The sequence below is a fragment of the Lactuca virosa genome, chromosome 7, assembly GCF_052849685.1.
Source record: "Lactuca virosa cultivar CGN04683 chromosome 7, Lactuca_virosa_CGN04683_v6, whole genome shotgun sequence".
Lineage (NCBI taxonomy): Eukaryota > Viridiplantae > Streptophyta > Magnoliopsida > Asterales > Asteraceae > Lactuca > Lactuca virosa.
Window position 1 is genome coordinate 31,585,962 of NC_136432.1, and position 144,179 is coordinate 31,730,140.

At 37.0% G+C, this 144,179-nt stretch overlaps 10 protein-coding genes and 1 pseudogene across 16 annotated transcripts; 4 read left to right on the forward strand and 7 right to left on the reverse strand.

The window, feature by feature from the left end:
* Window positions 1–10,091: 10,091 nt before the first annotated feature.
* Window positions 10,092–10,481, reverse strand: LOC145126507 (uncharacterized). Its single transcript, XM_079061866.1, has one exon. It carries the CDS (start codon window positions 10,479–10,481, stop codon window positions 10,092–10,094), a length of 390 nt encoding a protein of 129 aa, XP_078917992.1.
* A 2,268-nt stretch (window positions 10,482–12,749) lies between these two features.
* LOC145126508 (uncharacterized) lies at window positions 12,750–14,015 on the reverse strand. Its single transcript, XM_079061867.1, has one exon. The coding sequence runs from the start codon at window positions 14,013–14,015 to the stop codon at window positions 12,750–12,752; it is 1,266 nt and encodes a 421-aa protein (XP_078917993.1).
* A 15,225-nt stretch (window positions 14,016–29,240) lies between these two features.
* Window positions 29,241–31,978, reverse strand: LOC145126510 (heat shock 70 kDa protein 16-like). The gene is made up of 10 exons (XM_079061868.1): window positions 31,559–31,978; window positions 31,034–31,246; window positions 30,812–30,907; window positions 30,598–30,732; window positions 30,320–30,514; window positions 30,067–30,213; window positions 29,855–29,983; window positions 29,514–29,644; window positions 29,357–29,417; window positions 29,241–29,249 (listed from the first exon to the last, which is right to left on the reverse strand). Exons 1-10 carry the CDS (start codon window positions 31,976–31,978, stop codon window positions 29,241–29,243), a joined length of 1,536 nt encoding a protein of 511 aa, XP_078917994.1.
* Window positions 31,979–39,871: 7,893 nt separating this feature from the next.
* Window positions 39,872–44,096, reverse strand: LOC145125755 (heat shock 70 kDa protein 16-like). The gene is made up of 9 exons (XM_079061176.1): window positions 43,999–44,096; window positions 42,495–43,665; window positions 42,191–42,397; window positions 41,959–42,067; window positions 41,175–41,356; window positions 40,910–41,056; window positions 40,689–40,817; window positions 40,459–40,589; window positions 39,872–40,098 (listed from the first exon to the last, which is right to left on the reverse strand). Exons 2-9 carry the CDS (start codon window positions 43,662–43,664, stop codon window positions 39,990–39,992), a joined length of 2,184 nt encoding a protein of 727 aa, XP_078917302.1. The 5' UTR covers window position 43,665; window positions 43,999–44,096; the 3' UTR covers window positions 39,872–39,989.
* Window positions 44,097–45,090: 994 nt separating this feature from the next.
* LOC145126511 (heat shock 70 kDa protein 16-like) lies at window positions 45,091–50,897 on the reverse strand. The gene is made up of 9 exons (XM_079061869.1): window positions 49,728–50,897; window positions 49,171–49,374; window positions 48,940–49,047; window positions 48,655–48,852; window positions 48,391–48,537; window positions 48,183–48,313; window positions 48,011–48,133; window positions 45,995–46,291; window positions 45,091–45,421 (listed from the first exon to the last, which is right to left on the reverse strand). Exons 1-9 carry the CDS (start codon window positions 50,895–50,897, stop codon window positions 45,091–45,093), a joined length of 2,709 nt encoding a protein of 902 aa, XP_078917995.1.
* Window positions 50,898–56,750: 5,853 nt separating this feature from the next.
* RBP45B (RNA-binding (RRM/RBD/RNP motifs) family protein) lies at window positions 56,751–61,111 on the reverse strand. 5 transcript variants are annotated; one of them, XM_079059284.1, is made up of 7 exons: window positions 60,690–61,105; window positions 59,656–60,130; window positions 57,840–57,895; window positions 57,628–57,758; window positions 57,403–57,499; window positions 57,155–57,319; window positions 56,751–57,050 (listed from the first exon to the last, which is right to left on the reverse strand). In XM_079059284.1, the coding sequence occupies exons 1-7, from the start codon at window positions 61,005–61,007 to the stop codon at window positions 57,048–57,050; spliced, it is 1,245 nt and encodes a 414-aa protein (XP_078915410.1). In that variant the 5' UTR covers window positions 61,008–61,105; the 3' UTR covers window positions 56,751–57,047. The 5 variants fall into 5 exon arrangements, 3 of the variants coding, with proteins under 3 accessions (XP_078915410.1, XP_078915411.1, XP_078915412.1); XR_013715492.1 differs by lacking the exons at window positions 56,751–57,050; window positions 57,155–57,319; window positions 57,403–57,499 and adding an exon at window positions 59,246–59,330 and having other exon boundaries at window positions 57,689–57,758; window positions 60,690–61,110; XM_079059285.1 differs by lacking the exons at window positions 56,751–57,050; window positions 57,155–57,319; window positions 57,403–57,499 and having other exon boundaries at window positions 57,624–57,758; window positions 60,690–61,109.
* Window positions 61,112–64,425: 3,314 nt separating this feature from the next.
* On the forward strand, window positions 64,426–68,351 carry LOC145123578 (putative late blight resistance protein homolog R1A-10; annotated as a pseudogene). Its single transcript, XR_013715201.1, has 2 exons — window positions 64,426–66,375; window positions 68,211–68,351. The product of XR_013715201.1 is annotated as a putative late blight resistance protein homolog R1A-10 (transcript).
* Window positions 68,352–73,140: 4,789 nt separating this feature from the next.
* On the forward strand, window positions 73,141–75,694 carry LOC145125549 (zinc finger MYND domain protein). 2 transcript variants are annotated; one of them, XM_079060995.1, is made up of 2 exons: window positions 73,141–73,229; window positions 73,718–75,694. In XM_079060995.1, the coding sequence occupies exon 2, from the start codon at window positions 73,746–73,748 to the stop codon at window positions 75,606–75,608; it is 1,863 nt and encodes a 620-aa protein (XP_078917121.1). In that variant the 5' UTR covers window positions 73,141–73,229; window positions 73,718–73,745; the 3' UTR covers window positions 75,609–75,694. The 2 variants fall into 2 exon arrangements, with proteins under 2 accessions (XP_078917121.1, XP_078917120.1); XM_079060994.1 differs by having other exon boundaries at window positions 73,146–73,356.
* Window positions 75,695–86,556: 10,862 nt separating this feature from the next.
* On the forward strand, window positions 86,557–87,838 carry LOC145123806 (HSP20-like chaperones superfamily protein). Its single transcript, XM_079059012.1, has 2 exons — window positions 86,557–86,867; window positions 87,382–87,838. Exons 1-2 carry the CDS (start codon window positions 86,729–86,731, stop codon window positions 87,654–87,656), a joined length of 414 nt encoding a protein of 137 aa, XP_078915138.1. The 5' UTR covers window positions 86,557–86,728; the 3' UTR covers window positions 87,657–87,838.
* Window positions 87,839–88,240: 402 nt separating this feature from the next.
* Window positions 88,241–95,581, reverse strand: LOC145124853 (binding / calmodulin binding protein). Its single transcript, XM_079060320.1, has 19 exons — window positions 95,070–95,581; window positions 94,603–94,927; window positions 94,044–94,518; window positions 93,861–93,946; window positions 93,557–93,670; window positions 93,284–93,472; window positions 93,100–93,165; window positions 92,815–92,865; window positions 92,594–92,716; window positions 92,393–92,506; window positions 92,157–92,264; window positions 91,967–92,081; window positions 90,583–91,868; window positions 90,144–90,321; window positions 89,803–90,023; window positions 89,472–89,661; window positions 89,164–89,389; window positions 88,917–89,072; window positions 88,241–88,480 (listed from the first exon to the last, which is right to left on the reverse strand). The coding sequence occupies exons 1-19, from the start codon at window positions 95,450–95,452 to the stop codon at window positions 88,393–88,395; spliced, it is 4,494 nt and encodes a 1,497-aa protein (XP_078916446.1). The 5' UTR covers window positions 95,453–95,581; the 3' UTR covers window positions 88,241–88,392.
* Window positions 95,582–95,999: 418 nt separating this feature from the next.
* Window positions 96,000–97,191, forward strand: LOC145126512 (uncharacterized). Its single transcript, XM_079061870.1, has 4 exons — window positions 96,000–96,149; window positions 96,247–96,823; window positions 96,922–97,012; window positions 97,125–97,191. The coding sequence occupies exons 1-4, from the start codon at window positions 96,000–96,002 to the stop codon at window positions 97,189–97,191; spliced, it is 885 nt and encodes a 294-aa protein (XP_078917996.1).
* Window positions 97,192–144,179: the final 46,988 nt, after the last annotated feature.

The following is a 144,179-nucleotide window of genomic DNA, read 5'->3' on the forward strand; positions in this document are numbered from 1 at the left end:
GTACCCTTCGACTCTTCACCCATTCTGGCCAAATTTGAGACATGCAATGGTTCCAAACCATAAATCTAAGCTCCTAGGGCATAAACACACGGAGTTTGGGAGGTTTAAGGGCTTGCATTCCACATATAAGGGACAAAAGGGAATCTATTTTACTAAGGATCAAGAAGGAGCTTTCTTACCTGGTTAGGAGCTTCTCCCAGGGTAGATTTCGGATCTATCACACTTCCTTGCACCCTCCAACTTCCTCCTTCTTCTTCTAAGCTTCAAACTTCCTTCACCAAGCCAAATTCACTCACAAGGATCAATATGGGCTAGGGTTTTGCTCTACAGTTCTTCATGAACCCGGTGTTACAGACCTCTTCGATCAACTCCAAGGAGCGAGTTATTTTTCAAAGATAGACCTAAGATCAGGGTACCATCAATTACGAGTCCATGAGGGTGATGTTCCTAAGACAGCATTTAGGACTCGATATGGTCACTACGAGTTTGTAGTGATGCCCTTTGTTCTAACAACGCACCTGCGGTATTCATCGACCTGATGAACCGGGTGTGTCGTCCCTTCCTAGACAAGTTCATGATAGTATTCATAGACGATATACGTATCTATTCACGAAGCGAGGAAGAACACAGCCAACACTTAAGACAAGTCCTAGAAACACTGAGGGCAGAAAAGCTTTACGCGAAATTCTCTAAGTGCGAGTTTTGGATTAGGAAGGTAACTTTCTTGGGTCACGTGGTTAGCGAAGAAGGCATACACGTGGACCCTTCCAAAATTAAGGCAATTGAGAAATGGTCAGCACCGAGAACGCCCACAGAGATCCGTCAGTTTTTAGGACTTGCTGGCTACTAACGCAGATTTATTCAAAACTTCTCCAGAATCGCTAAACCGCTTACCGCCCTGACTCAGAAGGATGTAACCTTTAGTTGGGGAGGACAAAAAGACACTGTGTTCCAGACTCTGAAGCAAGCCCTGTGTAGCGCACCTATCTTGTCTCTTCCTGAAGGGACAGAAGACTTTGTAGTTTACTGTAATGCATCCAATCAGAGGCTAGGTTATGTGCTTATGCAGCAAGGAAAAGTTATTGCTTATGCCTCGAGACAGCTTAAGACACACGAAGTCAACTACACTACTCACGATCTTGAGTTGGGAGCAGTGGTCTTTGCACTGAAAATCTGGAGACATTACCTCTACGGAACCAAGTGCACTGTCTTCATCGACCACAAAAGCCTCCAGCATATTTTTGACCAATAGGAGCTTAACATGAGGCAACGGCGATGGGTAGAGCTACTCAATGATTATGAGTGTGAAATACGCTATCATCCCGACAAGGCCAATGTGGTAGCGGATGCCCTCAGCCGGAAAGAGTACTCTGGTCGCAGGGTGAAGGCACTGACAATGACAATCCATTCCCATCTGTCCGCCCAAATCAGAGAGGCTCAGCTGGAAGCCCTGAAACCGGAGAACATGACGGATGAAGCCTTGAGGGGAATGGAGAAGAACTTAGAGATCAAGGGAGACGGAGTTTACTACTTCATGAATCGGATTTGGACCCTAAAGTTCGGTGGTTACAGGGAGATTGTCATGAACGAAACTCACAAAACTCGATACTCCGTTCACCCAGGTTCAGATAAGATGTATCTGGATCTCAAGAAACTCTATTGGTGGCCGAACATGAAAGCAGAGATTGCTACCTTCGTGGGCAAGTTCCTAACTTGCGCCAAGGTGAAGGTGGAATATCAAAAGCCCTCAGGTTTACTTCAACAGCCAGAGATACCTGAGTGGAAGTAGGAGCGTATCACAATGGATTTCATTACCAAATTACCCAAGACACAGGGTGGTAATGATACTATTTGGGTGATCGTCGACAGACTGACCAAGTCCGCCCACTTCCTGCCAATTAAAGAAACATACATAATGGAGAGGTTGACTAGAACCTACATCCAAGAGATAGTACGACTGCACGGGGTGCCCGTATCCATTATCTCTGACAGAGCTAGCAGATTCACCTCGAGATTTTATCAGTCACTGCAGAAGGCTCTTGAAACTAAGCTTGATATGAGTACAGCTTACCATCCTCACACGGACGGGCAGAGTGAGAGAACCATACAAACATTAGAAGACATGTTGAGAGCATGTGTTATCGACTTTGGAAAATCGTGGGACACCCATTTTCCCCTGGTTGAATTTTCCTACAACAACAGCTATCACACTAGTATTAAGGCTGCTCCATTCTAAGCCCTTTATGGCCGTATGTGTAGATCCCCTCTGTGTTGGGCTGAGGTGGGTGACATGCAGCTAGCTAGACACGCTGCTAGCTAGGGGTCAAGTCCCTGATAGCACTCTCACTGGCCCTGAAATCATTCGAGAAACCACCAAAAAGATCGTACAAATCCGAGAACGACTAAAAGCCTCCAGAGATAGACAAAAGAGCTACATCGACAAAAGACGAAAACCCTTGGAATTCCAGGTTGGTGACCGCGTTTTGTTGAAGGTCTCACCCTGGAAGGGCATGATACGCTTCGGAAAGCGTGGAAAGCTAAATCCAAGATACATTGGGCCATTTGAGATCCTCGCTAGGATCGGCCCCGTAGCCTACAAACTCTGATTACCTCAAGAGCTTAGTAACGTTCATCCCGTCTTCCACGTGTCAAACCTTAAAAAGTGTTTATCCGACAAGACTCTCGTAATTCCACTCGATGAAATCCATATCAATGAGAGTCTTAACTTCGTGGAAGAGCCAGTCGAAATCATGGATAGGGAAGTCAAACGGACGAAACAAAGTCGCATCCCGATAGTGAAGGTTCACTGGAATGCCAAACGGGGACCTGAATTCACTTGGGAGCGAGAAGATCAGATGCAACAGAAGTATCTGCATCTCTTTCCCTAGTCCATTTTTGTATTCATTATAGAATTTCGGGATGAAATTCCCTCTAACGGGGGGATTATGTGACAACCCGATACTTTCTAGTCAACAAAAATCAATTTTCGTTAAATAATTTCGAATTTTATTAGTTCCGTTAAGTTCTTGTGGGTTAGAAAACAATTTAAATTATATAAATAAAATTTATATAAGTGCCGAGACCGAAATCACGCGAAAAATCAAGTTTTCCTTCAAAAATCAGCAAAGTAGCGTCCAGCCACGCGTTTACGGTCGTAAACCCCTGGGCGGTAACCATGGGCCGTAAACCCCGTTTACAGCCGTAAACTCATTCCCGGCGGTAAATCCAACCGATATAAAGGTTTTTCCCGGACAGATTCTTCATTTCTCATCTTTTTCACCCAAAATCTCTCTCAAGTTACTCCCAAGAACCTCCCAAGAACATTCATATCATCAAGATCAAACCTTCAAATCTTCAAGTTTTCCCCCAACAACACCAAGAACAGCCTTCATATCTTCAAGGGCTGCAAACCGTTCACAGCCGCAAACCGTTCACAGCCGCAAACCCCATTCACGGCGGTAAACCTAGTACACGGCCGCAAACCTGGATTCCAACCGCGAACAACCTTGAGCCGTGAACCTTGTCCGTAAACCCTCTTTTTCCACTTCAAACGAGTCTCGGTAACATTCCTAACCCAAAAGCAAGTGTTTCCTAACACTTTAATTAATGGTTTCGCTAATTAAAATGCAATTATGTATTTAATTATCATTAGCATTCCGTTAAATCCGCGTATAACAACTCGAGGGTCATTTTTCCAGGGGGAATACAAGCAAAACACAAAGAAATTTTGTGTTCTTATATAACGGATTTCAATAGAATTAAAACTTATGCAATTGATACAACCAAGAGATCGCTACATTTTATAAAATACTTAGATATTTTTATCCCTTATGTAACGTGCTGAGCATATGGGAAGTTTTCAACATAACAAACCAAATTGAAAAGTTTCCAATACAATACATGAATCGAACACGCAACATACATGCAAACTATAATAGGTATAGTTTGGGATTCAATACACGGTTTTATCAATTCCAGTGATTACACATTAACAAACATATAAACTATGATAGATATAGTTTATGGCATACAATGCTATTTTCTGAAAACAAGAGTACAATACTAAATACTTATTTAAGTATAATGATTTTTACTCTACAAGTATACATACCGTTTCAAGTAGAAGAGAACACTACAATACTACACGTAAACTAGTTAATATAGGGTTGTGAGGCACTACTTCAGTTGTACCCTTCGGGGTGCGGAACTAAATCCTACTACAATATAACCAGAGTCTCCTGGAGGGAGAGCGTGATATTTGTGATAGGGTTGTGAGGCACTACTTCAGTTGTACCCTTCGGGGTGCGAAACTAAATCCTACTACAATATAACCAGAGTCTCCTGGAGGGAGAGCGTGATATTTGTGAATAGATCTATTCGGAACTGACAATCCCACACCTAAACTGTTAGCTACAGTTAGGCAGGCATGCCTGGGGTGACAAATATCATAACATCTGACGCCTGAAGAACGTCGTAGAGGTCACTAGCTCATTGTTTGGCTGTCAAACCAACAAATAATGGGATAAAATAATAACAATAAAACTCAAATCACTGCTACTTCATACACTAAAGATAGTATAGAGTAAGCAGGGTCGGTCCACAGGAATATGGGACTCCTTATTTAGCCATATTCTCACACATTATACAAACAATATTAAAATGGGGGATTATGTTTAAACTAAAATTGAAATTCGTAAAGAAATAAGATTGAAAACAAAATTCAGTAAAAGAAATACATTTCTGATTCTGATTCCTATATATGTATTATGTTGAAAGATGTAATATAGTTATGACTCATGTTTAATCTAGGTTGGTAATTTAGATATTAATAAACTCTAATATCTAAGTTGACAAAAGTGTTTTATTCAAAACATGTTCTTCAAATAAAACTTCATTTAATTGATTCAATTCAAATAAGTTCTTGCATCAAATCATTAAATGACATTGAGTTCTTGCAACAATTACCAACAATGTTCAACATTCCTCTTAAGCTTGGGATTATGAACATTTAATCTTTGATTACACTTATTTTGATCTAAATACAACCAATCAAGTGCATGTTACTAACATCAAATCATAAAACATATACGAATTTTATAATTTGATTAACTAGATTGATAAGAACCCTAATTCATTGATCAAGTGAAAAAGAGAACCAATCAAACACATAATTAAGATCAAATCAGAGATTACTAGATGTTAAACATAAGTCAAGTGTAAATTACAACCTAACAACAAATACTTAAGAATTCAGAATCAGAAATGATAAAGAAATCAGCCACACATGTCTAAATTAAACTACAAATTCAACAAGTTTGTATCCTCAATTTGACTTACAAAATGGAAATTAAAGTGTTTCCAAATGTTAATCAACTTCCAAAATCTCCTCAAAATCCTTTATCTTCTCCCAAAATACGACTTAACTTCCTCTGGAACTGGCTGTCTCTCTTTTACAAAGGATGAAATTGTTTTAAAACTGACGACACGTTTACACGGCCCGTGTAAACTAACACTGACCATTTACACGGCCGTGTAAACTCTAGAAGTAAAATGCTCAAATCTGCCAGGCCTTCGAAGTACACTGCTGCTGAATATGCGTTTACACGGCCCTTGTAAACTCAAGGCTTTCATTTACACGGCCATGTAAATCTCTGTAAAGCCAAAATCTTCATTTCTTCATAACTTCCTCCTCGATGATCCAATAGTCCCGAAACTTCGTTCACGTCTTTTATTCATCACCTCAACTAAAATCCTACCTTCAAAAGTCCCTCAAATATCACAAAAGTGTGTGAATGGAATTGCATCATGAAAAATCCCGAAAAATATGCAAAATGCATGAGTTTAAACCTAAATGCAATGCACTTTTATGGATTAAAACTACAAAATGAATGCATGAAATGCACCTAACAAATCTCCCCAAGTTTGAACCTTTCTTGCCCTCAAGAAAGAACAAGAAAAATTTAAAGTGGAGAAAATAAAATAATATAAAAATAAAATAGAAGAAAAGAAAATCAACGCTAAAACTTTTTGAAATTTAATGCATGAAATTAAAACAAACATGATAAAGATCCAACCCAATTAACCCTGTTTTTTGTACCATAGTTGAGAATGTATCTGTCGTGCCTTGAGTCAACTTGGCTTTAGTCTCAAATTATATAACAATAGAAATAAGACTTTAGCTACTCCCTAATACAACTCAACAGAATCAAAGATCACAACACTTATTCCCTTTTAATATCATCAAGCCAATTCATGGAACAAACTATGGTCTTACTCTCGTGAAATTGTATGTGACAAAACATGCTCAATCATCTTTGTTTCACAAAATATATCAATGACCGATTCCAACTATTTTTTGGTCAACAACAATCTTTTTCTGAAAAATCTTTTCTAAAAATTCCCTAATATTTACCCAAATTGGTTACAAGTTTCAAACCACTTACTCCAGTCAAAGTAATTAACATTCAGTCCCAATGTCATAAATTCAAATCCAAGTCCAAGGGAATCTTTTGGCAGCCAAATATTTTTCCTAAACATATTATTCAATAAAGATATAAACACAAATATATACAACCTTCCTAATTACATTTTCCTACAAATAAAGCTCATGGCTTTCTTTGAAATCCGTGTAACGGGCTTCCAACCAACACATCCAGACCAGATGACCTTAGTGTGCTAGATTTAAAAGGGATCCCTCGGTTTTACTTGCCCGAACCTCAAAGGCCACAGATTAGCTTTATTTGGTTATTAAGTTCATGACTTTCTATGGAACCCGTGTAGCGAACTTTCAACCCAATAAGTCCCAAACAATTTTGCTTTAGGCGATTAGGTGTAGAACACCCCTCAGAGTTTGCTTGTTCGAGTCTCAAAGGTCACAGATTAACTTAATAACATTATTTTTTATTTTTTATTTTTTATTTACTTCTTTTTATTTAAAAAAAAAACAATTAAGATATATTCACTAACTAAGATAACACATAACACTCTAGTTAATTTATTTGTTTGGCCTATTTCTTTATACTTTCGCCCTTGACTTTTCTATTATGGGACATCTCACGGTCTATTACCGTGAGGGACTTCTAGACATTTTTCGGGGGACTAAAGTTAACATGCAAAGACCCGTAGGTATAGTTGGAAACTATGTCCCCAAGCAGGGTATATAAAAGGGAATGAGTAGAAAGGACTTTTTAGAGCGCTGGAAGGCTTGGGACATTGAAATCTTGTATTCTTTTTATGAATTTTTGAATTTGGCATTTTAAGTTCAATTGAGCATTTACTACTCATAAGACCAATCATATGTCCCAAAGAATTGACTCATACCTGCTGTTATGCTCCAATGTTGACAATCTTCTCACTTTCTGTTTTGCACAAGTAGCTTCGGGAGGTGTGTTCGTGTGCGATAACTTGCTTTAAGATTTTTCAATAAAAAGAGCAAGCTAATCTCAAGGCACATGACTACTTACCAGCTCAACTGTTTTGAAAAGATTCGGTTGCTTGGGATTGGATCAATTTTTTTTTAAACAAAATCAATGCAAAAATTTAGATACAAAATGCAAAGAATAATAAAAATAGAATAAAAAGAAAATCTTTTTTGGTTTTTGAAAAATTTTCTATGCAGAAAAAGAAAATGAAAATTAACGCAATATGTACAAAATTACATGCAACCTACATGCAACGGGATTTATGCATGGATGGATGCCCCTCCCCAAGCTTAAAATAAGCATCGTCCTTGATGCTTGGAGAGAGGCATAGCCGGCCTATTGAGGACCGGGCGGTGGAGGATATGGTGGGAACTGTGAAGGGTAATCAGTAGGATAAAATGGAGGCCACTGGGGTTGGGATGATGATGGCTGCTGCTGCGTGGGAAGGACAAGTACTCGGTGGATATCACTCAGCAAGTGATGAATATTTCTGTTATGTTGCTCCTGAACGGACCACCGTTGATCTTGTTCGGTCCATCGCAGCTCTTGCTAGGCCCAACGCTCTTCCTAAAGATTAGGGTAGTCTTGAAATTCGGAAGTATTTTCAGCAACACCCGTGTAAATCTCTCCTACCTCCTGCTGTAAGCTCGTGTAATGGTGGTCCAAGCGTGCAAATTCGTCCATGTAAAGATTGTGTTCAGGAAAAGGAATGTGGCGAGATGAGCTGGAAGCACTTACAGTTGTAGTTGGAGCAGGAGGATTAGGAATGGTGGTTGGAGGTCTACGGGTTGCAGTAACACCCAAGTTGGATTGGAGGTACCAATTGGTAGAAGGGATGTCATTGGCCAAGCGTAATATCTTCTTATTTCGGCTGTCGATGCGTAGATATTCTTTACCATCGACTGTCCAATGAACATCCCCATTGGGATTGCGGTGAAAGAGGTGCATGGTTTCCATGACATCAAGTGATAAACGAGTACGGCCCGGAATTATATTGGTTGGATTGTTGGGTAAATAGAGGCCAAGATGTTCAGCTATAATAGAAACCATGCCTCCACAATGAAGCTGGCCACCATTGCTCATGGCATTTCTGAGCATTTTCTGAACTACCCAACACTCGAAATGAGGGACTTCTTCGGGCTTGTTAATCATGCACCATAAAACTTCTAATTCTTTTTTGTTCGCCTTGCTAATCTCTTCTTGAGGAAATAAGAGAGAAGCAATAATCCGGTGGGTGACCTTCAGGACCGGATGAATAATGCTAGAAGCTTTTGATGTGCCTGACTAATACTCATCTTCACAAGAGATACTTTTCCAAAACCTTCCACAGTTTTCCTCAAATACAACATTTTTTCTGCCCTTTGCTGTATATACATCCCTTTTCGCTTTTGGAGCACCAATAATATCACAGAGAATATCAGCATGAATCTTTTGGGATTGATTGAGAAAACGGAAGGTGAGGATGTGTGTTTGGTAATCGAAGGTTATGGATGACAAGAATTCCAACATTGGTGTTTGATAGCTTACAGCATGGAGATTCAATAACCCTTCCCAACCAATGTTCTTCAAGAGCTTGTGGACACCTTTATAGATATGAAGGTCCTTGAGGGCTTGGATGTCCACACATTTTTGTGCCCCTTTTACCCTTTGAATAAGGCTTGCATACAACATCTCTTGTTTATTGGACTAAAAAATAAGAGCAAATTCATAGGGGTTTTCCAAGGGTTGTTGGTCTTGTTCATCATTGGTTTCTTGACCACTCATATGTGAGGTCCCAATTCTAGCCCTTTTTCCACGGGAAGCCATTGTCCAATTGAGTTCAACAAAGTTTTGCGCACAATGTAGGACAATTTAAGCTCTAGAGTATGCACAAAAACTAGCAATATCACCAAAATCACCCCAAAATCTAACTATATGCACAAGTAAAGAGTTTGGAACAATTATACCAATTTGTGCTTGAAAATGGTGGTAGGGTGATGTCCAATGCTTCCCCAAGCTTATCCTACAAAAAATTTCAAGCATTAGGTCGAGATTTGGAGACCCAAAAATTCTAGGTTTTGCTCAAAACCCCCAAAATCGGCCATGAAAGGGTGAATTTGAGATGCAAGACAAAGAAGATGAAGAAAAGAGAAGAAATTCATACCTTGGAGCTTGATTTTTGATGCAAAATTGAGGAAGATTGAGTGATTTTAAGGGATTTTTTTCGAAGGGGCAGTAAGGAGAGAAGAGGAGTTGCAGGTTTTGTGAAAGGAATGAGTAAAAAATCGAGTTTAAGCTTTAAAAACCGCACAACTCTGTTTTTACGTTTACACGGCCCGTGTAAACTAAAGGGTAGCATTTACACGGCCGTGTAAATGAGGCGTCTGATATGAGCTGGTCTGGTCGTTTACACAGCCCGTGTAAATTTTAAGCATACGTTTACACGGCCGTGTAAACTTCTGTAAAGGCCACAAATTGTGATTTTTTCACTTTTGGAAATTGCAACCCGCTACTCCACTATTGCCTGAAAAATGATTTTTTACCCTCTTTAATCATGAAAAACCACTTGGAAACTTAAAAATGAAGACAACACGATGAAAAATTGAGAAATGACAAAAATACCCCCGGGTTGCCTCCCGGTTAGCCGCCCCTTTTTAATGTCGTTGGCTCGACTTGGACCCCATCTATTTGTCAATCTTGGTACTTTGGATCCATTACTTCCTCCCCTTCTTCATTTTTTACTTGAAATCCTTCATAATAAAGCTTCAAACGGTGACCATTTACCTTAAAGATCTTCCCGGTTTTTTCACTTGTGATTTCTATTGCACCATGCTCAAAAACATTAGTTACAACAAATGGTCCCACCCAACGGGACCTTAATTTACCAGGAATCAATTTAAAACGAGAATGGTAAAGTAGTACCTTTAGACCTTTTTGAAATACCTTGCGTGTAATCATCTTGTCATGGTATGCTTTGGTCCTTTCTTTGTAAAGAACCTCATTCTCATAGGCTTCATTACGGATCTCCTCAAGTTCTTGTATGTCCAGCTTCCTCTTCTTTCCCGATTCACTTAGATCCATGTTCAACTGCTTGATCGCCCAATAGGCTCTATGCTCCAACTCAACGGGTAATCAACATGGCTTTCCAAAAACAATGCGGTATGGAGACATTCCAATTGGAGTTTTGTATGCAGTTCGGTACGCCCACAAAGCATCATCAAGGCGTGTACTCCAATCTTTCCTTGTTGTATTCACGGTTTTCTCCAAAATACCATTGATTTGTCGATTGCTCACTTCGGCTTATCCATTTGTTTGTGGGTGGTATGCTGTGAAAACTTTATGAGTAACACCATATTTCTTCAAAACACTCCCGAGCATACGATTGCAAAAATGTGTACCACGATCACTGATCAAGGCCTTTGGAACACCAAATCTAGAAAAGATGTTAGCCTTCAAGAAATCTATCACAACTTTTGAATCGTCAGTATGGGTAGCCTTTGCTTCCACCCACTTGGAAACATAATCCACAACCAAAAGAATATAAATAAAACCCGAAGATGATGGAAAAGGTCCCATGAAATCAATGCCCCAAACATCGAAAATCTCACAAACTAAAATGTGATTGAGGGGCATTTGATTCTTTGAGCTTAAAGAGCCCATCTTTTGACATTTATCACAACTTGCACAAAAGACATAAGAGTCACGGAAAATACTTGGCCAGTAAAATCCACTCTCTAATACTTTTCTTGCAGTCCTTTGAGGACCAAAATGCCCTCCACAAGCATAAGAGTGACAAAATGTTAAGATAGAATGTACTTCATGTTGATCCACACATCGTCTAATCATTTGGTCAGCACAATATTTCCACAAATATGGCTCATCCCAAACGTACCTCTTGGCTTCTTTCTTGATCTTATCTTTTTTCCATCGAGTCAAATCTGGTGGAAATTGATTTGTGACGATGTAGTTCACAATATTGGCATACCATGGGGCAACTTTTGCTGAAAATAAATTCTCATCGGGGAATGCATCATGAATGGGAGTCGAGTCATCGGGAGAAACAATCCGGCTAAGATGATCAGCTACAAGGTTTGACTTTCCGCTCTTGTCCTTGATTTCAATATCAAACTCTTGTAAGAGTAATACCTATCGAATGAGTCTAGGCTTCGAATCCTTCTTTGCAAGTAGGTACCTAATAGTTGCATGATCAGAATAAACAATCACTTTAGAACCTAACAAATATTGACGAAATTTCTCTAAAGCAAAGACAATAGATAGCAATTCTTTCTCATTTGTTGAGTAATTAGCTTGTACGCTATCAAGTGTTTTTGAAGCATAATAAATGACATGAGGAACTCGGTCTTTTCTTTGCCCCAACACTACACCAACTGCATGATTTCTAGCATCACACATGATTTCAAAAGGTAAACTCCAATCCGGTGATTGAAGTATTGGTGTTGATATTAACAACTTCTTCAACTAATCAAAAGCTTGCTTGCACTCCTTGGAAAATTCGAATTCTGCATCTTTTTGTAGGGGCTCACACATGGGACGAGATATCTTGGAAAAATCTTTGATGAATCTTCTATAAAATCCTGCATGACCAAGAAATGAGCGTACCTCACGAACACAAGTGGGATAAGGTAAAGATTTAATGACTTCTATTTTTGCTTTGTCTACCTATAACCCCTTAGGAGACACAACATGACCAAGTATGATACCTTTATCAACCATAAAATGACACTTTTCATAATTCAAAACAAGGTTGGTCTCAATACATCTTTGCAAAAAAAATTCAAATTGGCCAATCATTCATGAAAAGAATTACCATAAACTGTGAAATCGTCCATAAAAACTTCAATGATCTCCTCAACGTACTCCGAAAAAATACTTACCATGCACCTTTGAAAAGTGGCGGGAGCATTGCAAAGTCCAAAAGGCATCCGCCTATATGCAAATGTTCCGAAGGGACATGTGAAAGTGGTTTTTTCTTGATCCTCGGGTGCAACGGGTATTTGATGAAAACCGGAATACCCATCCAAGCAACAATAGTGTGTTTTTCCCACTAATCTTTCCAACATTTGATCAATGAAGGGAAGTGGGAAATGGTCTTTCCGGGTTGAGGAATTGAGTCTTCTATAATCAATACAAACTCTCCACCCGTTTTGCACACGGGTGGGGACTAACTCACCTTGGTCATTCTTTGTAACGGTAATACCTGTCTTCTTGGGTACAACTTGGGCTGGACTTACCCACTTGTTATCTGATATAGGATAGATCATCCCCGCATTCAACAATTTTAAAATCTCTTTTTTTCACAACCTCCATCATTGGAGGGTTCAAACGCCTTTAAGCTTCTCGAGAGGGCTTGTAATCTTCTTCCATAAGGATCTTGTGCATGCAAAGTGAAGGACTTAGCCCTTTGATGTCGGCTATAGTCCACCCAATAGCTTCCTTATACTCCTTCAAGGTGGTGACAAGCTCTTCTTCTTCTTTTGTTGATAACTTTGTGGAGATGATCGTTGGTAAAGTCTCTTTCTCTCCAAGATACGCGTACTTGAGATGCTCGGGTAAAGTTTTGAGTTCCAATTCTGGTGCCTGCACAATAGAAGGAACAAGTTTCTCATTAGACATAGGTAATTTCAGCTTTGGAACATCAAACCTCATTTTCTTCTTTTCATCCATGCAAGATACAACTTCCAAAATCTCTTCATCAATTTTAAATTGCTTGGCAAGTTTTTCCACTCTTTCCTTTTGAAGATTCCTGTCTAAAATGAGAGCTAGCACATCAAGATTAGACAAATCAAAACACTCTTCGGTTAATGGTTCAATGACATCCACAAAATTCAAAGATGAAACATCACTTGGATATCTCATAGCATCATAGATGTTGAAATTTATCACCTCTCCATCAAATTCCATGGATAATGTACCATCATAAACATCAATTTTTGTCCTGGCTGTTTTCAAAAAGGGTCTTCCTAGAAGAATTGAGCTCAAATTTGGTGAGTCATCATCATCCATGTCAAGGACATAAAAATCTGCTGGAAATACTAACTCATTCACTTGGACTAACACATCTTCTAGCACACCTTTTGGATGTACTAAAGATCTATCAGCCAATTGAATGATTACCCCGGTCTTCTTCAATGTGCCAATATTTAAGGTTTTGAAAATAGAATATGGCAAAACATTGATAGAAGCTCCAAGGTCTAGCATAGCTTGTGGAACATGAAGATTACCTAACTTGCAAGGAACCGTGAAAACACCCGGATCCTTACATTTTTGAGGTAATCTTTTCTGTAACACTGCGGATACATTTTCACCCACTTTGACAGTTTCATTCCCTTTCAATCTTTTCTTAGATGTGCATAATTCCTTAAGGAATTTAGCATACCTAGGTACTTGTTTGATGGCACCAATAAGAGGAATATTTACCTCAACCTTTCTAAACATCTCCATGATTTCATTGTCCTCTCTTTCACGCTTTGACTTGCTTAACCTTGTGGGAAATGGAGGAGGAGTGACTTTTGCTTTAATGGGAACTTGTTTTGAAGGTGCTTTTGACTTCTCTTCTTGTTTTTCTAACTCCATCTCTTCTTCTTCTTCAATCATCTATGGACCTTCATATTCTTTGCCATTTCTCAAAGTGATGGCACATGCACTATGCTTTGGATTCTTTTCGGTTTGTGCCGGTAGTTTGCCTTGTGACTCCAATTTACTCACAGAAGTGGTGAGTTGAGTCATTTGTTGCTCCAAAGTCTTGATACTCGCCTTGGTCTCATTTTGAAACGTTTGAGTACTTGTGGCTAAACTCTTGACAATGTCTTCCAAACACATTCCCGATCCGCTTGAACTGCTTCCTTGTTGCATGTTTTGAGGTTGGAATTGAGATTGATGAGGAGGTTGATTTGGTTGGAAATGTGGTTGATAATTTTGTTGATGATGCATTTGATTTTGAAATGGAGGTCTTGCTTGAAAAGATGGTGGCCTTGGCTGAAAATTGGCATTGGGTTGATGCCAATTTGGATTGCTTCTTGGCTGAAAGTTTCCTGGCTGTTGACTAGAAAATCCCATAGTTTGAACTGGCTCTACATCTTCTTGTAACATTGGGCACATATCGGTGGGGTGTCCAACTTGTGTACAAATACCACAAGGTCTAACAGCTGGTGGTTGTACACCCTTGTCATTAGCAAGCATCATCACTACTTTAGTCAACTCAGAAAGTTGACTCTCAATTTTTGGGGTAGAAATTTCTTTCGCTCCTCTTGGTGCATCACTATACCATTCTTCTTCTTGAGTTGTATGCTTGGACTCTTCTGCCATGTTTTTTATAAGAGCTATGATTTTTGTTGGAGTCTTATCAGCTATTGATCCACCACTTGATGCATTGAGTAATCTCCTATCCCAAGATGACATTCCTTCACAAAAATATTGCAACAACTGATACTCTGAAATCCCATGTTTTGGACATCTTGAACACAATTTCTTGAACCGTTCCCAGTAAGTATGCAAGGCTTCTCTCTTTTGTTGCTTGATACCAATTATTTCTCTGCGTAAAGCTAAAGCTCTCATTTCTGGAAAATATTTATCCAAAAAACATCCTTGCAAGTTCATTCCATGTTGTGACTGACCCCGGTGGTAAGTCATATAACCATTTCTTAGCTGAATCTTGTAAAGCAAAGAGGAATGCCCTTAACTTGATTTGATCTTCTGTAACTTCATGTGGCTTCATACCCACACAAACAACATGAAATTCCTTAAGGCATTTGTGTGGATCTTCATTTTCAAGACCATGAAATGAAGGTAACAAATGGATGAGTCCAGACTTGAGTTCAAAGTTTATTGTTGCAGGGTAATTAATGCACAAAGGTTGTTGGGTGACATCTTGAGTGGCCCACTTTCTAAAGGTTTGTTCAGGTGGTGGATTTGGAGGATTTGAGCCATGGTTGTCTCCCATGCTAGGAGTAAGGATAAAGGTTTCAGATTCGGGTAAATGTGAAGATGGTGGGGTGGTATTTTTGGATGTTGGTGAAGATGTGGTTGATGGATTTGATGAAGAAGCTCTGGATTGTTGTTTATTTAAAAGTTTGGCTTGCTTCCTTCTTTGTTTTGCAGATTTCTCTATCTCCAAATCAACTGGTAAAGGTGTACCTGTGCGAAAAGATCTTGGCATAAACAATTAGTACTACCGTATCCCCGGCAACGGCGCCAATTTGTTTGGCTGTCAAGCCAACAAATAATGGGATAAAATAATAACAATAAAACTCAAATCACTGCTACTTCATACACTAAAGATAGTATAGAGTAAGCAGGGTCGGTCCACAGGAATACGAGACTCCTTATTTAGCCATATTCTCACACATTATACAAACAATATTAAAATGGGGGATTATGTTTAAACTAAAATTGAAATTCATAAAGAAATAAGATTGAAAACAAAATTCAGTAAAAGAAATACATTTCTGATTCTGATTCCTATATATGTATTATGTTGAAAGATGTAATATAGTTATGACTCATGTTTAATCTAGGTTGGTAATTTAGATATTAATAAACTCTAATATCTAAGTTGACAAAAGTGTTTTATTCAAAACATGTTCTTCAAATAAAACTTCATTTAATTGATTCAATTCAAATAAGTTCTTGCATCAAATCATTAAATGACATTGAGTTCTTGCAACAATTACCAACAATGTTCAACATTCCTCTTAAGCTTGGGATTATGAACATTTAATCTTTGATTACACTTATTTTGATCTAAATCACTACTAGAAAAATACCCTTTAATGACGCGCGAACCATGACACGCGCTATTTTATGATACGCAAAAGTGTGTGCCCTAAAAATAATGTCATCTCTCAAAAAATTAGAAGGATTTAGGGCACGCATTTTTGCGCGCCCTAAAATAAGTGTCACATTGAAAAAAAAACACGGAGGGCACATAACATAAAATGGGCGTCGTGTAACCATGTCGCTTTATATTTTCTTAATGAAACGCGGGGTCTTTTCTCTGGGGGAAAATGAAATTCTGAAAAGTTTGAAAGGCCCGCCGTGTTATTACCTTCTTTCCACCGTTCTTCTCTCTCTTACTCAAATACCCCAAAAAAAACCTTAATATAGTCATCACCAAATCTCCGATCTCCCACCAGCAAAATGTCTCCTACCGATGTCTCCACCTACTCTCTGCCCTCACACTACTTCTCTCAATTAAAAACGCAAAAACCCTCAATCAGATAACCATGGCTACTTCTCCCTTCCTTATCTTCTCAAAAACCCCAAATTTCTTTAACTGTAAATCAATTGCGAATCTGACCCGAAGACCCGTACTCCGAGCTCACTCTCCTTCCGGAAGATTCTACACCTCACCGTCGTCAAACTCTTTTGCTTCCTCCACCTCCGCCTTCTCGTCGAGCCCGTCGTCATTCTTTCAGAACCGATCTGCGTCACCTAAACGTGTCAACGTATACGGATCATCTCCATCGCGTCGAATATATGATTTTCTCTCGACAATCTTCAAATTTCTCCGAGTCGTTCGATCTCTGTAATTCCGAGGAGTAATAATAGTAATCAAGCGTCGAAAAAGCAGTTGGATAAACCGAGGAGGATGTGTATGTGTTCGCCTACTTCGCATCCAGGTTCGTTTAGGTGTAGCTTGCATAAGAACTCTAACAACAATCACACTCCGGTGTCGTATTCTAAATACATTTCCATTATATATATATATATATATATATATATATATATATATATATATATATATATATATATATATATATATATATATATATATATAAATACAGTTTAGTGTTTGATTCTAAATACATTTCTGCACAAGGATTTGTTCTTCCCTTCTAACAAATTCTCTGATGCATTTCATGAAGATTATGTAGGCAAGCTGTTCGATGAAATGCCAGGAGACGAGTTTTGGTCTGAACTAAAAGCCATCAGATGGTATCCTGTTTCTGTTGACCCTCCTTTGACCGGACTTCCATGGTTAGTGCCAGATAATACATGTACACACATAATAGATGTACATAGATGGTATCTTGTTTGGTTTTCCCCTTGTTTTTTTAGTTTGCAATTTTACACACATATAAAGTGATTTGCTGAAGAATCTATCACTTGATTCGCAAGCTAAGACTACGGAAATTCCTGAGCCCACTAAGAATGTGAGATATTTTTGTCATATGGTAATATCTGAAGATTTCTTGGTATAACTCTTTTGTTTACATTAATCTAGATTTCAAAAGCTTAGTTATGTGTTTTTTGGTTTATGATTATCTTTGCAACCTTCTGTGGACGTGGGAATGGTCTGGTCCAAAGGGTGAGATCACAACAACTAAAGAGGAACCTGCTTTATCTTTGGACACAACTAAAGGAAACCCAAATGGTGTGTAAGCTTGGTTGACCAGGTATGGCTAAAATAGAGAAGTTGAATTGAAATATATATGCTTTGTTTATATCTATAGTTTTACCAAAAGATTTGAAGTTAGTTTTAGTTGTTTATCTGTGTAAGCTTGTTTTGAGTGTATTTATGCAAGTAAGATTTTGTAATTTTTTTCATTGTGGTTTATTTTATTTCATTATCTTTTTTGATACATAATTACATTAAATATAATTTCTTGTTTTTATTTAGGGTAAAGCAAGCTCCATGGTGGCAGTTGCCCTTGGGCCTAATCCAGGGTGGGAGGTTCGTTAATCTTTGGTTATATTGATAAGCGCCTTCATCTTCTGGATCTGGGACAGTTGCTGATAGATTAAATTATCTGCTTCCATCACATACCTCAGGTACATTGCTAAAAATAAATCCATTAAACATACAATCTTAGGCCTAAATTTATTTTATTTTTTGTTTTGATTAAACTTTTATGTTTTTTGATATTTTTATGTTGGGGAAGGTGATGGTGATGGTGGTGATGCGGGCCGGCTCCACAAACTTGCTGCTTTCCAGGAGAAGGCATTAATTCATGCATTGTCTTATAAGTTGGAATTCAACAATTCTGCCTATTTGTTGTATTGAAAAGACCAAAATACCCTTTTGGTGTGTAATTCATGCATTGTTCAAGCTTTCTGATTTACTTCCATAGATGATGGAAGAACTATTTCTTCACTTGTATGCACAAAACTCAGCTCTTCCAGCTATGGTTCAAATACTTGCAGGCTTTGCTACTTCTGATGGTTAGTCCTCTATCCAAATCTTTGGCATCCTTATGAGTCTTCTTTCATGTGTTCAAAACTGAGTCCTGAAACTGAATATCTTTTGGTGCTATGATCATTTATTTGAAGCTCTACAGTTTACCCCAAGACTTAAAGGTGTGCTTTCCCACGTTCTTCCCATTTTAGGGAATGTTAAAGATCAACATCGACCAATTTTTGCAAATGATATGCTTTAAGACCCTTTAACTCCTTGTTTCCATGATTCCTTTTCACTAATTCTATCATCTATTGGTTCTTTCATACACATGCATCTGTTATCTCAAATCTTACATTTATTTTTATTTGTGTTATTATTTTTTCCAGCTTTCAGGTGTTGGTGTCAAGCTTGTTGGCAATACAGTGTGGAGTACCCCCTTTCATCAATTCTTGATACTGGGTAAAAACAGTCTTGCCCCTGGTTCTGGGGTTGTCACAAAATACTTGCTCCAGAGGTAAAATTACGATTTTGTCCTTGATTATCTTTTAATCTCTTTGCCTTCCATTTTTATAACTTTCCTCATGTATACAGTGGTCTGCAAAAGTACTTGGACCAGCAAGGATTCAGCATAGTGGGCTATGGCTGCACTATATGTAGTAAATTACAAAAATGGTCCCTGTACTTTCTGCTTTTTCCTTGTTTAGTCCAAACATGAAACCTTTTTTTTCAGCTTTAGTCCTTATTTCAACGTTCCAGGGACCAAAATTGAAAAAAAAAATGTTCCAAGTTCCAATTTTGGAGTGAAACAAAGTAAAAATCAGAAATCATAGGGATCATTTTTGTAATAAAGTAATTTATTTAACTCTTGAGAACATATTTGTTGCAAATATTGTTGCTGCAGCTGTGCTTTCTGGAAACAGAAACTTTGAAGGGCGTGTTCACCCACTAACAAGAGCCAACTACCTGGCTTCACCTCCCTTGGTTGTAGCTTACGCACTTGCCGGCACGATATGTGTAAAATTACTCTTCTACCCTCAAAGAAACACACAACACAAATTCATATCATGTTTTGCATGTTGTGTGTTTTAGGTCGACATCGACTTCAAAAACGAACCAATCGGGACCACAAAGGACGGAAAGAATGCCTACTTTAGAGACGTTTGGCCAAGCACCGAAAAAATCGCTCAGGTATATATATATATATATATATATATATATATATATATATATATATATATATATATATATATAGTTTACAAACTGTAGAATGTGTTCAGTAGTGAATCTCATAGGGACAAAATGGTAAATCTGCAGGTGGTTCAATCAATGTCATTTAGTAATATTTGGAATTACAGCCTCTGTAAGTTTGACTAAAACCTTCTGATTTTGTTGACTTTTTAACTTTGTTTTTGGTTTCATTTAGTAATAAAGTATCAAATATCAACAGTTATGTGGTAGTAATCCTTCTAAGGTGGTGTTTGTTGGGTTGCTTCTTTCAATGTCATTAACAACAGCGGTAAGTAAAATCTTACTATTATGAAACTCTTTTGCTTAAACCTACATTATTGATCTGTAGCTGATTAAACATTAATTTAATTATGCAGGTTTGAAGTTTTTGATGGAAAATAATAGTGTTAATGCTCTTCATAGAAAAGTATGTTGGTATTTTAGGAAATTTGGCTAATAATATAGTTAATTATATAAAAAATGTTGAAATGTTACATTTGTCTACTATTGGAATAATTATTTGATGTATTACATTTGTCTACTATTGGAATGATTATTTGTATGACATTAACTTTTGTGCAATGTATTGTATTTTTTGTATATGGTATTTTATTTTCTATTATGAGACATGAAATGCAAATTTAATTTGAAAATCAGTAAATCTATAAATAATTTTTTTTTAAAAAAAATTTAAAAATTACGATACGCAAAAATATGTGTCGTCTTCATTTATGACATGGCCTTTCTTGACAGCGACTTTAATGATACGCATTGCGTATCATAAATGCGCGTCGTAAATGTGTGTCGTCTATAGACGACGTGCAAAAGCGTGTCGTCTCTCGTTATGACAGGGCCTTCCTTGACACGCATTTGCGCGTCGTCTGAGCGTTTTACGACACGCATTGCGCGTCGTAAAAGGCTGTTTTTCTAGTAGTGAATACAACCAATCAAGTGCATGTTACTAACATCAAATCATAAAACATATACGAATTTTATAATTTGATTAACTAGATTGATAAGAACCCTAATTCATTGATCAAGTGAAAAAGAGAACCAATCAAACACATAATTAAGATCAAATCAAAGATTACTCGATGTTAAACATAAGTCAAGTGTAAATTACAACCTAACAACAAATACTTAAGAATTCAGAATCAGAAATGATAAAGAAATCAGCCACACATGTCTAAATTAAACTACAAATTCAACAAGTTTGTATCCTCAATTTGACTTACAAAATGCAAATTAAAGTGTTTCCAAATGTTAATCAACTTCCAAAATCTCCTCAAAATCCTTTATCTTCTCCCAAAATACGACTTAACTTCCTCTGGAACTGGCTGTCTCTCTTTTACAAAGGATGAAACTGTTTTAAAACTGACGACACGTTTACATGGCCCATGTAAACTAACACTGACCATTTACACGACCGTGTAAACTCTAGAAGTAAAATGCTCAAATCTGCCAGGCCTTCGAAGTACACTGCTGTTGAATATGCGTTTACACGGCCCGTGTAAACTCAAGGCTTTCATTTACATGGCCGTGTAAACCTCTGTAAAGCCAAAATATTCATTTCTTCATAACTTCCTCCTCGATGCTCCAATAGTCCCGAAACTTCGTTCACATTTTTTATTCATCACCTCAACTAAGATCCTACCTTCAAAAGTCCCTGAAATATCATAAAAGTGTGTGAATGGAATTGCATCATGAAAAAACCCGAAAAATATGCAAAATGCATGAGTTTAAACCTAAATGCAATGCACTTTTATGGATTAAAACTACAAAATGAATGCTTGAAATGCACCTAACACTCATATCAAGCATGGTTATACCAAACTCACAACAGTATACACTAACCATTTGTTTACGGGATTTCAATTCTTCAAATAGTTTTATTTTCATTAATAGAACTATTATACACTACAACTGGAGGATTCCGGGGAATACAAATACATAGTTTTATTTTAAGTAATAAAACTATTATACATACTGGTGGCAGCCAGGGTTTTTCATACTAAGGCTTACATACAGAATACATTATACATTACTGGTGATAGCTAGGGTTTTCATACAAAGGTTTTCATACAGAATACAGTATACAATACATTGGTGGTAACCAGGCTTACAGACTAACATTTTCATATACTACTACAGAATACAATAACAAACCTACATTATGGTCTTAGGGTTTAAGACTACTTTTCATTACTAAAGAAAATATTGGGTTTTCTTGAGAACATGCAAACATTTTACAGATTCACAGACAGGTTTTCAATACAAAAACATACTTATGAACTCACCAGCTTAAATGTTGATACTCTTTCAAAACCGCTTGCATTCTCAGGGAACCAGTAGAAAGGTACACCCGCAAGCTTTTGAGAAGACGGAGCGTATAGAGTCGCGTCTTTCATACTTTTATTACACTTTTGTTGTTATACAAACTATGTATCGAACAGATGTAAATACCTTATATATTTTCAATGTAATGGTTGTGTTTACTTTGGTTACTACGATGCAATTGTTGTGATATTGTACATGACGTCCTCCGCCCCCGAACGTTTCCGCCGTTCCGGTTTTGGGGTGTGACAAATTTTAACGCCGAGTGTCCGATATTGTCACCGAAGATGTTCAGACTTCAAGAGATTCTACTAATCATATCAGCATGTTCCTACAGACAACCAAATTCAATTTTGTATATTTCAGTGGAGTATATTCCATTTTCTCACTATAGCTTTTATGTGATTAATTTTGGTTGATGCATACATTAATGGAATTATTTGTAAGAAGTGTGGAATAGAGGGTCGAAATAGAAAATCACATGGTAGTTGAAGTTTAGACCTTAACCAGAGGGAAGCTATGCTCCGCATGGCAATTTGAAAGATTGTTTTAATGTTGTGTATTTTTTTGTAATCTGGAACACATAATTCATTTTATTTGTTTAATATTAACCATTAAAGCAAATTAACCGGGATGGTTGAAGCATCACCCATCTGTCATATCTGTGGCTGGATCTTTTATATAGCATCTATTTATCTCAATAGTGTTTTAACTATATCTACATAAATTGTCACTCCCACTGCTCAACCAAAAATCGTTTTCCTTATATTTGGAAGGCATTGATATAGTATAATGTTTTCTTTAGAAACAAAACTATGTTCCGAGTGTATGATCTCACTTTCCTTTCAACATTTCACCAATCACTTATATGTTACCTTCCTTTCATATGTTTTTAAAATGCTTCAAACGGATTCCCACTTCCTTTTCCCCATTGGTACTAAGTATTCTGCATATCGATCATTACATTATATTTATACATGTACAAACCTAAAATATTAATAAAAAAAGTACCTACAAACGACAATTATTCTATGAAATGTAGCTTTTTCTCTTGAGATTAGACTCATCAGATTTTGTAGTTTGTCGGATATTAAAGTAGTCAACCATCAGTAGATCTTCCTTTTCTGATGAACGTATGTAGTTCATTCGACATGATTCCACTGCCACCTGATAGCAATGCACTTTCCTTTGTTTCTTTAGTATAACAACCTACTTTCATTATATCTTACTATAACTTTGTAAAAAGAAAATATTGGGAAGTATAATATTGTTTGTGGTCTTTTATAAAATGTTTTTAATTTTTCTCTTCCTTGGAGTCCCATACGGTGTCGTCGGATGTTTTTTTAAGTAAATATTGAAGGTTTTTGGAAAGAATATGTGTTCCTAGATGCCCAATATGATGTAAAAGACTCGTTATGTTTTGTTCCACAATCTCTTTTTGTGCCTCAGGCATTTATCCCGAGCACCTAATCAAAACACAAAAAAAATATATAAATAAAAATAAAAAATAAAAAAAATTGATACATAAAACTAAAAAAGTGTAAAACTACGTTGCTATTTTTGTATATATAAATGTTAATTTATGGTGACTTACCAAATGCCAAATGTCATTGCTTTAATTGTTACTCTTCCAAATTTTTCTCCAAGCCCTATGTTTATGCTTATCCAATCAGTCATATTTCATGTTTATTAAGTCAAAGATTTATAAGCCAAAAGAATGTACATATAAGGGTATAATTGTTATTTGGGAATTTATAACATAAATATATGTTGCAGAGTAAAGAGAGGCAACACATGTTGTTATTGGGGTGCATAACATGGACATTTCCAAATCCAAATGATTCGATAAGAACTTAAAAAGTGATTTTACGTAAAAACGCCTAATTTCTCTTTGACCCAACTGAACCAATTAAGAGCTTAATCTATTTCCCATGTTTTTTATTTTCTTCACTTCCTCTCAACATTTTCTTTAAACTTTCACCATGGTCAACAAATCCTCTTTGTTTTTTTTATCACCGGTCAACTCTACAGATTGATTGCATGAATTCATCCGTATCGACAATTGGTAATGAATAGTAACTGATATCTACCTCTTCCAAATAAACAGCAAAATGCCCAAATTACATACAAGGTAAACCACGATTTTTCATTGAGATAGGTAATTGAATATATCCCAAACATAATATCATATAACCTTTGATGCTCTCTAATAATGGCTAAATATAAAAGTATAACATTAAACTTAATTTTTTTTGTAACATAATCCCTTTCATTTTTTTCTTACCAGCCTCATCAATTCCACCGTTTATCATAAATCCAATTAACCACTACAACTTCAACTACCTAAAAAAGTTGAAAAAAAAGTTCATCAAAGCATTCAGCTCCCAAAAACCATATTAAAACCAAATCATAACTTATATGGGAATGTCAGAAACGACTACATGGAATTCACTTCACCAGCAATAAACATGGGGTTGGATCATTAAAACCGTTCTTTATTGTTTAGTCCAATATTTTACTGCTTCAAAAAGAATCCGTATTTTTAAGTAGAATGCTATAAAACATCAATCAAATGAAAGTACGGTGCTATTGCAACAATTGAAACTTACTTTTATTTATTGGTGTTTTAACATATTTACAAATTTATGTTATTCGTTTCTATTCCATCAGATGTAACAAAAATCATATTTACTTGAAATATATAAAATGTTACCTTGACTTTGTACATGGCCACATTTCTTCTTCCTATCATTCCCCACCAACGCTAGCTATGCCTATCAGATCCAAACCAACTGAAGTTGCAATCACATTCATTATTAGCTGCAAAGTCTTAAAGTATAAATTGTTTCCAAGGGTTACTTCAAAACCCCCTATTAACAAAACAATGGGCCTAATCATCTTTAGAAAATAAATCAAGTAAAGATCATCTAAAAACCATTGTTAGTATTTATTTGAAAAAATAACTTATAAAAGTTCAAATGAGATGATATCTGTATGTAAGACATATTGTTTCTTATCTTTTCTTTTTCATTAAGTCCTGGATGGTAAACTCAAAACCTTAAAAAAACATTAATAGATGAAAAAAAGTATACATGTTCAGCCCTTAAAAGACACCCATCGAAAAAACATGAATATATAAAACTATTCGAAAAAAGAATATGCATATCAAAATAGTTTACAGAAACAATTTCATTTACAAAAGCATTACTATAATGTAAAAAATAATCAATGTAGTGGGTAGGTATATTTTCTACAATTTTGAGGAGCAAAAGTTCAAACCTAAAAAAAAGATTGTAGCTTGCAATAAGCCACATACCAACCGAAACTTATTGGGATTTATATGTAAAATCTGAGTTATATGTAACAATGCAAGGGTGTCATTTTTCTAACACAAAGTTACTCCTTAAAGAACTGCCCCATTGCCTTCCATATTAACTAGGGATAAGAAGATCACGAAAAGGAAAAAATAATACCTTTACAAACCATAAAAAAAACCTAAAAGTGAATCCAAACTAAACAATCACTTTCTAACACCATAAAAAGAACCTAAAAGAAAATATAAAAAGTTATTTACTTTCACCAAATACATAAGGTACTATATATTTTGAAAGTATAATGTTTAAGCATAAACCAATCTCAATTTCAGGAACATTAGTAGAGAATTCATATGTGCAGATGTCATAGGCGAAGGTTGCATAATACCAGTCCATTCCGTTTGATCAAAAAATTGAAGCAATTTTTTATTTTATTACATGATGAAATACAGAAAAAACATAGCTTTAGTGGCTGAATTATTTTTTCGAGAAATTATGACAAAGACTCAAACAACTCGGATTTTGGAGAATAAATACATTCTTTAATATTAATATTATCTAATACCTTCCTCCCGACTTTTTAAGAACTTTTTAAGAGGGAAAGAAGCATGTTCGCATTCCATTCCACCAATGATGGTTTTGTCTCGTCTTCAAGAGATGCCCTGATTGAAAAGTTACAGACTATGAGCAGAGACAAGTTCATCAAAAGAAAACGAAAAAAACTTTTCATAGTCTTCTGTTACTTGGGCTCCAAAAATTTGTTCGATCTTCAAATCATACTCCAATAATCAATATATGTGAGATTCGACCTATAAAAAATCAACTCCATGGATAAAAAAAATAAATATGATAACTTCATAAACATTTATCTATATTTAAGGAAACCTAGAGCCCGAAATCAGTAGCCTGAGAAATCATCATCGATGGTGAAACGGTGAAGCATTTCTATACAATAATGTGATTAATTTCATGAGGTGATAATCTGTTAGAGTAGAGAATTGGGAAGGCGGAGAAGAAAGGCCAAAAGTGTGTCGACGATGGTTGAGAGAAGCCCTAATCCCACTTTAAGTTAAAGAGCTTTGATTTTGAATTGTTCATTGTCAATGCGTAAATTAAGGCTTGAATTTAGGACGATTTGAATTTTTGATTTTGATTTTATTGAGAGATAAACGATTTTTTGATTTACTGGGTTAACGAAGGTAGAATAATTGAAGGGTAAAAGAGTCAATTAACTTGGAGAGGAGGAGGCATGAAGAATATTACACGTGTCATTAAGGGGATTCTTTTATTAGGATTAGGATATATATATATATATATATATATATATATATATATATAGACTTAGGTTATTCTATTCTAACTAATTATTGTGCAGACGTATGGACAATGTTATTCTTTGAAAATGATAAAGAAAATATGTTGTTTAATAATATAAATACGTTCAATCTTACATAACTATTGTCATTAACACACATTCTCACTAATTAAATCGTCTATAAGGTTATTATACACTTATTATTATTATTTTCATTTCTGTCAGAATGTTTATTGATTCGTATTATGTCAGAATGAAAATGAGTGAAAAACGATGTGTGAGAACAAAAATAAATAATAATTAACGAGAATGCATGAAAATGACGATATTTTTGTAAGGTTTAACGTATTCGTATTGTTAAACAACTTATTTTGTTAGTAATCCTCATAGAATAACATTGTCCACACATCCGCACAATAATTAGTTAGAATAGTTGAACCTATCTCTATCTCTCTCTCTCTCTCTCTCTTTCTCTCTCTCTCTCTCTCTCTCTCTCTCTCTCTATATATATATATATATATATATATATATATATATATATAATTCTAAACAATGCAACCTTTATAACCATTGCAACCCTAATAAGTGACACATCATTCAACAATATTGGTTAGTAAAAAATATATCAACTCCCTCCGTAGTTATTTTATTGAAGCGTTTATGGTGATTTTAGGGTGTTTCTAACGTCTAGCCCTAACTTTCATAAAAAAATGAATTTAAGCGTTGTAAAGATTTGGATGAGTTTTGATGCTTGTATTATACTCTAGAACATTAAGGTATCACTATTCTACTTTTTGGAATAATTGATTTCATCTTTATTGATGGAATGTAGAGATTTGGAACTCTAACTTGATGTTTAAGGTGTACATAAGCTTAAAGGTATCACTATATCTTTATGGTTTTGATGTGAGTAATTAGTGATTCCAATGGTGATTATGTCATAAATTCACGACATATAAGTGTATGTCGTATTTTTTCATAAATGTCATAAATTTACGATAGACAAGTGTATGTTGTATTTTCTTTAAAACAAGGCTTTTAATGACAATTTGGCTGTCATTTATGACAAATTAAAGCCTTTTTCTAGTAATGAAGTTTTTAAAAATCAAGGAATCCAACAGAAAACAAGATTGATTGTCTTTATGAAATGATTTTAAAACAACCCTCGCATGATGCTATTTGAAAATAATTGAACAAAAACCTAATTTTTTAAATTCAAAACATTCAAAGGTTCGTAAATAGGGAAATTTAGTCCCAATTAAACAGAGATTGTTAAGTTTTGAAGAAGTATCAATCAATATATAAGCATAAACCAATACAAAAACATAAGTATAATAATGGTCATTGCATACCCAAAAATCTTCCAACATGTCCAAACTCTTTACCTTCGATTTTCAACAAATGACTTAATCTAAATACATATGAAAATACAACTTGTTGGCTTGAAAAGCCGAGTGAATACTACCGGAGTCAAACCACAAGGGGATTGAATAAGTCGACAATCCATTTACAAATTCAAACCCCCAACTAGTTTTATTTTATCAATAAAAAATTGGAATGAAAAATGGGTAAAGAATTTCTTTAAAATATAGTAATTCTAAATATTTAAAATATAGTAAGATCTAAATATTTGAGAAGTTTGAATTTATAAGAAAAATAAGAAAAGTATTAAATTATAAAAATTGAAGTGTTTTTTTTTCTTTTTTAAATTTACACAAATAATTTAGATAAACAAAAGTAAGTCCATTAATGAAAATGATATTTATTTATAATTACATTTATTGGAATTATTACATTTAAATACTATGTGGAATTCAATAAAATAGAAAACTATAAAATGACATGTAAAAAAAATAAATTTAAAATAACCAAAAAATGACATGTGGCAAAATAAATGAGAATGTGACATGTGGCAAAATCATTTTTGTTTATAAGGGAGGATCATATAAAGATAGGAATCATCAATCATCAAGTGTCTCTACAGCAGCATGAATAAATGCATAGCTGTTCTTTTACAGTAATTACAAGGAAGGTTTTAGACAACCCTTGCTTACCTAGCCCTCGCTAGACCGTTTCACAAAAGATAGGTGTTACCAATCAAATCTCTATACTTGATAATTTACATACAAATTGAGAACGAACATGCAGGAAAACGATAAACATAGCTTAAATCCTTTAAAGATAACAGAAACAATATAGTTTGACTAGCCAAAGGGTTGCTGCTTTTGTAACCTTCCAAGACACAGCATTTTCATAAGTATGATAACTTGTTAAAGTACACAGCTCAAAAAAATAAAGTACTCACAGCAAACAGCAAACATATATCGATCATAAAGTTTTTCAAAACAGACGCCAAAGATTATGTAGGAAACTCACATACTATGTGATTGATCCCTCCAATCTAAACAGATCTATATCAACTATCGACTTGCATCACATTGGGATTCTGCTTTCGATCTGACTCCACAGGCTCCTCAAACTTCGGCAGTGGAAGTTTGGAACTAAATATGACTTCACACCTCCTGAAGAAATTAACAGAGAAAGTAGCACATCAGGAATTGCAGATTCTAATAATACAATTGGTCTGCTAAACAAAATTCCACATGATTATTATGATGTCAAAAATGACCAAAGCTACATTCTCTAGATTAAATGCGAGTTTAACAATACGCACAAAGTAATCTAAGCACCTATTTAAATTACATAATAGAAGAAAGACATTAAAAAAGTTATCCCTATTACAAAAAAGTAATGCTCTAGAAAATATTGAATAAAAAGAAACTAACCTTTTGAAAGCTTGTGTGATTCCACTAATGGAACCCGAGCAGTATATACGAGTGGCGTTTTTGGGCAATGAATCTTGCAGTTTAGAGAGTTGATTCAACCACCACTCAGCTTGAATGCATTCATTGTTAACCTGCCAGAAAACATGACAATTACTTCATAGCAAGGAACCGATAATATTGTACTATGTTTGGCATGCATTGGACTGATGTGAAAAGATTTTTTTTTTTTGCAATATTTAGTCACACCAAAAAGAGTTGGCCAGAGACACGCTCTCAATCTCTTATCTGAGGAAATGAAGCCTATAAGTAGTAGAGTATGATCAACAGAGCTAAGATAATACCTCCTCTTTCTGACTAGGAGGCAGTAGGTCTGCAGCCAAATGATTTTTTTGAATACAAGTTTGCAGAGCTCTTGTTGTTTCTTGTCTAACCTTTTCATCGGTGTATCTATTTTCAATTGGATCTAAATACTAAACAAGCATAAAAATTTAGATGTAAGCAGGCTGTTTCAGAAGAAAATTAGTAGTTCTAAATTTTCATATGCTTTAAACACCTTTTCAAGATGCTCAAGTTTTCTGATATAGACTTGTTCAGATTCATCATCACCCTCTTCATATAGCCACTCTTCAGTTTCTTGCAGGCTTTTAGAAATGATCTCCACCTCTGAATCTGTTGCCATGCTCCGGAAGGAACTAAAAAGCTAATTAAAGTACAAATATTCAATCAAATTTTAAACAATACATAGAACCAAACGTTAAACTACACATTTTGTTTTGATGACTACCAAAACAAATGAAAACATTTACCTTGCTACGAGTGTCATAGATAAAAGACTCAAGGGTATTTCTTTTTTCTTTCGTTTTCTCCACTTTTATGTCTTGATCTGCAAACATCTGTGCTCTCTTTTGAGCTTTGTGCATCTCATCTATCGTTGTCATGACATGATAATTCTCAGAAACTGAAAGCTTCTGCTCCCTAGCCCTGCTCCTTGGTTCCACAGCCTGCATGGTGAAAAAATGTGTTTCTATGGTTATACATAAAGTTTCACCAAAAAATAAAAAATTTATTCAGAAATTTAGATTACAGAATGTGTATTCTGCAAAGTAGAACCAGTGGTTTTATAACCAGCAGCACCATTCTTCATAAGATTGTTGGCAAACATCATCATCAGCGAGTACAGTTTAGAGTAATCAAATAAAGGGTGTATGACTTCTAAAAACTGAAGCAACAAACACAAAAGAGAATGATATCATGATATGTTCAATAATTGAGCAAATTAGGCAACAAATAATACTTACTGATACGGATTTTATTTCAAAAATTCCATGGGCATTAAGCTGCACTTTAACCGTGGCCTTCACACTTTTTTCACCGGATGTTAGATGTGGACTGATCTGAAAGCGCATTTAACAATTAACTCAACATATGAATGTTCAATAGCAAAAACTTTGTGTATGTGGGAATGCATGAGAAAGATGCAAATATTGGAACGTGAATGGTCACACATAAAATACTTTTACCATGAAACGACCAACTAAAGGTGATATTCCAGAAGGAAAATCCATCTTGTTGGTGTAGAAAACTTCACAGCAAAATGTAATATTTCCATGGTATGGAACCGTTTTAGTGGTTGGAAATGGGCTGCCTTTTGGAAAAGCTGTAAGTTCTGGGTGTCTTTTGTGTTCACCATCATCAAACCTGAATCCTACCGAGTAAGGAAAAATATCTTTAACCTGCAAACCATAAGAAAGCACAACAAAAACCCTTGAAAATATAAATTATGTGACAAAGTCACTTTAGAACTTCCAAAAGGCTATTAACATATATTTTGTCCAAAAATAGAAAAAGCAAGACAAAGCAAATCCACATTCTAACTGGAGTATATTAAAGGCCTAGGGTAAAAAGTTCAAAACACAGTTCAACTGATTAATGTCCTGCTAATTGGCTTGATGCTAAGCTTTAAATGATAAATCAATCTATGTTCATCAAATACACAAGAACAGACATGCACCAAGAATTTGAATATAAGATGGAATCCCAATCACACAGTCTACAACAGGAGAATCAAGATTCTTCTCTGTCATTTCCTTCAGATGTGCAAGCAACATCCCCAAAATCTCCACAGGCTGAAAAGTCCATGTCTTATTCAAGTATTGTAAATGGATCAAAACACCACCATGAGGGCCCTCAGTGGTCTCGAAAGGTAGCAACTTGAGCTCTTCTTGCATGCTTGGTTCCTTATATCCTCTTCCTATTAATCTCTTAATCTGAGAAATGGTTGACTTTGGATACTTAGTAGCAAACGCAGCCCCTGAAGAACCCAAAAACCTTTGCTTCTCACCAAATGAGACCACAGCAGGCATCTCACGCTTCGATTCATCATTCAACACCACATCAATCCCTCCACGCTTTGCAACTGCTATAGCACAGTTCTCATTCCCAATATCAAACCCAACCACACTCATTCTAACTTCTAACTAAGACACAAGTATACTCTTCAGAATGCAACACGGGGTGTAGGAATTTAGGATCCTTACAAGCACCTAATTCATTCAAACAAACAATCAGTCCATAAATAAATTGATATAAGACTAAATTAAAATATCACAAGTAGTATATCACAACATGCCCAAAATTCCATAAATTATGAATTTGACTACTAAAAACCTATTTCAGTAATCAAAATTCTTAAGCTAGCTAGAGCCCCACTATCACATGCAAACGCGATTTAAATTCGTCGGCTAGCATATAACTCGCAAAATCAAATGCAAATCAAATCAAATCAAATGTACGATTAAGATGAAGGAGGTGTACCTGGTTGAATCAACTGTGAGTTGTTGTTAAAAGAGCTGTGTGAAAAAGCTTAAGTATCCGAAAATGGAAGTCGAGTAGTCGTCGGAAGTTAATCGTCGTTGGATTTTAATTGGAATCGGCATATTGATTAATGTTTAAGTTTGGGCAAATTTGGCGCCCTTGTTATGATTGATCAAAGAAGCCAGCTTAGCTAAAAACTAAAATTACACATTTATAATATCACTCGGAAATCGTACGTAAGAACATGTGTCACCCTATTCTAATAAAAAAATAGTTTTATTCTCTTTTTAATAAAAAAATTACACATCTTCCTATTCTAATAAAAAAATAGTTTTATTCTCTTTTTAACATGTGTCACCCTATTAGACCTCTTAATTAATACATATTTTATTCTTCTTTTGTCATGTGTCACCAATTATGTCTCCTAATTAATGCATACTATTTGTCAACCTATTATTTTCCATTTCAAATTTCAAATTTTAAATTTTTCATTTTAATTACATTAAATTAATAACATTAGAATAAAAATTAAAATAAATTAATACAACTTATAAAGTGATATAATTTCACATATTTATTTAAATCAATGATTATAATTTTATATAACTAAAAAGAATTTCTTAATTAATAATTTATTTAAAATAATTAATTAATAATTTTGAATTTTTATTATAAAAATTTAATTAATTTTGTAACCGTGGTTTCCACGGGTTATAAACTAGTTTATAATAATAGTTACAAAAACTAAAATCTAAAGTATTGAATTTAAATTTAATCAATTTAACCAAAAATGAGATTTACGTTTTGAGTAATTTACAAAAATAGTCCTTATGTCTATAAAAAAAATTTTAAAGAATTAGTTCATTGACATAAAAGTGCAAAAGACATCTTTATGGTTATGTTTTTAGTGTGATTTGGTTACTCACCCAAGTGAAATGACTACTTTACCTTCCTGCCATATTTTCTTATATATTTTTCATATGTTGTAATTTTTTATTTTTTGAAAAAAAGGAAGAGCCCACAATATCCCAACTCCGACTCCCCTTCCCTTATTTTTCTTCTTTCTTTTTGAGGGGAAGAAATTGTATGGAGTGAGGGAGGCTTAGGATGCAGCGACACCGATGGGAACACCCTTGGATGTTAGGTATCAAATAAAAAGATTAGGACATATGGTGGTTGTAACACGGGTGGGAACACCCTTGGATGTTCGGTATCAAATAAAAAGATTATGACATAGGGTGGTTATAATGGTCGTTGCAACACCCTACCCCCATCCACTACAAACAAAATTATATATAGTGGCATAAAGTTATTAGTGGCATATTTTTTTATGCCACAATGTTATATTTTTAGTGGCACATGCTCCTTTGTGCCACTGTATGTATCTCTATTTTTTAATTTTGCGGCCACTGAACCAATAAAAAGAGTTTGTTCATTTTCAACTTTTATTCCCCTCTAGTGTTCAAATTTTTTACCTAAGTTCCCCTCACCCCAAAAATCCATACAATTGTTTCCCCCTAAACCCCAAACATATGAATGCTAGAAGAAAGATCTAATCTTCTTCTGAATTCTAGTCTAAATTCCGATATTGATCATGGTGCGACTGCGATTAAAGAAGAGCAACTAGCCGAAGTTTTTGGAAATGGTCGTGATGATGTTATTAGGGTTACCTCTACTGCTCTTGAACATAAATTCGATATTGTTAGGGTTAGTGGAAATAACAGAGTTGGGATCAAAATTAAAGGTGTCCCGACCTCCTTTCTTCCTCGTCTTCTTCTATTCCAAAACCCTTAATACATCATGTTGTTGGATCTGAGTGTGATATTGTAAGAATTTTCACCTCCATTTCCATTTAAGGTTCTTCCACTTATGTCAATCAATAATGGATTAGGTTGTCTGAAGAAGAAGTTAACCTGGAGAGAATGTTAGGACGAGACTGGAAGAGACTGTAACACTTTCAACATCTTGTTCGTTTATAACTTCCAAATGAGGATGATTCAGGTATTATGCTCTACTCCATAACCTCTACTTCAAATTTGGTCCATATTTATTGATGATTTTGTTATAAGTATTAAATTGGTGAATCTCTATAGCAAATTATGTAATTATATACTGTTAACCTTGTATTTTTTAAGGTTGGATTGTTCGATATGGGTAGATCACTACGAAGGGATCTCAATCAGGTTGCTAAGGCAACTAATACATCTATTACTAAGGGCTTGAGATATGTATTACAAGGTAATGGATGATGTTTAGACTTTAGATGATATATACATTTTGGATATATGAACCATTTCAAATATAAGTCATTATCTATTATCTAATCAGGCAAAAATAGGTATTAATTTTGAGTCTTTACTAGTCATGATCTTGTGATTGATGTTTAAACTAGTTTCGTTTTGGGTGCAGAGGCAACACTAACTGTAACGCCCGGATCCTGGTATGTATTTTTAAAACAAATTATTCATTTTTACAAAGGGACTCGACGAGTTGGAGGCCCCAAACTCGTCGATTAGGAATGGAATTTGGATGCGGGACTTGAAGCCTACTCGACGAGTCGAGAGCCTCAACTCGACGAGTAGGGCTGCCTGAGTGAAACCCCAATTTTCAGGGTTTGCACCCTATTTAAACACCTTAACCTCCAAAGGGTGGCCTCATTTGCAGCCTCCATCACCCCAAACCCTAGCCACGAAACCCTAATCCACTTTTGAGTGCTTGTGAGCCATTGTTGTGTGTTCTTTGTGATTTTGAAGCTTGAGAAGGAAGGAGAAGCTTGGGAATTCAAGAGGAAGCTAGTAGATCTAGAGTTTGAGCTGCATTTCTGACTCATTTGAGGTATAAAGTTGATACATTGGCTTTCCATTGCTTAGATCTTCATTTAGGGTTGTATTTTGTTACTTTTGGGCCATTTTGAAGTCATTCTCGGGATTTGGGTGTATCATGAAGTTGTGACTTCAGATGTAGGCACTCATGAGCTTATGAGGCTTAAAGTTGCCAGCTTTATCAAGCTTTGGCCCTTCTCCATGACCTAGACCTCTTATATAGCTTAGTTTTGGTGTTTCAAGCTTCATGATGGATGGACATAAAGTTAGCAACTTTACGTGGAAACTTAGTCCTAGGGGACCAGATATATGTTTTGGAAGCATTGAACTCGACTGGAAGCGACTGAATGGGTGTAGACTAGGGGGGACTCGACGAGTTGTTCATACAACTCGGCGAGTTGGATCGTGATCCCTAACCTTTTCTGTCACTGATCAAACTCGTCAAGCCTAGGAGATGACTCAACGAGTTGGCCATGGGTTTTGGGGTTTGAAGATTGAAGAACTCGACGAGTTCAAGGAGGAACTCGGCGAGTTGTGAGCGAACTGTGCCGACTCTGTTATAAGGAAGAACTCGACAAGTTGGATCGAGAATTCCAGGGTTTTATGGATTATGGAATTCGACGAGTTGATGGACCAACTCGGCGAGTTGAGTCAACCAGGATGTTAAGTTTGACTTTGACCATTGACCAAAGATGACCCTTAGAAGGGTTATGAGTATGAAAAGGGTAATTGAAGGAAATGTTTATGTGTAGGAGTCTGAGAGGGATTGATTTCAGAGCAGGAGCTTTTGCAGCTATTTCCCAGTTATCGAGGTGAGTTACCTTCCAGTAGAAGTGGGTCGAAGGCACCAATGTCGGCCCACTAGTAGTTGAATATAGTTGAGATGATTGTCTTTGTGATAATCTTCTGGTATGCCACTATCTATTCTGGTTTATGTGTTAGTATTCTATGATATTATGTAATAGTGGTAGGAGGGGTAGGTTAGACCCCATAGCTGGTTGAGATAAATCGGTGGGTAGGTCGGACACCCAGATATGTATGACAGTATGCTATGCTATGTTATTATGTGGTAGTGGTAGGGGTGAAATAGTCCCCGTAACCTGTTGAAATAAACCGGAGGGTAAGTCGAGCACCTAGATATGCTTGGCAGGGGTAGGTTGGGCACCCCGGTATGCCTGACAATGGTAGGTTGAGCACCCAGATATGCTCAGCAGGGTAGGCCGGGCACCGAGATATGCCTGGAAGTATGTTTATTGTATGGTATGTGGTATGAAGGGGGAACTCACTAAGCTTTGTGCTTACAGTTTTCAGTTTTTGTTTCGGGTCCTTCTTCTTCGAAGGGAAAGGATTCGGCACGATAGCAGAGCATCACACACATGATTTTCCGCACATGAGATTCTTGGGATTTGTACTCTGACATTATTTTCCTATGATATGTTTTGAGATGGATGACTTATGGTTTTCATGATATGAGATAACATTGATGACATTTTCAGTAATCTGTTTTATGAATATTTAAATTAAAAATGAAATTTTTGGTCTTGAAATTTGGGATGTTACACTAACTCTACTCTGGTATAGTGATTGTTGAATCTCTGATAATTCTTATGTATGCACTACACTATCTCATTTGTATCGGTCTAAGGAGTTCTTGAGTAAGTGCTTTTTCTTTTTTATTCTTTGTTTCTTTATTAGTAATGGACTAATGGTGTTTGCACTTAAACCCTATTCCACTTAAAGAGGAGTACACATAGTAGTTAGTAACGAGACTTGGTAAAGGAAAGAAATGTCTTAATAACTTAAGTTTAGTGTTCCTTAGTTTTATTTTCTTGTATATCTCTTTTCTTTAAGTTATCGGTCTTTAATTTTACTCTTCATAGGTCAAAGGTCATTTTGCTTTCTTTGACATGGTCTATCAAGGGTTTGCAAGTGGTGATCTAGAAAGGGGTGTGAAATCCATTAGGATTTTCCTTCAAGATGATCATTTAATTGAATGTTCTCAATCATATGCTAAAAATATGGGTCTGTATGGCCACAGAGTTGTGCGCCTCAGGTGATTCTCTATTACTTATTTAAATACATTTTAAGGGGGTTGGACGATCTTTTATTTTAATCCTTCTTTTTTATGCAAACTTTTTGTTTTATTTTGGTATGTGAAGATGAAAAGCAAGCTATGGATCACAACTTGCAACAACTTTTCATCCCATGTTGTAAAGTTGTGAAAAGTTAATTGCAAAACATCCATGGTGCACTTATGGTTTCAATTGTTCTTGGTGATCCATAATTAAAGCAACTGTGGCTCAAGGAAGTCAAAGTAATCATAATATTTTTAATCTTTTATTTGATTGTAAATCAAGGCCCTCATAATGTGAAAATTACTCATTGGAGTGTTAGAATGGCAAAATGATCATTTACTGTCACTAGTCTAATATGTGATCATATACCGTATTGAAGAGACTAAAGTATGACTGTAAAAGCAAAAGACAATTGTTAGTACAAAAAAGATTAAAGTAATTAATTTGTACTTAATGAGTCATTAGTGATTAAGAAGCAAATAAAACTTTTATTTCACTAGACAAAATTCTTTCTTATTTGTTAGTATGCTTATAAACAAAAGAAATAAACGTTATTATAAAATATAAATTATTAAAAGTATAAAACACAAAATAAAGAAATTTATCAAGAGATAGTATGATTCAAATTTTAAAATATTAAATCTATCTATTCTTCGTTAATATATTATTTTATTTTGTCATCTTAACTTGCATTTTTGTCAAAATGTATTTGTTAGTTATAATTTTATTTTGTTATATGATAATCGTTGGTTAATATTGTTGTGTATAGAACATTAAAATGAAACCATCTACTTTGATGTGCTATGTAATAGTATATTGTATTGATTTTCTTATTTAACTTTAAATATGTTATAACTGAAAGTTAAAGTTGCTAAAGTTATAGTTCGTTTGCAGGAAGAAGTTTCTAACCTTCAACAACAATTAGATGATATGATCATAAAAGAAAGACAATTGAGCAAGTTATTTGAAGAAAGACGGCTATGAATAATATGAGGTTTTTTGTAGAAAGTACAAGCATCTAATGCATTATAAAAAAAGGAAACCTTTTTACTCAGATTCTTTGACAAAAAATTTATCAATATTGTAATTATTTAGCATATTATTGTTTGTCAGTTAACTTTTATTTCAAATAATGATATTGGTATGTCCATTTATAACCTTAGTTGTATTTTTATTATTTCAATGACGTTAAAAAAGCAATTGGACCTAATTTCTGAATATTTTTCTTTTTTGCTAAAAATATGTGCCCCCAAAAGTAGGAAAATGACTTTTATTTTAACAAATGTATTATTGGCATAAAAAAGCGGCACTAAAACTAAAAATATTATAGTGGCATAACCAAAAGTGTCACTAAAACCTGCAGCGGCACAACCAAAAAGTGTCATTAAAGACTTTTAGTGGGAGCGCTTTTAGTGACATTTTATTTTTGTGCCGCATATTACAAACTAAGTTTTTAGTGACACTTTTTTGGTATTTAGTGGCACTTTTTTGTGCCATTAAATGTCATTTTATTTGTAGTGATCCCACCCTACCAGCAACTATATTTCAACTTTAAATAAAGTCTATTTTTTCAAACTTTTCACAATTGTTCATAGATTTTGTACCAATTATCTCTCGATCTTCATATTTTATTTACCTTTGTATTATAATATACAATATGATTTTAGAAAAAACAAAAAAGTAACTCACAACCTTCCATGGAATCTCCTTCAACATATTGCAAACATTAATATACCCAACCTATATACTACCAATTGTGTTTTTTATTACTATGATGTTATATATTTAGTTTTATTTTTTATTTTGATGTTAATTATCTATTTGGTTTTTGGAATAATGACATAAAAGCCTTAAGTTTGACAGAAATGTATGAATTTACCTTTTACGGATTTTAGGTTTACTAAAACCAGATGTTTGTAGCTTTTTTTTTCAATTTTACTCTTTTTATTTCTAGTTCATTAAAGTCCTTATGTTTGACAAAAATGTTAGGTTTTACATTTTTTTTTTCTAGTACATAAAAATCCTTAAACTTGATTTTTTTTTTTTTTTTTTTTGTTTATTAAAGCCTTAAGTTTTGTAGAAATATTTAGTTTTACCGGGTAAATCTGCATATTTCGATATGTATTTACCTCTTTGATTTTTATTAACATTTCAAATTTAATGTATTATTTTGATTTCTGTTTTGTTAATGCCCACACGTTGTAGAATTTGGTTGTTTATTATTCATGAAAGATTTGAAGTGTTGAGTAACAATAAGGTGCACCAAAATTGGGTCATGTCTTAAATGTCAATCAAAAATCATGACGTACAGAACATGTCTAAAAATGCTTGTCAAGATTTTTTTTTTTTTTATATTTAAAAACTACAATATACAAAAGGGTGATCGTAATTGTATATAACAAACTTAATCTCATTTGATTTTTTGTCTTTTCTTTTCTTAAATGTGTCATTTTTTCCAAACAATCCATCTAAGCTAGTATTCCCAATCAAATTGCTAATACTTGACACTTTATTTATAAACCGAGGACAAACATGCAGGAAAACCTTAAACAAAGCTTGAATAGATTAAAGATATATAACAAAATAAACAATGTACTTTGATCAAGAAATCCAACAAAACGTTTTCAAGTAAATATATAGCCCACATATAAAGTACTCGCAGCAAACAGCAAAAATATTCATCATAAAGCTTTTCAAAAAGGAAAGATCATGAAGGAAGACTCAAATACCATTTGTTTGTTCCCACCAATCTAAACAAATCTGCATCAATTTTCGACTTGCATCTCACTGGGATTCTGCTTTTGATCTAAGTCCACAGGCTCTTGATCATACTTGAACAGTGAAAGTTTGGAACTAAATATGGCTTCACACCTCCTGAAGAAATTAACAGAGCAAGTAGCACATCAGGAAATACAGTTTCTAATATTACAAGCACTCCGTTAAACAAAATTCCACATGATTCTTAGTGTTATATATAAAGATGTCAAAATGACCAAAGATACCTTTTATATAATAGAAAAAACCTAGATGCCACGACCCACGTAATGGGCTTCCGTTATAGTTATGTTTAATTAATATTTGTTTGGAGAGAAATAAATTCTCTAGATTGAACGTAAAATAAGCTATAAGCACCTATATATATAGGATAGGTAATATAAGGAAAGCATTATATAAAATACCCCTAATATAAGAAAAGCATTACACTATGAAATCATGCAATAAAAAGAAAGTAACCTCTTCAAAGCTTGTGTGATTTCACTAATGGCACTCAAAAAGTATAAACGAGTGGCACTTTTGGCCAATGAATCCTGCAGTCGAGAAAGATGATCCAACCACCCCTCAGCTTCAATACATTCATCGTTAACCTGCCAAAAAACATAAAGTGGAAGATAAAGTACATAAAAGCCCTCCTCATCCTCATCAAAAAAAGTGCTTGAAAGTTTGTCCACAGAGCTAGACAATACCTTTTTTTTGTGACTAGGAGGCAGTGAATTTGCAGCCAAATGATTTTCTTGAATACATGTTCGCAGAGCTTTTGTTGCTTCTTTTCTAGCAATCTCATCCTTGTATCTAATTTCAATTGGATCCAATAACTACATAAACAAATATGTGATTGCTAAATGTGTTAAGGCTGTTTCGCAAGTAAATTAATTAACGGCTTTAAAATTTGCATATATGTAAACACCTTTGTGAGATCTTTAAGTCTTCTAATATAGACTGTTTCAGATTCATCATCTCCCTCTTCATATAGCCAGTCTTCAGTTTTTTGCAGAGTTTCAAAGATAATCTCCACCTCTGAATCTGTAGTCACGCTCCGGTAAGAACTCAGAAGCTAATTTAAAAAAAAAAAAAAAAAAAAAAAGTGTCAGTTTGTATGCAATCCATTTAATCAAAATTTAAGTTTTACACAAACTTTTTTTAATGACTACCAACAAAAATAATAAAAGTACCTTGCTACGAGTGTCATAGATAAAAGACTCGAGGGTGTTTCTTTTTTCTTTAGTTTTCTCCACCTTTATGGCATGCTCTGCAAACATTTGTGCTCTCTTTTGAGCTACACGTATCTCATCTAGAGTAGTCCAGACACAATAATTTCCAGAAACTTCAAGGTTCCTGGCACGACCCCATCTTGCTTCCTCAGCCTGCATGGTGAAATGTTGTCACAAGCAATTTTGGATGAGGACTACTGAGTTTGATAAGTTTTTGCATTTGTATAAGGGTTAAATTCAAAAAATAGCAAAGTACTATAAATGTTTTGTTTATTATAGCATCATACGTCGCTTCTTCCTAATACAGTATTAACTTTTAAAAATCTACTCTTTTATATATAGCAATGTCATCCGTACATAAAGCAACTGTTGCTGCTATATTGGGTAGATTTTTTTGAAGTGTAGTGTCATAAAGGGCCAACATATGGTAAGGAATTAATTGTACATCAATAGAAAATGATTAGAAATAAATACAATTTCAATAAAGCCTATGTTTCTCTTTATCTTTTCATAATGATAATTTAAAGTGTGCATGATTTCACTTACATAACGTTCAGTAGACGATCGAGAACTAGAAAATCTACGATAAGCAGCATTAATTGGCAAAAAACGGCTGGCCTTTATCCCCCATTGCCATGAGTACCGAATAGACTTTTTACTTGAAGGGTGTTTATGTTCTATAAACTGAAACTATTAGCAAAGAAGAGAACGATATTATGTTCAACATTTGGGCAATGTGGGAAACAAGCAATACTTACTGATGCAGATTCTATTTCAACAATCCCATGGATGTTAAGATGCACTTTAACTTTGACCAACACTTTTTCTGCACCAGAAGCTTGAGATGGACCGATCTAAACAAATATTTAACAATTAACTCAAGATGTGAATGGGAAAAAGTAAATCAAGTGTAAGTAATACAATATTAAATATAACATATATACACAAACACACACACACACACATAAAACTTTTACCATGAAATAACCAGCTTCACGTGATATTCCAGCAGGGAAATCCGTCTTGTTGAGATAGAAAACATGACAATGAGATGTAGTATTTCCTTGGTATGTGACTGTTTTATTACTTGGAAATGGACTGCCTTTTGGAAATAATGTAAATTCATGGCGTCTTTTACCATCATCAAAACAAACTCCTGTTGAGTAAGGAAATGAATCCTGAACCTACAAAGATAAGAAAAAAAAATAGCATAAACCCTTATCTTCATAAACGGTATCTTAAAACATAGTACCAAAAAAGATATATTAATTAGATAAAAACCTTATAATCTTTGACTTGGCAAGTTGGGCTAAGCATTGCACAAGCAAGAGCGCATCCTCTAGCAACACATTCACTTCCATTTAGTGTTCTCATTGGTTCTTTATCAAAAATTGAAGCTATCTTTCTCGTAATAGAAGGTATGCGGGACCCAGAACCAACAAGCTCAATGGTATCTATCTTATCTGCACCTAGACCAGAGTCCTTTATGGCCTTACAACAAGCATCCATAACTCTTTCTAGCAACTCCACTGACAAGTTCTCAAACTCTTCCCTCTTTATCAATCCATTCACATCTTTATCATCAACTAGAAAATCAATACTAAGTGGTGCTTCCGCATTGGCACTTAGAATTTTCTTTAACTTCTCACACGACGCCCTAAGCCTCATAGAAGCACGAGCATTTGAGTAAACATCTATATCGTGTTGTTCTTTGAATTGTGTTGCAAAATGTCTAAATAACACTTCATCAAAATCTCTACCTCCCAGGTTCGGATCAAACGAATGGGACAATATTGTCATTTTCCCTTCTTCAAAAGCAACAACCGTTACCTGAGTGTCAGAATGCCCAATGTCTACGAATATAACATTAGTTGTTTTTTCATCAGAAAAATCAGTCTTGTACATTCCATACCCTAATGCAATTGCAGTACAATCATGCATTAACTTCAAAGGTCTTAAACCGGCAATAAGAGCAGCATTAATATACTCACGCCTTTGCAAGTCTGTAAAATATGATGGAATCCCAATCACACAGTCTTCAACAGGTGACTCAAGATTCTTCTCTGTCAATTGCTTCAAATGTGCAAACAACATCCCCAAAATTTCCACTGGCTTAAAAGTCCATGTCTTTTTCATGTACTCTAAATGGATCAAAACACCACCACGAGGTCCTTCACTGGTCTGGAAAGGTAGCAACTTAAGATCTGCTTGCACATTCGGTTCATTATATAGCTTTCCAATCAATCTCTTGATCTGAGAAATGGTTGATTTTGGAAACTTAGTAGCAAATGCAGCCCCTGCAGAACCCAAAAACCTTTGCTTCTCACCAAATGAGACCACAGCAGGCGTCTCACGTTTAGATTCATCATTCAACAACACATCAATCCCACCACGCTTTGCAACTGCTACAGCACAGTTTTCATTCCCGATGTCAAACCCAACCACACTCATTCTGAAATCGCACAAAAACACGAGAATACTCCTCAAAAAGTCAGCACTGATGAAGATCCTTACCAAACCCTAGTTCATATATAAACTACTTCATACAAAATAAATTAAACATAAACAACAGTAAAGCACTATATCTCGCAGAATCCCGTTTTATGAGTAATGATTACTCAAAACCTAAATCAGTAATATATATTCTTAAACTAATCATATACATACACAAACTTAGATCATTCCGTAGCCAACCGCATATACGGCGCAAAATCAAATATAATGATCAAAATATCAAAATATGAACATCGATCTAACGTAGGATTAAGATGAAATTAAGGTGTACCTGCTTCAAGTGTGAGTTTTTGTAAAAGAATGTATGTGGAAAACCGAAAACAGAAAGTATTCGTAAAAAAGGAAGCCGAGTAGTCGTCGAAATTAAAATTCAACGTCGTTTTTGAATATGAATCGTCATGTTGATTTACTAGCAATAAATAACGTTTTGACTGGTGAGTTTTGGCGCGCCCTGGTTGGGACTATCAAAATAAAAAAATCCAAGTTGGATAGACTGGTGGAGACGAACCGACTATATTCGATTCAATAGTACTCCGATCATGGGCCGGTGACCTTAAGGGCTCAAATTTATTTGTTAGGTCAAATAAAGATCTAAAGCAAGGCTGGTAGTAAAAAGGTTTCTATAAAAGGAAAGGATCAATTATATGAAGTGCTAATGCCATAAAAACCCTCAAATTTTCAAAAAATATTTTGTTATATCCTAAGTCCATTTTTATGTCCACAAAAACCGCACATTTGGGCAAAAATTGTCATAATTGCCCTATTTTCCGATTTTACCCTTCTATGGCATTAGGGGGTGTATGGTTCAGTGGTTTGTTGTTCAGTAATTGTCACCCAAACACCCCTGCCCTCTTGCTCGATTTCTATTGCTGCTGGAGACCAAAATCAACTCCACCGGTGAGCTTCCTGCCGAGAGAAAACGAGCCAGAAACCCACCGGCTGCCATCTCCTGCTCACCACCGTTCCAACACCTCATTCGATTGTTGAGCAGACCGAAGAGCACCCCCTGAAGATCGATGCTCCCCTCTGAATCGAACCTCAAGTCCAATGAATCGAACGATGTAAATTTCTTCCCCGGAATTCCACCCTCATTTCTCCCAACCACTGCCATGAAACCCAACTCTTGTCGTCGCCCCTGATTGTTTATCAGATGCATACTTCTACGACTTTACCCACTTCCCACCGCTGCCCTTAATTGTTCATCACCATCATCTCCTTCACCTTAGAGCAAAAAAAAATCTAAGTTTTGGTTTAGGTTTAATTTCAAGTTTGTGCATTTATGTTGCTAACCACGATTTTGATTTCATTTGTGGTTTTTGAGTTTAAATTTTGGGTATCAATTTATCATAGTTGAGTTTAATTTTTAGGTTTTAGCACCCATGACATCATTTTGGGCACTGAGTTTTGATATGGGTAAGAAAGGGAGGTGGTAGTGGTGGACGATGTCAATGTAGATGTGGTGGCGGTGGTGGATTTCATGGATGGTAGCAGTGATGTTTGATATTTGATGGTGACGGTGATGCATATCACGTGGTGGTGGTTTCTGAGTTACGAATGGATGATCTTGTTCATGGGAATTGATTCCTTGAGACCAAACAGAGATTGTTAAATGGAATTTTATTGATTCAATATATGAATTTCGTTGAGTATGAATGACATATCTTTGAGCTTCTATGGTGATGAACAACAAACCACTGAACCAAACACCCCCCAATGCCATAGAAGGGTAAAATCGGAAAATAAGGCAATTATGACAATTTTTGCCCAAATGTGCGGTTTTTGTGGACATAAAATTGGACTTAGGATATAACCGAACATTTCTTGAAAACTTGAGGGTTTTTATGACATTAGCCCTTATATGAATTATTTTTAGCCTGTTGTTAAATACTCTACAAAACAATTTGGGTTTCATTGGCCATGGTTAATGAACTTAGACAAAACTTCAAAAATGGTCCCTGTGGTTTTCGAAAATATCAAGTTTGATCCCTAAGTTCAAAAAACCTCACGGATCGTCCCTGTGGTTTCAAAACTTTTAACAAATGGTCCTTTCGTTAACTACGTTAGCTTTTGACCGTTAAGTGAAGGGCATTTCGGTCATTTCACTACTACAGGGACCATTTATGAAGTTTTGCCTCATTTAAAAAAAAGAAATATATATATATAATTATTTAATATAAAGGTGGCTCACCCACCCACCTCTATCTCTCTCTCTCTCTCTAAACAACCAAGAAACCACCATAACCCACCACCCAAAACCACCCTTATACCTCCTTCTTCTGATCAAAAACGTCACCCCAAACACCACCTCACATCTCCCTCTCATCTGTTTCTGCCCAGAAAAAGGAAGGAAGAGGTGGCATCCACCTTGCTGCCACCAAACTGCCACCACCCCACCCTTCACTGCTACCACCGGAGAGCACATCCCCAACCCTTTGTTGCTGCTGTTTTCGATCACCACAGCTCTCTCCCTCATTTCATTTGTTTTCTCTGGTAATTTTAAGCAAGAAAGAAGAAGCAGAAGGCCACCGAAGCAGCCTCCTACAGTCCAACGCCACCTCCTGCCGCTGCATTAAAAATCACCCGCCACCTCACTTTCTCACTAGAAAAACCACCCCTTAGCTGCTTAGTGACCTTCTCCACACTCCCTTAATTGAATACAGTCGAAGGAAGCAAGAACAGGGCATCAGAAGAGCACCGGAGTGGCCTCCTGCCACCCCCGTCGTTGTTCCAAATCACCGCCATCACCACATGTGCGGCTGCTGCTACTCCACCATCATTCAATATAATCCTGAATTTGGTCGGCCGGTGAGATACGAACGAGAGGGAAATAGCAGTGGGTGGATATTTGGTTTCGTTCTGATGTTCGTGAGACGGAAAAGAAAACGAGAGAGAGAGAGAGATAGATAGATAGATAGAGAGAGAGAGAGAGAGAGAGAGAGAGAGATGGGTGGGTGGGTGGGCCCCCTTTATATTAAATAATTATATATTTTTTTCTTTTTTTTAAATGAGGCAAAACTTCATAAATGGTCCTTGTAGTAGTGAAATGACCGAAATGCCCTTCACTTAACGGCCAAAAGCTAACGGAGTTAACGAAAAGGACCATTTGTTAAAAGTTTTGAAACCACGGGGACGATCCGTGAGGTTTTTTGAACTTAGGGATTAAACTTGATATTTTCGAAAACCACAGGGACCATTTTTGAAGTTTTGTCATGAACTTAATTTGGAGTTTGAGTAGTTTGAAGTCAAAATTGCATTTTTCATGGTACCATGAAAAAAAAAATTTATGTCTCAACCAGATGGGTTCCTTGACGATAAAAAAATTATCATGTCCTTGTTGAAGAAAATTTTTTATGGCTTGAAATGCTCGCCAAGACAATGGTACAAAAGATTTGATTCATTTATGATTTCTCATGGCTAATTGGCTATGATCAAAACCAAAGTGATAATTATGTCTACTTGAAGAGATTGTATGATGGGTCCTACATATAATTGTTTTTATATATACTTGGACAATTTTATTCCTAAACGAAGAACATACATGTGGAAATACAAGGAACAAAGCTTGAATAATGATAAAAAAAAAAAACAAACAAACACCAACAGGGGCTGCATTTTTCTATCCCCTAAACCAAAGTGTTTTCAAAAGTAGAACTGTCTAATAATATATGAATTGCCAAATACCAACAGATGCATTGTAAAGTTTTCAAAATAGAAAGCTAAAGATCATGAAGGAAACTAGAATATATTGTTGTGTTTGATCCCACCAATCTAAAGAGATCTACATCAACAATCATCTTGAACGCCATCTGGATTGTCATGCTTTTCGTCAGAGTCCACGGGTTCATCACATTTGGGAAGTGAAGGTTTGGATGTCATCATGACTTGGCACCTCCTGAAGAAATTAACAGTTACATTTTGCAGCTTCTAAGAACAAAAGCAATGCACTAAAGGCATTTGCACATGTTATTTATGATATCCAAAATTACCAAATTATGTTTTCTATAAACTAACAATGCCACCACCCATGTAATGGGCTTCCATTATCACGTACTCTAGACTTAATGTGAGTTTTAGGTTACTATACAAACTAAGTTAAGCTCCTATTATATCCCTAAGATACATAATACAAGAAAAGTATCATCCCCCAAATATCCATATATACCTGATATAATAGAAAATAATACAATTAAAGTCAACAATTATGCTCGAGCTCAACTAAAATTTAACGAGTTTTAGGTGAATCGATTCATGTTAGTACAACAAGCCAATTCGTTGAAACTAACCTCTTAAAAGTTTTTGTGATTCCACTAATGGCAGTTGAGCAGTATATGGAGATGGCATTCTTGGCCAATGAATCATGTAGTTGAGAAATATGAGTCAACCAACCTGCCAGAAAAAAAAAATACGTGACAATTATTTGACAGAAAAAGTATAATCGCCAAAACTACAGATTATACCTCCTCTTTCTGCATAGGTGGCAGTAAATCTGCAGCCTCACGGTTTTCTTGAATACAAGTTTGCAGAGCTTTTTTTGCTTCTTTTCTAGCCATTTCATCCTTGTATCTATTTTCAATTGGATCCAACAACTGCATAAACAAACATGATTAGATACGTATTGCACGTTGTTTCAAAAGGAAATCAACGGTTTAAAAGTTGCATATACTTTTTTCAGATCTTCAAGTTTTCCGATATAGACTTGTTCAGTTTCATCATCACCATCTTCATATAGCCACTCTTCAGTTTCTTGCAGATTTTTTAAGATGATCTCCTGCTCTGAATCTGTGGTGAAGCTCCGGTAGCAACTCAGAAGCTAACTTACATAAAAAAGAAAAAAAATTGTAATGATTACCAACACAAACAATATATAAATCTTTGCAAAGTGCATTAATCATGTTATAATTAATATCCCGATAGAAATTACAAGTACCTTGCTTCGAGTGTCATAGATGAAAGACTCGAGGGTATTTCTTTTATCCTTAGTTTGCTCCACCTTTATGTCTTGTTGTGCCAAAAACTGTTCTCTCTCTTGAGCTTCATGTAGTTCATCTCTTGTCATCACAACATCTAAAAACTCAGAAACTGCAAGGCTCTGCCTCCTGGACCAACCCCTTCTTGCTTCTTCATCCTGCATGGTGAAAACAATGTTGTGTCATGCATGCATGGTTTATATATGCAGTTAAAACTATATATAGCTTTAGCTTCCCTTAAAAACTACAATACTTACCATTGCATGTTCTATTTCAACAATTCCGTCGATGTTAAGATGCACTTTCACAATTCCCTTCGCTTTTTCCTCACCAGCGGTTTCAGATGGACCCACCTTAAAAAATACTTATCGATTAATCCAATATATGAAAGGGAAAAACCATATATACCAAGTGTAAGAACAAATGCCTAGCAAAATATTGTAACACACACACACACACATATATGAAAGTTTTACCATGAAATAACCAACATGAGGTGATATTCCAGCAGGGAAGTCCTTGTTGGTGTAGAGGACTTGATAATAATTTGTAGTATCTACACTGAAACGAATCAGACTATCGTTTGGAAATGGACTGCCTTTGGGAAAAAGCATAAGTCTTGTTTTTCTTTTGTTTTCAGCGTTATCTAAGCCTATTGAGTAGGGAAATAAATCCTGAACCTGCAAACAATAAGAAAATATAACGTAAATCTTTAGAAAGATAATATCAGTATATTTTCGATGACAATGCTTAAGGGTAGTGCATGCAAAACGCTATAATATATTCCCATTGAGTTTTGTTCAAAGGCAGAAAACTCGAGAGAAGGCGATACAAACAATCGTCATGAAAAAGAGTACCTGACACTCAATATAATTGAGGGTGTTCGAGTAAAATTTTATTAATTATATGTAGCTGCCTTCTATTGATTAGTTCCCTTATATATTATAAGTTTCCCATTTACTAGTTGTTAACAAAGTTTCCTGATTAATAAGTTATAAAACTATTTTCGTAAAAGGTAGCTAGAGAAAAAAACCTTATAATCTTGAACGCGAAAAGCTGGGCTAAGCATTGCACAACGAAGAGCACATCCTCTAGCAACACATTCGCTACCATTTAATGTTCTCATTGGTTCTTTACCAAAAACTGAAGTTAACTTTCTCATAATAGCAGGTATGCGGGATCCAGAGCCAACAAGCTCAATACTATGTATATCACCAATCTTTACACCAGCATCCTCTCCAGCCTTGCAGAAGGCAACCCTAACCCTTTCAAGCAATTCTAATGACAGATTCTCAAACTCTTCCCTCGTTATGAATCCATTCAAATCTTTATCATCAATCAGACAATCAATGCTAAGTGGTGCTTCCGCATTGGCACTTAGAACTTTCTTTAACTTTCCACATGACGCCCTAAGCCTTATAGAAGCACGAGCATTTGAGTAAACATCTATATCGTGTTGTTCTTTAAATTGTGTTGCAAAATGTTTGAACAAGACTTCATCAAAATCTCTACCTCCCAAGTGCTGATCAAAATAATGTGACAATATTCTCATTCTCCCCTTTCTAAATGCAGCAAAAGTCACCTGAGTGTCAGAGTGCCCAATGTCTACAAATACAACAATAGTTGGTCCTTCACCAGAGAAATCAGTCTTGTACATACCATAACCTAATGCAATAGCAGTACAATCATGCATTAACGGCAAAGGTCTTAAACCCGCCATAAAAGCAGCATAAAGATACTCACGCCTTTGCAAGTCTGTAAAATATGATGGAATCCCAATCACACAGTCTACAACAGGGGACTCAAGATTCTTCTCTGTCAATTGCTTCAAATGTGCAAACAACATCCCCAAAATCTCCACAGGCATAAAAGTCCATGTCTTACCCAAATACTCTAAATGGATCAAAACACCACCATGTGGGCCCTCAGTGGTCTCAAAAGGTAGCAACTTAAGCTCTTCTTGCACACTCGGTTCCTTATATTTTCTTCCAATCAACCTCTTAATCTGAGAAATGGTTGATTTTGGAAACTTAGTAGCAAATGCAGCCCCTGCAGAACCCAAGAACCTTTGCTTCTCACCAAATGAGACCACAGCAGGCGTCTCACGTTTAGATTCATCATTCAACAACACATCAATCCCACCGTTCTTCGCAACTGCTATAGCACAGTTTTCATTCCCGATATCAAACCCAACCACACTCATTCTAGATTCTCGCAAACACACAGTTATGCTCTTCAAAAGATCAACGATTACAATACTTACCAACACCTAATTCATTCAAACAAACAATCAGTTCATATAAAACATAAAAGTCGTAAACATAACTATAAACATTTTACCAGTAGAATTTTGTAACCTAGTTCACTAATTAATCGATATTCTTAAACTCGGGCCGAGATTGTTAGAGTACCCAAACCATCCACATATGTACACAAACTTCGATCGTTGGGCAGTAAACAACGCGCAAAATCAATTATCAATATCAAAATATGATCATTATATCAAATGTAGTATTAAGATGAAAGAGGCGTACCTTCTTGAATCTGTGAGTTTTTGTGAAAAATATGTGTTAACTTAATTCGTAAGATAGAACTTAGAGGTCGAGTAGTCTTCGGAAAATCCTGATCGTTTTTCGAATTTGAATCGTGATTAAGATAGCGTTTATTATGGGGTGGATTTTGGCGCCCTGATTTGTACTAACAAAATCGTAAATGCCAGCTGGGATAGACATGGGACATTGATACGAACCGACTAGTTCGGTTCAATGGGATTTATTACCAAATAAGTTAGTATATCTTTGATATATATCTCTCTCTCTTTGTTAAACCATTATAAACATAGGGTATTCAGCAAAACTAGCTGGTAGCAAATAAAGGAAAGCGGATAGCGGGAAGCGGGTAGGGTTTTGTTAAACGCTACGTGAGGTAACTTTTCGATGTTGAAGCGTTTTTTTAAACTAACGTTAAAAGCTTGTAGTGTCAAATGAGACTTTTTGTTCAAAACGGAACGTTTTATCAATCGTTGAAAGCTATAAGCTCTTAAACGCTCCCAAACGTTCTGTGTCAAACACATCTTATATCTATGTATTTTAAAATGTAAGGTTTGTTCTAGTTTATATTAAACTAAAATATTAGAATGGTTGATTTGTTTATTTATTAGTTAATACTAATAGTAATTATCACATTGTGTTTTAATCTAGGGTGAAACTCAGGCATACCAATGGGTGGGGTAGTTTGGACGATGGTACAGGGCCTCCAATTTTTTTATATATTTTATTATGTTGGTATAGAAAAAACATGATATACCATGTATAGTGGTTGAATGCAAAAAAAAAAAATCACCAGAGAAAACAAGGGGGTGTGCGATTCTTCTGAAATAATCATCGTATTAGGCCTCTCGCCACCATTGATCGAAGGGCTCTATGATTCGTTTTAAGTTTTGTTGATGATTGATGCTAGTAACTTGTATTGAATCACCAATGTGTCATCCCTTCGCCCTTAAAGTGGTTGATTCCATCTCCACAGATGGAAAAAATAGGATTTGGAACCTTAGTTGGTGAAGAGTTGTACTCTAGCATTGATGACTTCTATATAAGCTTGAGATTAAACTTGAAACTAAGTGATTTCAGGGTTAATATATGAGTAATTATTTGAAATCGTGATTTGATTGTTATGTGTTTCCAATGGGACTTGTGGAAGTTATGGAATTGAGTGATTTTCTAAATAAGTTAAATCACTTATGGTTCTTGATTCAATCAAATGAAACTAAAAGTTTTTAGAAATTTGAAATATATTAATCATTGTAGCAAGCTCATAATCACCATAAGTGTGTCTAAGAATCACCATAAGTGTGTCTAAGAGTCACAACTCCAATGTAACGGAATCGTGATTGGGGAATTGAAATGGAATGAAGTTAAGTACTTAAGTTAGCTATATAAGGATCGTCAAGATCACTTGGTGATGAAAAAGTAAACTAGAAACTCGTAATATGTCGTTAGAAACTTAACTCTTTAAGTAACAAGTTGAAGTTGTTTAAGTGTATACTTGAACTCAATTGACATTAAGAACTTAAGATAGTAAGACACGTTTGAGTTATGGAAAAATTTGTATTGAATACTGATATTTAGACTTGTTTGTACCATTATTAATCATTGGTTAAGTTATATAATGAATAGGGGGAAATGACCAAAGTATAATGCCAAACACGAAAATCAACATTTTATGTGTTGGGCGGGGCTAAAATTAGGTCGGCCCAAACGAATCCGAGCAGGTTTGGGATCTAAGAAATTCCAAAAATATTTGTATCTTTAGTTTGGCTTAACCCTATGCCTAGGGGTGAGCATATTAACCGAAAAAACTAATCAAAACCAAATTAACCGAAATAATCAAACCACTACCAAAAAAAATTGGTGCGGTTTCTATTTTTGATTAACCAAATACATATGGTTCGGGTATGGTTTTTATCCAAAACTAAACCATTAAAAATTGAACCAAACAAACAATATTAATAAATATTTTTAATATAATATAATATTAAATATATGGTATGTAATTATATTTCGAATTGAAAATTTAAAGGGTGTTGAATTTAAATGGGATACCTAATTTTCTATCATATTAGTAAGGTTATATACACTGAATCGTTCACTTTTTTTATAACAATGTACTTTATGTTTTTCAATTTTTATAGCAAATTATTTTTTATTTTTATCTCATTTTCGACTATTATGATTAACCAATATTAACCATAACGATTAACTGATAAAAACCATTAACCAAAACCAATATTAACCAATACCCAATAACTACCAAAATGCATTAACTATTTGTAATGGTTATGGTTGGTTTAGCTAAAAACTGAACCAAACCAACCCCATACACACCCTACCTATGCCTTTGGTTTCTTCCATAGCTTCTATATAACCTAGAAAAGAGTAAAAAAAATATTAAAGAATATAATCAACATTGGATAAGTATTTTAGTCAAGCTGTAACCTTCAATTATACTTAATAGGTGGATATTATAATTAAATTATCATCGGGAGATTAAAGAATCTTAGAATTTGGCTTGAGGTGAGTACATAAAGTACATGTTCCCATATCAATATATTTGATAAAATTTTGATATTAATGATATTATATGTACTCTTAATATCTTCATAGCCTTTATGGCAAGATTGAGCATATGAAATATGTTTTGGACGTGTTTGAAAGAGAAAGGCTATATGGATTTGAAACTTTATTTTAGCATCCTTATTGTGCATCACATATAGGATGGTGGTTTTGAGAGTTTTGAGACCGAATGATTATATTCCTAGAGTTTGAAGGGTATAGCACATTGGAGTTTAAAGGATTAATTTCCTAGAGTTCGAAAAGAGAGATTCCCTTAAGCTTAAGTAATATGATTAGGGATGGAATTTGCAACTCCATTCCATGAGAACTTATGGAAATGGTCACATAATTGTCTAAATTTTGTAAAGGATTAGTTCTTGTTTATGACCTTTGTGGTCATAATTGACTTACTTGGTAACTCAATGGCAATGGGTTGATTTGCAAGAAGCCTCAATCCGAGAGTAGCCATAGACCATTTAGACTACAGAATGAAAGGGCCTTATTGAGAGTAGAGAACTTGGATTGGGTTTAGATGCATATCCATTTGAATTGTTATGCTTTGATAAGATTTATCTAAACTTCGAGAGTAGCCATAGACCACTTAGACTATAAAATGTTTTTAAAATGGTTTAAGAATTAAGACTTAAGAATTGGGTCAATGTCACTACCCAATTTCATTCCAAGGTCAAGTTCTAATATTACTCACTAGGCTCTCTAAGGCTAACATTATTATTATGACATGTTCTCGCAGATAGGGATGATATTTATGGATAGAGACTACTTGGAAATTTAGAAGGCCATAACTTGTGATGTTTTAAAGATTTGTTGGACCAAATCCCGAAACATTGGTTTTTGAATTTTTAAAAGAAAACATTATTTCTTTCAGCATTGGGAAGGAGTCAAGTGGTTGATGTACTCCTTAAAAGGAACTTCATACGTATCCTAAGTTTCAAAAGGAAAAAGGTCGTCCTAGAAGGCTTCATTAATGTTGAATTGGGGGTTGTGTGGATTTGGGGAAGTTCACAACAAGTTATCTGTCTTGATTAAAGGAAAAACCATTAGTTGAATGTCCAAATTATAAAATAGTGTTGTTCTTTCAACCACCCAGGAGGAATATACGGTTATAGAAGAAGCTATCAAGGAACTCATTTAGTTGAAGAACTTCCTATCAAGTTTAGGCATGAAACAATAATATTATGTGCGACATTGTGAGAACCAAAGTGTAGTTCACATGGCGAATAATCTAGTGTTTCACAGAAAAACAAAACACATCAAGATGAATGGTCGAAGTTACGTATGGCTTCAACTGGCCTTCTAAAGACTTGAAGTGAAGGCGGGGGCGATATATATATATATATATATATATATATATATATATGGAGAGAGAGAGAGAGAGAGAAAGATAGGGTTACATAGCTTGGAGGGAAACAAATTGATTGATCGTCCTCAAACTGGAGATCGTTGAGTTGTGGGGAGTAATCTTCCCTTTGACCACGGACAAAGTTGGTGGTGGAAAGCTTCGGTTGAAGAAAAAATCCTTTGAGGAAGTCAATGGCGCAAAGCTTGGGTCTTGAAGCGAGGTTGCGGACGACGAATGTCAAAAAGTGCAACCAAGAAGTAGAACTTCGAATAAAGTTAGAAGCAAAGTCTAAAGACTTTGCAGCAAGCCAAATACTATTGAAATGGAACTCTTCATTTGAACTTCACCTTTGGTGTACATCAGGCTTTTTCCTTTAATGATGAAAATTGGTCTCAGACTCTAAACTTCGGTTTAGCCTAATAAGTTTGGGACCAAATCTGCCATCAATGTATGTCATAGGCCTAAGGTCCGGTCCATAAGAAATTAGGTTAAATGTTTAATAGAAATTTGATTTCTTAGTATGATTGTAATCACCATACTAAAAAGTATGCATCATTGATTATCAATAAAATCTCTCTCTAGCTCATTTGTGGATGTAATTTGATTACTCTGATCAATTTAATCACAGAATTCCTTACATCATTTTTTTCTCATCTTTATTATTGTGTATCGTGGTTTGTTGTCTTTAATCATAACATAAAAGGTCTAAACTTTAAAATTTTAGTCTATTAGTATATTGAATAATATTCAACTGCCATATTTTACCAATAAAAATGTTGTTTATGTTTTGTAGTCGTGATATCAGAAGTGCGGTTTAATAGTTCTAGTAAACCAATAACTATGTAACCCAACATTTGCATTTTAAAAGTTGAATCACCTTTTATGAATTTTCCTAGGTCCCAAGAATGTAAAATTAGTTAATAATCTTGTGACAACTATTTTAAATTATTTTCTTTTCCAATATTTCCTTCATATAAAAAATAATACATGTTAGACAAAGGATATATGGCACCATATCCACATATTAGATATCATCAATCACAATTTGAACATGTGTTTCCAACCAATGTTCAATAGGCTTTCAGTCGTGTACATTCAAATCTTCGAAGTTGAATCAAACGTAAATTTGGAGTGACGGATAAAAGGTGGAAAATAATAAAATTTTGTAAAAAGATTCAAATAAGGTGATAATTGTACCATTTACCCTTTGATTTTCAACTTTGTTCAACAATACTGTGATTACATACCTAAAGAAGAATTAGAGGATCATTCAAGATTTAATCATATGATAACATTCAAAGTCACACAATGAGATACAAGAAGTTGGTGATAATATTCAAATTGTTCATATATTTACAAAAATCATGATTTTTTATCGAAAAAAACCTTTTTAAATTGAGACTATTTTGTGTTGAAATACTTGATTAAAAAAACAGATAATCAAAAACAGAATCACTTCACCGAACACTAAAAACTAATCTACAATTTGAAACTGCAATGATGAAATAATCTGGCATAAACCATGCACATGCATTATGAAGCTAAGATACCACAATACAATTTAAATAAAAATAAAAACATTAAATTCTGAAAAGACCACGCTCATATTGCAACAAAGGAGACCTTGAATCAATCTCATGTTGTCAACATTTGTTAAGAGTCAAATGGCTATATCAAACTCAGAAAGTAGCTAGAAGAAAAGCCTCAGGGGATGAACAAACAAACAAACAAACAAACAAACAGAAATACCAAGAATAAAAATATATATATATATATATATATATATATATATATATATATATATAGATAATTTACTATAATATAGTAGAAAATAAAAACCCGGAATTCTTCATTTCCAGCATCCAATAGCCGACCATATCACTCACTAGAAACGAAAAGTAAACATTGAATTTATTTTGGGATAATAAAAATTAAAAATTAAAAATCGGTCGGAGGATAATTTGGTAATTTAGAGTTAATTTTATTTACCTGTTGTTGGGATGGTTGCGGGTGTTGTTGGACCTGTGGGTAGCCAGGGTATCCAGGGTAGGCGCCATAGTAGATGGTAGGATCTTGAGCAACAGGAACAGGGGCATATCCGTAAGTTTCATATCCATAGTACCCACCATTGTATTGGCTTTGCTCTACCTGAGGCTGAACAAATTCAACTTTCAATTTTCTCTCTTATATTATATTATATTATATTATATCATATAAATAAAAAAACAAAAACAAACCTGTTTGTTTGAAGGACTACGGCCCCACGAAAGTCTCACAGTTTGTCCACCAAATTGAGTTCCTTGTAGCATCCGTAAAGCTTCCTCAGCGCAGCTTCTGCATCAATATTTCTAAAAACTTAGAAATAGTAAGTTACATAAATGGTACCTGATTTTACTCGAATCATAAAGGAGTCAAAGCACAAGGACTTTTTTGTAATTTTACTCAGGAAACATTTTTGTTACCTATCAGCAAATTGAACAAATCCACATCGTTTGCCTAAGGGGATCTTCACATGGACTAATTGTCCATATTGGCTGAACACCTGCCTAAGATGTTCATCTGTTACATTAGGATCCAAACCACCAACAAAAATCTGCAATCACATTTTTTTTTTTTAAATTAGGATTTTTTTTATAAGGCAACATGTTGTCTGATTTTGAAACAAATTACTGACAGTTGTATTATTTGGATCGTCATCATTCTGTGTTCCTTGAGAATTTGGGTATGAAGCTGCAAATAAAGAAAATATAAATGAAAAATACTCAACAAGGAAAATCAATTATCCCTTGCCTCCTTTGCATAACCCCAGGCATCCAACAGCAGATTCGTGATCCAAGAATTAGAGATGAAATTGTATTATTATTAGTACACTCTCATACATCATTAATTCAAATGGAAACTATTTGCATATATTATATAATCTAAATCTCATAGAATCATATCATAACATAAATAACAATGAGAATAAATTACATTTTTGGTCCCTGAATATAGCTGGTTTTTGCAATTTTGGTCCTTATTTGACGTTTTTGTAACGTTTTTGATCCCTGTTTCAAGATCTTTTCGGGACCAAAATTGTTAAATTCAGGGACTAAAAACAATCATATTACTTAAAAAATGGACCAAAACCGTTACAAGAACCCTAAATGAAGACCAAAATCATCTAAACTCAGGGACCAAAAATGTAATTTACTCTAACAATAATGATCATTTATTCCAACTGCATATTGAATGTATCAAGAAACAAAACCCATGATAATGCACATCTAAATCAACTAAAGATATAACCTTAGCAGCTTAGCTTTACCTAATCAATGGAAAATGCTGATTTCTTCAGACACAAAAATGATGGAATATATTAATATTGCCAACAAAAGATCCCACATTCACTTGATTTTTGCACCTTTCTTTTAGGTAGGTCAATGTCTGTCAAACATCTATATAACATTTTTTATTTTTACTAATATTTTATAAAATTTCGGCTCTAGGCAACGAGCTTGTGTCCATATCCTTACAATTCTTTCATAATTTTGTGGTATTTTCGTTGTATTCTTCATGAATCTATGGCTCTATGCTTAGCCCTTCTCACATCAAGTTGCTCAATTACAAAGCATGTTAAACATTTTATATGTTGAAGTTTTCTCCATATTTATATATAAAAGATCTACTTGATATATAGAAAACCGCTATTTTAGTTTGTGACTGTGATAATTGCTTACATGGCAGCATATATTAGTGATCATAAAACCTTGTAGATAACTGAAAGAGATATATAAAACGGAAGTAGATATAAAAGCTTATGAAGGGGGTAATGATCCAAATATGAAAGTAAAAGAAAGACGTTTCAACGGATTAAAAGAGAATTTTGGTGGCTGTTAAACCAGAAATAACCAAAAAAAAAACGTATAACTGAATGAATAATGATAAGGAACAATGGAATAATGTAACTTGACTGAAAGGAAAGCTGAATATTAAAAGGACTTGGGAAAAAAAAAAAGGAAAGCAGCATAATTTGGCCTTGAGGAACTTAAATACAAAATGGCAAAAGGGCAATTTAATGGCATAAAATGGAAAACTGACCTAAGCAAGGCCACCCACTATAGGGTAACAATTTCTGCTGAAATCATTATGCCCGACCCTTTATATGATAGAGCCTCTTGATGCCCTGCTTTGAGACAATACGAGTTTTATATAAGTTTTTGCATTTTGAATATTTTTAAGAGCATTAATGCCCATAATTCTCAAAGCATGGGAAGGAAAGAAATCACTTCGTTAAGTTGGCGTTTATGGTTTATCTACAAGAATCAATCGACCACAATCTTGAATTCATAAAACTTAAGAAGCTTGGAATTTGGATAACACAACTACACAAAGAATATCTAATAACACAAACAAATACAAGAATCAATAAAGAAGATACTAAACAGATAAAAGCCATCAAATTTAATAAGATTAAAACATATATATATAGAGAGAGAGAGAACATGTACCTTTTGGATATTGTTGACTTCCCACACTCTTTTTGTTAGCAGCTGGCCCAATTCGCATTGGTCTGGTTGAACATAATCTTCCATTCATTTCAGTCATGGCACGTATTTGCTCACTCTCATCTCCAAATTTCACAAAGCCATAACCTTTTGTGCGCCCTGTGAGCCGATCAGTTACAACTTTTGCACCCTTAACAGAAGGGTAATGAGCCCTAAATGTCTCCTGCAATGTGTAATCTGTAACATCTGCTGCCAAATCCCCAACAAAGATAGTGTAATCAGGGGTATCATCTTGTCTTTTTTCACCAGCACCAAATGTAGCCCAGTTCAACCTGAAGAGCTGCTCCACATTGGGCATTAAAGTACCATTATATGCTTGTAGATGCCTTTCAGCACCAGCTCGGTTTACAAACTCAATGAAACCATAACCCTCAGATTGACCAGAATGCTTGTTACGTATGACTTTTGCAGAAACCACCTGCAAGCATAAAGGATCCTTAGAATTAGATAGCCATATATTGTAGGATCAAGCAACATGAACAATGCTTTCATCATGCATTCATGGCATAAACTATACAGTTGGTCAGAATACTATTCTAAATCTTCTTGATATGGAGTTTCACAACCATGTTAAAGCTTAATGAACGCATTAATTCTAACATAACTGACACTGACAATATTGTATGTAAAAGTGTTAAGTTTGAAATAAGAATTAAAAAAACAATCTTTTTTCCTCGTGATTACAAGAAAATTTAACACAGTATCTGCAATTTAGGTATATGAACATGGCATTATATAAACAGTATATCATCCATATTCGGACCATTAAAACCCCAATTGTGTCCCCTCTCCCCCACTGCAATTTCTACAATTCTATAAATGTAGAATTCTCGATTGTCTTGGGAATGCATTTAAGGAATCTCTAAATCTCTTTACCCAATAAGAAGACGAAAACTTTGGGATCTAAAATCTAAACAATATAAGATAAACTGTAACTAGATAATTACATGGAAACAGAAATATTAAATGGTAAACACCTCGCCAGTCTGAGCAAAACAGCTAAGGAGATACTGTTCATCCATCCAATACTGCAGATCGCCGATCCATAGCGTACGGATCTCATCGGCGCTAGCTGGTTGAGGAGTCGCACCACCTACCGGTGCTACCGCCTGTCCCGTGTACTGAGGCGGAATTGTGGCAGCCGGTGGTGGTTGCTGGTTGTAATTATACATTTGCTGTAACGGTGGTTGTTGCTGGAACTGTTGTTGCGGTGGTTGTGGTTGTTGTTGATTCATCATCATCCACTGTTGTTGCTGGTACTGAGGGTCCATTAGCGGTGTTGTTGCAGGTTGCATAACGTAACCCTAGAGAGAAAGATCGAGTTTTTGAGAGACAGATTGAATTTGGGAACGAAACGTAGCCCTAATTTAAGAACCAGAACGAGACAGAAAGATCAAAATGAATGATAGACGATATATTTACATAAAACCCCTTTATAAACTTCAACATTTTCTTATTGGCACATATCTATTGAACTTCTTTATACACACCTATTACTTTTAAAAGGTATCAAATTTTCAGCAAATTTGAACTTTGTTAAATATATATTTTCAAAGGACAATTACATTATTTTTATTAATAATAATATAATAATTCCTAGATATAAAATATTATAATTATTTTAAATATTTGAGAAGAAAAAAAATACTAAAACTAAATCATATTAATGGCATATACACGAAGATGCGAGAGAAAATAAATTCGATTTTTGACATTTTTCTATTTTTAACTATTATTATATTTATTTAAATTACATATTTTAAAAAACCATATCATCTTAATGATCTCTATCTATAGTTTGCGTGAATAAAATTAAATATAGACCAAATTACAATAAGGTCACTAAGTTAACCGAAAATTTTGATTTTGACACTATATTTATTTTCTCTCAATTAAATCACTATATTTACAATTTTGTTGCGCTATCGGCCAAATGATCGGTTCTACATGTTCTTCCGGCAACCACTTTTTTTAAATTGTAATAAAATCACAAAGTTTACCAAAATTTTGATTTTGACATTATATTTACAAATTTATTGCAATGTCAACCAATTGACTGGTTACCATCGAACTAGCAGGTTATCAAATAAATAACATTGCAATATTATGATCTGGAAGCCACATCGGATCTTTTTGTGGTAGGACTGACTTTCAAATATATGGTTTGCATTGAACCCAATTTCACATATCTTCTTCTTTTTTTCTCTTCTTCTCGTCAGAGTATTTCTTCACAAATGGCGTTTGAAGGTCGGTCTAGTGGTTCAAACTCACTTAAAATTCAACGAAAAGGACGTACTCACCCTTTCATGAAATGGTGTTTTCGTTTTTGAATCACTTGAGAAAGGTGTACTTGTAGCAGAAGATCTTGACATAAACAATCAGTAAAATTGTGTCCCCTACAACGACACTATTCTTTTAAGGTGTCAGGCCCAAAAAATAAAAGGGTACAAATAACCTCAAAAACTCATTACTATATTTGCACTAAGAAAGTAGCACAAAACAAGCACGGTCGGTCCACACATACACATGACTAGCATATCATGACACTAAGTGTCCTACACTACACAAACAATACAAGGAGTTATCTTAGTTAACTAGCATGCTCGTACTCTAATAGTACCTCTGTCATATCATACAAAGGATATACAATGTCATATGTGGCATGATGAGAAGACTCGCCTGAATCGCAGAACCGGAGAAGCGCAACAACACTCTCACTCATTGAACTAATCAATCCCGTGAACAAACTAACAAAATAAAGATTAATCCTTAATCAACAACCCAAAACTTCCAAGTTTGACCCAAGGTCAAACTGGTCAAAAATCAACGGTCAACGGTTACCACGACGTGGTGACCTCTTGGCAATGTCGTGGGTACGTCCAGACAAAACAGTCGAACCGCATGATTCCACCACGTCATGGACCCTCCTTGGCCACGTCGTGGTTTCTGCCAAAATGCCATTTTTCTCATTAAGAACGTAATCCTTATAAATCAATGCCCAAAACCTCATATTTGATTCTTCTCAATGACTTAATGGATAAAGTTTTCAACTTTACCCATTAATACATATCCATAAAGCAACATGTACAACCATCCATTAAGCCCTCAATATGACCAAAGCTTGTGCATGGTTCAAAATGAACCATGAATTAACACTTTTTCCATCAAATAAGACCCAGAGATGATCACCAAGCAAGTCTAAGGTTCTGGAGTTGCTCACAAAAGATATTTCATAAGTTGTTAGATTCCCGGATTGTTACTTCCAGTGATAACAAAATTATCAAAATATACTACAATTGGGGTCACATTTATTGCAAATTGCATGTAGAAAACTATATTATCAGGCTTACATTTATACATCCTACCTGAATGCCTTTTTAAATTTGTTTGGGGGAATATGATCAGATTACTTCAAGCTTCTTTGGGACTGTTTCAAATGTTATTAAGTCAGCACCAAATTCAGCTGAAACTTGAACTCTTATACTGTAAAAACTCTTTAAGAACCCAAGATTCATTGCTTTTGCCATAGTTCACACTGTAACATGACAAAAGCGGGCTAAATATTATGGTTTATTATAATATAGGATTATGGATTTTGTTTTGATTTGATGTCTGATAAAGTTTATGAATGTTAGACCTAATGGTTGGTGTGAGTATTTGTTTAAGCCCATCCATATTGTATTTATATTTGAACCTTTAGTTAATGCAATGTATTGTATTCTCCTAAAATGGGTTTGATACATTGATTGCTTACTTGGAGTCTTTGTTTTGAATATAAAGAAAGTTGACTTAACTTGTTAGAGTTAGTGGTGGTGGTGGTTGTGTGTGGGCCCATTAAATTTGATAAAAACAAAAAAAAGCCATTAAAACAGAAGACAAAAATACAAAGTACAAACCAATGATATTTTATTTGATCAATACCAAAATTACAAGAAATTAATTTTGGACTGAAATAAAAAAAAATACATAGCCACATAGGGCGTATTTATGCATTTTATTCAAAAAATATTAAAAAATTATAAAAAGGAAAATTGAGTAAACTAACCATTATAAACGAGGTTTTCCAATAAAATAACCATATTTTTTCAGTTTTTAAAAAAATAACCACTTTCTCCGGAATGCCTAATTCCGGAGTATTGTTCATATTCAGGAATATTGTTCATCATTTTTTCAATTTTTTTTTTTATTTTCCAAGAAATTATTTTGTTTATTTTGGGATTTCGAATGCTATATTTTGTAATGTTTAATGTCATCGTTTATCAATAAAATATCTAAGTTTATGCACTCATATTGTATATAGTTCATATTGTTATGTTTGTTTAATTTTTTGTTAAATTAAGAAAAAAAAATGATTTTTTTTCTTGAAATTCCGGAATTTTTCTTCGGATTTCAGACTTGTTCTTGAAATTTCAATGTTTTTTTTCCTTGAAATCCAGAATTTTAGTTCGGAATATGAACAATACTCCGGAATTATGCATTCCAGAGTACTGTTAATATTACGAAATTTTAGCCCAGAATCCGGAATACCGTTCTGGATTTAATAAAAAAAATGTTTTTTTACCTCATTTCAAACAAAATGGTTATTTTTGAAAAAAAAAAGTTATTTGGTTAAAAAATATTTGATTACTTTTTCACAGGTGGATTGGTGGGACCATAACCATAACCCTATTTTGCAAACATGAACCCACCAAATTTACAAGGAAAATTCAAAGGGGAACCAACCTCCTCCTGTTCTTCACGCGAAGGAATAAACAAGATGTATGCAGATGTGCAGCAGCTAATATACTGCAACGATAATGAACAAATCAACAACCAATCAATTTTATGTAAAAAGGCCGCAATTCCAATGTCTTTATGCAGAGCTTGGCTCCATGATCCAAACCCTTTTCAACCACGAAGACCAAGATCTACACAACTTTGAAAAAGCCAAAGAACTGAAGAAAAGATTCAAAACTGCAGCTGAAGAGGCAGAAGATATCGTCGATATCTTTCTATCAGCTGTCTACTGTAGAAACAACAGGTATTCACCTATATCTAATGTCTTTCAGCCCTATCTCCACCTCGAGGTTGTTATGAGATCAATCGAGTCTATCAAGATAGAGTTTATGACCATGAACATCGATAACATGAAGATGGACTCTTCTCTGAGAACTGACAGACTGCAAATGCAATCTTCTGGAACTTCCCGCAGTAGAAATTCATTCGGATTGAAGAAAGTAAAGGAAGAAATGGTTGTGGGGATTGATCGTGATGCTGAGAAAATATGGCACAAACTTGTTGAAGATGGAAAACATCTGGATGTGATCTTTATTGTGGTATGGGTGGAATTGGTAAGACAACCCTGGCCAACAAAGTGTTCACCGATCCCTTTGTTGTTTATCATTTTCATGTCAGTGGATGGGCAGCTGTGTCGCAAACATATGACAAGAGGGATCTATTGATTCAAGATCTTTCAAGTTCTTTCATCAAATCTTGCACAGGAACCTATACTGTAAGAGATACTTACTAGCTTGTGATTGATGGATGATATATGGATACAGAGGCATGGGATAAGTTGAAGTTGTTTTTCCCTGACCATAATTCTGGAAGTTGAATTCTGCTTACTAGTCGCCTCACTGAAGTTGCTGCACATGCAAAATCCCATGGACTCATTCATCATTTACAACATTTAAAAGAAGAAGAAAGTTGGAAGTTGCTGTGTAGGAAGGTGTTCCAAGGAGACGAGTGTCCTGAATGGTTGATTAAACCTGGAATGCAAATTGCAAAAAACTGTCACGGATTGCCGCTTTCTGTGGTTGTGATGGCAGGAGTTTTAGCAAAAGAAGCAAGGAGTAAAGACGCATGGCTAAAAATTTCTGGCAGTGTCCATTCTTACATGGCTAGTGACGAGAAAGGATGTCTGGAAACAATAGCATTAAGTTACCACCATCTACCTCTTCACTTGAGAGTCTGCTTTCTTTTTCTTGGAGGGTTTCCAGAAGACTACAAGATGTATTCACCATGGTTGCTTTGGGTATGGATGGCTGAGAGATTTATACAAGAAGATGGAAGTCGAAGCTTGGAGGAAATTGCCAAGGGTTACCTGATGGATCTAGTTGACAGAAATCTTCTAATTGTACAAAAAGGGTATCTTTCAGGTGATGTCAGACGCCGTAAAGTCCATGATCTTGTGAAGCAGCTATCTATGGAAAAGGGAAAAGAAGAAAGATTCTTCCTAAAAATAGAACCACCATCTAATTGTCTTTTGTGATATCATAAAAAAACAAATCAAGAAATTGAGAAATTGGAATAAGGTAATTACCCCACGTAAGCATCGCCGTGTGGTCACAAATCAAGAAATCGACATTATGAGTTTGTCTCATTCCCCCACCACAAGTATTCGATCGCTTTTGTGCCTTCATAGGAAAACAACCTTAACTGACAATATCACACAGTTTTTCCGTTCCTTTGCACTTGGAAGGGTGTTAAATCTAGATAAAAGTAAATTAATTGGTTTCCCCTCCAGTTTAGCATTACTAAAGGACAATTGCTTTGAGGGAACCCTGTGGGAAACACCCAGGTGAGGAGCAGTTTCAACAACTAAAATTCTTGGGACTTGAAGAGTTAAATATCAAACAATGGGAAGCCTCAAGCATCAACTTTCCATGTCTTGAAGAATTACAGGTGAGGAATTGCGTTGATGTTGAAGAGATACCCCTTGAGTTAGGGGATATCTCAACGCTTGAGTATATTTACGTTTTTAAGTGTGGTGCTTCTCTTCTCGTATCCCTTCAAAAAATACGACAGGAGCAAGATGATATGGGAAACTATGAACTGGCGATCATAATTGATGGAAGGAAAATGCCCTCTTGTGTACCCAATCATGACTCTTAATACGTTTTACGCAACTGACACCATGAATGTTTTGTACATAAATAGTTTTTATAATTGCTACCTAGTAAAATGTCTGTTGGTATTCTTTACCCAAAATTTGGTATTAATTGCTCAATGTGCTTTTATCTTTTAAATGGTTGAATCTTTGTTTAGTCAAGCCTTCTTAACTGAGTTAGAGTGAAAGAATAAGGCAACCTCGCATTATTTGTAGGGAAAAGATTTAATTATTCCAATCAATTGACTTAAGCATCATCGGGAGCACATGTTTCATTTAGCTGTTAGTTTGTTTTTGATGACTTTTGTTCCTGCGTTGATAAACTTAGTATCAAAGCAGAAAAGTGTTTTTTTTCTTTCTAAATCATGAATGCAACTCTTTGATATGAAGAAACAAGATGCCATATAATGGAACTTCATGTTCAGCACTTAATAAATTACTGAAATTCATAATTCAAAACTTAAATTGTTGTGATTTGTGGAAAGGCACATCTTCTACAACTTTTATCACAAGGTTATATGCAAGAAATAGGAACATACTTCCTTGACTTGTTTATTATAACATCCTACTTCCATTTTTTACATTTACAACATAATACTCTAAAAAATCTACCCAATTATACCAATATCCAAATACAGAGCATATTTCACTACTATAATTGGGTAAGATTTCAAAGTATCATGTCCTAATAAAAGAAAAATCAGAAGTATTTTTCAGAGAGCAACATCTTAATAAGAAAAAAAAATGAAAGTCCAATATTGTAATAAAAAGAAATGGAAGTAAGATGCTATAATAATACACAAATAAAATGAAAGTACATTGCTATTTCTTGTATTTGGCCCTTTTTCACATTAATTAACTATATATGATTCTTAAATACAGATTCACATTAACTTTTTAGGGAGGGCAGGTGGCCACCCATACAGACAAAGGGTAATAGGGTCTATCCCCCATACCTCTTATCCCTATTTATTTCATACAACTTGTGCATTTACAAACCCAAAATATATGTGCATCTAACATATTCAATTCTCATGAAAATAAGTACAATTCCAAATTCAAAAATATCCTACAGAATTAAGGAAGTTGGTCAATTTTATTTCACACTATAAAAACAACAAAAAAGAACACATAATCATGTCTTCTGTGAAAGAAATAGCTCCAGAAGGAAATAAGAGAGACAATTTATGAAGGATTGCAACTCTATACTCGTGCTTTTGTTATCGACTAAATCTGCACAACATAAAATTTTTATCGTGTCTTGAAGTACGTTACACTACAAATTCACACCTTGATGGTTTTCTAGTCTCACTCTTTTGATTTGGTTTCTGCATTCTTGATCCCCACTGATAAAAAGTTTGGTATAGTTTTTTTTTTTTTTTTTTTTTTTTTTAAGAGGTTGATTGATAGTTTAATTGCTGGTCGATTGATCAATTTTTTGTTTTTGTAACCGATTAATTGACTTTGCCAATTGTATATTAGGAATGCACTTTCTTTTTCTGTATGATTAAGTAACTGTATTCACGTTTCTTAATCTTGTCTAATAAAAAAGAAAGTAATTTTGTTATCTTATATTAGAGATCTGTTTAGATTCGCCATTCTTTCAATTTTTTATTTTATTTGATTATAGGTGTCATAATGGGCAAGACATGGAGTACGGGAGATTCTTTGATGCTAATAAACATGGAAAAGACAGGTTGTATATGGCAAAAAGATGGTAATTCCCCATGATTGTTTGAATGTAACTCGCACAGATGACTGATGAACTTGTTAGCACCTACTCTTAGTTTTGTTATTTGATTTAAAATTTTCAATTTATTGTGTAAACAATTCAGAATAACTACCAGTTATATCTTTATTATGTGATGAAAAGTGAGAATGTTACTTAGAGAATGGTGGCACCAACAACGATGGTGACCACGGGGGAATGTGGTGTTTTTGCAATTTCGGGTTATGGTTTAGCTAATGACCCCAATCCATGATTGTTATGTTTATGTAATTTTTAATGACTTATTCAAATATTTCTTGCTACTTAAGACCCATCATGAATCATGATCTTTTGTTAAAACTCTGATAGATCAAAAAGATGGGATTTCCATGGGATGAGATTTTATGTTTGTTCAATTATATGTATATGTTGGTACAGATATATTTAATGTTTATCATTCGTGTTATATTGATCTTTTGTCGATGACTATTTGAGTTGACGTGTGCTTTTAAAGTCATTCGTGCGGTATAGAACAAAATATTACATTATAATACTGTATATAAACAAAAAGACCGATGAACAAGGATGTTATGATGTATTTAGAGTTCACTTGAATATGAATTGATCGAAAAATATTTATATGTTTATGTCGTATTCGTTTATCGAAGTTCATTTTCAACTCATGTAATGTGAGTTAGGCAACCTCTTACAAAAGGAAACATGAAGTTGTTGGTTCATAAGGGTACACAATTGCAAAGAACCAAGAAACAACTAGAAAAAAGAATGAAACGTTTTGAAAAACCAACAGTTTTGTATTTTAGAAAAACCGTTTTTTTTTTTTTTCGATTCAATTTGGTTTCTTAGATTTAAAAAAAAAAAAAATAAAAATAAAAATAAAAAAAAAAAAAAAACTAAACTGAGATATACAAATTTATATCATTTTATGTATATGTTTAATTCATTAAATATGTTAGAAAATATAATAGTTATCATGCATTTACGAGTTCTATATAAAATTACAATAATAAGCACATATGATGTAGGCTTTGTCTTGTATTGTTTCTTTATAGGAAATTATGTATTTATCCGTTAAATTTTAGCAAAATTATTACCGAAGAAACCCATAAATGAAAAAATAGAGTAAATTACATGAAAGAAAACCACAACCTCCTTTTCTTTCGTCTTCTCCCCGCCAATGCAACCTAGAAAACCTCCCCACTACAAGTGTGGAAAGAAACATTAAAGATCTAAAGAAATAATTGACTTACTGTAATCAAACCATTAAAACAGTATGAAGAGGAAGACCCCATTAAACGGTTTACAGGTTGTGAAGGGATATATATTAAAGGCAAAATGACACCATACAGGAGTTGCTCCAACAACAAGAAACAAGGTTTGAGGTTAACTAGTATGGCGTGACCAGATATATATCATATGAGCAAGTTGCTTTACAGACTCAGGACTCGTTAGAAAAACCTCCGAGTAAAAAGGAGGAAAAAATGAACATAAACCATGTGAATATTTCGTATAATTTACTCATCAAAATAAAAACTACAAACTAAAAAAATGAGAAACCAAAATCATGTTAATCTCTAGTAGTCAATAAACTATTTTCAATGGTCTATAAAATATGCTACATTATGAAAAAAAATAATAGATTTTATTAAAAAATGATATTTTTTAAAACTTTTTTAGCTATAAATGACCGGAATAAAAACTTTTTAAAACATGAATGATTTTTTGAAATTTTAAGAAATTTAAATGATTTCTCTAAAAGAAAAGTAAAACAATGACTTCTCAAATAAATTATTAAAATATAATATGTTTTTTTCTGAAAAACTCTCATTTCTCGTCGGTTAATCCAACATGTTAATTCGGCCCAACTCATAACCAACAATTACATATACAGGTGCACATAGGGGTGAACAAACCGGTTTTTTTTCCAAACCGAACCGGTTCGGTTCCGATTCGTGAATAGTAAAACCGATTCAGGCATAAACCGGTTCGGTTCAAACCGGTTCCGTCTTAGAAAAACTCGAACCTATCTAAACCGGTTCGATCAGTTTGACTACCGGTTCTAAACCGGTTCACGGTTATTAAACCGGTTCTAAACCGGTTTCAATGTCTAAAATCTCGAACGGGTGCAAACCGACGGTTCGGTTCTTGAATCGGTTCGGTTCCTGGTGGACCGGTTCAGTGACCGGTTCGGATCTTGAACCGGTTTTTTTGTGCAAGCCTAGGTGCACAAAAGGCATAGGCCTTTTGGCCAGACCTAGCATTTCCCCTGCATGGACAAGCTTTAACCGTTCAACAAGACTATCGGTCTAGGCCTATAGACTATACCTAGATTGGGCTTCAAACCATGTAACTGGGGTACTTCCGAATTTTATAAAACTAGCTGTTGTGTAAATTTGGGTGCTTGCCTCTTCTTTACCTTCTTTCTAAAAGTAAGGTAAGAGCTTTAAGACCAATTTTTTTAAATATATTTCTATAAGTTGATACTTTACAAATTTATCATATGATTGGTTAAAGACATCCTATTAAATTTCTAAAATATTTTTATCGGTTAAAATTATATTATTTTATAAAAAAAATTAATTATGAATAATTAATTAGAAATTGGATTTTAATAAAAGTATGCGTAAGATGTCTAAATGGTCTAGTTATGTTTTACCGTATAGACTATAGCTAGTTATGTCGAGGCCTTTGAGCCAAAAAGAGGTGGAATTTGGGCCGGGCAAAACCTTCCCTAACCACTAACCAGCATTCTGGGTTGGGCCGTGTCCGCGCCAAATTGTTCAGCTCTATTTATATATTTATAGAGTAATTAAATTGATTTTTACTTTTTATGCCAACAAATGTTCATACTCAATCAAATTATAACAAGTGTCTTCATTCCATATTTTTTTAACTAACTCATTAAGGCTATACTAGGAATACTAGGTTATAACCCTTGGAAACCATGGTCGGTATATTTAAAATTTCTATATAAATAGAACTAATAATAAATGTAAAAAACCAAGATATTGTCGATTGTAAGTAATTATGAATTAATTTGTTAAACAAAATAAAATAATAATGTTATTAGGATAAGATTTTGTATTTTCAAAATTTGGATTGAATTTCATTTGTTACCAAAAAAAGGAAATAATAAAAAGGGATAATGACTTAACAGGGTAACATATTTTTTGATATGTACACATTTAGTCACCGAGATTTTTTTTTGTCCATATTTTCCCATTGAACTTGTTGAACTGTTCAAAAAACATCCTTATGACCTGCAATCATAGGTTTAACCGGTTTCCGACGAGTCTCCTGTCTTTTTCTCCGGCGAGGCTCCGATGTTCATGATTTTTCCGGCGAAACATAATCTTTTCATAAAACAAAGATTAACACATCAAATATATTCCAGATTCAAGAACACATACAAAAATAAATATATAAACACACATACATACACATCAGATCACTATTCATCGTCTTTAACCTCCAAGCCACCATTAAAATCGAGTTCTTGGGTTTATGATTTTCAGATGATGGTGTTCGAAGGGAGTGAAAAATAGTATGTGTTGTTCCAAATTCTACTTCAGAAAGGAAAGAAGAGAGAAGTGTATGAGTGTTGTTCCAAATCATGAACACACTAACTGATCTGAAAATCGTTCCAAAAACCAAAATCTCATATCTGGGAAGAAGATGAACACGATGAAGATCTACAAACAAATAAGATGAACACACACACACATACTTCGATTATGGAGGCTAAAACACATACATCAGATATGTGATGAACACAGATAAATATACATCAGATTATTGTTCATCGTCTTCAACCTCCGTTCATGGTGTTCTTAAGCAAATCTGAAACGATTTCTTGAGCAAAACTTTGGTTTTTTGAAGAATAAAACACCAGAAATGATTTCTTGAGCAAAACGATTGCGTCCAAGGCAGATCTAGCAAAAAACGAAATCATACACACATGTAGATATAGGTTTGTGTTTTGATCTAATACATACACACACACACACATTCAAATCTGAAGAAGTTCTCAAGAACACGATGAACAACCCTGATGAACCTAATAAAGATCTCAAGAACACGATGAACAAACCCGTTAGAAGATCTCGATAGATCTGGAATTTTTGATCGAAGAAGATGAAGATGAAGAATTATTTTCTGGGTTTGAGTTCTTGAGTTTGAACAAAAAAAGATGAAGATGAAAAATTGATTTCTAGGTTTGATTTCTTGACTTTGAAAATTCAACACCCATATGGGTTTATGTTTGAAATTTGTTCAGATCTAACAAAAACACACACGTAAATCTGAAATTTATGATGAACTCGTTTTTTGATCGTTGTTCTTGAAGATGTTTAACCTTGGTTGAAGGGGTTGAAGACTTTCCAGAGGAAAAACATCTAAATCTAAGTTTTTTGGTGTTTTTGGCCGGATACTCGCCGGAGTCTCGCCATAAACCGGCTAAACTACCGATAGCAGGTAATAAGGATGTTTTTTGAACAGTTCAACAAGTTCAATGGGAAAACATAAACAAAAAAAAAAACCTCAGTGCCTAAACATATACAAATCCATAAATATGTTACCCTTTTAAGTCATTATCCATAATAAAAATCATAGAAAAATGTCATGTGTCAAAAAGACATTCTAAAAAACTGACACATGTCATTTTTCGGTTTCATTTATTAGTAGAGGTAGAGGTAGATATCAAATAAAATTAAATTGAATGGTAAATTATCATAATTTTAGTAGGTAGAAATAATTGTAGGCATAAAAGTGTGGTAAATTTAATTTCTCATATTTATATGTCCCATGTCCCACAATCATCAATAGAAATCTAGCTATACCACTGACCACTTTACACTCTAGATTCTCGCCAAGAAGCTCCATTTCTTCCCCACTGCGAGCATCAAACATCTGATCTGCTAATTCGTATGATCATCTTCACTAAATCTCTATAATTTCTGTATATAAATCGAATTCGGTCGCGTATATGATAGCATTCTCTTGACTCGGTTTCAAATCGCTAATGTTTCTCCATTTCCCCCCGAATTTCATTGTAAGTTCAGGAAACCAGTACCTGTTTAGCAATTCAAAGAAACTAAATATGAAATTAGGTCATTTGTTTTAGAACATTATGCAATTGGCGATTTATGTAGTAGGTTTAGTTGTTTACCATATCTTGCTAAATCGTTCATAACAGTAATGTTTTAGGGTTTTGCCTGGTTTATAAACAGTCTGGATTTGCATTTTGAAGCTGTTTCTCTTTGGTCGTTTTGATCAATACGAAACAGTTTAATTAAAAGGGTTTCCAACTTCTGCTATGCTAACCCGTTGATTACTGATCCTAATACACTTGATTAAAGATTCACCATATTTACCTAGAATCTAACTGCTTCAGTCCTTCATCGTTATCATAGATTTGAGCTCGAAAACATTCAGAAATCCATGGATAGCCATTTGAAGAAATTGTTCACAAGATATAATGAACAATTTGGTTCAGGCCCTGGACTTGGTACAGGATCAGGAACTTGTTTGATGAACATCGAAAACATTTCTCCTTCTTTCATCAAATCCCTTTACAAAGCTGCAGCATCTTTATACAGAACAGATCCATGGAAGCGATTTCAACCTGATCATCTTTTCGGTCTTAAAGTAGGAAAAGATTCAGATTGGCCAGGAAAGAAGCAGCTCTTCCCTTGTGTACAATTCATAGGCGGAAATGGTGGAGATTTAGCAGTATACATGTTCAGATCAGAATCCGATGCAAAAAAAATGACAGGTTCTCGAGAAACAATCCGTGTCCCAAATCTTGAGATCATGAGAGCAACATATGAAGTCGAATCATTAATGCTTCCTTCACATAAAAAAATGATCAAATCTTTGTGTTTAGAGATTTCAGGTGACAATCGTTACCCTGTTTTTGACATTTGTCGTTGCAATTCATCCGGTGAGCTTCGATGCAGAAACCCCACAATCGAAGAGCTTCGATTCTTCTATGGAGTCATGAAATCCGTTTCATTAGTTCATTCTTTACTTCAAGAAGATTACAACACCCCAAAATGGTCAAAATCCCTTCACTTTGACCCGTTTATTGAAACCGTTGATGTACAGTTTCCTTCTGAAATGTCAAAAAGTAACAATCTTGTTGCAGTTACAATCTCACACCCGCCAGGTCATGGATACACCGAAAAAGTCAACTCAAATCCCGGGTCAACCCAGTCAACCCCTACTAAAAAAACCGAAAAGGTCAACTCAAATCTCGATTTAAGACGTTGTGCACAATGTGATAAAGAAGTTCCAGGTGATCAAATCACAATTTGTGACCATTGCAAAGGTGTAATCTATTGTGATTCCTTTTGTCAAAAGCAACACTGGAAGGAATCACATAAAGCTGAATGTGGGCTTTATAAAGTGATGATGGAACGAGAAGAGGAATTAGCGATTCCGGCCTTCACATTCCCGTGTTCCAATTCCGACGTTCACCCGTGTAAATACCTCGAAACGATCGGTGTTCATCGAAAAGGTATGTGGAGACGAAAATGCCCTTGTTTTTCTCACTGCCCTTTCGGTTCACTCCCTACAACAGACCAAATTCAAGATTCTTGGGGCGGGTTAAATGACGACGAATACCCTCATGAAAAGTCAAAGTCAAAGTCAAACCCGGTAATTATCTCGGGCTGGCCCGAGTATTACAACCTCCGGTCACTTCCTTTATCGAGCCCGGTTGCTCATATTCTTTCCCATCCGTTAACCGTTTACTACATACTAACAACTTTAAGTATCACTTCCAAGAATCTTTTACTCAAGGGTAAAAACGTCATTTTACACTACATCGGACCCGAAGAGGAGCTCGATTGGATGCTGGCCTTTTCAGAAATAGATTCTACACTAAACGGGCCGGGGAATTTACAGATAGTTATGATCGGTCCGAAAGTTCCGAGTACTCTATCGGGGTTGACTTTTCAAACCGGGACCCACGTGCGTGTGAATATGGTAAAGGGTATTTACCAAGAGGAAGCGTCTTTTTTACCTCGGCCTGATTTGGTTGTAGGTTTAAACTGTGGATTTGAGAGTAGTTCTAGTTGGTTTGGGGCTCTTGAGGTGGTAAAATCTAAGAATTTACCGGGGTTTTTTACGGATCAATCGGAGGTTTTATGTGGAAAGGCGAAACAAGTTATTAGGGGTGCGGGATTGCATATCACGCATCCTGTTACGCCTAATCCTTTTCGGTCTCCCGTGAGGAATTTCGGTGTATCGAGTAATCTTCCTTCGTATAGTAATGGGTTTGTGTTTGGAGTTAATACTTAAAGAGGTGTTACAAAATGGTATTAAAATAGCAATAAACTTTATGGTTGTTTAAAGTTGATTCAGAAGTTATTTGGACTGGTTTATAATTTTGGATTATGTGAACATGATAAAATGTGTGGCGTAATTATTTGTTAAATAGCTAGTTTCTGGTTGACATTTTTTATAAAAGACATATTCTAATGATTTTCGTGTGAGAGGTTTATATTGTGTATGGTTGTGGAAAAACTTTTATTATTTCTTTTGGAAAAGTTAAAAAAGAAATGAATTTTTCATTTTCAGTTTTTATTGAAAATTTTAGAAAATGTGTTTCATTAGAAATTTTGAGTTTTTATTTTAAAGTTTAGAAAATTAGAAAACGTATTTGTTTAGAACTTATGGTTTTTTTTTTTATTTTTTATCGGTTTTTATTTTTCAGTTTTTGTTATATTAAACAAGGTTTAAAATATTTTTTGGAAAAGAAACTGTTGAATTTTTAAAGTTATTTTAAATAAGTTTGCGGAAGTTGAACACGATGACATTGATAAAAATTAAAATGGATCGGAACGTAATACCTAAAACGATGCGTAGAGATGATCTTGATGATTGATTGCGTTGATTATATGGATGATTTTGGATAGAAGACTCTGCTATTCAGAAATAGAAAATCTATTTCAATAGAGAAGAATATTGAGAGTTAACTCAAGTTTTAAACACACAAATAACTTCTGGTTTATTTCATTATTTATAGGCGCGGAAGAGCCGGTTACACTATGATTGCAATACAACAAAACAAACTATATTTATATTTTAGACCCTTACACTATGGAGGGTCTTACACTTTATTTTACATCCTAAAGACACTTACTTTATGTCATATTCTACCGATTAGTACAAATAATAATTATGCAAGACAAATGACAAATAAATAATTACAATTCCTTCCACACGGAAAGGACACGTGTCTTCAATAATGTCTTCAATAGGTTCTTTGTTCGTCATTGCTTACATCAATCATGTCTTCAATAATTTCTTCGTGCGTCATTGCTTACGTCAATCGGGGAGGGGGGGTGTTAAAGGTGGGTTTGGGGTATGTAAGGGTGGGTAGGATATGGGGTGCGGATGGAGTGGAGTTAGTGTAGGTAGCTTGGGTGTTTATCGTTAGAATGAGTTGACAGTGATGAGTAGGGTAGGTAAGGTGGTGGGTAGGGTGGGGTAGGTGTGGATGCAGTGGTGGAGCCAGAAACTTTTGTAATGTTAGCACGAAAAAATTCTCGATAAAGATAATAAGATATTTATTTTAAATCATATTTTCATTAAATATAACAAATTAGCACAAAAGTATTACATTTTAAAGTTGAAATCTTTTTCGAAAGCGTTACATCACTCATTTGATATTTTCATAAGTGTTTCTTTTTCTACAATGCAAATCAAAACATCGTTAATAAAATCATCACCCGTTTTATTACGCAAGTCGGTCTTCAAGAGTTTTATTGCGGAAAAACATCTTTCAACTGTTGCGTTTGTGACGGACAAAACCAAAGTCAACTTTAATAACCTACAAAAAAAAAAAAAAACAAAATTTTCCGGTTTCCACCATCAAACGAGAAAGGTCCGCAATATAGTGGGAAAGTTTAGGAAATAGACAAGTATGAAAAAGCAAAGGCGGTGGGCGGATAGTATGGAAAACCAAATGTACTTTCAAAATTTTCATTTTTCTTAAAAAAAACGTTTCTAAAAATCAGAAAATATTTCCACGACCAAACATAACCTTACACAACAAGAAAAGGCACCTTTAGGGACGACAAAAAGCGTCGCAAATAGTCAAGAAAGTCGCCCCTAAAGGTATTAGGGACGACATGTCGTCTCAATTGGGTCGTCGCAAATACCTCGTAGCTAATACTCCAAAGTCGTCCTTAAAGGCGTCGTCTCTAATACTTATCGTCGCTAATACCAGTCGTCGTCCCTAATAATATTCCGGCCACCGGCCAAATATTCCGGCGGGATGTGTCATCGCTAATGCTTAAGATCGTCCCTAAAGGTGTCGCCACTGATGATTGTTTTTTTAGATAAAATTTATATTTTATATTAGTTTATAGTATAAAAATGCAGAATTTATAAAATTATAAAACATATAATTTAAAAATCTGCATTACATAAAACATCAAATAACATAAACAATGTATATCACATTAACATCATCTAAATCCATAATAACATCATCCATAACATAAAACAATATATACTAATCGTCTTCCCCATCATCGTTTTCATCGTCGTTGTTGATCGCATTGTCGACTTGTTTGCTAAATGAGCGGATAATATCTCCAATTGCCGTCACAAATGTCGGGTTTTGGAGAAAAACATTAACATCCACATCCTATAAAGTAAGAATATAAGTTAAAATATATCATACTATAAAGACAAATTATTCTTACTTAACAATTAAGTCACCCTACAAAAGTTTTATGCGGTTCTTTTTTTTTATTATTCATACATATTATTTATGAGCAAAAAGTTGTTATTTAAAAATGTTACACTGATGATGTTATCTTTACATTTGATTTTTTTAGTTTATTTGTAACAATATTTTATATTATTGAAATTTAAATAATATATACTCCTATGTAGTTGCACTTATCTTTACACTCCTTTTATCTTAAATCAAACCATATACATTTTTGCAATTATAACATCATATATACACTAAATTAATATACAATCAAACACGGTTTCTTGAAACAAATTTTCAAATGCACATACAAACATATACACTTACCAAATAGACATATACACATACCAATTCAATACCAAATACAAAATACCAATTATACATATACAAATACATATATACAAAATACCAAATAGACATATACACATTCCAAACATACCAAATAGACATATACACATTCCAAACATACATATACATATACACATATAGACATACACATATATCAAACACATTTTCTTGAAATACATTTTCAAATAGACATACACATATATCAAATTCCTTATACAAAATAAACATGCAAACAGTGGAGCCGATGGAAAAGTTCGTCGAAGACGGTGGATGTCGCCGGAGACAGTGGTCGTCGCCGGAGACAGGCGGTGTTAGGTGCATTTCATGTACCCATTTTGTAGCTTTATTTCATAAAAGTACATTGCATATAGGCTTAAACTCATGCATTTTGCATGTTTTTCGGGATTTTTCATGAGGCAATTTCATTCACATACTTTTGTGATATTTTAGGGACTTTTGGAGGTAGGATCTTGTTGGAGGAGGTAAATAAGAGTTGCGGACAAAATTTCGGGACTTGCGGAGCACCGAGGAGCAAGATATCAAAGAAATGAAGATTTTGGCTTTACAGAGATTTACACGGCCGTGTAAATGCAAGCCTTGCGTTTACACGGGCCGTGTAAACGTAGATTTCTGCGCAGTATATTTTTGCGTTTACGCGGGCCGTGTAAATGACAGTGTTAATTTACGCGGGCTGTGTAAACGTAAACGTGGGTTTTAAAGCAGTTTTTCATCTTTCTTAAAGGGGGGAACCGACTTTTCACTTTGGGGGGGTCGACTTTTGGAGCAGAGAAAGCGATTTTCTTGAGGATTTTGAAGTTGATTAATACTTGGGAACATTTGATTTCATTTTGTAAGAACTTTAATTTTATTTTCTAGATTTGTGATCTTGTTCTAGTCATGAGTGGCTAGAACCCTAGATTCTCCAACTTTATGTCTTGACTTCTAGTTGTGATTTCAATCATATGACTTGATGTTTTCTTTCAATTTTCTATCTAGTGAATTTGATTTTGTTTCAATCGAATGTTTGATTCTAATTGTGATTCTTATTGGCCATTTGAATTAGGGTTAGATCATTCAAGTTATCTAATTGCAAAATCCGTAATTGTTTTGTAAATTGGACTAGGTAACAAGCACTAAACTGATTTCTATTGAATGAATTTAGTGTAAATCTTATTCACACATTCTTATGCTCCCGAGCTTATGAGGAGTATTGAGTGTTGTTGGGAACATTCACATAAAGTTTAATGCAATTTGTCAACCTAATTCTAAGAGCTTGTTTAGATTAGATTGGTAAGGTTAGGATTAATCAAAGAGCTTATTTTGGTTAATCAATGTGGTGAATGGGAGGTGCTAGATCTTGTTAGAATTTCCATATACCAATTTAGATGGAATTGAACAAATATCATTTCATCCTTGGAATCACATTGCTAATTTGTCTTGCATAGAGTTGGAGTTCTCACAAATCCTGAATTTGTTTCATTTAATTGATCATTTACTTATTGCTTTATTCTTTTGTTTCAATCATTGCATACCAACCCCCCATTTATGTGACCATTATTGTACCTTTCGCAAAAAGGTATAAGCACTTGTCCCGTGTCTCTGTGGATCGACCCTGCTTACCTTGTATTACATTTTTAGTGCAAAGTAACAGTGTTTTGGAGTCATTTTGTACCCCTTTATTTGTTGGGTTTGACACGCCTTAACAAATTGGCGCCGTTGCCGGGGATACGGTGTTACTAATTGTTTATGCCAAGCATTTTGTGAGCAGGTGCTTTCAAAAAAAAAAAAAAAAAAAAAAAGTCAGGTAGAAGATAAGTTTTCAATTGAAGGAAGTGGCGAGAAGGTTAATGTGTTGTAAAGGCCCACCTACTTAGAACAAAGCACATTCAGAGGCCAAGTCGAGCCAACGACTTAAAACAAGGGCAACTAACCGGGAGGCAACCCGGGGTTATTTGTTTCATTTCTTTTAAAACTTTTTAGTCTTTGGTAAATTTCAATTTTTTTTTAATGTCCCAAATGGTTTTAAACTTATTTTTTATGCCTAGAAAATGAATCTCCGGCTCCAAAAATACTTCACGGATAGCTTGGGGAGGATGAAGAGGAGGTTCTCACCATAATTGCAAGGCTCCAAGAACGATTTGGTAAATTCTTTCCATATCTTTAGTCGTTCATATTTTGCTTAAAAATTCAATTGGTATGCATCTGTGACTGTTTTGGACCCATTCCCAACCCATCTACCATCCTCCACCATCCGACTCTCAATAGGTCGGCTATGCCTCTCTCCAAGCATCGAGGACAATGCTATATTTTAAGCTTGGGGAGGGGCATCCATCCATGCATAAATCCCGTTGCATGTAGGTTGCATGTAGTTTTGTACATATTGCATTAATTTTCATTTCATTTTCTTTTTCATTTTTTTTTTCTGCATGGAAAATTTTTCAAAAACCAAAAAGATTTTCTTTCTATTCTAATTTTTATTATTTTCTTTGCATTTTGTTTGCATCTAAATTTTTGCATTGCATTCATTGCATAATTAAAAAAAAAACGATCCAATCCCAAGCAACCGAATCTTTTCAAAACAGTTGAGCTGGTAAATGAGTCATGTGCCTTGAAATTGGCTTGCTCTTTTTATTGAAAAATCTAAAAGCAAGCTAATCACACACGAACACACCTCCCGAAGCTACTTGTGCAAAACAGAAAGTGAGAAGATTGTCAACATTGGAGCATAACAGCAGGTATGAGTTAATTCTTTGGGACATATGACCGGTCTTATGAGTAGTAATGCTCAATTGAACTTAAAATGTCAAATTCAAAAGTTCATAAAAAGAATACAAAATCTCAATGTTCCGAGCCTTCCAGCGCTCTAAAAAAATCTTTTCTACTCATTCCCTTTTATATACCGTGCTTGGGGACATAGCTTCCAACTATACCTACGGGTCTTTGCATGTTGACCTTTAGTCCCCCGAAAAATGTCTAGAAGTCCCTCACGGTAATAGACCGTGAGATGTCCCACAATTGAAAAGTCAAGGACGAAAATATAAAGAAATAGGCCTAGCAAATAAATTAATAAGAGTGTTATATGTTATCTTATTTATATGAAATAATAAAAAAAATAATAATAAAAAAAAATTTTAAAAAAATATATTATTAAGTTAATCTGTGACCTTTGGGACTCGAACAAGTAAACTCTGAGGGGTGTTTTACACCTAATCGCCTAAAGCTAAATTGTTTGGGACTGATTGAGTTGAAAATTCGCTACACGGGTTCCATAGAAAGTCATGAACTTAATAACCAAATAAAGCTAATCTGTGGCCTTTGAGGTTCGGGCAAGTAAACCCGAGGGATCCTTTTAAATCTAGCACACTAAGGTCATTTGATCTGGATGTGTTGGTTGGAAGCCCGTTACACGGATTTCAAAGAAAGCCATGAGCTTTATTTGTAAAAAAAATGTAATTAGGAAGTTTGTATATAGTTGTGTTTATAGTTTAATTGAATATTATGTTTAGGAAAAATATTTGGCTGCCAAAAGATTCCCTTGGACTTGGATTTGAACTTATGACATTGAGACTGAATGTTAATTACTTTGACTGGAGTAAGTGGTTTGAATCTTGTAACCAATTTGGGTAAATATTAGGGAATTTTTAGAAAAGATTTTTCAGAAAAAGATTGTTGTTGATCAACAAATAGTTGGGGTCGATCATTGTTATAATTTGTGAAACAAAGATGATTGAGCATGTTTTGTCACATACAATTTCACGAGAGTAAGAGTTGCGGACAAAATTTCGGGACTTGCGGAGCACCGAGGAGCAAGATATCAAAGAAATGAAGATTTTGGCTTTACAGAGATTTACACGGCCGTGTAAATGCAAGCCTTGCGTTTACACGGGCCGTGTAAACGTAGATTTTTCGCAGTATATTTTTGCGTTTACGCGGGCCGTGTAAATGACAGTGTTAATTTACGCGGGCCGTGTAAACGTAAACGTGGGTTTTAAAGCAGTTTTTCATCTTTCTTAAAGGGGGGAACCGACTTTTCACTTTGGGGGGGGGGGTCGACTTTTGGAGCAGAGAAAGCGATTTTCTTGAGGATTTTGAAGTTGATTAATACTTGGGAACATTTGATTTCATTTTGTAAGAACTTTAATTTCATTTTCTAGATTTGTGATCTTGTTCTAGTCATGAGTGGCTAGAACCCTAGATTCTCCAACTTTATATCTTGACTTCTAGTTGTGATTTCAATCATATGACTTGATGTTTTCTTTCAATTTTCTATCTAGTGAATTTGATTTTGTTTCAATCGAATGTTTGATTCTAATTGTGATTCTTATTGGCCATTTGAATTAGGGTTAGATCATTCAAGTTATCTAATTGCAAAATCCGTAATTGTTTTGTAAATTGGACTAGGTAACAAGCACTAAACTGATTTCTATTGAATGAATTTAGTGTAAATCTTATTCACACATTCTTATGCTCCCGAGCTTATGAGGAGTATTGAGTGTTGTTGGGAACATTCACATAAAGTTTAATGCAATTTTTCAACCTAATTCTAAGAGCTTGTTTAGATTAGATTGGTAAGGTTAGGATTAATCAAAGAGCTTATTTTGGTTAATCAATGTGGTGAATGGGAGGTGCTAGATCTTGTTAGCATTTCCATGTACCAATTTAGATAGAATTGAACAAATATCATTTCATCCTTGGAATCACATTGCTAATTTGTCTTGCATAGAGTTGAAGTTCTCACAAATCCTGAATTTGTTTCATTTAATTGATCATTTACTTATTGCTTTATTCTTTTGTTTCAATCATTGCATACCAACCCCCCATTTATGTGACCATTATTGTACCTTTCGCAAAAAGGTATAAGCACTTGTCCCGTGTCTCTGTGGATCGACCCTGCTTACCTTGTATTACATTTTTAGTGCAAAGTAACAGTGTTTTGGAGTCATTTTGTACCCCTTTATTTGTTGGGTTTGACACGCCTTAACAGGCGACAACAGTGGCGTTGATGTGGTGGTTCTAAAAGCCGGAGATTAGAGAAATCTCCTTAAAACCACCAAAATCAACAAAATTAGAGAAGAAAGAAAAGAAAGAGAAAGAGAAAAGACTGTGGAAATGAGAAAGGGAAACGCATCTTCGCCGGTGGAGAAGTTCGTCGGAGACGGTGGCGAGCTGAGTAGGTGATAGTCGCCGGTGGAGCAACTGGAACCGGTGAGAAGCTGCAATCCCTCCGGCGGAAGAAGTGGGATGCACTGAAATTCTAGAAAATGCTTCCTGATTGTCGCCGGAAAAAATGAGAGAGAAATGGAAACTAGAAAGTAATCAGGTTCTGCGACCTGATGGGGAACAAAAGGTGGAACCCTTTAGGGGCGACACCTTTAGGGACGACTTTGAATCTTTAGAGACGACAATTTGGAGGGAAATTCACGCGCTCATATTTTCGCCACCTTTAGCGGCGACAGCGGCGTCACAAATGGCGTCGCCACTATTGGTGTGAACAATAACGAACCCCATCCATTGGATCAGGATGCAATCGTAGGGACAAAAATTGATCCGGAAGCATTCACGCGGATCGCCGATCAAACCCTTTAGCGACGCCCTTATTAGCGACGACAAAAACGCGTATTGTCAAGTGTCGTCCCTAAAGCTTATATTTCTTGTTGTGTTAAATTCTCCAATATCATCAACACTTTGGACTTAAGGCTACTATTAAAATATTTAGTTCTGCGGTACCAATTTATAGATTTTTATCATTTATTTTATTTATCATAAAATTATATTTATTACATTACTAGGTTATAACACGTGTAGTGCACATGACAGATTTAACCAAGACTCAAGAAAGGTGCATTTAAAAATCCCACAACATTCATCAAAAAGTAAGGACGTTCACCTAAAAAGAATAAATGTTCGTCTTTTATGAATTTGAAACTTATAAATTAAATTAGAGTGAAAATATAAAACAGAAAAAAAAAACTAAAACTGAAATTATAATATTCAATATTCATTACATAATTATACTTTTCAACTGTCTTTTAGAACGTTGAACTCTGAAAAATCTACACATTATAGCTATAATATTTGCTTTCCACAAAAAGACATTGGTATAATCAAGTAGACGTTTCAAAGTACAATGCTACAATAAGAAGGAATGAAAGTAGGATGCAACATTAAAAAATTGAATGTAAATTGTTATATCTTGTATTTGAAAGAAACAATCTTATACAAAACAGGCGGAAACTGGTCCAAAAATGTGTAATGTGACCCGAGGGAGGGGGATAAACCATATTGACCTAATGAACAAATTGCATCAGGTACTAAAACATCCTTAAAATGAGGCAAAAAACTGTACCATGAAATAAAAAACCACATTTAACATACTGAGCTAAGCTGTACCAGAGATAAAAAAACCATATGGAGTTAATAACATAAGTAGTTTCAAGCCGGATGTAATTTTATTTTCTATTTTTTCAAAGGGCACCAAAAGTTCCAATTTTGTTTGAGGGATTTATAGAAATTAGAAATCCGTCCTTAAAGTAATATTTTTATTATTATTATTTTTTTGTAATATCATTATATTTATTTGAGGCAAAAGGTCACCCGGTGTTGATGTGGTTCTATCAAAATAATATTATGCTTTTAGGTGTTGAATAAAAAAAATTAAGCATTTAAAGCAAATCTAATTTGGTGATGCTTGCGTTGGAAAATACATCATTAACCAATAAAGCTGATTAAGCAACAAAGGAACCCTAAAACACTAAAACATTGGTTTTATATAAACAACCATTTTACCCCTATCAGATACGAAACAGAATATTTTTAAACTTACTGACAATTTCTTTTTGCACGCTCCATTGGATTTTGCTTCACTAAAATTACATACAAGAATATATTAGTATAAAATATAATAAGTAATTAAGTATGTAATTTTTAAATAAAATATGGAAAATATAATAATAATAATAATATAAATACACGTTGTTTCATCCATTAATGCTAAATCAATGTAAATGGAAAACGGTTCATCTTTGTTTGTGAATGAGGTTAAGGTCCATAACCTGAGGATGCAAACCTTCAAACTGAAATTATCTTGGAGAATATCTAGATCCATGGTTAGAGAAGTATTTGATCCATCCAGGAATGATTTTGTTATAAAAAAATCAATTATACCAAATATGATATCCATAAATGCAACAACATAAATTTATTGTATAAACGAGAAATAAAATTGAAAGTAGGATGTTGTATGATAAACAAAACTGATAGTAGGATGCTATATTTGGTCTATTTATTACAGAAATAGTCCCTTTGTTCAAATTTATTTTTAAATGATAAACAAAACTGATAGTAGGATGCTATATTTGATGGTATGATGCTATAAGTTTACATTAATAGAAAGTATGTTGTTATTAAACAACATAAATTCAATAGTTACCTGGTGTTTTTTATTTTGATTGCTAACCTGATGTTTTTCCCTTTATCCAAAAAAAGATAATACAAAAAAAAAAACTAATGAACACAGAAAAATTCAATGGTTACGTGGTGTTTTTTATTTTGATTCTTACGTAGGTCCTCTTCTTGAAGTGTTGCAAAGGAATAAGTCAAAAGATTTTGATTGTAGTTGAATTGTTGTCAAAACGTGGACTGATTTTATGGGATATAATTTCCATTTAAACCGGATAGGAAGGTATTCTCCAAAATTATAGGGATACCGATTAGAAGGTTTCAAATTAGATTACCGGAAATTAGTGAGTAGTTGGATTTGATTAAGGCATTTATGTCAACTAAATTAAAAAATGGAAAAATAATAAGAAATTGATACACGGTATTATGGTGCATAAAAAAGTGCATGGGATTTATTTATTTATTTTATACATATCATAAAACTATCTTATCTTCTGTTGGGGAAAAGGAAAAAGATTACCGGTACTGACATCCATGTTTATTAGGTTACTTTTATTTTATTTTATTTATGTCTTTGAATAAAGATATAGTTATTTAATGAAAGCTTTTTATATCCAACAATCTATGTCATATTTTAAGGGTAATAATGTGATTTCACCTCAAAAATATCTCAACCAGAACCTCAAATTCGTTGATCATTGATAGATGAATAAAGAAACAATTTCTTGAATGGATAGGGTTTTGTTATATCCTCCAAAATTCCAAAACTCCAATCATTTTGAAAGTCCTTCCAAACCCACCACCACCCAATTTGTTGCTCTATAATTCGACAAACCAACCTCTCCCTCTTCATTCTTCCTTTCTGCTTTTGATTCAATAATCATCCATAATTATCAAATCTTGGTTTTTTACCAAGAAATTTACTGCAAAAAAGGAAGAAGAAAAAATGGAGTTTTCAACATTTCCCCCTTCTTGGCACTCCTTTTTCACCTCCCCTCTCCTCTTTCCATACCAATTCATCCCGGGAAACTACGTTCATTGGACCGAAACCCCGGAATCCCACATTTACTCTGCGGATATCCCCGGTATCCTTGTTTCTCTTTGTAATATTTACAAGATTAAATGCTTTTTAGAAGCAAATGATTTGGTTTACCTATGGGTTTTTCCTTCCTGGATTGTTGTATACTTACAGAAATATTCAAGGTTCCTATTTGAGAGATTCAATTCAAAATGTGAATTGAATTGAGCTTTTGTTGATATCTTATACAGCTTTTGCTGGGCTCTTATGCTAGCCATTTAACAAGTTAATGAATTCAATTCTTGTACCAATTCCGATGTGAATTGGGCTCCGAAGGCAGTCACTTTTACAGATGATTTACATGATATTCCAATCTAGCTCAGCGATCGTTGGAAAAATAACCATTTTACATAAATGGTATTAACTTGGTTAAATGGTTAAAGATAACATAAATTGGTTTGGTTTACCTATTATGAGTTTCTTTTAAATAAATGGTTAAAATATGCATGTGTGGTTTTTAGGAGGGGTTCTTTTTTGCAAATAATCATGATTTGTTGGTTTTTTTTTTTTTTTTGTTGCAGGGGTTAAGAAGGAGGAAATATGTGTGGAAGTTGAGGACTCAAGGTACCTAATTATCCGTACAGAATCTGCTGACGATACGGTGATGACACCTGGCGGTCGTACTTTTATGAAAAAATTCAGGTTGCCGGATACGATTGATGTCAACGGGATTTCTGCTTGTTATGAGAATGGGGTGTTAACGGTAACTGTTCCAAGATCTTTTGTCAAAAGGGGGTTTTATATTGAACCAGCTGATCTGCCTCAACACACTGAAGTTCTTGCTAGGGCTGCTTGAATCCTTAAAACTTCCAAAAAGAAAAAATTTCATGTCATAATATATCTCATATTTAAATTTGATATTATTAAGGTTATTATAGGCGTTGTTGTTTTGGGGAGATATGGTTGATTTTGTTGGTGTAAAAATATATGTTTAGATGTAGGGTTCATTTGATTGGTATAATTTGGTACAAAAATCAATCATGTTATGCAATAATAATTCTTCATCTAACATAAAAACCATCTTCATTTACACTTAAATGTGGTGTTTTGGATTGCTTACCTTTTAATAGTTTTTAAGCTTTTAAAATGTGTTTTTATTCCCTAAATATAGTTGGTTTTTCCTTTTACAGTTTTGATTTTTATTTGATGATTTGTAACGTTTTTCGTTTTGTTGTAAATCTATAACTTTGGGATCAAAATTCAGTTTTTTTGGAATAGATACTAAAAACCAAAATGTAGATTAAGAAAAAATATATTTAGATTAGATTATGCAAAATACCAAAACACAATAATAAATTGATAAGTTGTTTTTTCAGTGTTAAAAATACTCCAATGCCAAACACATCAATGATCATTATAAATCGATAGGCAATCAAAGCATTCAACCTAAAAAACCCTAAAAGCTTCATTCATTTACTCAACACAAATTCTAAGTTGATATATACACCAATCTAGATTTCTTGCAAGAAAACAAGACTTTGAAAAATAAAAGTAAAAAAGAAAACCACAATGTTTCCAAGTTGGAATCGATCTCAACCATTGGTTATCAACTTTAAGATCTGAACAGCTTCTTTCAATCTTCTGCCCGTTTGTTCCTTTGCTGGTAGGGTTTGAGGGTTCCTGCATAAGTTTTGGTCCCTTTGTTATTATGGCCACCCCTAATATTTTTCATTGTTTACTTTGAAAGTTTGAAGGAATATTACTATTCAAGTTCATTAAAGATTAATGTATCAGCAAATGCCTTCTTTTTTTTTTTTTGTCTAACATAAGACCCTGTAAATTACAATTTTTGTCCCTCTGGTTTGTTGATTTTTACAGATATGGTCCCTCATTAGTATTTTCAATATTTTCCATCCCTGAAAAGTATTTTTGACACATTTTAGTCAGTCTAATAAGTTAACTTCTCGTCAGTTAATAATATGAAAATACCAATTTTGCCCTCAATGGGGATAAAGAGATAGGTGTAAAATGGTCATTTTTTCATAATATTACTACATTTCAGGGACTATTTCGTAAAGCAAATATGTTTTCAACAAAAGATTTGAAGCATATTTACCTCTTTTCATTGCCTGCTTTCCTTTTAAGATCTTCAACAAGATTATACAATCTCTTAACTAAAGCATGTGAAGCACCTAATCTTTCAACCCCATTTTTATTCAAACATATATTCCTTAAAACATCTCCCGCAACAAAGTACGCATCTTCTTTGTTTCTGTAACAACAAAACAAAAAGAAATATTATAAAAACAAAAAGCAAAAAAGCTGTAAAAAAAAAAAAAAAAAAAAAAAAAGAGTTTACAGACCGTATAAATTCCCAAAAAATCGTTTCAATGGATCCACGAGCATCAATGAGGGGTTGAGTCAAATGAGGATGACATGTCAGGTTTCTAAAAGTGGAAAGTGTGTATCTTAAAACCTCTTGCTCAGCAATGCTACGACTAATGGAACGAATAAGTCCAAGGAGTGTGTCAATGGCCCCTGCAGCCACAAGCTCCTCACAGCATTTTTGAGAGTGTTTTGTTGCCATATCTGTCAAAAAGTAAAAAATAAAGACACTGCTATATTATGGGTAAAAAAATAACTTGTCCTATAAATGAATGTAATGGTTTACCAAGAGTTGCACAAATATGAAGGATGCCACTGAGACTGTTGGTGTTTTTAAGTTGTGAAAGGGCTGCAATAAGCCTGTTTATAATCCGCATTCCATCATCCACATTTGCAGCTGATTTTTGTACTCTTAATCGTATATCCGATACCTTTTCTCTTGAATGTTTTCTCTCAATATACCCTTTCCAATATGACTGCAAACAAAACACATCTCACATTTTATTTTACATTTCTTCTTCAACACAACAGAACAGGTGGTTATACTGGCGTTTGGCATGTATTATTGAACTCATGTCAATGGAACAAAAATTTCAATTATTTGTGAAGTTACTCACTTGGATGACTGCAATACGATGCCTTCTTTGAGCTGTTGTTCTTCTAGAAATCCATCCTCTAACATTAGATTGGATAAGAATGGCTGATTTTGTTCTTGTTCTTGTTTTGGATAGTAATATACCCCGCCACCATTTCTGCAACTTTGTAGCAGAATCTGTATATGTCTTAAGTTGTTGATGGCTATTGGAGAAGAAGTCTTTCTTGGTTTCATTATTACAACCTGTTTTAACATCAAAATATGTTACAAAAAGAGGCTCTGCAAAGGGGTCTACTCTTCATTTCTTGCAAATGGGACCCACGAGAAAAAAATGGTAAGTGATTGAAACAAACAAAAACTTACCTAAGAGCCTCTTTCTGGTAATGCATTCCCTCACGCATTGTTGGATTACAATAGCAGCATTCTTATCACACTTGAAAGCCTTGAAACTTTTAAAACATCGAAATGCACTTTGAATCCTCATTGCAGCCGATTTTTGTAACAAAAACTCTCTTCTCATCAACCAACCACGGCAATAGCTCTAAAAATTTATAAAAATTACACAAGTCATGATCTTTACAAAAGAAAAAATACAAAGAAAATCACATTCTTCCACACCAATTTCATTTTGAAAAATGATAAAAATGAAAGAATTTTAGAATTATAAAGTTGCACACTTGCATGTGAAATGTGCATGAGTTTTCTTTAAGCACTTATAACTGCGGAGTTTTCATTAAGACACTTGTTTTTTTTATATAGAATTCTTATATTTTTTTTTTCCAAAGGTTATCAAAAGTCTTACTTGGATAAGCATAATGTGGGATCTATGTCTACATGCTATTCTACGAGCAATCCATCCTCGTGTACATGACTGAATAATGACTGCTGACTTGATTTCAAGTTTGTAGTTCTTAAATTCCCTCAAACATTTTAAAGACCGATATACCCTTTGTACTTTAATAACTGCTTGTTTCGTTTTCAAGAAACTGTTTCTTGACACCCATCCACGATAATGACTTTGAATTCTTGTTGCTGCTTGCTTTTGATTCAAGAAATTCTTCCTCAATAACATTCCATGATAATGGCTTTGAATTTTTATTGTTGCTTCCTTCTGATTCAAGAAACTCTTCCTCAATTGCAATCCACGATAATAACTTTGTATTTTTATCGTAGCCTGCTTGTGATTCAAGAAACTCTTCCTCAATAACATTCCATGATAATGACTTTGAATCTTTGTTATTGCTTGCTTATGATTCAAGAAACTCTTTCTTGATATAAATCCACGATAATGACTTTGAATTCTTGTTGCAGCTTGCTTGTGATTCAAGAAACTCTTTCTTGATATAAATCCACGATAATGACTTTGAATGTTCATTGCAGCTTGCTTTTGATTCAAGAAACTCTTCTTTAACATCCAACAACGATAAAAAGCTTGAATTTGCGTAGCAGCTTGCTTGTGATTCAAGAATTTCTTCTTTAACATCCAACAACGATAAAAAGCTTGAATTTGTGTTGCAGCTTGCTTGTGATTCAATAAATTCATCTTTAACATACAACAACGATAAAAAGCTTGAATTTTTGTAGCAGCTTGCTTCTGATTCAAGAAACTCTGTCTTGATATAAATCCACGATAATGACTTTGAATGTTTGTTGCAGCTCGCTTGTGACTCAAGTAACTCTTCTTTAATATCCAACAACGATAACAAGCTTGAATTTTGGTTGCAGCTTGCTTGTGACTCAAGAAACTCTTCTTTAACATCCAACAACGATAACAAGCTTGAATCTTTGTTGCAGCTTGCTTGTAATTCAAGAAACTCTTTCTTAACATCCAACCACTATAACAAGTCTGAATCATAGTTGCAGCTGATTGCCTTTGATTATGGAGAGAGCTGTTTACATGCTTTCTCCAAGCAAACTGAATTCTTAATGCAGCCTTTTCTTGATTACATTTGATATTATTTTGTTGGCTTACAATCAAAGCTCTTTCTTGAATAAATTTGGTGTAAACTGGCTTCACATTGACATTACTGTTATGCTGAGCCATTTCTTTCCACCAAGACATGATAGCCTTGAACTTTCTCCCATTGTCTAAATAAAAAGTTAATAATAAAAATAACTTGTCATTAGTCAATCAAGAAAACCAAAAAGCAATCAACTTTAATATAAAATTAAATCAAAACTTGAACCTTCATTGTGGTTCTGACATGTTTCTTCATGACTTCCAAGAAGTCTATCTCGCCTGATACATTTCCTCTCTGAATTTTGATTGTGTCCTAAGAGCTTATGAAAGTTTATCTGTTGCTGGTATACAAATAAAAAAGAATGTGTTATCCAAAAAAATTCAAGTTACCCTTTAAAGGGTAGTTTGGGCATTACCAAATTTCTCTTCACAATTAGTTGGGATGAGAGGAAAACCAACAGGATGATCACACCCCTGTCACTGCAAGCTCCTTTGTATTCAAGTATATCACTAACTTGCAGAATCTGAAAATGAAAAATATATATATATCACCAATTCTCTCAAATATTTTTTTAAACATCATTTATCAAGACAACACTTAATGGGAAGAAGAAAAAAAGTACATTGTCTTAATGTTAAACAATTAGCATACCTCTGGGAAATTTCCCAAAAGTGTTGTCAACTTTTGTGATAACAAAAAGTTGTGAACTGCATCCACATAATCCGAAGCTGACATGAGTGACACTTCATTTGTTTCCTTTTGATTCTAAAAAATCAAAAACAATGAAAACTTATTACACAATCATCAAAAAGATGAACAAAAACACAACTTTCACATGTTAAGAATGCATACCTTGTTAGAACTAGCATTACAATGTTCTTTTCGGAAATAATAATCAACTACACACCACATGGCTTTACCATCAACCAATGAAGCAAAATTATCAACTTTCAAATCATAATTTTCACAAACTGCCTGCAAAATGAGAAGCATAAAAGTTGTCAGGAGTCATCATTCAAAATTTAATGATACAACTACTTGATGCAATTACACTTATTAGAAAACAATACAACCTTAATCCACTCAAGAAGCATCTGCAATGAACTAGAGCTTTCCGGAAGCATCTGCAAAGATACAATGAAGAGTTATGGCCTTACTATATTTTGTTCTTGCCAAAATGCATAAATTACACTTTTTTTTGCAAGAATGAGTGACTTTGAAAAAAGAAAGTGCCAAATATAATGGTTTAGATTTACATTTTTACAATTTATATGCAACAAAAAATGTTTGAGATAAAGTATGAAAGTTCAATAAGTCAAATAAAATGAATGTGTTATCTATATATGTATAATGCATACCTCTTCAAGTCCACGGATTTTGGTGATTTCATCTGATAAAAGCTTGTTGTTGATCAAAAGTGGCAACTGCAAATTAAAGTATAAAAAATCCAACTAAATATATGAAATTATCATATTCTTTACAAATGCATTAAGAAGACACGTGCTAACATGTTGACTAAAGTATATAAGATTTGAACTAAACCTGTAAATGAACAAAGATGTTCCATAGTAATGAGATTATGAGCTCCTTATCCCCATTAACAATATCTTCTGTTATAATCTCAACTCCATCTTCATCACATAATGGAACTCCAATCTTTTTCAGATATTTTAGAGAAATCTCACAATTTGCAAAGTTCTTCTTTCGATCATCTGATGGAACAACCACTTTCTGCCAAACAAGAAACAGAAGTAAGTTAGATAGAAATCATAGAAAATCAAACTCTTTTGACATTTTTAATTTAAATAAGCAAACCTTAAGAATAGAAGGGTCATGTTGCAAGAGCTGAATGACTCTACAAAGAAGAACTCCATTTTGAAGATCATTAAAAAGATCAGTCACCTTAAACACATATTTGACAAGAGGATTCTGCAAGATGTAAACACAAAACATGAGCATGATACACAAGAAGAAAAAGACATAAAGTGCTCTTCACTTTCATTACCTAGTATGAAGATGTTATGGTGGGTCCCATTAACTAGACGAGGAGAACTGAAGTGGGACCCACAATAAGAAAAAGACAAAACTAAATATGATGTAATCAAAATGAGCTACACACCTGTCGATAAGAAACCTTGTAGCCTATAATCATGAGGTGTGTAAGAAGATTACCAACTCCATGCATAACATCCGGTGATAAAAAATCTACACATGCCAAAAGAACAAATATCCAAACAATGAGTTGTTGATTTAAAACTAAAGAAAGAGGTAAAAGAAAAAAGATAAATTTTCTTCTTTTTACCAGAAATCACTTCACTGCTTGATTTGATAGTAGCTCGTGATGTGAACAACAATGGTGACCCTCCATCAACTCCATCTATTCCATAACTAATAGGCAAACTACTCTGAGATTTAGCTCGATCAAGTATGATTACTAGCAATAAAAACTTCTTCAATATAATACTCCCTAGTTTCTCATAATAACCTGGTCTATACAAACCCTCAACCAGTTTGTTATAGATGTAGGCTTTTGCAAGTCCAGAATGCGAGAAAAACAACTTTTCAGCAACCATTTTAAGAAAAGAAATTTCTTGATCATAATTCATTTCTGTGTTTGGATTTGGTAACAAAGATTCGCCACCAAATATGATGTAAAGCCCTATTCTTAACCAAACAGGGTTATAACACATTAAGATCTTCAACGCATTCTCCTTCATTCCAACATCAGTAACTATTGGGCAATGAGCCTTCATCTTTAGCCTTCCTTCATCAATATTCTGAGAAAAAAAAAATGTTATTTAGTATCATAATAGTTAATAATCTAGAACTAACAATAAGCCCACAGATAACTACAGACATACCTTTGTTACATGAGTCATGACATCAAAAATCTCCTTGCAACTAGTGAGACTCAAGTAAAATGACATTCTCTCTTTCATGTCATCCAAACTACAAACATCCTCAAGAGAAACCTGCAAGCGTGTATGTATAGAACTTGAAAAGTTGTTTTCCACTTCACCCTTATGAATCCACAGCGTATCTTTCCTACGTTTGGGCCCACGCCACTCTCGATCAACCCCAATTCCATCATGACAGACGCTGTCTCTTTTTCCACCGGAAAACACCATGGATGACCCATCAGAAGAGTCTTCACCGGTGAATCTTGATACATCGACCCCACAAGACCTGTATTTTTGAATAATAATTTGATCCAAATTTTAAGAAACAGGGTGGAAAGCATTGTTTGGTTTGAAAATAACATGTACGAACTTGAAAACATTGTTGATAAGCTTTAAATTGAAGTAAATAAGTGATCGTGTTTCCAAACCTGGGATTTTCGAACAGGAAATTGAGCCAAACAGTAAGAGATTTTGCCAACGACTTCAGTGACTTCTCTTTGTCTGTTTGTGTTTTCCTTGATGACTTTGATTGCTCTAGTTCCACAGCTTTGAGTTTTTGAGCAGCAAGTGAAAACCTAGGGCGGCGACGAACGGTGGAATGTGATGATTTGGGTGTTTGTTTAAGAGCACTAAAGAACTGAGGACAAGGAGATTCGAAGTTGAAACTAGGGTTTGCTTGAGACTGGCGTCGTGGTTTGGGGGTTTTAAAATTCGAAATGTCACGGAGTAAAAAAGAAGAAGATGATGAATGTGGTAATGGTGAAGATGGGATTTCAAGTTTTTGTTGTTGGGTTTGCTGTTTTGGTTCCATTTCTGAGACTGGATCCGGGTTTCTTGATTTTCCGGCGAGTTTGTGTCGGAACTTGGGTGGTATGGTATCAGATAGTGGGAGGTAAAAGATGAGATTTGAATTTGAAAGTGGGGTTGCTATCGTTGTAATAATGAGGACCGGAGAATATATCAAACTAAATGGTAACTTTACTTTAAGAAATCATAAAGTTTTAAATTTTGGATTCATATACTGATTTGTTTTATTATTTACGATCCAACGGTCAAGTTATTATTAGCTTCAACTAAAAATAACTAATAAAATTAGTTGCTTATATAGGAAATTGAGTAATCTAACCATCGTAAAGAACCATTTTTAAAAAAATAACCATTTTTTTTCTTTTTGTAAAAAGAACACTTGCTTCGGAACATAGCATTCCAGAGTTGTGGTCTTCGTTCCGGAGTATCTATTCCGGAGGCTCCGGATTAGAACATCAGTCCTTTTTTATTTTCATATATGTACATACGGCTTAGAACATTACATCCAATCAAGTAAAATTTGTAATTATCTCTTATAAAACTACTTGAAAATGAGTTTCTCAGAGAGTCAGCACGAAGAAAGCTTTAACAACCTGTTTGTTTACCTTCACAACCTTAGGCGAACCAACACGCATACTTACACTCACATCAAAACTTATTTGATTGATCGTTTCGAAGCTTGTTTTGTGGCTATTGGATGGGTGATATATTTGTTTTATGTAATTTTCTAATGTTTTTTTAAAATATGTAATGTTTCTACATCTAAATTAATTCGTTTTTGTTCCCAAAAAAATACAGATCCATGCATTCATAGACTGCTTCTTGTCTGTCATCTTCATAGGTAGTGTCTCTCTTAGAGGGGATTACCTAAAAACAATATTTGTAGCGATTGCTACCGACGGGAACAACCAGACCCTTCCTATAGCATTTGGTCTAGCCGTGGAAAATAATCTTTACTGTTATACCTGGTTCCTTATGAGGTTAAGAAAAGCTTTGAGACAGGGTAGGGAAGTATCGTTCATAAGAAATATGGATGATATCGTTAGTTCTTGTATAGAGCATGTATTCCCTGATTCTTATCATGGGTATACTTCTAAAAGTGTGTTCAAGTATATGCGCACAAGAGACATCTCTGGCAGAACATTACAACCTTTGTTCTGGATGACATCAAGCTCATATATTATGTCTGGTTTTGAAGAAAACTTCCGTCGGCTGACCCCTGATGCTTGTGAAATGTTTTCCAACATCGATCATGCGAAATGGGCAATAGCCTATTTTCCTAACATCCGTTGGAATGTAGTCAACATTGATGTTCCCGATTTTTTTTGTGTTATCGGTAAATCAACGCAATGTACCGATAATAATGCTTACCGAGGCAATTCGTGACTACATTCAACTGACTTTCGATGAACGCAGATTAATGGCAGGTAAAATACCAGGTGAAATACTAAATTTATTTAATTACTTGTACAGGAACCTTATTTGATCATATTTACTTTTCAGCGAGTTTGACTACCGTACTCACCCCATATGCTGAAATGGTGCTTCATAAAAGGATGCAAAAGTCTGTTCGGTGGCAAGCAACAAAGATCCCGCCAGAGATCCCGTCTCCGCTCCCATCTGACATTTATCGAGTTTTTGATTTTAAAAAAAAATTGTGTTGTTGATATGAACAGTCATACATGTTCATGTGGGAAATTGCGGTCATGGTATTGTGGCATCACGTCATTCGAACATCCATGAATTACATGATATGTTTCAGATATATTATCGGGCTGACGTGTTTCATACTGGCTACCAAACACAAACCATGCACCCTCTTCCCCCTCCAAATGAATGAGAAATACCAGACCCTTTGATTGCAGTTTTATTACCAATGTAATTACAATTATTTATGTTTGTATTTGTAATTGATTTGTAGTGTGTAATGAAAAATATTATTATTGCCCTAATATTTGTTACATATTACAAAGATAGAAAAAACATAATTTACAAGTACCATAATACTAACAAACAATAAAACATTACATATTAAAAAGATTAATAAGCGTTACAAAAGGGAAACTTAGTTTATGAACACAAAACTTACAGCTTCTACACAATGATTCTTCTTCGATCCAACTACAAATTAACGTTATCTTCAAGTGCATATTTTGGGTTTCAAGTTTCTTCTTCGATCGAAATAAGTTACTGATTATCACCGAATTATTGTCTTTTGTTTTGTCAACAAATAAACCCAGAATGTGGTCCCTGAAAATTTAAGATCAAACACATGACGTATATTGTGTAAATTAATATTAATTCAAAGAAAAATAATAAAAGGATAACCGACATACCTCTTTAGGATAAGCGTAAAAAAGTCGTCCAGGGTTTTTTCTAGTAGTTGATGTCCTTATAATACCTTCAGCGCCACAATCGCAGTATGTCATTTCTTTGGATTATGAGAAATGAATTTTTAGTAGTAAATTTAACAAGGTAAAAATTTTGGACGCTTGAATTCCTTTATATAATGGCATTTACTAGGGTTATGGTTCCTGACACTATTCCGGAAACACATTCCCGAGCCACATTCCGGAATTGATATTTTGGTGTAACATCCCGGCATTGAGGAATTTTCAGATTTCCCCCTTTATTATCAAGACCTATAGTATTTAGCCCTTGTGTATGAGAAAGTTAGCAAAATGGCCCATAGTGACATTTTTGAAATTTTTGGTTGAGGCTTAGTAAGATAGGCGTATGTTGTGTACGATGAGCGTACATGCATGGGACTGGGTACGTCGGGCGTACACCCAATACACAGGGCATACGTGAAGAATCCTCAAACCCTAATTTTTAGGGTTTGGTCCATATTTAAGCATCATTAACTCCTCATTTCTCATTTCCTCTCCAACCTTCATTTCATCCTTTGCAACCCTAATCCATTGTGTGTGATCCTTTGAGCTTAAAAGTGTGTGTTTGAGGTGCCTTTGAAGCAAGGTGAAGAAAGAAGCATCATATTGGAAGATCAAGACCTTCTAGATCCAGGAACATCTCACCTTCAAGATCCATTTTGAGGTATAAAGTTGTGAACTTGATGATTCTATGCATAAATCTAAGTATGCAATGGAGTTTGTGTCCTTTTGGTCCCATTATTTGGGTATTTTGAGTATAAGCTACTCCAATCCATTTAAGTTGTCCTTTTAGTCATTTTGTGGTGTTTAGAAGCATAAAAATATGGACTTGATCACTTATTCCTTTCCATGCAAGTGCTACAAGGTTTTAATGGGTTAAGTAGATGAGATCTTTAGTATTAAGCACTTTTTGGCCATGCAAGACCATAAAGTTGGAAACTTTATGGTCAAGAACGTTATTTGGGCCTTGGATCTGACTTTGGACATAAGGACTTGTTGTAATAAGCTCTTAATGGGAAAAGAGCTGACCAAGTGTGTACGATGGGTGTACCAGGTGGTACGTTGAACGTACGTGGTCAGAGCCCCGTCGCCTGGTCAACCAACGAGTACGCCCCGCATACAGAGGAGTACGCCCAACGTACTCGGCCGGGTCGACTCGACTGAGTTGACTCGGTTGGGTATTGACTTGACTTTTGACAATTGACCAAGTTTAACTAAGGGTATTTTGGGAATTGTTATTAATTAGAATGGGAAATGTTTTGATTACTAGGAGTCGAGTAGTGCCGGTTGTCGGAGCAGAGATTCAAACTGTGTTCGGATTGAGAGGTAAGTTCTCCTCACTTTACTTACGGGTCGAAGGCACCAAGGCCGACCCATTGGATTGATATCATGGTTTACTGTATGTTGTTATGTTGTAGTGATCTGTTAGATTTGTATCCTGGTATATAAGATGTTGTTATGTTATAGTGATCTGTTAGATTTGTATCCTGGTATATAGGATGTTGTTATTGATGGGTTTTGAGCACTACAACATTCCTATGGTGTACATGCAAACCCTAAAGCTTTGGATCTAGTTTGTCTAATGAACATGCAATAATCATCCAAAGCCATAAACCCTAGATCTAGCATGTGATTAATCATATTAACATAAAATAGGGTTTAGATCTAACCTTTTATTGTTATGTAGCAATAACAATATATTCCTTCTTGTAATTGGCTTCTAAAAGCTTAGAGTCACAAATGTCACCCCTCTAATGGCTCACAAACATCAAGAGCAACTAGGATGAAGAAGAAAGAGAATAATAACTCCAAAAACGTCCAGAAACCCTCTTGAAAAGGTTAGCCACGTTTTTTTGGTCTCAAAGGGCCTTTAAATAGGTAGGCAATTAGGGTTATCTAACAAGGAAACCCTAATTTGACTGCTTAAGCCCTAAGCAGCCCATGGACCCCTTCTGGAACATGCCTTGGATGAAAATCATATGGGCTTCCCATAGATTTCGTCCAACCTATATTCCAAGGTGATCCATAGCCCAATTGCAATTATCTTATAATTACAATTCCAGTCCCCTAAGTTTAATTAATCTCTTTTAGCCACAAAATTAATTCTTAATTAATTATTGACTAATATTAATTAAACAATATGATTTCTCCTTTAATATATTATTCTCATAATATATTAATAAATCATAATTAATCCTCTATCTCCATAATTCATCCTATCAAGTTGCTTTGGTGAAGGCAACCCAAAAGGACCATGCACCATCGGGTCAAGTACATACAAAAATAGTTATGGACTTAGACACTAATCCAACAGTCTCCCACTTGGATAAGTCTAATAACTATTATGCGTATGACTTCAGATCCTGATCTGCAATCGTAGCTTTCAAAAGCCGCTGTCAACTCTGATCTTATCAGATATGCGTCCTTTAGACAAGGAATTATATATTCCTCCATTCTAGATATCGTATAGACGTGAGACATGGATTGAAATCATTCTCTCAGTCTATATGTCGTTTCCCGATTTTCGATTTATGACGACTGACCAATTGAACAAATCAAATCAGTCCTGGCCTGGCCGAGCACTTTCCTTTGTCATCACTAAATCATCGAGGGGCCCACAGATATCGCTTTTATCCCACTTTGGGTAAAAGGAATGGATAAACTTCGACTCAATGCTCGCTTGTACTTACTCACCGAATCACACACAACAATACGTTTTGTAACACCAAGTTACTGGTGCGTTTACATATTATCAATGTGTAACCGACTCGCAAGATACAACTCACACATCTTGGTTTCAAGAATATAAGATATTATCGTCTCACCAATCACTCGTGATAAAAATCCATGAAGCGATCCAAGTGAGCGTGGGTTTAATCCAATGCTCAAATCATATTCATAAGCACTCATGAACGTTTTAGCAAACTTTTGCAATGTCTAATACACTTTAGACAATCTACACACCAATTCATGACAATCTTCTTTCATACCTACTCCCAAAGTATGAGCGACTGTGGAACGTTCAAATAATTCGATTATTCTCAAATAACTCAATTATTTAGGAAGTCAAAACATGCAAATTTGAAACACAAGAATAATACTAATCTTATATGGCCCCAAACTTTTGAGTATAAATCAAACCCTTTTATTTAATCACCATATTGATTACTCATTATTTGTTGTTTCGGGTAATCAACTTCTTACTTGAATTATAACGACAATTGTCCCATACTCTTAGCATGCACACTATGTTTACTTATGGTCCTTACTCTGTGAAATAGTATAATTGAATAACATTTTCAATCACACTCATTTTACAATTCCCAATCCTTACCACAAGTGTAAGAATTCCAAATTCTTGTCACTTATAGAAAATGTTAGATTCTAGCACTTTATGCAACGGTCCTTTCGTAATGTCATAGCACCAAAGTCACCAAGACTCGGCCAATGAAATTACAAAATGCTCTATTGGAGATTGTTGCAAGACAATTCCATAGACACGAAGTCTCACATTCAAAGTACATTCCTTTGAACATCCTTCTTGCATAAAAGTTTCTAATCTAGACATAGATCCTTAACATCCAACTCCCAATAAGGAAACGTTTCCATATTTTCCATATGACAACTCATTATTAATAGAATCATATCTAATAATAATGTCAATATGGTCCTTCCATTACTATACTTCCAACTGTTCACAAGTGACCGATCCTTGATGAACCTTAGATTATCCTTGACAGTTGTATAACTAATTCAGTCAAATCCGATTCTAATCCTCTTTCCCTCTTAATGCCCTATGCATTTGGAAATTTTTAGAACGATCGAATATTACAACGACATGATATTTTACCAGTCTTTTGCTATAATATTGCCATAATATTTCTATTTGCCGTGTTCTCAAAATTCGAACTATGAAGAAGGATGTCGTAATCATAATCGAACTTTGAGAATGCATTTAATAAATATTACTTTGACTAAATTCAATTAAAATTTATCGATCTAAACCTTTAGATTTGAAATGAAGTATAACATTCTCTCCCTTAATTATAGCAAAACAACTTTTCAACCTATGCAACTTTGCAAAGTGAAACTTTTGTTTTCTATAATTAATATTGCTAACTTGCAATAATAATCATGCTCTCACTAACATGATGATTATATCCATACCAGCATAACATTTATGCTCCCACTAGCTTTGACACGTATTCAGAAAACAACTAAACTTCTAGAAAACAATACTTATTGACTTCCAAAGTTCATTGTTTCTAATACGATATGCTTTGATAAGCTTTTATCTAAGCATCTTAAACTCATACATCTTACTTTAGACAGCTCACATATGTGTCTAACAATTCCAGAACTTATAGCAATAAGTCTCGATTGTTCAAACTAATTGCCAAATCTCACAATTCGAACTATGAAAAGGGATGCCGTAATCATAATCGAATATGAGAATGCAATTTACATAATCGCTATCTCCTTAAAATCTCTCTTAATGAAAGCGTTTCCTCACAATCATTTTCATGAAGGAGAGAAACCTTATGACACTTAGATTTTATGGTACATGTATTCCTATCCATTCAAATTTGTCATAAGCATAATCGTGAGAAAATGTTTGTGACAAATTCAACCTCTTATGGACAAAACTTGTTCATTCTTAATTTCTTGCCATCAAGGGTCCCACCATTGCTTCCAAGTTATTTAGCAACTCACCTATGCCAGTCAATGTACTTTCATTGATCAAGGTGTTTGCCCTTATGCATTCAATTGAGAACTCGTAGAACTCATATGCATAATCACTCAACTGGATTGGCACAGAAATAAAATTTTGTCAACACGATAGGTTACAATCCTCAAGTCGTGTGCTTGTGTTTAATAGGTTTACTTCTTGATTTGTTCTTGAAACTTTTCAAGATCTTTAGACTCCCACTGACCTCTTGACATATAAGATTCTCTTATCAAGAAACATTTCTTGACAAAACAAATATTTAAGAGTCAGTGTGTGTCTTTATCAAGACAAACCTATACACAATTTGGTACTAGTTGGTCTTTGTCTTATCCAAGACATCAAAACTTACCAAAATGTGCTAGTGTAAGAACATTCCCACTTAAGATTATGTCACCCAATTCACAATCTTGGAGTATGACTCTAAGAATTGATTTTGGTACGAAGTATGATTTATCTTATTGACTTAACCCATTTTGACAATTCTCGACTCCTCTTCTTAGCCATACTAGTGCACTAAGGTGTCCTTAGAGGATGAATTGTAATATGGTTCTTAAGATGATCATAAAGCACGATACAAGAGTACTCTCCCTTCTTCTTAGATTGGAGAAACTTTTATCTTTCTGCCTTTTTGATTCTTCTTATTCGTTCTGCCATTCATTGAAACTTTTCAATGATTCAGAATTACACTTAATCTTGTAAGCATAACCATATGTACTAGACTTTTAGTAGACCATGGCGAATAATCTCATTTTATTTATGGTGGACTTGACCAGTGCACAACATTGTGAACTCGATCTCCTAGTCCTTCACTTGACTCTTTGTCAAGGAATTGGCCTTAAAATTTCTAAGTACCAAGATTTCCATACATCACATGATTCAAATCATATGATTCCAAGCTTCTGTACAATTGAAACTTGGGCGAAGGGAATCTTTCCTTACTTAAAAAATTGCGACACTACCATAAATACATAACTAAGAATCAAATACATTCACAATATTGCTAACAATAGAACCATTCAAAACCAATTTTCATAAAATCCATCGCAAGGAAACATAAATAAGATAAATCAAAATTTATTTTATTGCGGAAAAATATTGTCCTTACAATGCGATTACAAATGAAAACTATGTAAATATTACTTAGCAATTTAGCCTAACTCTAAAGTAGTAGCTTAAATATCTGATCCTTGAATCATGCAATCGAAATCCATTTCGTCGCGATCAGACTCGGCTTGCTCCTTCCTTTAAGCTTCCTTTCCTTTCTTCGATCCTTCAAAACATCGAAATGTAATCTTATCACATCATGTATTAAGAATCTCCAAATAGAAACTTAATAGAGTTAGATAGTGGATTTTACCTGAAGCAGAGTCATACATCTTGACTCTCCCATCTCTTAGATCTCTCAGGTAGTCAGGGCAACTTCGTAACCAATCCCCCCTCTTTTGACAGTAGAAACACATGGATTCTTATGGAATGGTACACGAGACTATCTCAGACTCAACTTTTCTCTTGCGTAGAGAAAAATTTTCTGGACTTCCAATGTTACCATTGCCCATAGAGGGTTGGGATATTGATTTACCTGACAGATTTGCTGACCAGTGCGCCAAATCATTTCTGATTCAGCAGCAATAAGCAAATAAGTCAAATCAATAAAAGTCATGTCGTGTTCCATCATATAGTACTCTCTAACGAACTTACTGTTGGATTAGTGTCTAAGTCCGTAACTATATTTGGTATGTACTTGACCCAAGTGTGCATGGTCCTTTTGGGTTGCCTTCACCAAAGCAACTTGACAAGGTAATTTGATATGAGAGAGAAGATATTATGGTTTATTAATATATTATAAGAATAATATATTAAAGGAGAAATCATATTTATTTAATTAGTATTAGTCATAAATTAATTAGGAATTAATTTGGTGACTAAAAGAGATTAATTAAATAAATGGGTATAAACTGTCAAATGTGTGATAGTTGAGTTTTGGGCTGGGAAACCTAATGGACTAAGGGGGAATGAAATTATGATGAGGGATCATCATATTTTCGTCCAAGGGCCTCATTCCAGAACGTTCCTTGGGTTGCTTGGTGGCTAAGCTATCCATTAGGGTTTAGACTGAAACCCTAGCACCCTACAGTATAAATAGATGCCCTATGCTTCAATTTTAGGCCACTGGATTCCAAGGGAAACCCTAGGGCCGAAATTAGCATCCTTCCCCTCTCTCTCTTAATTGCCTTCTTGCTTCAAGGTGTTTGTAAGCCATTAGAGGCACTACAATTGTGGTGCTTGCTTTCAAGAGTTCAAGAGATCAAGGAAACTAGTTGTTATTCCAATATAACAACAAAGGTATGTCTACTACACCTCTATATGTTTTTCGAAAATAATAGAAGCATGCCAGAGTTTATTTTGTGTTCATATAGTTGTATGTCTTATAGTGAAAACATAGATCCAATTAGGGTTGTATGCACACATAGGATTGTTTGTATAAAACCTATCAGTGGTATCAGAGCCTTTGGTTTTTGTTTTCAATTTGATTTGATACATATTATGAATTTGACAAATTAGGGTTTATGGCAAGTAAACCCTAAGGCTTGGTGTTTTTCGAAAATAGGGTTAAGAAACCCTAGTTGGCGATTTTTTGTAGGGTTCTTAAACCCTTTTTGCCTAGCCTCCAAATTTCGAAATTAGGGTTATGAAACCCTAGGGATTTCGAAAATCCCTTGCCCCCCAAGACAAGATCCCAAAATTTTAGGGATTTGGATAATGCCATCTTTGTGATTATCAACTTAATTGTTTAAACTAGATAATTGAAGATCTTGAATTATCCTTTCCATAAATTTCGAAATCTAGGGGATAAAAAGGATTAGGATAAATTAATTGTTTAATTTTATGATAATCCTTCATGATTTAATAATTTAAATTAATTGTTTAATTTTGATAATTATTAAATCAAAGATTTTTGGTGTTTAAAATTTTAAATTAAATTGTCTAATTTTCGAAAATTTTAAATGCAACAAAGACACTAGTATTTTAAAATGTTTTAAAATACACCCTTATACAATTATGATATTATAAGATTAATTATTATGTATATGTATAAGAATAAGCTAGTCTTATCGCTAGTAGGCCTCATTCACGAAGTCAGTCTATAAGGTGGGTATAAGGTTGCTGCCTATAAAATGGCGCTTAATGGATGTACACTCACATCTACCGCTTGCTTGACTGGTGGAGGGTCGTTAGCCGAACGGATAGGATAGGGCACTTAATTCCTCATTATAAGTATAATGGAAATATTAAAGTAACTACATTGTTTTACAAATTCCCACTCTTAGTTACTTTAGGGTAAAATGTGAAAATGATGCTATTCCATGGAATTACACTTTGTACCCCTGTCAAACGTTAGTGGAGCGTGCGTGGTTAACCAGCACACTAATTTGGGATTGACATTGGTGACAAAGGGTGGCTCGATGTCTTATCATAGATCAATGGAGCGTGCGTGGCTAACCAGCACATTGATTAGGTGATGAAGACATTGAGTGCACCATGATGATTCGCATGGTTATTCACAAACTTGTTTGCGATCCTCGGCATCCCAGTCGCAAATTTGAAGTGCATATCGAGATTTAAACATGCCATTGAAATGTTCAATGAATCTCAAAAGAAATCTAGGAATTTTCAAATACATTTAAAACTTAACCTCTTTCGTTTTTCATGGTGAAAATTAGTGAATCGTCATTCACTTACCTTCAAATTATTTACTTTGAGATTACGGCATCCCTTTTCTAAGTTGTAAATAATGTTGTTGGATCCTAGCCCTAATTTCTCATGTGGGTGTTTAATTATGGATTCATTCTAATCAAACTTTGCTCCTTTCTATTTCAGATGTCAAACGCAAACGCAAACAACAACACTTCTGGGTCATTCTCGTTGATGAACCTGTGTCAAAAAGTGACATTTGATGGCTCGAACTTCAACGAGTGGATGAGATACATTCGCATGATAACTCGTTATGAGGACAAAGAATATGTCCTAGACGAGAAGCTTGAAAGGATCAACCCAGAAGAAGCTACTCCTGAAGAGATGGCCGCCTTTGAGGCCCACGAGCGTGATGCAACGAAAGTTCATTGCATCATGTTGGCCACCATGAACCTTGAACTCCAAAAGTCCTATGAGGACATGTATCCATATGAGATGCATCAAGATTTGCTGGACAGGTACCACCAGAGCGCGAGGCAAGAGCGCTATGAGATCATCACCAACATGATCACCGCTAAGATGGGGAGTGGAGAATCCCTAACTGCTCATTTGCAAAGAATGCAAAGATATGTTGATCGTCTTCTCAAACTTAATGTTAAGTTTGATGAGGATTTGGCTATCGACATCATCCTCCACTCCTTGCCTTCCTGCTACAGCCAGTTCAGAATGACCTACCACATGAATAAGGAAGAGGTCACCCTAAGTAAGCTTCAAGGGCTCCTGAGGACAGCTGAGAGCAACCTCAAGGACAAATCTGTTGCATCATCCTCTACTGTAGCTGCTCCTGTGTTGGCAATTAGCCAAGGAAAGGGAAAGAAGAGGAAGGCTCCTTACAAGAGCCACCATAAAGGTAAGACCCAAGATGTTTCTTCTTCTAGTGGGACCAAAGCAGGTTCTGTTAAGCCCTCTTCTGACCCCCAAGGAAGCAGAGTGCTTCTATTGCCACCAGAAGGGCCACTGGAAACGAAGCTGCCCTAAATATCTGCAAGATATTAAGGATGGGAAGATAAAACCCACCTTCGCAGGTATGTATTTAATTAAATCTAATAACTCATCATTTGCTACTTCATGGGTTCTTGATACAGGGTGTGGTTACCACATTTGTTCTGATATGCAGGGCCTAAAAAGAAGTAGGGAAGTGGAGCATGGAAGGATAAGCTTGATCATGGGAAACAAGAAGTCTTCACCAGTAACCAAGATCGGAGTTTATTCCTTAGTGTTGAGTAATGGGTTAGGGCTAGATTTAAATAATTGTTGCTATTCGCCAGATATGGCAAGAAACATCATTTCTTTTCATGGTTTGTTTAGACAAGGTTTCAGATATTCATTTGATAATAGTAATGGTTCTATTAATGCTTATTTGAATGGTGTCTTTTATTTCAATGCATTACCTTGTAATGGGATTTATGAATCTGTGTTAGTTATTGATAATTTAGGAAATGATGTTTTGAATATTGATTCGTCCACAAGTTTGGACAAAGCATGCTTGTGGCATTGTCGCCTTGGCCATGTGAACAAGAAACGCATAGCCCAACTCCAAAAGGATGGAGTCTTGGAGTCTTTCGACCTTAGGGACGATGACGTGTGTGAGTCTTGTTTACTTGGGAAGATGACCAAGTCACCCTTTACTGGCACATGTGAAAGGGGTGAGGGTGTATTGGATCTCATACACACAGATGTATGTGGACCCTTTAGATCCACCACAAGGGACGCTTGTCGCTTCTACGTGACTTTTACAGACGATTATAGCAGATATGGATATATCTACTTAATCAAGCAAAAGTCAGAAACTTTTGAAAAGTTCAAAGAGTTCAAGAATGAAGTGGAGAATCAGTTGGGCAGGAAAATCAAGATGCTTCGATCTGATCGAGGGGGAGAGTACCTAAGTCTTGAGTTTCACGACTATCTGAAAGAGTGTGGAATAGTTTCACAATTGACGCCTCCTAGAACGCCACAATTGAATGGTGTGGCTGAGAGACGTAATCGAACCTTGTTGGACATGGTTCGCTCTATGATGAGTCGTGCTTCGTTACCAATCTCATTCTGGGGGTATGCCTTGGAGACTGCCGCCCATATCCTTAACTTAGTTCCCACAAAGAAGGTTACCAAAACGCCTCACGAGATGTGGACAGGGAAAGCTCCCTCGTTAGCACATATCAAGGTTTGGGGTTGTGAAGCTTTCGTAAGACGAGAGACTCACGACAAGCTAGAACCTCGTAGTGAGAAGTGTTATTTCATCGGCTATCCACATAAGTCTTTTGGTTATCTCTTCTATAGACCAAATGACAATGTTGTCTTTGTTGCTAGGAGAGGGGTTTTCAGAGAAAGAGAACTCATAAGCCAAGGAGACAGTGGGAGTCAGATTGACCTTGAAGAGCTTCAAGAGTCAGGAGAAGAAGGAACCTCTGACACTGGCATGCAACCTGAGGAGGAAACTCCTGTTGAACCTATTGACCAGTCCTTACCTCTTAGACGTTCAAGTAGAGTTGTTGTTCCACCCCAATTTTATGGTTTCCATATTACTACTGACGGGGATACGTTTATTAGTGATAGTACACTAGTAAATCTGGACGAACCTAACATCTACAAGGAAGCCATGGCAGGCCCAGAGTCTGTTAAATGGAAAGAGGCAATGGATAGCGAGATTCAGTCCATGTATGACAACCAAGTTTGGAATTTGGTTGACAATGTGCCAGGTCGTAAGACGGTCGGGTGCAAGTGGATCTTCAAGAAGAAGACGGACATGGATGGGAAAGTGCACACTTATAAAGCGCGATTGGTCGCGAAGGGCTTTACTCAAACTCCTGGAGTTGACTATGATGAGACCTTCTCACCAGTTGCGAAAATAAAGTCTATTAGGGTAATGCTTGCGATAGCTGCGTTTCATGATTATGAAATTTGGCAGATGGACGTAAAAACCGCTTTCCTAAATGGGAAGTTGGCTGAGGATGTTTACATGAATCAGCCAGAGGGTTTTGTCGATGCAAAGCATCCAAATAGAGTGTGCAAGCTTGAGAAATCCATTTATGGATTAAAGCAAGCGTCTCGCAGATGGAATCTTTGTTTTGACGAGAAGGTCAAAGAGTTTGGCTTTCTGCGAAATGAAGATGAGTCATGTGTATATGTCAAGGCCAGTGGGAGTATAGTGAGCTTCCTCGTATTGTATGTCGATGACATACTACTCATAGGAAACGACATCCCAACATTGCAGGAGGTCAAGTCCTGGCTTGGGAAGTGTTTCGCTATGAAGGACCTCGGAGAGGCTGCATATATTCTGGGAATAAGGATAGTAAGAGACTGAAGTAAGAGACTGATAGGACTCAGTCAGGATACATACTTGGAAAGGGTACTAAAACGTTTTAGTATGGAAAATTCTAAGAAAGGGGAGTTACCAATCCAATGCAATACCAAACTGAGTAAGACTCAGAGCCCGAGTACAGAGGCAGAAATAGCTGATATGAGCCGAGTACCTTACGCTTCCGCAGTTGGCTCAATTATGTACGCTATGACCTGTACTCGCCCTGATGTGGCTTTCGCTTTGAGCATGGTCAGCAGATATCAAGGGAATCCTGGTAGGGCACATTGGATTGTTGTCAAGAATATTCTTAAGTACCTACGAAGGACTAAGGAATGGTTTCTAGTCCTGGGTGGGAGTGATGACTTAAGGGTGCGAGGGTACAGTGACGCTAGTTTCCAGACAGATCGGGATAATTACCGATCGCAGTCGGGCTGGGTCTTTACCCTGAATGGAGGAGCAGTGACTTGGAAAAGTTCCAAGCAAGAAACCGTAGCTGATTCAACGTGCGAATCAGAGTACATTGCGGCGAGCGAGGCGTCAAAGGAGGTTATATGGCTGAAGAACTTCATTGGAGACCTTGGAGTTGTGCCATCCATAAAAGAGCCCGTGGAAATTTTCTGTGATAATGAAGGAGCGGTTGCCTTAACCAAGGAACCAAGGGATCATGGCAGATCTCGTCATATCGACAGGAAATACCATTTTATTAGACATCGAGTAGAAGAGGGACTCCTCGTTGTGAAGAGGGTATCGTCAGAAGATAACCCAGCAGATCCCCTCACGAAGGGACTGAGTAGGGTTAAGCATTTGCAGCACGCTAGGAGCATAGGGCTGAAGGACGATATTAGTTTAGATTAGATAGGTAGGAAACTTGTAATGGATGATCATGTATTCAACATTTGATGATTAAATAAAGGTGTGTTATTTATAAGAAAGCTTCTATCTTGTGTTGATTATTTATCTATTGTTTCAATTTTGCATGTTTTGACTTCCTGAATAATAAGATTATTCGAACAGTCCACAATCGTTCATATGTTGGAAGTAGATATGAAGGAAGATTGTCATAAATTTGTTTGTAGATTGTCTGAAAAGTTTTAGACATAGCAAAGGTTTGCTGCAAAGTTTATGAGTGCTTATGAAATTTGTATTGAGCATTGGAATAGATCCACACTTGCTGGTATCACTTCATGAATGTTATCACAAGTGATCGCAAGATGATAATATCATATAATCTTTAAACCTAGAGATATGGTTATTGTTTGCTAGTTGATTATACATTGATAATGCGAAAACGCATCAGTAACTTGATGTTATAAAATGCATTATTGTGTGTGGTTTAACTAGTAAATGATAAAGGCATATTAGTCGACGTTTTTCTGTTCCTTTTATTCTATGAGAATAAAAGCGATATCTTGGCCACTTGATGATTTGGTTTGACTTATGTGTCGGGCCCGGTCAGGATGAAGTTGATGTGTTCAACTGAGTTCTATGTCGAACAAATAAAAGATCAAGAAATAAAATGCTAAACAATAAGTATTGTTAGCATGATATCTAGAACAGAGGATTATACGATCCCTTATCTGAAGGACAGATTATTGGTCAGAGTTGACAGCGGCTATTGAAAGCTACGATTGCTAATCGGATACGGAAGTCATATGTGAGATGTAGTTACTAGACTTATCCAAGTGGGAGACTGTTGGATTAGTGTCTAAGTCCGTAACTATATTTGGTATGTACTTGACCCGAGTGTGCATGGTCCTTTTGGGTTGCCTTCACCAAAGCAACTTGACAAGGTAATTTGATATGAGAGAGAAGATATTATGGTTTATTAATATATTATAAGAATAATATATTAAAGGAGAAATCATATTTATTTAATTAGTATTAGTCATAAATTAATTAGGAATTAATTTGGTGACTAAAAGAGATTAATTAAATAAAGGGGTATAAACTGTCAAATGTGTGATAGTTGAGTTTTGGGCTGGGAAACCTAATGGACTAAGGGGGAACGAAATTATGACGAGGGATCATCATATTTTCGTCCAAGGGCCTCATTCCAGAACGTTCCTTGGGCTGCTTGGTGGCTAAGCTATCCATTAGGGTTTAGACTGAAACCCTAGCACCCTACAGTATAAATAGATGCCCTATGCTTCAATTTTAGGCCACTGGATTCCAAGGGAAACCCTAGGGCCGAAATTAGCATCCTTCCCCTCTCTCTCTTAATTGCCTTCTTGCTTCAAGGTGTTTGTAAGCCATTAGAGGCACTGCAATTGTGGTGCTTGCTTTCAAGAGTTCAAGAGATCAAGGAAACTAGTTGTTATTCCAATATAACAACAAAGGTATGTCTACTACACTTCTATATGTTTTTTTGAAAATAATAGAAGCATGCCAGGGTTTATTTTGTGTTCATATAGTTGTATGTCTTATAGTGAAAACATAGATCCAATTAGGGTTGTATGCACACATAGGATTGTTTGTATAAAACCTATCACTTACCATATGATTCGGGAAGTTACTGAAGAACCAAGTCAACAGCCAACTTCTTTTAAACATCGACACCTAACAATCCCAATCTATCAATATGTAACCTTTTGTCCAAGATATGAGTACATATAGACTTTCCATTTTCATGTCTTTTGCCAATAGGGCTTGAGTGACCTTGAAATTTTCAAGTCTTCGAACACGTAGGTACGGAGTTTTATTGGAGGAGGTGGAGGAAATGAAGAATGATTTCCATTTCCACAATACAATCGTGGAACATCATCTTCACGTGGAAAACTTTTTCCAACGGATTTAGGAAGACCATAGTTGTCAGACTTTGACATCTATGAAACGGGAGAAAATTCAAGTTTAGTTGATTGAGTCCTTAATAAAACACCCAAATGAGATATTAAGGCTAGGACCCAACACAACATCCTACAAGTTGGAAGAGGGATGTCGTAATCCAACTTGCAGAACATTTGAAGGTAGGTAAATGACGATTTACCAATTTCCACCATGAAAAACGAAAAGAAGGTTAAGTTTTAAATGAATTGAAACTCCTAGATCCTTTGAGATTCATTGAACTTTTCAATGTCATGTTTAATCTCGATTATGCCCTTCATTTGTGACTGGGATGCCGAGGATCACAAATAAGGTGTGAATAACCATGCAAATGTACGTGGTGCCCTTCAATGTTACAGTCACCTAATCGACGTGTCGGTTAACCACACACGCTCCATCGATCTATGACAAACATCGAGTCACCCTTCGCTACCAATGTCAAACCCAACTTAGTGTGCCGGTTAACCACACACTCTCCACTAATTGTCTCGACAAGGGTACAAAGTGTAATTCCATGGAACTGCATCGATTTCACTTTTTCCTAAAGTAACTAAGATTTAGGAATTTAGTAAAAACATTTAGTTACTTTAACATTCATTATACTTTTAATGAGGAGAGGGTTTGCCCTATCCTACCCGTTCGGCTAACGACCCTCCACTAGTTAAGAGTGCGGTGGGTAAGAGTGGATACACATTCAATCGCCATTTTATAGGCAATTTCCTTAAACACCCCTTATAGACCAGCTTCGTGAATGAGGCCTACTAACGGTAAGACTAGCAGTTTAAGTTATACATATATAATATTAGACTTTTAATGTTATATATAGTATAGGGTGTATTTTACACTTTTAAAATACTAGGTGGTTTAATTTTATAAATTACACTTTTAATTTAATTAAATATAAACCATATCATCATGGAGTTATTAACTTTCTTTTAATTATACCTTTAATTAACTTAATAAAACAATAAGGATGTAATTTGAACTTTTTCAAAACTAGGGTTTTAGAATTTAACATTTTAAAATCAAACTTTTAATCAAAATTTAAATTCCAAAACTTGAGGGCAAGTTTTGAAACATTTCAAAATATTAGGGTTTAACTATTTAAATTTCAAAACTAAAACTTTTAAAGTTGAAATTTAAAACTATAAAACCTAAGGGGTGTAAATTGAAACTTTTCAAACTTACTAGGTCAAATATTTACTTATAATAATCCTATATTATCCATATTTAACCAAATCCATCAATTTTAACAAGGATAATCATTCCAAACATAAAAAATTGATTTTAGGCAATAAAAACGAGTTTTGGCAATTATCCTCAACAAAATCTGGTGGAAAAATCGAAAAATCCAGCAACAGGCCCTTGGACTCGTGGAGTCCACAATGGAACTCGTCGAGTAGGACCTACTCGTCGAGTCCATTCATGGACTCGGCGAGTCTGCCAGTCAGAACCCAGAAAATTCGATTTTTTAAGCAAGTAATGAACAATTAAGCATCAATTCATCATACAAACAGCCTAGGCTCTGATACCACTGATGGGTTTTGAGCACTACAACATTCCTATGGTGTACATGCAAACCCTAAAGCTTTGGATCTAGTTTATCTAATGAACATGCAATAATCATCCAAAGCCATAAACCCTAGATCTAGCATGTGATTAATCATATTAACATAAAATAGGGTTTAGATCTAACCTATGATTGTTATGTAGCAATAACAATCTATTCCTTCTTGTAATTGGCTTCTAAAAGCTTAGAGTCACAAATGTCACTCCTCTAATGGCTCACAAACACCAAGAGCAACTAGGATGAAGAAGAAAGAGAATAATAACTCCAAAAACGTCCAGAAACCCTCTTGAAAAGGTTAGCCACGTTTTTTTGGTCTCAAAGGGCCTTTAAATAGGTAGGCAATTAGGGTTATCTAACAAGGAAACCCTAACTTGACTGCTTAAGCCCTAAGCAGCCCATGGACCCCTTCTGGAACATGCCTTGGACGAAAATCATATGGGCTTCCCATAGATTTCGTCCAACCTATATTCCAAGGTGATCCATAGCCCAATTGCAATTATCTTATAATTACAATTCCAGTCCCCTAAGTTTAATTAATCTCTTTTAGCCACAAAATTAATTCTTAATTAATTATTGACTAATATTAATTAAACAATATGATTTCTCCTTTAATATATTATTCTCATAATATATTAATAAATCATAATTAATCCTCTCTCTCCATAATTCATCCTATCAAGTTGCTTTGGTGAAGGCAACCCAAAAGGACCATGCACCATCGGGTCAAGTACATACCAAAATAGTTATGGACTTTGACACTAATCCAACAGTTATATTGTAGTGAGCTGTTAGATCTGTATGACTACCTGTATATGCTAGCTATTGATTGTTATGGTGTATGTTGATATGTGATGGTTTAATGGGTTGAGGCGAACCAGCTGAGACTGAAGACCAAGACACCTAGGGTGGTCCGGATAGACTAAAGGACTGTAAGGCAGACCAGTCAAGCCGAAGGCCCAGAGAGCGGTACAGATAGGCTGAAGGCCTGGTGAGGAGGTTCAGTCATGCTGAAGGCTTTGTATGCATGATGTTGTTTGTTATGTTTATGTGGTGGTGCTTTGGGGGAACTCACTAAGCTTTGGCTTACAGTTTTAGTTTTGTTTCAGGTACTTCTGAGGATCGTGGCAAGGCGAAGGCGTGACCATACACATCATTGGTTTTATGTTATTGGATCTTGGGAGACTCTAATTTTGAATAATGTTTTTGGAAACAATGGTTATGTAAAGACTTTTTGAGTAAATTGGTTGTTTTTTAAAAGTTTAAATTTGTTGTGATTTTTGAGATGTTACAAGTTTGTATCAGAGCCTTGGTTTGAGCGAATTGGAGGAACATCCGTGTGAATCCAGACTCAAACTAAGGAACTGAAAAAAATTTAAAAATGATTTTCAAAATTGTTTTTAAAATAACTGTAGCACCCGATTCCTGCTACGTATTTAATTTCATGAAAATATTACAATTTACTCTGGGACTCGGCGAGTTGGAGGCCCAAATCGTCGAGTAGAATCGACTGTGGGAACGGGGGTTTAAGTGACCTACTCGACGAGTCGGGAGACCGACTCGACGAGTAGGATATGTCTGGACAAAACCCTAATATTTAGGGTTTGCACCCTATTTAAACACTTTATCCAAGCCTCCATCGTCCCTATCACTCCCAGAGAGCGGTATATCGAAACCCTAGCCGTTTTTGTATGTTCTAAGGCCATTTTGGTGCATTTAGGGGATTGTGAAGCTTGAGAAGAAGGAAGAAGCTTGAGAGTTCGAGTTGAGGCTTGGAGATCCAGAGGTTCTGGTCCATATGCAGCTCAATCAAGGTAAAATGCCCCTGTTTTGGTCTTCCATGTATTTATTCATCTTTAGAAGCTTGGACTTTGGGTACATTTAGGGCTTTCCAAGCCATTTTCGGATTTGGGGGGTGTACATGGAATCTTGACTCCAAATTTGAGTCATTGGAGGCGTCTCATGGCATAAAGGTGCCAACTTTAAGGCCATGAGAGCCCCATGCATCTTGTAGAGCACCTTTTATGGCATTTTGAGCCAAATATCCCATGCATGTGCTCCAAGTTTGGAGCTTTACGTGTAAAATGGACATTAGAAGGCCAGATCTATGGTTTTTGATGTGTTAAGACCCATTTAAATCGACTGTATAGTAATGGTCAAGGTTGGACTCGACGAGTCGTTCTTGGGACTCGGCGAGCCGGGGTTATATTAACCACCAAATCCCTTCTGTGGATGGACCAGTTGTTAGGATGGAAAGTCCCTTAGTTGTTTAGACGCGAAAAGGGACTTGGGAATCATAGTACCCGGCGAGTGTATGAACAGACTCGGCGAGTCCAAGGCAATCTCCCAACCTTTGAAGATAAACTCGACGAGTTGTTCATACCACTCGGCGAGTCATAGACTGGATGTATTCGTAGGAGGGAGATGAACTCGACGAGTTCAAGGTCGAACTCGGCGAGTCGGATGAAGATAGTACCGATGATGATTGAAGGAGAACCCGTCGAGCTCTTGCTAGACTCGACGAGTAGAGACGGGGATTGTATCGGGTTAAAGGAGTATGGGCTTGACGAGTTGGTAGGACAACTCGGCGAGTCAGGTCAACTGGATGTTGACTTTGACCAATGTTGACTTTGACTGAATCTGAGTTGACCCTAGTAGGGTTGTATATTCTATGTGATGACTTAGAAGGATTGTCGTGTAGGGATTGAGGAGTCGAGGGGAGTCGATTTTCACACCGGGGACGGTTCAGACACTACACGAAATCGAGGTGAGTTACCTTCCAATAGAAGTGGGTCTAAGGCACTAAGGCCGGCCCACTGGTAATTGTTTAGTTGTGGTGATTGTCTTTGTGATAATCATATGGGTTGCTTGTAATTGATATATGTGTATGCTAGTATGTTATGTTATGTGAGATAGTATCAGTAGGAGGGGACTAGTCCCCGATTCGGTCGCTAGGACCAATGGGTAGGTCGGACACGCCAGATATGTCTGACATCCCGATTATGATATGATATTATATGCTAGCGGTAGGGGGTGAAATAGTCCCCGTATTCGGTTAAGATAGACCGGATGGTAGGTCGGCACCCCAGAATCGCCTGACACGGGTAGGTCAGTACCCCAGAATGGCTTGACATGGGTAGGTTAGCACCCCAGAATGGCTGGACATGGGTAGGTCGGGCACCCCAAAATTGCCCGGCAATTTGTATGTGGTATGATGGGGGAACTCACTAAGCTTTGTGCTTACAGTTTCAGTTTTGGTTTCAGGTACCTCTTCGTCCAAGGGGAAAGAGCCGGCGGTGTAGCAGCGCATCGCACACACACATGATTTCCGCATGGAGTTTCTGGGATTGCACTCTAACGTTCATAACTCTTGATATTGTGATTTTGAAACATGACATTATGTTTTTTTTATAAGTTGATGTAACTTGACAATGTTTGGTATACTATTTCATGAAGTACTTAATCTAAAAATGAAATTTTTGGCCTTGAAAATTGGGATGTTACAAGTTGGTATCAGAGCCTTGGTTTGAGGGATTTGGACACACCTTCGGAGGGGGGGGGGGGGTTTCTGGTCTCAAACCGAGGGATTAAAAGATTTTTCACAAAGAAAACAGTTTTCTTAAATTTTTATTAAAAGATTTTGAGAAAGAACAAGGTGTGTGATGCGTGCGACCGGCCGAGCTCAAGTAAGTTTTCCCCAAGATACCCATACTTGTTATGTTATGTTATATGAATTATGATTCTGAGAACCGTATGCTAGAATAGGGCTAAGGATCTAGGAAGGATGCCTTGAAATGCCTGTTATATGAGTTGTATGCTAGGACTGTTTAGTCAGCAGTAGGATATCCTGATTAGGTTATGCTTGTTGTGGTTACTCGATGCACGAATGCTGCTTGCTTTGTGCTATAGGGGTTCTGGCTAACTCTAACTAACTAGTGAGCGGATATGTAGCAGTATTCACAAGCTAGTTAGGGAGAGGTGGTAGGGACTCCTAGTGCAGCAGACGGCAGAGAGTAGGTCGGAGAGTGCCCTAGGAAAGCCTAGGATGAGCTTAGTTGGGAAGTTGTATTAGTATAAAGGGACTTGGTGAAGTCAAGGCAGTTCTTGAGGAAAGTACGGATAGATGTGGAAGGTAGTATGGGCCCGTACTACTGGAAGCAGAGGATCCGTACTCGAATCAAGGAAGGTTGAGACAGAACCGGGAAACTTGGAGAGTGTGTGAGATGTAACAACGTAAATTTCAAAACAATTTTTCACTTTTAAAAATATAATTTCATTCATAAATACTATCCATCTCAATGTATCACATATCAAATCCATAAAATTCATCCCAAGATCACAATACATAAATACTCCACAAGTGTGTACTGATCATGTTGGCGCCTTCCCGCGATCCTCACTTGTACCTGAAACACATAACACAAAACACTATAAGCATAAATGCTTAGTGAGTTCCCCAAAATACCACATATAACACATATTAGCCACTCGAGGCTATAACTCTGTGGGCCCACTGGCCCTAACTCTGTGGACCCTCTGGTCCTAACTCTGTGGACCTTCCGGTCCTAACTCTGTAAACCCTGGAATACACACAGCATAAATCACATAGAAATAATGCAGTGCAACACATCACATACATAGCATACAAGATACTCTGTCACATAACTCTACTTACCACTCAAGGTAAAGTGTAGCGAGAAGACTCACCTCAGATAACTCGGTAAACCTCGAACTCGGAAATACTGATCTAGCCTTCGCCTAATCACATAAAATAATTACTCTAATTAATACGACTTTCAAAGACTAGGCTAATCCCTCTCTAAGTTCTCTATGAAGGGTAAAAGACCATTCTACCCCTCCAATGGCTCACAAGTCCAAACATTGACTCAACCCTAAAAGTCAACGAAGTCAACTCTAGTCAACGGTCAAGCTTTGACCAGACTCGTCGGGTGCATACGGGCGACTCAGCGAGTCCACACGGGTCCTCTGAATCCTTCTAAGCCTCACTTGGCACGTCGAGTCCCTCCTTCACTCGCCGGGTTACTCTGCAACGAATCGCGGGGCAACCCCGACTCAACTCTTCGAGTCCCTCCTTCACTCGTCGAGTCCCTCTCTTTAACTCAAAATAAATGATCAAACATAATACCTGGAAATCCGGATGTTACAATTCTCCCCCACTAGAATCAGAATTCGCCCTCGAAGTCTTGCCCTGCAAACAACTCTGGATGTTGCTCCCGCATCTCTAATTCCGGCTCCCAAGTCATCTCGGACCCTCTCCGATGTTGCCACTGGACTTGAACCAGGGGCACCTCCTTGTTCCTCAGAACCTTGATATTTCGATCCATAATCGCAACTGGCCTCTCAACATAATTCAGGCTCGCATCCACTTGAATATCCTCCAACGACACCACCGCCGACTCGTCGGCTATACACTTCCTCAGCTGAGACACGTGGAAGGTATCATGAATCTGACCCAACTCCGCAGGTAGCTCCAAACGATATGCTACCCTGCCCACCCTGGCGGTCACCCTGAACGGACCAATGTACCGGGGCCCCAGCTTGCCCCTCTTCCTGAATCAGATCACTCCTTTCCAAGGAGATACCTTTAGGAGTACGAAATCTCCCACCTGAAACTCCATCTCGGATCGTCGCCTATCCGCATAACTCTTCTGGCGACTCTGAGCTATCAACAACCTCTGCCTGACCTGCTGTATCTGCTCTGTCGTCTGAAGCACTAACTCAGTGCTACCCAACACTCGCTGCCCGACCTCTCCCCAGTAGATAGGAGTCCGACACCTCCTCCCATACAACAACTCAAAGGGAGGCATACCGATACTCGAATGGTGGCTGTTGTTACAAGAAAACTCAGCCAACGGCAAATATGTGTCCCAACTTCCTCCAAAGTCCAACACACATGCTCGAAGCATGTCCTCGAGCGTCTGAATCGTCCGCTCACTCTGTCCGTCCGTCTGTGGGTGGTATGCGGTACTGAAATGCAGCCTCGTACCCAACTCCTCATGGAATTTCTTCCAGAACCTGGAAGTGAATCGCACATCTCGATCTGACACAATCGAGATCGGTACTCCATGCCACTGTAGATACCCATTTTTATAACGAACGGTGAGTGCGGAAGAAAGATATCTCGAGATTAATCGTGTTTTTGGAAGTATGAACATGAATAACATATTATGAGTTCGTTGAAGAAGACTAAGAACAAGAGAGAATAATAATAATATTGCATGAAGAACATGGTGGGAGAGAAACTCTCCCTGGGTGGGAGAACCCACCAACTTTCTCTCTCTAGAGATTACATTGTAAGAAGTGTAACTCTAACTAAGGAAAAGATAAGCTAGCTTTTTTTAAATAAATGACCAACTCTCCCTTTATATAGGAGGGAGAGTATTTACACCATAAATACAATAAAGGGAAAATACAACCTAATAAACACTCATTATTTGTGAAGCATTTCCATGCACCAACATTCTCTCCCTAAATGCTTACAAATGATGAGAGATCCAATAAGTGATACAAGGCTATAATACAGTAATCCGACTAGCAAGTGTGGTAATAAAATGAAACCAAGTGCTGAAATGTCTCTGAAACTCTGAAGTGTCTGTGAAGTCTGAAACTGGCCATGAATCTCTAACAATGAAGGTCTTCGGCTTCAAAGCACAACCAATGAAGCAGAAAAAATAAGATCCAAATCTTCAAACCAGTCATAATCACCCGAAGAAGGAGGTCACCATGAGCAAGTAGAAGATCCAATAAAAGAAACACTTCGGCTTCAAAAGTCTGAAAAACATCTCGAGTTCTCGAATCATAATACACCAAAATTCTTCAAAGAATAACCTGCTAAAAATGTGAAGCATCCATAAAATGAAGTCCGGATAAAAATAATGTGAGTCCAAAAATATGGTCTAGCAATGCCAAAAATTTGATCCAAGGATCAAAAATAAGTGCCACGTCACATCGCCAAAATAATCTTCGTCTTCAACATATCACAAATCCAAACTCGTGAAACCATAAGATCTAAACTGGATGCGAACACAAAATCATCATGTGGTAGAGTCCGAATAATAAATAATTTGAATCGGAAAACATCGAGTAATGCCAAAAATTTGATCCGTAAAGACCAAAAATAAGTGTCACATCGCATCACTAAATAAATAATCGTCTTCAGAAGTCTTCAAAAATCCAAACTCAAACAATCGTAAGAACCAAATCCGGATGATATTCTCTCCCTATTTTTGATAACCAATGACCGGATATCAAAAATCAACAAATCATCGGATGGAGAGTGTCGGATACCAAGAGCTAACAGAGAAGCTCTCCCTAGATGTATGAGGGGTCTCGATAAGAAACGAGAAAGAGTAAAAGAGATACTCTTGCGGTCATGAGGAAGCGGGTGACATAGTTGCTGAAGCTGTGTTGAGAATAATCTGTTGTGCCAAAAATAATATCTAAATATCCAAACTGCGGTGCCGGAACACTTGAAGTGGTCTTCAATAGAGAATAAAGTCCACATGCTCAAGATACATGATTCGTCAACCAAAAATCAAGAGCGACAAGTCATAAAATCCCATAATGTGAAGAATGCGAAACAACTTTGTTGATCAATCGCCGTTGCGGTGCAAGCATCACAAAAATAATATGAAGTCTGACTGCGGTAGGAGTATTCTTCCAATAATAACCGGCATGAAATGAACCAATGTGACAATCCAAGGTTCGGTTGTAGCAAAGTTTGGTGTTAAAAAAATAATTGGTTTTAATAAAAAAAATTGGTTATAATAAAAAATAATTGGCTAAATAAAAAATTGGTGTTAAAAAATAATTGGCTGGAAAAAAAAATTTAATTAAAAAAATAATGCAGAAAAAAAAAATCTGAATTAAAAAAAATAAAGTCTTGAAAAAAGAGGGTTTTTTAAAAAAAGGAGGGGAGGGGAGGAAAAAGAAGGAGGAAAGGAGGAGGGGAGAAGGAGGAGGGAGGGGCTGAAGGAAGAAGGAAGGAGGAGGGGAAGGAGGCTGAAGAGCTGAAGGAGAAGGAGGGGAGGGGCTGAAGTCAGGAGGGTTGCGGGTGTATGGTGGTTGCGGTAGGAGGTGATTGCGGGTGGAGGTGATTGCGGATCTGAGGGGAAGGTGGGGGTCTTGGGTGCGGATGAGGGAGCTGGGCTGCTGATGGGGTATAGCTGGTTGCGGTAGCTGAGGAGCAACTAGACTGCGGTGCGAAGTAGCGGTAGGCGCGAGCAGACAATGCGGTCTAGATGGCTGCGGATGAAGCGAAGGCTATTGCTGTCCGAACCGGAGAAGGAGCACTGCGGTCCGAGCTGGGCAGGATGGCTGCGGTCTGACTGCGGTTCATCAGCAAGGAAGGTGGATGCGGTCCATCAGCAGTCATCCGAGGCTACGGATAGGACCTGAGAGGACCTCGGATCAAGGCTAAGAAGTGGCTGCGGGTAGGCTTCTAAGGGGACTCCGGTAGGCAGTTTTTGGCTGCGGTTCGAGGGTCCGGAAAGGGCTGAACAGGTGACGAAAAATGCTATTTTTTTCATGAAAAATGGTACCGCAAAGGCCATTTATTCATATTTTAATAAGGGAATCTTTTTATAAAGCATTTTAAGTCAACATGTGGTCTTGGGAAGGCAAAAAGAAGAGTGTGCAGGGGGTTTTTAGGGGACAAAAGGTGATGGGAAAGGACAATGTCACATGGTTTTTTGTCTTTTTGAGGGAGCAAATAGTGGATATATTCTTTACCCAAAAGAGTAACAAGGACAATTGACTTTTTGCAAACAAATAATACGTCCAAATTTCTTCAAATCAAAGATCCACAGCAACAATTTAAAATTGAGAGATATGAAGATAATACCTCTTATGATGAGAAAAAGTGCTGGGAAAAAGTCTTCAAAAGAAATTCTCCACTTTCTTCATGAATAATAAGCCCATTAATCTTTGTGTCTTCACATCCAAGAAAAAGAACCTCCTGGAGAACATCTTCAACATTTTTTAAGAGACCACAAAATTAATTCTTCTCCCATTTTTTCTTCATTTCTTCAACAGCAACAAAATAATAACTTTTAAGAACATCTTCTTCCAGCAATAAATAGAACGATCAGCAGCAGCAACAATTTATTTTACTAAGATAGAATCACCCAGAAAATAGAGCTAAGAACGAACTTCATAAAAAATATTCCGGTAAGAAACCCGAAATTTTTTTCTTGCAGAAACACGGAAAAATCACAAGATAATCACCGAACGGGAGTCGTTCCCTTGAACTAATCGTGAGATCTTCAAGGTACGGCTCTGATACCAATTGTAGAGACCCATTTTAATAACGAACGGTGAGTGCGGAAGAAAGATATCTCGAGATTAATCGTGTTTTTGGAAGTATGAACATGAATAACATATTATGAGTTCGTTGAAGAAGACTAAGAACAAGAGAGAATAATAATAATATTGCATGAAGAACATGGTGGGAGAGAAACTCTCCCTGGGTGGGAGAACCCACCAACTTTCTCTCTCTAGAGATTACATTGTAAGAAGTGTAACTCTAACTAAGGAAAAGATAAGCTAGCTTTTTTAAATAAATGACCAACTCTCCCTTTATATAGGAGGGAGAGTATTTACACCATAAATACAATAAAGGAAAAATACAACCTAATAAACACTCATTATTTGTGAAGCATTTCCATGCACCAACAGCCGCGATACCACCTCTCTCACATACAATTCTGCCAGCCTCTCTGTGGAAGAGCTCTCACTGATGGCAAGGAAATGGGCGCTCTTCATCAGCCGGTCAACGATCACCCAAATTGCATCGACACCCTTCGCAGTCCTCGACAATTTGGTGATAAAATCCATGGAAATCTGTTCCCACTTCCACTGGGGAACCTCAAGTGGCTGCAACTTGCCATGCGGACGCTGGTGCTCGGCCTTAACCTTGCGACAGGTCAAGCACCTCTCCACGAACCACGCAACATCCCTCTTCATACAGGGCCACCAATAGTCTCTCTTCAGGTCCAAATACATCTTAGTGGCCCCGGGATGGATCGAGAACCTTGATCTGTGCGCCTCCTCCATCAGAATGGTACGTGCCCCTCCCTCAAATGGCACCCAAATCCGACCCTGAAAGGTCATGAGTCCTTGGCTATCGGCAACGAACTCAGACACCTGCCCGACCACCCGCTCTCTCTTGCGGTTCTCCGGCCTCATGGCCTCAACCTGAGCCTCCCGAATGGTGTCCAACACCGGAGTCATCACCGTCAACCTCAAACAAACATCACGTATCGGGGCACTCTCCGCCCTACGACTCAGGGCATCGTCTATAACGTTAGCCTTGCCCGGGTGGTACAGGATCTCACACTCATAGTCCTTTACCACATCCAACCATCTCCTCTGGCGCATATTCAGGTTGGGCTGATCCATCAAATACTTCAAGCTCTTGTGATCCGTGTATATGGTACACCGGACCCCATACAAATAGTGACGCCAGATCTTGAGGGCGAACACCACAACCCCCAACTTCAGATCATGCATAGGATACCTCGCCTCATGAGGCTTCAGCTGCCTTGATGCGTATGCTATCACATGCCCTCTCTGCATCAGCACCGCACCCAATCCCGATATTGACGCGTCACAATACAGTACAAAATCCTCCATCCCCTCCGGAAGGGCTAACACCAGGGCTTCGCATAATCTCTGACGAAGTGTCTCGAAGGAGGCCTGCTGCTCTGGGCCCCAACTAAAAGCCACGCCCTTCCGGGTCAACCTGGTGAGAGGAACAACAATCTTGAAGAAATCTTTAATAAATCTCCTATAATAGCCGACCAACCCCAGAAAACTCCTGATCTCGGTGGGGGATCTCGGTACCTCCCAACTCATCACCGCCTCAATCTTGGCCGGATCGACCAATATCCCATTCTGGTTAACGAGATGTCCCAGGAACTGGACCTCTCGTAACCAGAAATCACACTTGGAGAATTTGGCGTAAAGCCTCTCCGATCTCAGAACTCCAAGGATCTCCCTCAAATGCTCCTCATGCTGCTCTCTGGACCCCGAATACACCAATATATCATCAATGAACACTATCACCGAACGATCCAACATCGGTCTGCACACCCTGTTCATGAGATCCATGAATGCCGCCGGTGCATTGGTGAGCCCGAAAGGCATCACCACGAACTCGTAATGCCCATAACGAGTCCTGAACGCTGTCTTCTGGATATCCTCATCACGCACTCTCATCTGATGATATCCAAACCTCAGATCGATCTTGGAGAACCAAGACGCTCCCTGTAACTGATCGAACAAATCATCGATCCTCGGTAAGGGGTAACGGTTCTTGACCGTTAACTTGTTCAACTCCCGGTGATCAATGCACATCCGATGTGAACCATCCTTTTTCTTTACAAAAAGGATCGGCGCTCCCCATGGCGAGCTACTCGGCCGAATAAACCCCTTCCCCAGCAACTCCTGAAGCTGCAAGGATAACTCCTGCATCTCTGGAGGCGCAAGGCGATAGGGCGCCTTGGCAATAGGCGTTGCCCCCGGAACCAAATCGATACGGAACTCTACTTGCCTCTCGGGAGGCACACCCGGCAACTCCTCGGGGAAAACATCCGGGAACTCACGCACTATCAGAACCTCATCGACCGATCTCGGCCTCTCCGAATCAAACCTCATATCCATCACATAAGCCACAAACCCACTACAGCCCTACTGTTGTTGGATAAGGTGTCTAAGTCCATAACTATTTCTGGTATGTACTTGACCCGACCCGGCATGGTCCATTTGGGTTGCATGGCACCATGCAATTGGATAAACTAAAATGAGAGAAATAACACTTATGGTTTATTAATATATTATAAGTTCTAATATATTAATAATATTATTTAATTAGTTTGATCAAGAATTAATTTAGAATTAATTAAGTGATCAAAAGATAACTAATTAAATATATGGGTAGATTATGTAAATCTTCCATATCTTATATAGTGGGCTAAGAGGCTCCATGGATTATCAAGTTGGGTTCCACCCATAGGATGCTCCATGGGAGTTACAAACCCATGGGTCATGGAAATGAAGAGTCATGACACATTAGGGTTTACATGGTGTAACCCTAGATGTGTCAACACTATATAAGAAACCCATTCTCCACCAAAATTGGCTACACATAAGAAACAAGAGGGCTAGAGCCGATTTTGCAAGTGTAAGATTCTCTCAAAGTTAACTACTTTGCATTTGGTGTTGTGTGAAGCATTTGAGGCATCACACTTGGGGTGCTAGGCTCACAAGGTTTCAAGGATCATAATCAACAACAAGGTAAGTTATTCTATATTTCATTCAAGTTAAAAATGTTCCCCATGTATGCTAGATAGGAATATAACCTTGGAATTCAACTTTGCATGATTATTAGACAAACATAGATCCAAGGTTATTAGGGTTGCATGTACACTTAGGAAGTGTTAGAATGCTCAAAACCCATCAGTGGTATCAGAGCCTAGGTTTGTTTGTTGTTTTTTTTTTGTGTGCAAACAGCTTGAAAAAAAATCGTTTTTCTGTTTTCTACTCGTATGAAAGTTTGCACATTTGTTGCTGGAAATGGACTAGAAACATTACCCTAAACTGTTTTGATGTTTTAAAGCTTGTTTTAGATGGTGTAATGTTTATGCTAATCCATTTACAATGGCAATTATTAAAATTACAAGTTTTTTTAAGTGTAATTTTTTGATTCTTGAAAGTGTTCATATTCATGTTCTTGAACTTATGAAGATTAGATGATCATAGGAATTGTTTGTAAACTTCATGGTAGTTTAATTCATGATCATAATGTGTTTCAATTAATTCATAAGTTATAAGAAATGAAAAGTTTTGGAAGTTTACAAAACTTGCCCTCAAGTTTTGGAACATGTAAAGTCTTGATTAAAACTTTAGTTCCAACCCTTAGAATTTTAAAAGTTAAAATTCAACCCTTATACTTTATAATATTATAAGTTACTAATATATATATATATGTATAACGTCAAGTCGTCTTACCGCTAGTACGCCTCATTCACGAAGCCGGTCTATAAGGGGGGTATAAGGTTGTTGCCTATAAAATGGCAACTTAATGGGTGTCCACTCTCACCCACCGCTTCCTTGATCGGTGGAGGGTCGTTAGCCGAACGGGTAGGACAAGGACTTATAAATTCTCATTAAAAGTATGATGAATATTATAAAGTAACTAAATGATTTTATTAAATTCCCAATCTTAGTTACTTTAGGAAAATGTGAATAAGGTGCTAATCCATGAAATTACACTTTACACTTTGTTTAAGTCGTTAGTGGAGCTCGTGTGGTTAACCGGCACACTAACTTGGACTTAACAAGGTAGGTAAAGGGTGACTTAAGGTTTACCATAGCATCGGTGGAGCGTGTGTGGTTTACCGGCACATCGATTGAGTGATAAACCTTGAGGGTACCAAGTGATTTGCATGGTTACTTCACACCTCGTTTTGTGATCCTCGGTATCCCAGTCACAAAACTTGGAGGGCACACTCGAGATTGAAACATGCCTTTGAAAAGTTCATTGAATCTCAAAAGAATATAGGAATTTCTAAGAACCAATTAAAAACCTAATATTTATATTTCGTTTTTCATGGTGGAAATTGGTGAATCGTCATTCACCTACCTTTCAAATATGTTATAGCTTGGATTACGACATACCTCTTCTAAGTTATAATATATTGTGATTGGATCCTAGCCTTAATATTGCATTTGGGTGTTTTATTAAGGACTCTCTTAATATCTAAACTAATCTTGTTCTCTTCTTTCAGATGTCTTCAAACAATGCTGCTTCTGGCTCTAATCCTAATGGCTCCTTTACCCTTATGAACTTGTGTGGGAAAGTCACTTTTGATGGATCCAACTTCAATGAATGGATCAGAAACATCAGGATGATTACCCACTACGAGGACAAAGAATATGTCCTTGACAAGGAGCTTAAGGAGATTGATGAGACCACTGCAACTCCCCAGGAGATCGCTGACTTCCGGGCACATGAAAGGGATGCTACAAAAGTGGCATGCATCATGTTGGCCACCATGACAGCGGAACTCCAAAAGTCATATGAGGACTTCTACCCTTTTGAAATGCACCAAGATCTGATGGAAAGATACCATCAAAGTGCACGACAAGAGTGGTATGAAATCATATGCTCTATCATAACAACGATGATGAAGGACGGGGAATCCGTCACGAGCCACATGCAGAAAATGCAAAGGTATGTGGATCGGTTGCTGAAGCTTAATGTGAACTTCCCTGAGGAGCTTGCAATAGATATCATTTTGCACTCCTTACCATCGTGCTATGATCAATTCCGCATGACATATCACATGAATAAGGAAGAGGTCACACTCAGCAAACTTCAGGGACTCCTCAAGACCGCAGAAACAGGTCTTAAGGGTAAGTCGGTTGTTAACACTCCTACTCCAAACTCCGCCCCGGTTTTGGCAATCGGGAAAGGTAGAGGGAAGAAGAGGAAGAGCTCTTCGAAGGGTACCAAGGCTAGGACCCTTGATGGCTCTTCTTCAAGTGGAACCAAGAAAGGTTTTGTCACTCCTTCTTCTGACCCTAAAGAGGCTGAATGCTTCTATTGCCATGAAAAGTCACATTGGAAGCGAAACTGCCCAAAGTACCAGCAAGATGTGAAGGATGGGAAAGTTAGACCCAACCATGCAGGTATTTACATTATCTTATCTAATAACTCACCCCATTCTAACTCTTGGGTCCTTGATACCGGTTGTGGTATTCATATCTGTTCTGATTTGCAGGGACTAAGAAGAAGTGAGAATGTGGAGCATGGAAGAATAAACTTAATCATGGGGAATAGGAAAGCTTTACCTGTCACCAAGATTGGAGTTTATACTTTATCGCTAAGTAGTGGGTTTAGTTTAGATTTGAATAAATGTTGTTATTCGCCAGAAATGGCAAGAAATATTATTTCCTTTCATGCATTGTATAAACAAGGTTTCACCTTTTCATTTGATAATGAAGTTGGTTCGATTAATGCTTTCTTTAATAATGTTCTTTATTTTAAAGCATTACCTTGTGATGGTGTGTATGAAACTGTATTTGTGGTTGATAACTTAGGAAATAATGTATTGTGTATTGATTATGTTAATGATAATAACTTGGATAAAGCATCATTATGGCATTGTCGTCTTGGACATATAAGCAAGAAACGCATAGGCCAACTCCAAAAGGATGGAGTATTGGAGTCATTTGACCTAAAGTCAGATGATAGTTGCGAATCATGCTTACTTGGAAAAATGACAAAGTCACCCTTCACAGGCTCTTGTGAGAGGGGTGAAGGTTTGTTGGATCTTATACACACGGATGTGTGTGGGCCCTTCAAACATGCCACAAGGGATGCTAATCGTTATTATTTGACTTTTACTGATGATTACAATAGATATGGATATGTCTACTTAATCAAGCATAAGTCAGAGACTTTTGAGAGGTTTAAAGAGTTTAAACAGGAAGTCGAGAATCAATTGGGCAGGAACTTTAAGATGCTTCGATCCGATCGAGGTGGTGAGTATCTTAGTTCAGAGTTCCTCGACTATCTTAGGGAATGTGGGATTGTCTCACAATTGACACCTCCCAGGACACCGCAGTTGAATGGTGTAGCTGAGAGGCGTAATCGAACCTTGTTGGATATGGTTCGTTCCATGATGAGTCGAGCTTCGCTACCAATCTCATTTTGGGGGTATGCCTTAGAGACCGCCGCCCATATCCTTAATGTAGTTCCCACAAAGAAAGTTGCCAAAACTCCTCATGAGATGTGGACTGGTAAAGTACCCAAACTAGAGCACATTAAGATTTGGGGTTGTGAGGCTTTCGTGAGACGCGAGACTTATGATAAGCTCGAACCTCGAAGTGAGAGGTGTATTTTCATCGGCTACCCACAGAAATCCTTTGGTTACCTCTTCTACAGACCTAGTGAGAATGTGGTCTTTGTAGCTAGGAGGGCTTTCTTTCGAGAGAGAGAGAGTTCATAAGCCAAGGAGACAGTGGGAGGCAAGTTGACCTTGAAGAAATTCAAGAGTCAAGTGGTGAATGAACTTCAAACCCTAGCACTCAACTTGAGGAGGAAACTTCTGTTGAGCCAATTGACAAGTCTGTACCTCTGAGGCGTTCCACAAGGGTTAGGAATGCACCTGAGCATTACTATGGATTCCATATTACTGCGGAAGGTGATACACTTATCAGTGATGAGACACTGATAGGTCTGGATAAACCTAACAGTTACGCGGAAGCCATGGCAGGCCCTAAGTCAGCCAAGTGGAAGGAGGCAATGGACAGCGAGATACAGTCCATGTATGACAATCAAGTTTGGAACTTGGTTGAGAACGTACCAGGTCGTAAGACTGTAGGGTGCAAATGGATCTTCAAGAAGAAGACCGACATGGATGGTAATGTACACACTTATAAGGCACGACTGGTTGCAAAGGGTTTCTCACAAACTCCGGGAGTTGATTATGATGAGACCTTTTCTCCAGTAGCCAAGATTAAGTCTATTAGGGTTCTATTAGCCATAGCCGCATTTCATGACTATGAAATATGGCAAATGGATGTCAAAACCGCTTTCCTTAATGGAAAGTTAGCTGAGGATGTTTACATGAGTTAGCGAGAGGGTTTTGTCAACACAAAGTACCCTAATAGAGTGTGTAAGCTTGAGAAATCCATTTATGGGTTAAAGCAAGCACCTCGCAGATGGAATCTTTGCTTTGATGAGAAAGTCAAGGAATTTGGCTTTTCTAGGAGTGAAGATGAATCTTGTGTATATGTCAAGGCTAGTGGGAGTATAGTTAGCTTTTTGGTATTATATGTGGATGACATACTACTCATAGGAAATGACATCCCAACTCTGCAGGAAGTTAAGTCCTGGCTTGGGAAGTGTTTCTCTATGAAGAACCTAGGAGAAGCTGCCTATATTCTAGGGATAAGGATCTTGAGAGACCGGAGTAAAAGACTAATTGGACTTAGTCAGAGTACTTACTTGGATAAGGTGTTGAAGAGATTCGGCATGCAGGACTCCAAGAAAGGAGAGTTACCCATCCAGAGTAATGCCAGATTGAGTAAGACACAAAGCCTTAGTACCGAGGCTGAGATAGCAGAAATGAGTCGAATACCTTATGCTTCGGCTGTAGGATCGATCATGTATGCTATGACGTGTACTCGACCTGATGTAGCCTTTGCTTTGAGCATGGTTAGCAGGTATCAGGGGAACCCTGGCAAGGCACACTGGATTGCGGTAAAGAATATCCTCAAGTACCTACGGAGGACTAAGGACTGGGTCCTTACCCTCGGTGGGAGTGAAGACTTGAGAGTTGTAGGGTATAGTGATGCTAGCTTTCAGACTGATAGGGATAATTTCCGCTCTCAGTCAAGCTGGGTCTTTACCTTAAATGGAGGAGCAATTTCTTGGAAGAGTTCCAAGCAAGAGACAGTGGCTGATTCAACTTGCGAATCAGAGTATATAGCAGCTAGCGAGGCAGCAAAGGAGGCGATATGGCTGAAGAACTTCATTGGAGACCTTGGAGTTGTACCAACTATTAAAGAGCCAATGGAAATTTTCTGTGATAGTGAAAGTGCAGTTGCCTTAGCCAAGGAACCAAGGGATCACGGGAGATCCAGACACATCGACAGAAAATACCATTTCATCAGACATCGAATAGAAGAAGGACTCCTCGTGGCAAAGAGGGTATCATCGGATGAGAATCTAGCAGATCCCCTCACGAAAGGACTGACTCGGGTTAAGCATCTCCAACATGCTCGAAGCATAGGGCTGAAGGATGATATTAGATTTAGTAGTTAGATAACCTTGAAATTTGTAAAGTGTAATTGACATTAGATGATGAATAAAAGGTGTTTTATTTATGAGTAAAGTGTTGCTATCTCTTGTCGATCGTTTACTATATTTCTTTTGCATGTTTTGACTTCCAAAATAATTATGTTTGGTATATCATATTATTCGAACCTCCACAGTCGGTCATATGTCGGAAGTAGGTATTAATCAAGACTGTCATGATTGGTTGCAGAGGTCTAAGTTGTTGGACATGGCTACAACACTCATGAGTGCTCATAAGTTCTGAGCATTGGACTCAACCCACGCTCACTGGAATCACTTCATGGAATTTATCTCGAGTGATCGTGAGACGGTAATATCATATAAGTCTTCAAACCTAGATATATGATTTGTTACTTATGAGTTGGTTATGCATTGATTGTACGAAAACGCATTGGTAACTCGATGTTATAAAACGTGCTCTTGTGTATAATTCAATGAGTAGTAGAACAAACATATGAGTCGAAGTTTATCTGTTCCTTCTTGGATTAGAAGCTGATATCTGGGCCCCTCGATGATTTTGTTTTGACCTATGTACCGGGCCCGGTCAGAACTAAGTTGATGTGTTCAAATGAGTTCTATGTCAAACAAATCGAAAATCGGGAAACAAACTGCTGGACACAAAGTAAGACATTGTTCCATGTATTTGTCCGGCTGATATCTAGAACAGAGGATTATATGATCACTTATCTTAAATGGCGTATCATCATCTTCTCAGTTCCGAGAGACCTTGAAAGAGCTACGATTGCCGATCGGTTCCTGAAGTATAGCAGTTATAGTTATTAGACTTATCCAAGTGGGAGACTGTTGGATAAGGTGTCTAAGTCCATAACTATTTCTGGTATGTACTTGACCCGACCCGACATGGTCCATTTGGGTTGCATGGCACCATGCAATTGGATAAACTAAAATGAGAGAAATAACACTTATGTTTATTAATATACTATAAGTTCTAATATATTAATAATATTATTTAATTAGTTTGATCAAGAATTAATTTAGAATTAATTAAGTGATCAAAAGACAACTAATTAAATATATGGGTAGATTATGTAAATCTTCCATATCTTATATAGTGGGCTAAGAGGCTCCAGGGATTATCAAGTTGGGTTCCACCCATAGGATGCTCCATGGGAGTTACAAACCCATGGGTCATGGAAATGAAGAGTCATGACACATTAGGGTTTACATGGTGTAACCCTAGATGTGTCAACACTATATAAGAAACCCATTCTCCACCAAAATTGGCTACACATAAGAAACAAGAGGGCTAGAGCCGATTTTGCAAGTGTAAGATTCTCTCAAAGTTTACTACTTTGCATTTGGTGTTGTGTGAAGCATTTGAGGCATCACACTTGGGGTGCTAGGCTCACAAGGTTTCAAGGATCATAATCAACAACAAGGTAAGTTATTCTATCTTTCATTCAAGTTAAAAATGCTCCCCATGTATGCTAGATAGGAATATAACCTTGGAATTCAACTTTGCATGATTATTAGACAAACATAGATCCAAGGTTATTAGGGTTGCATGTACACTTAGGAAGTGTTAGAATGCTTAAAACCCATCAACTGTAGGCTCTGTCTCGCTCTAGCGGCCGAACAAAACGCTGACCCAGAACGGGTACCCTCGCCGTACACCGTAAGAACTCCCCCACTAGGGTCTCGTATGGTCACCAGCTGTCGCTCGCAGTCGATAACTGCTCCAAATCTGCTCAACCAGTCCATGCCCACGATGACACAAACATCTCCCATCGCAATCGGGACCAAATCAATCGGAAACTCAACGCCGAAGATCTCGAGTACACATCCTCGAATCACATTAGTGGCATACACTGCTCTCTCGTCAGTTATGGAAACTCGCAGAGGTCGACTTAACGCCTCTCGATGGATACTAATGTGCTGACTAAAGGCTAATGATACAAAGGATCGACTCGCACCCGAGTCAAATAACACCAAGGCAGATACAGAACTCACAAGAAAAGTACCTACGCATATCATAATATAAGCACAATATCTCAAACTCGAAATAAATACATGAAGGAATATATACCAGCCACGACATCGGGCGCTGCGCGGACCTCCTCCGCTGTCAACTGGAAGGCTCTCCCTCGTGCCTTCGGTGCCTTGGCCTTCACCCGCTGACTCTCGGTAGCTCGTACAGTAGCAGGGGCAGATCCCTGCGATGCTTCCTGTGCTGACCCCCGCACTTGCGGACACTCGGCCTTCCGGTGTCCGGTCTGGTTGCAGTGGAAACAGACTGCAAACCCCTTGGGGCAATCCTTGGCCATGTGCCCCTCCTTGCCACACTTGCAGCAAGACCCTGCTCTACAAATCCCCTCATGACTCTTGCCGCAGTTGCCACAAGTGCGGCCCTTCTGGTTCCCTGATCTCGAATCGGCGGGCTTAGCCCGCTTGGCTGCCGGCTGGGACTATGCCGGTCGCCGATCCCTCCCCTGAGACTCCGCCTCCTCCCTAGCCTGAGTCTCAAGCTCTATCTCCCTCTTCCGAGCATTCGCCTGAAGCTCGGCAAATGTCCGGTACGACGAGTTCGCCACGAACGCGTGGATGTCTCTCCTCAAAATGCTCAAATACTGACTCATGCGTGCCTGCTCGGAAGACACGTGCTCAGGGCAGAACATCGCCCTCTCATGGAACATCCTGGTGATCATAGTAACAGACTCAGTACCCTGCTTGAGGGTCAAGAACTCCTGGGCCAACCGTTCCCTTTCCATCGGGGGAACATACTCATCACGAAACATAGCGGTGAACCTCTCCGAGGTCACCGCGGCAAGCTCTGCAGAAGAATAGTGCGCTGTCACAAACTTCCACCAGTCCTTCGCTCCCAAGCGAATCTGGTTCAACGCGAACCGAACTCTCAGTTGCTCCGGACAAGAACACGTATAGAAGCATCCCTCGATGTCAGAAACCTGTCTCATCGCAGCAATCGGATCCTGCGTCCCATCAAACTCTGGTGGCTTCGTGTTGCTGAACTCCCGAAACAGCAACGCATCACCACCCTGAGGTCTAGCAGCAGCAACAGCTGCGGTAGCTGCAGCGGCTGCAGCCTCAGTAACCGCTGCGTATCTCTCATCAAAGGTCTCAATCAATGTGGTCTTTATAGACCCAAACATCTCCGGAATCTCTGCGCGGATAGCCGCAGCCACCTCCTCGTGGATCATCTGACGAAGCTCCTCGTCACTCACACCGCTGGTCTCTGGTCTGTGGCGTGTCCCAACCATGATGTCTCTGAAATACAACATAAGAAATATCAGAGACTCGCCCGAGCATACTCACACTCGATAACTCAGCCCTACTTGTTCCTTAGTACCCTAAGGATTCTTACTTGGACTGCGCACTGTTTCGATGTCTATAGTAGTACGGGCCCAATACTACCGTCCACACCGCATCAGTATTCACCCCAAGTCCTCCTCCTAGGATCCCAAATCCCAAGTACTCTACTCTCACTATGCATAGGCTACTCTCTAGCAGATCTCTCATAAGCTCCTCGCTTCTATCTACTCACTCTCAAGCATCTCCTAGCAGCAAAACCCCTAGGCTAAGGCATCACAAATCAGGCCACTCTAGTCCTAATAAGAATACCTAGCCTACTCTAGCATGCATAACATATCATATCATATCTCATAACACATAATATAAGGGTATTTTGGGAAATCACCGTTCGGGCGATGGCTGATCGTACACACTGCTCTGCTATGCTCTTTTCAAAACCTTTTATTCCCTTAGAAAAATTTTGTTTTATTTCGAAAAGTTTCTCGAATCCTCAGTTTGAGTTCAAATGCGCCCGAAGGTGCATCCGAATCCCTCAAACCAAGGCTCTGATACCAACTTGTAACATCGTAAATTTCAAAACAATTTTTCACTTTTAAAAATATAATTTCATTCATAAATACTATCCATCTCAATGTATCACATATCAAATCCATAAAAGTCATCCCAAGATCACAATACATAAATACTCCACAAGTGTGTACTGATCATGCCGGCGCCTTCCCGCGATCCTCACTGGTACCTGAAACACATAACACAAAACACTGTAAGCATAAATGCTTAGTGAGTTCCCTAAAATACCACATATAACACATATTAGCCACTCGAGGCTATAACTCTGTGGGCCCACTGGCCCTAACTCTGTGGACCCTCTGGTCCTAACTCTGTGGACCTTCCGGTCCTAACTCTGTAAACCCTGGAATACACATAGCATAAATCACATAGAAATAATGCAGTGCAACACATCACATACATAGCATACAAGATACTCTGTCACATAACTCTACTTACCACTCAAGGTAAAGTGTAGCGAGAAGACTCACCTCAGATAACTCGGTAAACCTCGAACTCGGAAATACTGATCTAGCCTTCGCCTAATCACATAAAATAATTACTCTAATTAATACGACTTTCAAAGACTAGGCTAATCCCTCTCTAAGTTCTCTATGAAGGGTAAAAGACCATTCTACCCCTCCAATGGCTCACAAGTCCAAACATTGACTCAACCCTAAAAGTCAACGAAGTCAACTCTAGTCAACAGTCAAGCTTTGACCAGACTCGTCGGGTGCATACGGGCGACTCAGCGAGTCCACACGGGTCCTCTGAATCCTTCTAAGCCTTACTTGGCATGTCGAGTCCCTCCTTCACTCGCCGGGTTACTTTGCAACGAATCGCGGGGCAACCCCGACTCGACTCGTTGAGTCCATTTATGAACTCGGCGAGTTGCTTCCATGACAACACTCAAATGACCTTCTGAGGTCAGATCTGCTTCTCTAAACTATAGATCTGACTTCCCCACGACCAATAACCACGTAAAGGTCGAATCTTGACTCACATGCAATACACCCAAGGCTTCTTTTGGTGAAATAACTACTAAAATGGCCACCAAGGCTCATAACTCCAAAGGGATGGCATAAAGCAGAGTGATAGGGACTGTCTGGACCTCTTAAGGTCCAGATCTAAGAATCATTTCACCTTGGGACCTCACACACTCCAGATTCAAGCTAAATAATGCATAAAGAAACCCTAGATTCCACTAAATCATCATAAACACGACAATAAGCACAGATTGATACCTCCAACAGCTTCCTCTGATCAAATGGAAGTAGATCCAAGCTCCCCAACCGGCCTAGCTTGTCCTTCCTCCTTCCTTCTTGCGAAAACACACAAGAAATGGTGAACAATGGCCTCCTTTCTCACTCACAAGACTCACAGATGCTCTGGTACTCTCAAGGACGAAGGTAGCTACAAATAAGGGCCATAAGGTCCTTTAAATAGGGTACAGGCCCGGGGATTTAGGGTTTCAACCCATAGCACAGACTCGTCGAGTCCACCCTTTCCGACTCGTCGAGTCCATTCATTAATCCGGTCAGCAATCGCGATCCTACTCGACGAGTCCAAGCGTCAACTCGTCGAGTCCCTCTCTTTAACTCAAAATAAATGATCAAACATAATACCTGGAAATCCGGGTGTTATGTGAGACCTCTCGAGAATATGTATGATCCTAACATTTATGTGTTTATTTTCAGTATGGTGATTACACGACATGGAGCAGGATCTGGTTCAGGCTCGGGCGCAGGATCCGAGCAGGTTGATGGCGGGTTACGCGAGTTCATTGCGTCTAAGATCACTAGAGGTACCCTTGAGTCGACCCCTATCATCTTCGGGTCGATCACGGAGGGGATTATCGAGTTGATGGAGGATCGCCTCCAGACATTCAGGAGGGACTCGGCGTTCAGCCAGTCGGGTACGCGCACACTGTCCTTCAAGGACTTTAGAGGGAGTGGTGTGCCGGATTTTCATGGGGTGAAGGACCCCATTGCTGCCAGGACATGGATCGCAGACATCGAGTATGCGAAGTTGACGAGCTTCTGCCCGGAAGGGTCGAAGGTCCGCTTTGCTGCGGGATGTGTGAGGGATAGAGCTAGAGATTGGTGGGAGTCAGTTGGTGACTCGTTGGGATCCCCAGCCATCGAGGCTATGACTTGGTCAGAATTTTTGACCAGGTTCCGGGCCGAGTTTGCGCCAGCTGTGGAGCTTCAGCAGTTGGCCAGTGATTTCCTTGATATGAGGCAGACGACAGAGACGGTGGCGGAGATTACCGCCAAGTTTCGGGAGAGGGCGTTGTTGGTGCCCCAATATGCAGGCGATGAGGATATGCGGAGGACCCGCTATCACGACATGTTGAGAGCTGATATTCGGGAGCATGTCAGCTTCTCAGCATGTCCGACCCTGGATTCCATGATTGCCAGGGCAAGGGAGAGAGAGATAGACTTGGAGCACATCAGGAAGAGGAAGGCGGAGGAGGGACATGTTACTGGGGCTTCGGGGAAGAAGCCCAAGGGATCCGACGTTAGGTCGAAGGGCCAGCCGGGCCAGAGCCGCTGCAGGAAATGTGACATGTCGCATGAGGGAGCTTGTAGGGAGGGATCGTCAGACTGCTACAAGTGCGGCAAGGCGGGGCACTTTGGCAGGGATTGTACTGCCCCCGCCCCCACAGTTCAGACATCAGACCTGATTTGCTTTCATTGCAATCAGAGGGGCCATAAAAAGGCCAACTGCCCTAGATTGTCAGCAGTGTCAGCAGCAGCGCCGGTGGTGGCACCGACTCCAGCACGAGTTGCGGATGGCCCGAAGGTCAAGGCAGAGGCTCCAGTGGTGAGGAGCCGAGCATTTCAGTTGACAGCCGAGGAGGCACGCGCCGCGCCCGATGTGGTGACGGGTATGATTTTTTCCTTATGCTCTTATTTTATGTTGGTGTGATTTTGATATGTTATGTTTATGCTATGTTTAGGATCGTTCCATGTGAATGGTATCCCAGTTCAGGTGTTGTTTGATTCGGGTGCTACCAAATCATTTGTCTCTCTTGCGCTTAGCAAGAAGTTTTCTGAGTCCTCGGGCATGTTGGATTGCCCTCTAGAGGTCGAGATTGCGGACGATCGATCAGTGCGAGCGTCAGAGGTTTTCAGGGACTGTGTTATGAGGTTGTTCGAGGAGCGTTATTTGGTAGACTTGGTTCCCATTCCGTTGCGTGGGAACAAGGTGATTATAGGCATGGATTGGTTGAGCCCCAATGGGGCAGTGATCGACTGCGCGCAGCAGGTGGTGCGGATCAGAACCCCAAACGTGGAGAGCTGGTGATTCAGGGAGAGAGGCCACAGCGAGAGCCAGCTTTATGTTCAACAGCGAGGGCTAGGCGCTACCTTCAGCAGGGTTGCACAGGATATGTCGCCTATGTTATGGACACCCGGGAGGCGGGTAAGGCGATGGTGGGCGATGTGCCAGTAGTACGAGAGTTTGCGGATGTATTCTCAGAGGAGCTGCCTGGGATACCCCCGGAGAGGCAAGTGGAGTTCAGGATCGACCTAGTCCCTGGTGTGGCTCCGATAGCCAAGGCACCGTATCGGTTGGCTCCTCCTAAGATGCAGAAGTTGTCTACACAGCTGCAGGAGCTGTTACACAAGGGATTCATTAGACCGAGCAGTTCACCCTGGGGAGCCCCGATTCTGTTTGTGAAGAAGAAGGACGGGTCGCATCAGATGTGTATAGATTACCGGGAGCTGAATAAGGTAACGGTAAAGAACCGTTACCCACTCCCGAGGATTGATGACCTCTTTGACCAGCTACAGGGAGCATCTTGGTTCTCCAAGATTGATTTGCGTTCAGGATATCATGAGATGAGGGTCAGAGAGGAGGATGTGCAGAAGACTGCCTTTCGGACGTGTTATGGTCACTATGAGTTTGTGGTGATGCCCTTCGGGCTCACCAATGCTCCTGCCGTGTTCATGGATCTCATGAACCGCGTGTGCCGACATCTTGGTTTATTCCAAGACGCGAGAGCAGCATGAAGAGCACTTGTGAGAGGTTATGGACACTTTGAGGAGGGAGAGCTTGTATGTTAAGTTCTCCAAGTGTGAGTTTTGGTTGCGCGAGGTGCAGTTTCTTGGGCACCTTGCCAACCAGAACGAAATTTCGGTCGACCCGGCCAAGGTGAAGGCCGTGATGAGATTGGAGGTTCCGAGGTCTCCATCTGAGATTCGGAGCTTTCTGGGACTGGCAGGCTATTATCGGAGATTCATTCAGGACTTCTCCAAGATAGTTGTGCCCCTGACCCGGTTGACAAGGAAAGTCGTGGTCTTTCGCTGGGGGCCTGAGCAGCAGGCCGCATTTAAGACGTTGAGACGGAGATTGTGCGAGGCGCCAATCTTAGCCCTGCCGGAAGGCATGGAGGATTTTGTAGTATATTGCGATGCGTCCATCTCGGGTTTGGGCGCGGTATTGATGCAGTGAGGGCATGTCATCGCTTACGCTTCAAGGCAGCTGAAGCCTCACGAAGCGAACTACCCGACGCATGATTTGGAGCTGGGGGCAGTCGTCTTCGCCCTCAAGATTTGGAGACACCACCTCTATGGGGTCCGATGTACCATCTACAGGGACCACAAGAGTTTGAGGTACCTCATGGATCAGCCGAATCTGAATATGAGGCAGCATCAGTGGTTAGATGTGGTGAAGGATTACCATTGCGAGATCCTTTACCACCCGGGGAAGGCCAATGTCGTGGCCGATGCGCTTAGCCGCAAGGCAGCACCGATCAGAGGCATCTGCATGAGGATGACGGTGGTGACTCCTCTTTTGGAGCAGATCCGAGAGGCCCAGCAGGAGGCTATGAAGGAGGAGCATCGGAGGAGCGAGCGTATTGTGGGACAAATTACCTCCTTCGACTATGATAGTCGTGGATTATTGACGCTACACCGCAGGTTGTGGGTTCCCTATCATGGGGGTGTGCGCTAGGTTCTGATGGAGGAAGCGCACAAATCCCAATTTTCGATTCATCCCGGGGCGACGAAGATGTACAGGGATCTTCGACCCGATTACTGGTGGCCCTGCATGAAGCGGGACGTCACCTGGTACGTAGAGCGATGCTTGACCTGCAGGAAGGTCAAGGCCGAGCACCAGAGGCCTCACGGCAAGATGCAACCGCTAGACATTCTCATGTGGAAATGGGAAGATATTACTATGGATTTCATCACCAAACTTCCCAGGACTGTACGGGGAGTGGATTCGATTTGGGTCATCGTGGATCGGTTGACCAAGAGTGTCCATTTCATACCGATCCAGGAGAGAATCTCGGCCGAGAAGCTGGCTGATATCTACATCCGAGAGGTTGTGGCTCGACACGGAGTGCCAGTCTCCGTGATTTTGGACTGAGACGTACAGTTCAGATAAGCCATGCATATAGAAAAACCGTAAGAATGCCATGGGCTACCCCACATGGTCTTTACCTAGGACAACCATAGGCTACCCCACATGGTCTTACATCCAATGCCATGGGCTACCCCACATGGTCTTTACCTAGGACAGCCATGGGCTACCCCGCATGGTCTTACATCCAATGCCACGGGCTCCCCCTGAGGTCTTCCATGCAAAACACGCATTCACATGACATACCAAAACACATAATGACTATCACATATATCATAATCACATAATAGGCCGGCCTTGGTGCCTTAGACTCATGGGTATGGTGAGAAGACTCACCTCACAAAGGTTGAACTAACAAACTGAAGTCAGTTATGCCCCACACGCTCCTCCCAAACGACCTATAACCAACAAGTAAATATCTTAACTCAGCCCCTAATTATCCTCCAAGTCAATCCTGGTCAAAGTCTAAGTCTGTAGTTCAAGGTCAACAGTTCATATTGACCTTGACTCATCAAGTGCAATTAGCCACTCGTCGGGTTCCCTGCTTAACTTGTCAACTTGCCGAGTCACCCGAGGGACTCATCGAGTTCTCTGATGTTCACGGCCGTAAACTCCCAACCAAACACCCTTGACCGCGAATCCTTGGCCGTGAACCCTTGACTGTGAACCCTTGACCGTGAATGAGGAAACCCTCCCGACTCGCCGAGTCAACAGAGCGACTCGACGAGTCCCCACATATTCGATCCTTTCCAGTGGAGTTCAAGGTCTCAAACTTCAGATCCATAATCTCCTAGTGAAGATGTCACGTAAAGTTGCAAACTTTACGTGCATGCATGGCCTCCCATAGCCATAACACCAAAACTAACCTTCCAACAAGGTTTTCATGCATGGAGAGGGAATAAGCTTATAAAAAGATGTAACTTTATGACATTTGGGACCTAAGAAGGTCCAAATCTGGAACCATATCCTAGGGATACGTCCAGATCTCGGTTTGAACTCCATTTTCCCCAATAATGGTCCTTTACGTGAAAGAAATGAGATGTAAGAGTCTAAGACTTAAGGTAACGAATCAGTACCTCAATGAGATGCCCAACACGAAATAGATACTCGATCTAGTACTCCTCCTTTGATACTTCCTCTTCAAGCTTGAAATCCTCCCCAAAATCCCAATGACAAGCTCCCAAACGTTCACCCTCTTCACACACAAGAGGTTTGCGGATGTGAACAGATTCTATGGTGTAAAATGGGAGGCTATGAGGCAGATAATGATGTTTATATAGGGGGCAAACCCCAAAATTAGGGTTTTCTTCTTACAGCACTGACTCGCCGAGTCGGTCCCGATCCGTCACCGTGATTAAATGCCCCCACTCGACGAGTTGGACTCCCAACTCACCGAGTCCATGCACCACAAACCCTAAAAATTCAACCAAACCCAATAATACCTGGATCAGGTGTTACAAGTCTCCCCCACTTGAACTAGACTTCGTCCTCGAAGTCTGTTAACCCACCCAAATCCGGGTAATGCTCTATCATCTCCTCTTCCGGCTCCCAAGTCCATTTGGAGCCCCTCTGATGCTGTCATAGTACTTTTACCAACCTTACTTCCTTATTCCGAAGAACCCTGGTCTTCCTATCCAGAATCACAACGGGCTCTCAATGTAGGTCAGGCTCTCATCCACCTGGATGTCACCCAGCGAGACGATCGCGGCCTCGTCAGTGACACACTTCCGAAGCTGAGACACGTGGAAGGTGTTGTGAATCTGGCTAAACTCATCTGATAGATCCAAGCGATATGTCTCCTTGCCCATCCGAGTCAAGATCCTGAACGGGCCTATATACCGAGGCCACAACTTGCTCCTCTTCCGAAACCTGATAATCCCTTTCCAGGGCGACACCTTCAGCAACGAGAAATCCGAAAATGAATGAATTCCTTGCAACCTGATCACACCTGCTTCAACTGAAATCAGAAGTCTTGAGATGGTCTGTCTCCGTGACAGACTGCCCACATTGAATCATCATCGAACTGGTTCCACAAGAAAACCAGCCTAAATAGAATACTTCCCACTCACCATACCTTGAGGCTTCCCAAAGAACAAAATCACCGATCAACTGCGGCTAACGATTATCAAACAATTCCACACCCAAACCCCAAATTACCGAAGTCGCTCCTACTCCTCTTGCTGCCACTTGACTGCTTTCATGAAGAACAATCGGGGACCCCCTCCCTTGGTCCCAAACTATCTGCCAACAGTCCGGAACACTGGACACCTACCCGATTGTTGAGCCAAAACGCACTCAGCAGTCCCCTGCGACCTCCGACGGATACCTCGTCTAACCATGACTGCCTTGTCTCCTTCCAACCGATTGATCCATCCGATCAAGATAGGCTGACAACCCGTCGTCACCGAATCTGACGCAAAATGGCGAATACTACCAAAATAGCTGTAGTATTGCATCATAACCGGTCTCCTTCGACTTACTGCTTCCTGATTCCGACATGTCGTGGCTCTATTACAAATAGAGCCACCCAAGTCACATCACAATGGCTTAAACCACCATCAAACCAACTCGTTCACCACCATGGAATTCTACCCTCGATGTCATTGGCATAAAGGTGCCCCACATCCCATCTTACTGAAACAGAATTCGACACGAATTCCGGTTAGGGTCTGTATCTAAATCCGAATTGTTACTCCGTTCCTATCCAGAGATCCTCGAATCGGCATTTGCATAATTCCCCATGACTTCCTGTCATCCTTTACTCGACCGATTAATAAATACCCTTAGCCGATTCCCTGAGACTTCCAATCTTGCACACGATTCCCTTATCAGGTTCTTATGAGATCCCATAACAGGGCTACCCAGCCGTAACCCTACAGAAACATGCACTACTCGACCACAAGATATTGTATCACAAAGTCCAATCCTTAGCTCATCAGTCTCTATCGGTTCCAACCTGAATCCCCATAACCACCCTACTCGCCCCCGGATGATTGATCGATCAATCACCTCTAGTCCTGATCCTAACTAAGCTGTGGCTCTCCCACAACCCTGCGAACTAGCCTACCCTCGTCCAGATC

Coding starts and splice junctions, on each gene's coding strand:
- LOC145126508 (XM_079061867.1), bottom strand. CDS start 14,015: ATGATTGAAGAAGAAGAAGAGATGGAGTTAGAAAAACAAGAAGAGAAG.
- LOC145125549 (XM_079060995.1), top strand. CDS start 73,746: ATGGATAGCCATTTGAAGAAATTGTTCACAAGATATAATGAACAATTT.
- LOC145124853 (XM_079060320.1), bottom strand. CDS start 95,452: ATGGAACCAAAACAGCAAACCCAACAACAAAAACTTGAAATCCCATCT. Junction 94,519..94,602: donor TCATGACTCATGTAACAAAG/GTATGTCTGTAG, acceptor TTTTTTTCTCAG/AATATTGATGAAGGAAGGCT. Junction 89,073..89,163: donor ATTTTTTGGGAATTTATACG/GTCTGTAAACTC, acceptor TTGTTGTTACAG/AAACAAAGAAGATGCGTACT.
- LOC145126507 (XM_079061866.1), bottom strand. CDS start 10,481: ATGGATCTAAGTGAATCGGGAAAGAAGAGGAAGCTGGACATACAAGAA.
- LOC145123806 (XM_079059012.1), top strand. CDS start 86,729: ATGGAGTTTTCAACATTTCCCCCTTCTTGGCACTCCTTTTTCACCTCC. Junction 86,868..87,381: donor TTACTCTGCGGATATCCCCG/GTATCCTTGTTT, acceptor TTTTTGTTGCAG/GGGTTAAGAAGGAGGAAATA.
- LOC145126510 (XM_079061868.1), bottom strand. CDS start 31,978: ATGAGTGTGGTTGGGTTTGATATTGGGAATGAGAACTGTGCTATAGCA. Junction 31,247..31,558: donor ATTCTCCTGTTGTAGACTGT/GTGATTGGGATT, acceptor TATGGTTTGCAG/GTTAAAGATATTTTTCCTTA. Junction 30,733..30,811: donor TTGAAATAAAATCCGTATCA/GTAAGTATTATT, acceptor TTGTTGCTTCAG/TTTTTAGAAGTCATACACCC.
- LOC145125755 (XM_079061176.1), bottom strand. CDS start 43,664: ATGAGTGTGGTTGGGTTTGACATCGGGAATGAAAACTGTGCTGTAGCA. Junction 42,068..42,190: donor GTGAAGCTGGTTATTTCATG/GTAAAAGTTTTA, acceptor ATATTTGTTTAG/ATCGGTCCATCTCAAGCTTC. Junction 40,590..40,688: donor CTCCTAGTCACAAAAAAAAG/GTATTGTCTAGC, acceptor GTTTTTTGGCAG/GTTAACGATGAATGTATTGA.
- LOC145126511 (XM_079061869.1), bottom strand. CDS start 50,897: ATGAGTGTGGTTGGGTTTGATATCGGGAATGAAAACTGTGCTATAGCA. Junction 48,853..48,939: donor ATGCAATGGTAAGTATTGTA/GTTTTTAAGGGA, acceptor TTCACCATGCAG/GATGAAGAAGCAAGAAGGGG. Junction 48,314..48,390: donor AACTTGAAGATCTGAAAAAA/GTATATGCAACT, acceptor TTGTTTATGCAG/TTGTTGGATCCAATTGAAAA.
- LOC145126512 (XM_079061870.1), top strand. CDS start 96,000: ATGAGTTTCTCAGAGAGTCAGCACGAAGAAAGCTTTAACAACCTGTTT. Junction 96,150..96,246: donor GTTTTGTGGCTATTGGATGG/GTGATATATTTG, acceptor AAAAAAATACAG/ATCCATGCATTCATAGACTG. Junction 97,013..97,124: donor CTTCATAAAAGGATGCAAAA/GTCTGTTCGGTG, acceptor TGATATGAACAG/TCATACATGTTCATGTGGGA.
- RBP45B (XM_079059284.1), bottom strand. CDS start 61,007: ATGCAACCTGCAACAACACCGCTAATGGACCCTCAGTACCAGCAACAA. Junction 57,896..59,655: donor AAGTCAACAATATCCAAAAG/GTACATGTTCTC, acceptor CTTTATTTGCAG/CTTCATACCCAAATTCTCAA. Junction 57,759..57,839: donor ACGATCCAAATAATACAACT/GTCAGTAATTTG, acceptor ATGTGATTGCAG/ATTTTTGTTGGTGGTTTGGA.